Here is a 144,179-nt window from a genome sequence, read left to right as displayed (position 1 = left end):
AGGGAAGATTTTTTTAGATACCGTCAGATTAGAACTTATTTTAACAGCATTATAAAAAAAGTGGAACTCAGAAACACAGACTTAATTGACATCATGATCGCTGCATATAAATCCAAAGTCACCTGCAAATTAATCTCAAAGATCTACTCATGTTTACAATAAAACAAAGGAGTTTCTGCACTTTATATTAAATATAAATGGGAGAAAGAGGCCAAAATAATCATTTCAGAAGAGGACTGGTGGAACATCTGTAAAACCCAATCAGGCACGTCAAATTCTGGTCATTGGAAGGAATTCACTTGGAAAAATATTGTCAGATTTTTCATTACCCCCAAATTAAAACAAATGCAAAAGGGCCTGCCGAGTTATGGGAATTGTTGGAGAAAATGTGGAAACGCCCTTGCAGACCATTTTCACATTTTCTGGGATTGTCCAAAAATTAGACCTTACTGGACTGAAATGATGAAAATGATTAACACAATAATGGCGTTTGAAATTAAACATGATTTCTGCACAGTTTATTTTGGAAATCTACCACCCACAGTCAATTCTAGAGATAAATACCTGATTAATGTAATGCTGGCAGCCTGTAAAAAAGCTATAACAAGAAAATGACTGAGTGAAGAAACCCCAACAAAGAAGGAATGGATTGGAATTATTAAAGAAATATATAATATGGAAAAACTAACTTTCTCCTTGAACCACAATTTGGACAAATTTACTAATTATTGGCTAAAATGGACATCTATCCTAGAAGATGTGACACCCCAATAGGACAGCACCTTGTTTTTCTCATGAGAAATACACATATATGTCAACATCTGTGTGTTTTATTATCAACATGTGTAAATATGTATTTCAGGAAAATGTACACAAATGTTTATGAAAAATGATGGATGCAACTATGTCAGCAGGTTTATGGGACATGATTGGATGCAATATGAGAATATATCTGAATCATCTGACTTGGACTGAAACAGGACAATACCCAAACTATTTCAACCTTCTTATTACGATGGGATAACATTGTGACTCATTGACCCACATATTTATCGCTGTACTTTAATTTTTGATACTACCCAGTCTGTGCTTGTTGACATCTCTTGTTTTGTATGTCTTTACTTTTTCTTTTATTATCTGTTTGTTAAAAAATGTAAAACCTGCTAAAAAATAAAGTATAAAAAAAAGAAACACCATGAAAGTCAGGACTAAAAACAAACTGATAAGAGCTGATAAGAACATACATACACAACAGCACCGTTATTTTAAAAGGTACTAAAAGTATAACAACAATGTTCCTTCAAGGGTGTAATCTGTATGATAGTTTTATATATTGTTTCTTTTTTCACTTTAAGAATGTGCTCCTAAACTGAACAGAGCTGATCAGCTGATTTTCATTGTTCTTTTAACAGTGATTAATTCTGTTCTACTGATACCAAACTATTACCTAATTATCATTCTGATGCTTAATTATTATCATTATGTCTTTCAAACCACATACATGGTGCACTAACCCTGTTACTGAGCTGTGATCTTAAAGTGGTGTCAGTGAAATAAATGCATTTGACCTGTGTCTGATCTAGAGGCACATACTCTGCCTTATCCTGGAAGTTCAGCATGTTTCAATTAAATCAACATATGAAGGAACAAAAAGAACCCAGATGACAACACAGTTATCAGCTGATCCACAGCGGTCAAACATTGACATACAGATCCAAAAGGGGCCAACGTTGACTCACTTCAATCCAAAAGTTGGATCAGTTTTGTTAAAAAAAAAAAAAAAAGTCTGTCTGAGTACGAGTGCATTACAGGATAACCTTCCAGAAGGAAACGGTCCTGAAATGAAACAGATGAAAGCGGCTGTGTCCACATTAAATACACTGTGTTCTGGATAAAACACTTGTACAGTTTAGGTTCATTATAAGTTCTATCCAACAACAGTGAACAGCTGATAGAGCAGTGAGCATTAGAATCGTATTACCCAGACCCTGTAAAGACAAGCATAAAGGACATGATTTAACCCTTTGACCCTTTAAATGTTAAAAGCTGAACCTGTGAAAGTTAGAGTGTGCTACGTCTCCATTTATTCAAATAACACTTAATGTTTCAAACAGTATAAAAGGCAGAAAGGTCAAAGTAATAGCACTAATGTCTGAAACATTTGGATGTTTGAACTGTGTAAATGAGTTACATGTCAAAAAGGTACCAAACCTAAAGTGTTATTAGTTATCCATTAGTGCAGGAGTTAAACTCATTTGAGTTCTGGTTCCACATTCAGTCCAATATGATCTCAGCTGGGTCAATCAAGTAAATAAAAACAAATGTAATGCACTTCTACAGCACAGTTTTCTACATCTTCATGGTGCCCAAAGCCTCCCATTCAAACACACACTCAGACACCAGTAAGCGGCTGTCACCTACTAGGACACATTTAGGCTTCAGTGTCCCAAGGATACTTCCACATGTGGAGAGTCATAGCCAGGATTTGAACCGCCAACCCTTTGGTCACTGGACGACCCACTCTACCAAATTGTTTACATTTGCAAAATATCCTTTTAAAAAATGTGAATAACAGAAACGACCATGAAAAACCGGAAATGTATTTTTAAAAACTGGTGTAATTTTAACAGTGTCATGCGTCAGTTTCTCATTTCCACGTCCATTCCAATGTACACATCATAGTGGATCTACAAATACACAACACATTTAGTAACGGGCAGAATATTGATACAATTACACTAAGTTCTCTAAAGACATTTCAGGTTGTCCATCTCTGTTCAGCTTATTCACATTATTTTGTGAAAGGATCATTTATAAATGGAAACATTTTCATGTAATTTTCCTTTTTTACACAAAAAAAAGAGAAAATTTGTAGTTGTCATAAATTATAGGGTATTATGATAATTCAGTTCAGTTTTATTTGTACACCCTAATATCACAACAAGGTCTGTACAGAATTTGTTGAATTGATAAAAAACAATGAAATTAAGCAAACACTCAAATAATGAAACAGTTGATGAAGCAAAAGGATTAATGTCCTGCAACAAATGTTATCACAAAAAATACTTTATTCTTATTACACACACACACATATGTATATATATATATATATATATATATATATATATATATATATATATATAAAAACAAACCAAACGTTGAACTACAGTGATTAACTGTGAAATGTCCCATCTTTAGGCCAAGGCCCATGTTTTTAAGAGCTTTTCTAATTCCAAGCCTCATATGATACAGTACAGGACCAACTAAGTCAAATAAAGGCCAACTGTTCACCTCCGTGGATCCACAGAAGAAGAAGAATCAAACACTGAAGAAGGAGAATAAAACACAGAACATGGAAGAAGAAGACGAATCTAAATACACAGAAAAAGAAGAAGAATCAAACACAGAAGAAGAAGAAGAAGAATCGAACACAGAACACAGAAGAAGAGTCAAACACAGAACACGGAAGAAGAAGAAGAATCAAACATAAAACACAGGGTTTATTAGGTCTGTCCTGGTACTGGTTTAGGGCCGGTGCTGGTGCTGGTGTAGACTTGGTTCTTCTGTCATTATGATCCACCATGGACAAACTCACACCAATAAGTCATTCCAAATCCAGTGGGTGATGTGCCCACCCCCCCACTGCACCCCCAGTGGAAAACTCCGAGGGGCACGTCATATCTCCACTTTTTACACTTTTACATATTTTTTTAATGCATGTCTTTATAATGACTGTCTTTTATGTGAGAGTCATTCATGTCTCTGTGTGCGAGATATACACACTTTTATACTTCTCAAAATGGCCGCTTGTTTGTGAGGTCATCACAGCCACACAAAACATTTGATCAAAAATGTAGATGATAACTTTTTATCATGCATGTGTGTAGGTGATTTTCACCCAGTTTGGTCCAAATTGGATGTAAACCCTAGGAGGAGATAATGAAAGTATGAGGGGTGGGATTCTGACAAAAACCTATTCGTTACTATGGCAAAGTTTTGGTGGTTGTCATGGCAAAAGGATTTGGAATAGGGGTCTGTCTTCATTGACTTTTTGGTTCAGTTTGGCATGAGGGATGTGTGTGAAAAATTTTGGTTGACTAAGTTAAAAAAAAAAATTTTTCCAATTCACAAAATTTAGGGAGCACCAGAGAGCCATTTTATGATGCAGCTATACGAGTTACATATAATCGTGTTCAGGTTGTCATTTCGCACAAATGTTACATTGGGTCCAACTCAATCTGACACTCTGTGTGCGAGATACACATAATTTTACACTTCTCAAAATGGCCACTTTGTTGTGAGGTTATCACAGCCATGCCCAACATTTGATCAAAAATGTAGGTGATAACTTTTGATCACACATGTGTGTAGGTGATTTTCACTCAGGTTGGTCCAAATTGGATGTAAACCCTAGGAGGACATGATGAAAGTATGAGGGGTGGGATTTAAGAGGTCCACACTTCCACCCAATATGGCCGACTTCCTGTTGGGTTTAGGGCAGGGCCATAATGTAATTTTTTACTTGTCCTACCATGGGCTATGTCTGGAGAAAGTTCCATCTTTCTACGTTGACATTTTTTTTGAGTGGGTTCCCATCCGCACAATGTATTTTAATATTTTGAGGGGGTGTGGCCAAGTCATTTTTCAATATTTCGAAGCTTCTTCTTTCTGGAAAATTCTACTTTTCCACAGTGTAATGTTCAGTCTGTGTACCATTAGTGGAACACAAAGAGCTTTTCAGCAATAGTGTCCTTGTGGAAAAACCCCATCCATTTGATTTGTACAGTTTTGGTGTTGTCATGGCAACACGATTGTAAATAGGGGTTTGTCGTCTTTGGCTTTTTGGTTCAGTTTGGCATGAGGAATGTGTGAATGAAATTTCTTGTTCCTAAGTAAAAAAAAAAAATTTCACTTCCATTCAAAACCTGTAGGGGGCATCAGAGAGCCATTTTCCAATCCATCTATACGATTTACATATCATCGTGTTCAGGTTGTCATTCCACACAAATGTTACTTGGGTCCAACTCAATCTGACACTCTGTGTGCGAGATATACACACTTTTATACTTCTCAAAATGGCCGCTTTGCTGTGAGGTCATCACAGCCACGCCCAACATTTGATCAAAAATGTAGGTGATAACTTTTGATCACACATGTGTATAGGTGATTTTCACCCAGTTTGGTCCAAATTGGATGTAAACCCTAGGAGGAGATGATGAAAGTATGAGGGGTGGGATTTTTGAGGTCCAAACTTCCACCCAATATGGTCGACTTCCTGTTGCGTTTAGGGAGGGGCCATAATGTCATTTTTTACTTTTCCTACCATGGGCTATGTCTGTACCAAGTTTCATCTTTCTACATTGAAATTTTCTTTGGGTGGGTTCCCATCCGCGCAATGTATTTTCATATGTTGAGGGAGCGTGGCCAAGTCATTTTTTAATATTTTGAAAATAATTTTTTCTAGAAAATTCTACTTTTCCACAGTGTAATTTTCAGTCTTTGTACCATTAGTGGAACACACAGAGTTTTTCAGCAATAGTGTCCTTGTGGAAAAACCCCATTGGTGGTACAATGGTACAATTTTGGTGTTGTCATGGCAACACGATTTTAAATAGAGGTGTGTCCTTATTGGCTTTTTGGTTCAGTTTGGCATGAGGGATGTGTGTGCCAAATTTCTTTTTCCTATTTCAAAAAAATTTTTTCACTCCCATTCAAAAACTTTAGCGGGCGTCAGAGAGCCATTTTACGATCGAACTATACAAGTTCCATATCATCGTGTTCAGGTTGTCATTCCGCACAAATGTTACTTGGGTCCAACTCAGTCTGACACTGTGTGTGCGAGATATACACACTTTTATACTTCTAAAAATGGCCGCTTCGCATTGAGGTCATCACAGCCACGCCCATCATTTGATCAAAAATTTAGGTGATAACTTTTGATCACACATGTGTGTAGGTGATTTTGACCCAGTTTGGTCCAAATTGGATGTAAACCCTTGGAGGAGATGATGAAAGTATGAGGGGTGGGATTTTAGAGGTCCACACTTCCACCCAATATGGTCGACTTCCTGTTGGGTTTAGGGAGGGACCATAATGTAATTTTTTACTTGTCTTACCATGGCCTATGTCTGTACCAAGTTTCATGTTTGTACGTGGAAAAAAATTTGGGGAGGGCTTCCATCCGCGTAATGTATTTTGATTTTTGAGAGGGCGCCACTGAGTCATTTTGCGATATTTTTTCTTTGTGACTTCAAATAACAGAATTTTTCACCAGGCTTGAATTTTTGGTCAAATAAAATTGACTTTTCGTCAACATTCAGGGGGTAAAATTTTCATTCAAATTGGCGAAAGTATAATAATAAAAAAAATTAAAACCACAAGCGGTGTTAAGGCCCTCGCCTTCCCACGCGACCGCCTCCGGATGCTACTGCAGAGAACACCGACAGTGAGAGGACACAGTATCGTGGACTTAATCCAACATTCTGCGCGATACACACAGTTTTATACTTCTGAAAATGAATGTTTCATCACAGGCTCGTCACAGCCACGCCCAACATTTGATCAAAAACGTAGGTGATAACTTTTGATCACATAGGTGTGTAGGTGATTTTTACAAAGTTTGGTCCAAATTGGATGTAAACCTTAGGAAGTGATGATAAAAGTATGAGGGGTGGGATGCTGCCAAAAGCCATTCATTTCTATGGCACAGTTTTGGTGTCGTCATGGCAACATTATTGTCAATAGGGGTGTGTCCTCATTTGCTTTTTGGTTCAGTTTGAATGAGGGATGTGTGTGCCAAATTTTGTTTGACAATGTTAAAATTTTTTTTGTCCCATTTAGAAACTTTAGGGGGCGCCAGAGAGCCATTTTACAATCCAACTATGCGAGTTCCATATCATCGTGTTCAAGTTGGCATTCCGCACAAATGTTACATTGGGTCCAACTCATTCTGACACTGTCTGTGCGAGATATACACACTTTTATACTTCTAAAAATGGCCGCTTCATTGTGAGGTCATCACAGCCACGCCCAACATTTAATAAAAAATGTAAATCGTAACTTTTGATCACACATGTGTGTAGGTGATTTTCACCCAGTTTGGTCCAAATTGGATGTAAACCCTAGGAGGAGATGATGAAAGGATGAGTGGTGGGATTTTAGAGGTCCACACTTCCACCCAATATGGCCGACTTCCTGTTGGGTTTAGGGTGGGGCCATAATATAATTTTTTACTTATCCTACCATGTTCTATGTGTTTACCAAGTTGCATTTTTATACGTTGAAATTTTTTTTAGGTGGGTTCACATCCGCGCAATGTATTTTCATATTTTGAGGGGGTGTGGCCAAGTCATTTTTCAATATTTTGAAAATTCTTTTGGCTGGAAAATTTTACTTTTCCACAGGGTAATTTTCAGTCTGTGTACCATTAGTGGAACACAAAGAGTTTTTCAGCAATAGTGTCCTTGTGGAAAAAACCCTATTAGTTTGAATGGTACAGTTTTGGTGTTGTCATGGAAACACAATTGTAAATAGGGGTGTGTCCTCATTGGCTTTTTAGTTCAGTTTGGCATGCGCGATGTGTGTCAAATTTTTTGTTCCTACGTCAAAAATTTTTTTTCACTTCCATTCAAAAACTGTACGGGGGCATCAGAGAGTAATATTACAATCCAAACATATGCGTTCCATATCATCGTGTTCAGGTTGTCATTCCGCACAAATGTTACATTGGGTCCAACTCAATCTGACACTCTGTGTGCGAGATATACACACTTCTATACTTCTAAAAATGGCCGCTTAGTTGTGAGGTCATCACAGCCACGCCCACCATTTGATCAAAAATGTAAATGGTAACTTTTGATCACACATGTGTGTAGGTGATTTTCACCCAGTTTGGTCCAAATTGGATGTAAACCCTAGGAGGAGATGATGAAAGTATGAGGGGTGGGATTTTAGAGGTCCACACTTCCACCCAATATGGCCGACTTCCTGTTGGGTTTAGGGCGGGGCCATAATGTAATTTTTTACTTATCCTACCATGTTCTATGCGTTTACCAAGTTGCATTTTTGTACGTTGAAATTTTTTTTTGGTGGGTTCACATCCGCGCAATGTATTTTCATATTTTGAGGGGGTGTGGCCAAGTCATTTTTCAATATTTTGAAAATTCTTTTGGCTGGAAAATTCTACTTTTCCACAGGGTAATTTTCAGTCTGTGTACCATTAGTGGAACACAAAGAGTTTTTCAGCAATAGTGTCCTTGTGGCAAAACCCTATTAGTTTGAATGGTACAGTTTTGGTGTTGTCATGGAAACACAATTGTAAATAAGGGTGTGTCCTCATTGGCTTTTTAGTTCAGTTTGGCATGCGCGATGTGTGTCAAATTTTTTGTTCCTACATCAAAAAATTTTTTTCACTTCCATTCAAAAACTGTACGGGGGCGTCAGAGAGCAATATTACAATCCAAACATACGCGTTCCATATCATCGTGTTCAGGTTGTCATTCCGCACAAATGTTACATTGGGTCCAACTCAATCTGACACTCTGTGTGCGAGATATACACACTTTTATACTTCTCAAAATGGCCGCTTTGCTGTGAGGTCATCACAGCCACGCCCAAATTTTGATCAAAAATGTAGGTGATAACTTTTGATCCCACATGTGTATAGGTGACTTTCACCCAGTTTGGTCCAAATTGGATGTAAACCCTAGGAGGAGATGATGAAAGTATGAGGGGTGTGATTTTAGAGGTCCACACTTCCACCCAACATGGCCGACTTCCTGTTGGGTTTAGGGTGGGGCCGTAATGTAATTTTTTACTTGTCCTACAATGGGCTATGTCTGTACTGAGTTTCAAGTTTGTATGATGAAAAAAATTTGGGGACGGCTGCAATTCGTGTAATGTATTTTGATTTTTGAGGGGGCGCTACAGAGTCATTTTGCGATATTTTTTCTTGGCGACTTCAAATAACAAAATTTTTCACAAGGCTTGAATTTTTGGTCAAATAAAATTGACTTTTCGTTAACGTTCAGGGGGTCAAATTTGCATCCAAAGTGGTGAGAGAATAATAATAATAATTAAAACCGCAAGCGGTGTTAAGGCCCTCGCCCTCCCATGCGACCGCCTCCCGACGCATGCCGACGCCTCCCGAGAACACCGACAGTGAGAGGACACCATATCGTGGACTTAATCCGACATTCTGAGCGGTATACACAGTTTTATACTTCTGAAAATGAACGCTTCATCACAGGCTCGTCACAGCCACGCCCAACATTTGATCAAAAATCTAAGTGGTAACTTCTGATCACACGTGTGTGTAAGTGATTTTCACCCAGTTTGGTCCAAATTGGATGTAAACCCTAGGAGGAGATGATGAAAGTATGAGGGGTGGGATTTTAGAGGTCCACACTTCCATCCAATATGGCCGACTTCCTGTTGGGTTTAGGGCGGGGCCATAATGTAATTTTTTACTTGTCCTACCATAGGCTATGTCTGAACCAAGTTTCATGTTTCTATGTTGAAATTTTTTTTGGGTGGGTTCTCATTCGTGCAATGTATTTTCATATTTTGAGGGGGCGTGGCCAAGTCATTTTTCAATATTTTGAAAATTCTTCTTGCTGAAAAATTTTACTTTTCCACAGTGTAATTTTCAGTCTGTGTACCATTAGTGGAACACAAAGAGTTTTTCAGCAATTACATCCCTGGGACAAAACCCCATTCATTTGAATGGTACAGTTTTGGTGTCGTCATGGCAACACAATTGTAAATAGGGGTGTGTCCTCATTGGCTTTTTGGTTCAGTTTGACATGACAGATTTGTGTGTCAATTTTTTTTTTTGCCTATGTCAAAAAAATTTTTTCACTCCCATTCAAAAACTGTAGGGGGCGTGAGAGAGCCATTTTACGATCCAACCATACATGTGACATATCATCGTTTTCAGGTTGTTATTCCGCATAAATGTTACATTGGGTCCAACTCAATCTGATACTCTATGTGCGAGATATACACACTTTCATACTTCTAAAAATGGCCGCTTCGTTGTGAGGTCATCACAGCCACGCCCATCATTTGATCAAAAATGTAAATGGTAACTTTTGATCACACATGTGTGTAGGTGATTTTCACCCAGTTTGGTCCAAATTGGATGTAAACCCTAGGAGGAGATGATGAAAGTATGAGGGGTGGGATTTTAGAGGTCCACACTTCCACCCAATATGGCCGACTTCCTGTTGGGTTTAGGGCGGGGCCATAATGTAATTTTTTACTTGTCCCAACATGGCCTATGTCTGTACCAAGTTTCATGTTTGTACGATGAAAAAAATTTGGGAAGGGCTCCCATCCGCGTAATGTATTTTGATTTTTGAGGGGGCGCTACCGAGTCATTTGGTGATATTTTTTCTTGGCGACTTCAAATAAAAAAAATTTTCGCCTGGCTTGAATTTTTGGTCAAATAAAATTGACTTTTTGTGAACGCTGAATGGGTGAAATTTAGGATCAAAGCGGCATAGAATAATAATAATAATAATAATAATAATAATAATAATAACGGAACCGTACGGTTTTAATAGGCCCTCGCCGACATGTATGTCTGGGCTCGGGCCTAATTAAAACCGCAAGCGGTGTTAAGGCCCTCGCCCTCCCTTGCGACCGCCTCCCCACGCAACCGCCGAGGCCACCAACAGTGAGAGGACACTGTATCATGGGCTCGATCCGGCATTCTGCGAGATAAGCATAGTTTTATACTTCTGACAATGACCACTCAATCTCGAGCTCATCACAGCCACGCCCAAATTTGATCAAAAATGTAGGTGATAACTTTTGATTGCACATGTGTGTTGGTGATTTTCACCCAGTTTGGTCCAAATTAGTTGTAAACCCTAGGAGGAGATAATGAAAGTATGAGGGGTGGGATTCTGACAAAACACCATTCTTTTCTATGGCACAGTTTTGGTGTTGTCATGGCAACACAATTGTAAATAGGGGTGTGTCCTTATTGACTTTTTGGTTCAGTTTGGCATGAGGGATGTGTGTGCCAAATTTCTTTTGCCTATGTCAGAAATTTTTTTTCACTTCCATTCAAAAACTGTAGGGGGCGTGAGAGAGCTATTTTACGATCCAACCATAAGCGTAATATATCATCGTGTTCAGGTTGTTATTCCGCATAAATGTTACATTGGGTCCAACTCAATCTGATACTCTATGTGCGAGATATACACACTTTCATACTTCTAAAAATGGCCGCTTCGTTGTGAGGTCATCACAGCCACGCCCATCATTTGATCAAAAATGTAAATGGTAACTTTTGATCACACATGTGTGTAGGTGATTTTCACCCAGTTTGGTCCAAATTGGATGTAAACCCTAGGAGGAGATGATGAAAGTATGAGGGGTGGGATTTTAGAGGTCCACACTTCCACCCAATATGGCCGACTTCCTGTTGGGTTTAGGGCGGGGCCATAATGTAATTTTTTACTTGTCCCAACATGGCCTATGTCTGTACCAAGTTTCATGTTTGTACGATGAAAAAAATTTGGGAAGGGCTCCCATCCGCGTAATGTATTTTGATTTTTGAGGGGGCGCTACCGAGTCATTTGGTGATATTTTTTCTTGGCGACTTCAAATAAAAAAAATTTTCGCCTGGCTTGAATTTTTGGTCAAATAAAATTGACTTTTTGTGAACGCTGAATGGGTGAAATTTAGGATCAAAGCGGCATAGAATAATAATAATAATAATAATAATAATAATAATAATAATAATAATAACGGAACCGTACGGTTTTAATAGGCCCTCGCCGACATGTATGTCTGGGCTCGGGCCTAATTAAAACCGCAAGCGGTGTTAAGGCCCTCGCCCTCCCTTGCGACCGCCTCCCCACGCAACCGCCGAGGCCACCAACAGTGAGAGGACACTGTATCATGGGCTCGATCCGGCATTCTGCGAGATAAGCATAGTTTTATACTTCTGACAATGACCACTCAATCTCGAGCTCATCACAGCCACGCCCAAATTTGATCAAAAATGTAGGTGATAACTTTTGATTGCACATGTGTGTTGGTGATTTTCACCCAGTTTGGTCCAAATTAGTTGTAAACCCTAGGAGGAGATAATGAAAGTATGAGGGGTGGGATTCTGACAAAACCCCATTCTTTTCTATGGCACAGTTTTGGTGTTGTCATGGCAACACAATTGTAAATAGGGGTGTGTCCTTATTGACTTTTTGGTTCAGTTTGGCATGAGGGATGTGTGTGCCAAATTTCTTTTGCCTATGTCAGAAATTTTTTTTCACTTCCATTCAAAAACTGTAGGGGGCGTGAGAGAGCTATTTTACGATCCAACCATAAGCGTAATATATCATCGTGTTCAGGTTGTTATTCCGCATAAATGTTACATTGGGTCCAACTCAATCTGACACTCTGTGTGCGAGATATACACACTTTCATACTTCTAAAAATGGCCGCTTCGTTGTGAGGTCATCACAGCAACGCCCATCATTTGATCAAAAATGTAAATGGTAACTTTTGATCACACATGTGTGTAGGTTATTTTCACCCAGTTTGATCCAAATTGGATGTAAACCCTAGGAGGAGATGATGAAAGTATGAGGGGTGGGATTTTAGAGGTCCACACTTCCACCCAATATGGCCGACTTCCTGTTGGGTTTAGGGTGGGGCCATAATGTAATTTTTTACTTGTCCTACCATGGGCTATGTGTGTACCAAGTTTCATTTTTGTATGTTGAAATTTTTTTTAGGTGGGTTCCCATCCGCGCAATGTATTTTCATATTTTGAGGGGGTGTGGCCAAGTCATTTTTCAATATTTTGAAAATTCTTTTTGCTGGAAAATTCTACTTTTCCACAGTGTAATTTTCAGTCTGTGTGCCATTAGAGGAACACAAAGAGTTTTTCAGCAATAGTGTCCTTGTGGAAGAACCCCATTCATTTGAATGGTACAGTTTTGGTGTTGTCATGGAAAAACAATTGTAAATAGGGGTGTGTCCTCATTGGCTTTTTTATTCAGTTTGGCATGAGGGATGTGTGTGTCAAATTTTTTGTTCCTACGTCAAAAAAATTTTTTCACTCCCATTCAAAAACTGTAGGGGGCGTCAGAGAGCCATTGTACGATCCAAACATACGAGTTCCATATCATCGTGTTCAGGTTGGCATTCCGCACAAATGTTACTTGGGTCCAACTCAATCTGACACTCTGTGTGCGAGATATACACACTTTTATACTCCTAAAAATGGCTGCTTAGTTGTGAGGTCATCACAGCCACGCCCAACATTTGATGAAAAATGTAAATGGTAACTTTTGATCACACATGTGTGTAGGTGATTTTCACCCAGTTTGGTCCAAATTGGATGTAAACCCTAGGAGGAGATGATGAAAGTATGAGGGGTGGGATTTTTGAGGTCCACACTTCCACCCAATATGGCCGACTTCCTGTTGGGTTTAGGGCGGAGCCACAATGTAATTTTTTAGTTGTCCTACCACGGGCTATGTCTGTACCAAGTTTCAAGTTAGTATGATGAAAAAAATTTGGGGAGGCCTCCCATCCGTGTAATGTATTTTGATTTTTGAGGAGGCGCTACCGAGTCATTTTGCGAAATTTTTTCTTAGCGACTTCAAATAAAAAAAATTTTCGCCAGGCTTGAATTTTTGGTCAAATAAAATTGACTTTTTGTGAACGTTGAATGGGTGAAATTTGGGATCAAAGCGGCATAGAATAATAATAATAATAATAATAATAATAATAACGGAACCATGCGATTTTAATCGGCCCTCGCCGACATGTATGTCTGGGCTCGGGCCTAATTAAAACCGCAAGCGGTGTTAAGGCCCTCGCCCTCCCATGCGACCGCATCCCCACGCAACCGCTGAGGCCACCGACAGCGAGAGGACACTGTATCAGGGGCTCGATCTGGCATTTTGCGAGATAAGCACAGTTTTATACTTCTGACAATGACCGCTCAATCTCGAGCTCATCACAGCCACGCCCAACATTTGATCAAAAATGTAGGTGATAACTTTTGATCACACATGTGTGTAGGTGATTTTCACCCAGTTTGGTCTAAATTGGTTGTGAACCCTAGGGGGAGATGATGAAAGTATGAGGGATGGGATTATGACAAAACCCCATTCTTTTCTATGGCACAGTTTTTGTGTTGTCATGGCAACGCAATTGTAAATAGGGGTGTGTCCTCATTGGCTTTTTGGTTCAGTTTGGCATGAGGGATGTGTGTGCCAAATTTCTTTTGCCTATGTCAGAAATTTTTTTTCACTTCCATTCAAGAACGGTAGGGGGCGCAAGAGAGCCATGTTACGATCCAACTTTTCAAGTTCCATGTCATCGTGTTCAAGTTGTCATTCCACACAAATGTTACTTTGGGTCCAACTCAATCTGACACTCTGTGTGTGAGATATACAGACTTTTATACTTCTAAAAATGGCCGCTTTGTTGTGAGGTCATCACAGCCACGCTCAACATTTAATCTAAAATGTAGATGATAACTTTTGATCACACATGTGTGTAGGTGATTTTCACCCAGTTTGGAACAAATTGGATGTAAACCCTAGGAGGAGATGATGAAAGTATGAGGGGCGGGATTATAGAGGTCCACACTTCCATCCAATATGGCCGACTTCCTATTGGGTTTAGGGCAGGGCCATAATGTAATTTTTTACTTGTCCTTCCATGGTCTATATCTGAACCAAGTTTCATGTTTCTATGTTTAAATTTTTTTGGGTGGGTTCTCATTCGCACAATGTATTTTCATATTTTGAGGGGGCGTGGCCGAGTCATTTTTCAATATTTCGAAAATTCTTCTTGCTGGAAAATTCTACTTTTCCACAGTGTAATTTTCAGTCTGTGTACCATTAGTGGAACACAAAGAGTTTTTCAGCAATAGTGTCCTTGTGGCAAAACCCCATTCATTTGAATGGTACAGTTTTGGTGTCGTCATGGAAACATGATTGTAAATAGAGGTGTGTCCTCATTGGCTTTTTGGTTCAGTTTGGAATGAGGGATGTCTTTGCCAAGTTTCATCATCCTGTGTCAAAAAAATTTTTTCACTCCCATTATAAAACTGTCAGGGGCGTGAGAGAGCCATTTTACGATCCAACCATACGAGTGACATATCATCATGTTCAGGTTGTAATTTCGCATAAATGTTACATTGGGTCCAACTAAATCTGACACTTACTTTGCAAGATATACTCACTTTTATACTTCTAAAAATGGCCGCTTCGTTGTGAGCTCATCACAGCCACGCCCAAAATTTCATCAAAAATGTAGGTGATAACTTCTCATCACACATGTGTGTAGGTGATTTTCACCCAGTTTGGTCCTAATTGGATGTAAACCCCAGGAGAAGATGATGAAAGTATGAGGGGTGGGATTTTAGAGGTCCATACTTCCATCCAATATGTCCGACTTCCTGTTGGGTTTAGGGTGGGGCCATAATGTAATTTTTTACTTGTCCTACCATAGGCTATGTCTGTACCAAGTTTCATGTTTCTATGTAGAAATTATTTTTGGGTGGGTTCCCATCCGCACAATGTATTTTCATATTTTGAGGGGGCGTGGCCAAGTGATTTTTCAATATTTTGAAAATTCTTCTTGCTGGAAAATTCTACTTTTCCACATTGTAAATTTCAGTCTGTGTACCATTAGTGGAACACAAAGAGTTTTTCAGCAATAGCGTCCTTGTGGCAAAACCCCATTCATTTGAATGGTACAGTTTTGGCGTTGTCATGGCAACACGATTGTAAATAGGGGTGTGTCCTCTTTTGGTTTCTGGTTCATTCTGGAGTGAGGGATGTGTGTGCCAAATTTCTTTCTCATATGTCAAAAAAAAAAAAATCACTCCCATTCAAAAACTGTAGGGGGCGTCAGAGAGCTATTTTACAATCCAACTATACGAGTGACATATCATCGTGTTCAGGTTGTCATTCCGCACAAATGTTACATTGGGTCAAACTCAATCTGACACTGTATGTGCGAGATATACACACTTTTATACTTCTAAAAATGGCCGCTTTGTTGTGAGGTCATCACAGCCACGCCCATCATGTGATCAAAAATGTAGGTGATAACTTTTGATCACACATGTGTGTAGGTGATTTTCACCCAGTTTGGTCCAAATTGGATGTAAACCCTAGGAGGAGATGATGAAAGTGTGAGGGGTGGGAATTTAGAGGTCCACACTTGCACCCAATATGGCTGACTTCCTGTTGGGTTTAGGACGGGGCCATAATGTAATTTTTTATTTGTCCTACCATGCGCTAATTCTGGACATAGTTTCATCTTTCTACGTTGAAATTTTTTTTGGGTGGGTTCCCATCCGCGCAATGTATTTTCATATTTTGAGGGGGTGTGGCAAAGTCCTTTTTCAATATTAATAAAATTCTTCTTCCTGGAAAATTCTCCTTTTCCACAGTGTAATTTTCAGTCTGTGTACCATTAGTGGAACACTAAGAGTTTTTCAGCAATAGTGTCCTTGTGGCAAAACCCCATTCATTTGAATGGAACAGTTTTGTTGTTGTCACGGCAACACGATTGTAAATAGGGGTGTGTCCTCATTGGCTTTTTGGTTCAGTTTGGCATGAGGGATATGTGTGCCAAATTTCTTGTTCCTACGTCAAAAAATTTTTTGACTCCCATTCAAAAACTGTAGGGGGCGTGAGAGAGCCATTTTACGATCGAACTATACGAGTGACATATCATCGTGTTCAGGTTGTGATTCCGCACAAATGTTACATTGGGTCCAACTCAATCTGACACTCTGTGTGCGAGATATACACACTACTATACTTTTAAAAATGGCCGCTTATTTGTGAGGTCATCACAGCCACGCCCAACATCTGATCAAAAATGTAGGTGATAACTTTTGATCACACATGTGTGTAGGTGATTTTCACCCAGTTTGGTCCAAATTGGATGTAAACCCTAGGAGGAGATGATGAAAGTATGAGGGGTGGGATTTAAGAGGTCCACACTTCCACCCAATATGGCCGACTTCCTGTTGGGTTTAGGGTGGGGCCATAATGTAATTTTTTACTTGTCTTACCATGGCCTATGTCTGTACCAAGTTTCATGTTTGTACATGGAAAAAAATTTGGGGAGGGCTTCCATCCGCGTAATGTATTTTGATTTTTGAGAGGGCGCCACTGAGTCATTTTGCGAAATTTTTTTTGGGCGACTTCACAAAAAATTCATTTTCGCCGGGCTTAAATTTTCGTTCAAATAAAATTGACTTTTCATTAACGTTCAGGGGGTCAAATTTGCATGCAAAGCGGTGACAGAATAATAATAATAATAATAATAATAATAATAATAATAATAATAATAATAATAATAATAATAATAATAACGGAACCATGCGATTTTAATAGGCCCTCGCCGACATATGTATGTCTGGGCTCGGACCTAATTAAAACCGCAAGCGGTGTTAAGGCCCTCGCCCTCCCACGCGACGGCCTCCCCATGCAACCGCCGAGGCCACCGACAGCGAGAGGAACCTTTATCTTGGGCTCGATCTGGCATTCTGCAAGATGAGCACAGTTTTATACTTCTGACAATGACCGCTCAATCTCGAGCTCATCACAGCCACGCCCAACATTTGATCAAAAACTGTAGGTGATAACTTTTGATCGCACATGTGTGTAGGTGATTTTCAGTTTGGCCAGTTTGGTCCAAATTGGTTGTAAACCCTAGGAGGAGATGATGAAAGTATGAGGGATGGGATTATTACAAAACCCCATTCTTTTCTATGGCACAGTTTTGGTGTTGTCATGGCAATACAATTGTAAATAGGGGTGTGTCCTCATTGGCTTTTTGGTTCAGTTTGACATGACAGATGTGTGTGTCAATTTTTTTTTTGCCTATGTCAAAAAAATTTTTTCACTCCCATTCAAAAACTGTAGGGGGCGTGAGAGAGCCATTTTACGATCCAACCATACATGTGACATATCATCGTTTTCAGGTTGTTATTCCGCATAAATGTTACATTGGGTCCAACTCAATCTGATACTCTATGTGCGAGATATACACACTTTCATACTTCTAAAAATGGCCGCTTCGTTGTGAGGTCATCACAGCCACGCCCATCATTTGATCAAAAATGTAAATGGTAACTTTTGATCACACATGTGTGTAGGTGATTTTCACCCAGTTTGGTCCAAATTGGATGTAAACCCTAGGAGGAGATGATGAAAGTATGAGGGGTGGGATTTTAGAGGTCCACACTTCCACCCAATATGGCTGACTTCCTGTTGGGTTTAGGGCGGGGCCATAATGTAATTTTTTACTTGTCCCAACATGGCCTATGTCTGTACCAAGTTTCATGTTTGTACAATGAAAAAAATTTGGGAAGGGCTCCCATCCGCGTAATGTATTTTGATTTTTGAGGGGGCGCTACCGAGTCATTTGGTGATATTTTTTCTTGGCGACTTCAAATAAAAAAAATTTTCGCCTGGCTTGAATTTTTGGTCAAATAAAATTGACTTTTTGTGAACGCTGAATGGGTGAAATTTAGGATCAAAGCGGCATAGAATAATAATAATAATAATAATAATTAAAACCGCAAGCGGTGTTAAGGCCCTCGCCCTCCCTTGCGACCGCCTCCCCACACAACCGCCGAGGCCACCAACAGTGAGAGGACACTATATCGTGGCCTTGATCCGGTATCCTGCGAGATAAGCACAGTTTTATACTTCTGACAATGATCGCTCAATCGCGAGCTCATCACAGCCACGCCCAAAATTTGATCAAAAATGCAGGTGATAACTTTTGATCACACATGTGTGTAGGTGATTGTCACCCAGTTTGGTCCAAATTGGATGTAAACCCTAGGAGGAGATTATGAAAGTATGAGGGGTGGGATTTTAGAGGTCCACACTTCCACCCAATATGGCCGACTTCCTGTTGGGTTTAGGGCGGGGCCATAATGTAATTTTTTACTTGTCCTTCCATGGTCTATATCTGAACCAAGTTTTATGTTTCTATGTTGAAATTTTTTTTGGGTGGGTTCTCATTCGCGCAATGTATTTTCATATTTTGAGGGGGCGTGGCCAAGTCATTTTTCAATATTTCTAAAATTCTTCTTGCTGGAAAATTCTACTTTTCCACAGTGTAATTTTCAGTCTGTGTACCATTAGTGGAACACAAAGAGTTTTTCAGCAATAGTGTCCTTGTGGAAAAACCCCATTCATTTGAATGGTACAGTTTTGGTGTTGTCACGGCAACACGATTGTAAATAGAGGTATGTCCTCATTGGCTTTTTGGTTCAGTTTGGCATGAGGGATGTATGTGCCAAGTTTCATGATCCTGTGTCAAAAAATTTTTTTCACTCCCATTCAAAAACGGTAGGGGGCGTGAGAGAGCTATTTTACGATCCAACCATACAAGTGACATATCATCGTGTTCAGGTTGTCATTTCGCACAAATGTTACATTGGGTCCAACTCAATCTGACACTTTCTTTGCGAGATATACTCACTTTTATACTTCTAAAAATGGCCGCTTCGTTGTGAGCTCATCACAGCCACGCCCAACATTTGATCAAAAATGTAGGTGATAACTTCTGATCACACATGTGTGTAGGTGATTTTCACCCAGTTTGGTCCAAATTGGATGTAAACCCTAGGAGGAGATGATGAAAGTATGAAGGGTGGGATTTTAGAGGTTTACACTTCCATCCAATATGGCCGACTTCCTGTTGTGTTTAGGGCGGGGCCATAATGTAATTTTTTACTTGTCTTATCATGGGCTATGCATGGACCAAGTTTCATGTTTCTATGTTCAAATTTTTTTTGGGTGGGTTCCCATTCGCGCAATGTATTTTCCTATTTTGAGGGGGCGTGGCCAAGTCATTTTTCAATATTTTGAAAATTCTTCTTGCTGGAAAATTTTCCTTTTCCACAGTGTAATTTTCAGTCTGTGTACCATTAGTGGAACACAAAGAGTTTTTCAGCAATAGTGTCCTTGTGGAAAAACCCCATTCATTTGAATGATACAGTTTTGGTGTTGTCATGGCAACACGATTGTAAATAGGGGTGTGTCCTCATTGGCTTTTTGGTTCAGTACTGTATAAGGAATGCAAGTTTCAAATTTCTTTTTCCTATGTCAATTTTTTTTTTTCATTCCCATTCAAAAACTGTAGGGGGCACCAGTGAGCCATTTTACGATCCAACAATAAGAATTGCATATCATCGTGTTCAGATTATCATTCCGCACAAATGTTACATTGGGTCCAACTCAATCTAACACTTTCTATGCGAGATATCCACACTTTTATACTTCTAAAAATGGCCGCTTCATTGTGAGGTCATCAAAGCCACACCCAACATTTAATCAAAAAGTTAGGTGATAACTTTTTATCACAAATATGTGTAGGTTATTTTTCCCAAGTTTGGTCCAAATTGGATGTAAACCCTAGGAGGAGATGATGAAAGTATGAGGGGTGGGATTTTTGAGGTCCATACTTCCACCCAATATGGCCGACTTCCTGTTGGGTTTAGGGCAGGGCCATAATGTAATTTTTTACTTGTCCTACCACGGTCTATGTCTGGACTAAGTTTCATGTTTGTACGAGGAAAAAAATTTGGGGAGGGCTCCCATCCGCGTAATGTATTTTGATTTTTGAGGGGGCGCTACAGAGTCATTTTGCGATATTTTTTCTTGGCAACTTCACATAACAAAATTTTACACCAGGCTTGAATTTTTGGTCAAATAAAATTGACTTTTCGTTAACGTTCAGGGGGTCAAATTTGCATCCAAAGAGGTGAGAGAATAATAACAATAATAATAATAATAATAATAATAATAATAATAATAACGGAACCATGCGATTTTAATAGGCCCTCGCCGACATGTATGTCTGGGCTCGGGCCTAATGATAATAACGGAACCATGCGATTTTAATAGGCCCTCGCCGACATATGTATGTCTGGGCTCGGGCCTAATAATAACACTTTTATACTTCTAAAAATGGCAGCTTCGTTGTGAGGTCATCACAGCCACGCCCATCATTTGATCATAAATGTAAATGTTAACTTTTGATCACACATGTGTGTAGGAGATTTTCACCAAGTTTGGTCCAAATTGGAAGTAAACCCAAGGAGGAGATGATGAAAGTATGAGGGGTGGGATTTTAGAGGTCCACACTTCCACCCAATATGGCCGACTTCCTGTTTGGTTTAGAGCGGGGCCATAATGTAATTTTTTACTTGTCCTACCATGGGCTATGTCTGTACCAAATTTCATACTTCTATGTTGAAATTTTTTTTGGGTGGGTTCCCAATCAAGCAATGTATTTTCATATTTTGAGGGGGCGTGGCCAAGTCATTTTTCAATATTTCTAAAACTCTTCTTGCCGAAAAATTCCACTTTTCCACAGTGTAATTTTCAGTCTTTGTACCATTTAGTGGAACACAAAGAGTTTTTCAGCAATTACTTCCCTGGGACAAAACCCCATTCATTTGAATGGTACAGTTTTGGTGTCGTCATGGCAACACAATTGTAAATAGGGGTGTGTCCTCATTGGCTTTTTGGTTCAGTTTGGCATGAGGGATGTGTGTGCCAAGTTTCTTGATCCTGTGTCAAAAAAATTTTTTCACTCCCATTCAAAAACTGTAGGGGGCGTGAGAGAGCCATTTTTTGATCAAACTATATAAGTGACATATCATCGTGTTCAGATTTTCATTCCGCACAAATGTTACTTTGGGTCCAACTCAATCTGACACTCTATGTGCAAGATATACGCACTTTTATACTTCTAAAAATTGCCGCTTCATTGTGAGGTCATCACAGCCATGCCCAACATTTGATCAAAAATGTAGGTGATAACTTTTGATCACACATGTGTGTAGGTGATTTTCACCCAGTTTGGTCAAAATTGGATGTAAACCCTAGGAGGAGATGATGAAAGGATGAGGGGTGGGATTTTAGAGGTCCACACTTCCACCCAATATGGCCGACTTCCTGTTGGGTTTAAGGTGGGGCCATAATGTAATTTTTTACTTGTCCTAACATGGGCTATGTCTGTACCAAGTTTCAAGTTTTTACGATGAAAAAAATTTGGGGAGGGCTCCCATCCGCGTAATGTATTTTGATTTTTGAGGGGGCGCTACCGAGTCATTTTGCGAAATATTTTCTTGGCGACTTCAAATAAAAAAAATTTTCACCGGGCTTGAATTTTTGGTCAAATAAAATTGACTTTTTGTGAACGGTGAATGGGTGAAATTTAGGATCAAAGCGGCATAGAATAATAATAATAATTAAAACCGCAAGCGGTGTTAAGGCCCTCGCCCTCCCACGCGACCGCCTCCCCACGCAACTGCCGAGGCCACGGAGAGCGAGAGGAACCTGTATCTTGGGCTCAATCTGGCATTCTGCAAGATAAGCACAGTTTTATACTTCTGACAATGACCGCTCAATCTCGAGCTCATCACAGCCACGCCCAACATTTGATCAAAAACTGTAGGTGATAACTTTTGATCGCACATGTGTGTAGGTGATTTTCACCCAGTTTGGTCCAAATTGGTTGTAAACCCTAGGAGGAGATGATGAAAACATGAAGGATGGGATTATGACAAAACCCCATTCTTTTCTATGGCACAGTTTTGGTGTTGTCATGGAAACACAATTGTAAATAGGGGTGTGTCCTCATTGGCTTTTTGGTTCAGTTTGGCATGAGGGATGTGTGTGCCAAATTTCTTTTGCCTATGTCAGAAATGCTTTTTCACTTCCATTCAAAAACGGTAGGGGGCGCCAGAGAGCCATGTTACGATCCAACTCTACGAGTTCCATATCATCATGTTCAGGTTGTCATTCCACACAAATGTTACATTTGGTCCAACTCAATCTAACACTCTGTGTGTGAGATATACAGATTTTTATACTTCTAAAAATGGCCGCTTTGTTGTGAGGTCATCACAGCCACGTCCAACATTTGATCGAAAATGCAGGTGATAACTTTTGATCACACATGTGTGTAGGGGATTTTCACCCAGTTTGGTCCAAATTGGATGTAAACCCTAGGAGGAGATGATCAAAGTATGAGGGGTGGGATTTTAGAGGTCCACATTTCCACCCAATATGGCTGACTTCCTGTTGGGTTTAGGGCGGGGCCATAATGTAATTTTTTACTTGTCCTACCATAGGCTATGTCTGGACCTAGTTTCATGTTTCTATGTTGAAATTATTTTTGGGTGGGTTCCCATCCGCACAATGTATTTTCATATTTTGAGGGGGCGTGGCCAAGTGATTTTTCAATATTTTGAAAATTCTTCTTGCTGGAAAATTTTACTTTTCCACACTGTAATTTTCAGTTTTGTACCATTAGTGGAACACTAACAGTTTTTCAGCAATAGCGTCCTTGTGGCAAAAACCCATTCATTTGAATGGAACAGTTTTGGTGTTGTCATGGCAACACGATTGTAAATAGGGGTGTGTCCTCATTGGGTTTCTGGTTCATTCTGGAGTGAGGGATGTGTGTGCCAAATTTCTTTCTCACATGTCAAAAAAAAAAATTCACTTCCATTCAAAAACTGTAGGGGGCATCAGAGAGCTATTTTACAATCCAACTATACGAGTGACATATCATCGTGTTCAGGCTGTCATTCCGCACAAATGTTACATTGGATCCAACTCAATCTGACACTGTATGTGCGAGATATACACACTTTTATACTTCTAAAAATGGCCGCTTTGTTGTGAGGTCATCACAGCCACGCCCAACATGTGATCAAAAATGTAGGTGATAACTTTTGATCACACACGTGTGTAGGTGATTTTCACCAAGTTTGGTCTAAAGTGGATGTAAACCCTAGGAGGAGATGATGAAAGTATGAGGGGTGGGAATTTAGAGGTATAGATTTCCACCTAATATGGCCGACTTCCTTTTGGGTTTAGGGCGGGGCCATAAGGTAATTTTTTACTTGTCCTACCATGGGCTATGTCTGGACCTAGTTTCATCTTTCTACGTTGAAATTTTTTTTGGGTGGGTTCCCATCCGCGCAATATATTTTCATATTTTGAGGGGGCGTGGCAAAGTCATTTTTCAATATTAATAAAATTCTTCTTCCTGGAAAATTCTCCTTTTCCACAGTGTAATTTTCAGTCTGTGTACCATTAGTGGAACACGAGTTTTTCAGTAATAGTGTCCTTGTGGAAAAACCCCATTCATTTGAATGGAAACGTTTTGGTGTTGTCACGGCAACACGATTGTAAATAGGGGTGTGTCCTCATTGGCTTTTTGGTTCAGTTTGGCATGACTGATGTCTGTACCAAATTTCTTGTTCCTATGTCAAAAAAATTTTTTGACTCCCATTAAAAAAACTGTAGGGGGCGTGAGAGAGCCATTTTATGATCGACCTATACGAGTGACATATCATCGTGTTCAGGTTGTGATTCCGCACAAATGTTACATTGGGTCCAACTCAATCTGACACTCTGTGTGCGAGATATCCACACTTCTATACTTCTAAAAATGGCCGCTTATTTGTGAGGTCATCACAGCCATGCCCAACATCTGATCAAAAATGTAGTGATAACGTTTGATCACACATGTGTGTAGGTGATTTTCACCCAGTTTGGTCCAAATTGGATGTAAACCCTAGGAGGAGATGATGACAGTATGAGGGGTGGGATTTTAGAGGTCCACACTTCCACCCAATATGGCTGACTTCCTGTTGGGTTTAGGGTGGGGCCATAATGTAATTTTTTACTTGTCTTACCATGGGCTATGTTTGTACCAAGTTTCATGTCTGTACGATGAAAAAAACTTGGGGAGGGCTTCCATCTGCTTAATGTATTTTGATTTTTGAGAGGGCACCACTGAGTCATTTTGCGAAATTTTTTTTTGGCGACTTCACAAAAAATTCATTTTCGCTTGGCTTGAATTTTTTGTCAAACAAAATTGACTTTTCGTTAACGTTCAGGGGGTCAAATTTGCATGCAAAGCGGTGACAGAATAATAATAATAATAATAATAACGGAACCATGCGGTTTTAATAGGCCCTCGCCGACATGTATGTCTGGGCTCGGGCCTAATAATAACGGAACCATGCGGTTTTAATAGGCCCTCGCCGACATGTATGTCTGGGCTTGGGCCTAATAACGGAACCATGCGATTTTAATAGGCCCTCGCCGACATATGTATGTCTGGGCTCAGGCCTAATTAAAACCGCAAGCGGTGTTAAGGCCCTCGCCCTCCTGCGCGACTGCCTCCCCACACAACCGCCGAGGCCACGGACAGTGAGAGGACACAGTATCGTGGGCTCAATCAGACATTCTGCAATATAAACAACATTTTATACTTTTGAAAATGACTGCTAAGTCGCGAGCTCATCACAGCCACCCCCAACATTTGTTCAAAAATGTAGGTGATAACTTGTGATCACACGTGTGTAAGTGATTTTCACAAACTTTGGTCCTAATTGGATGTAAACCCTAGGAGGAGATGATGAAAGTATGAGGGGTGGGATTCTGATGAAAACCCATTCATTTCTATGCCACAGTTTTGGTGTCGTCATGGAAACACAATTGTTAATAGGGGTGTATCTTCACAGACTTTTTGGTTCAGTTTGGCATGAGGGATGTGTGTACCAAATTTTGGTTGACTATGTTAAAAAAAAAAAAAAAAAAAAATTCCATTCAAAAAATTTAGGGAGCGCCAGAGAGCCATTTTACGATGCAACTATACGAGTTCCATATCATCGTGTTCAGTTATTCATTTCGCACAAATGTAACATTGGGTCCAACTCAATCTGACACTCTTTGTACGAGATATACACACTTTTACACTTCTCCAAATGGCCGCTTTGTTGTGAGGTCATCACAGCCACGCACAAAATTTGATCAAACATGTAGGTGATAACTTATGATCACACATGTGTGTAGGTGATTTTCACCGTGTTTGGTCCAAATTGGATGTAAACCCTAGGAGGAGATGATGAAAGAATGAGGGGTGGGATTTTAGAGGTTCACAATTCCATCTAATATGGCTGACTTCCTTTTGGGTTTAGGGTGGGGCCATAATGTAATTTTTTACTTGTCCTACCATGGGCTATGTCTGGACCAAATTTCATCTTTCTACATTGAATTTTTTTTTGAGTGGGTTCCCATCCGCGCAATGCATTTTCATATTTTGAGGGGGTGTGGCCAAGTCATTTTTCAAAATTTTGAAAATTCTTCCTGCTTGAAAATTCTACTTTTCCCCAGTGTAATTTTCATTCTTTGTACCATTATTGGAACACAGAGAGTTTTTCAGCAATTGCATCCTTGTGGGAAAACCCCATTCATTTGAATGGCACAGTTTTGGTGTTGTCATGGCAACACGATTTTAAATAGTGGTATGTCCTCACTGGCTTTTTGGTTCAGTTTGGCATGAGGGATGTGTATGCCAAATTTCTTTTTCCTATGTCAAAAAATTTTTTTAGCTCCCAATCAAAAACTGTAGGGGGCGTCAGAGAGCCATTTTACAATCCAACTATACATATTACATATCATCGTGTTCAGGTTGTCATTAAGCACAAATTTTACATTGGGTCCAACTCAATCTGACACTGTCTGTGCGAGATATCCACACTTTTATACTTCTAAAAATGGCCGCTTCGTTGTGAGGTCATCACAGCCATGCCCAACATTTGATCAAAAATGTAGGTGATAACTTTTGATCACACATGTGTGTAGGTGATTTTCACCCAATTTGGTCCAAATTGGATGTAAACCCTTGGAGGAGATGATGAAAGTATGAGGGGTGGGATTTTACAGGTCCAAACTTCCACCCAATATGGCCGACTTCCTGTTGGGGTTAGGGGGGGGCCATAATATCATTTTTTACTTGTCCTACCATGGGCTTTGTCTTTACCAAGTTTCAAGTTTGTACGAATAAAAAAATTTGGGGATTGCTCCCATCCGCGTAATGTATTTTGATTTTTGAGGGGGTGCGACCGAGTCATTTTGCGATATTTTTTCTTGGCGACTTCAAATTAAAACAATTTTCGCCGGGCTTGAATTTTTGGTCCAATAAAATTAACTTTTTGTTAACGTTCAGGGGGTCAAATTTGCATTCAAAGTGGCGAAAGTAAAATAAAAAATAAAAATAACGGAACCATGCGATTTTAATAGGCCCTCGCCGACATGTATGTCTGGGCTCGGGCCTAATAACGGAACCATGCGATTTTAATAGGCCCTCGCCGACATATGTATGTCTGGGCTCAGGCCTAATTAAAACTGCAAGCGGTGTTAAGGCCCTCGCCCTACTGCGCGACCGCCTCCCCACGCAATCACCGAGGCCACCGAATCGTGGCCTCTTTCCGACATTCTGTGAGATAAGCAGTTTTATTCTTTTGAAAATGACTGCTTCATCACAGGCTTGTAACAGCCACGCCCAACATTTGATCAAAAATGTAAATGGTAACTTTTGATCACACATATGTGTAGGTGATTTTCACCCAGTTTGGTCCAAATTGGATGTAAACCTTAGGAGGAGATGACGAAAGGATGAGGGGTGGGATTTTAGAGGTCCACACTTCCACCCAATGTGGCCGACTTCCTGTTGGGTTAAGGGCGGGGCCATAACGTAATTTTTTACTTGTCCTAGTATGGACTTTGTCTATACAGAGTTTCATTTTTCTATGTTGAAATTTTTTTTGGGTGGGTTCCCATTCGCGCAATGTATTTTCATATTTTGAGGGGGCGTGGCCAAGTCATTTTTCAAAATTTTGAAAATTCTTCTTGCTGGAAAATTCTACTTTTCCACAGTGTAATTTTCAGTCTGTGTACCATTAGTGGAACACAGAGAGTTTTTCAGCAATTGCATCCCTTGGGAAAAACCCCATTCATTTGAACGGTAAAGTTTTGGTGTTGTCATGGCAACACGATTTTAAATAGGGGTGTGATCTCATTGACTTTTTGGTTCAGTTTGGCACAACAGATGTGTGTGTGTCAAATTTATTTTGCCTGTGTCAAAAACATTTTTTCACTCCCTTCTAAAACTTTAGGGGGCGTCAGAGAGCTATTTTAGGATCCAGCTATATGAGTTTCATATTATCGTGTTCAGGTTTTCATTCCGCACAAATGTTACATTGGGACAAACTCAATCTGACAATCTGTGTGCGAGATATACACAATTTTATAAATCTCAAAATGGTCGCTTCATTGTGAGGTCATCACAGCCACGCCCATCATTTGATCAAAAATGTAAATGGTAACTTTTGATCACACATGTGTGTAGGTGATTTTCACCCAGTTTGGTCCAAATTGGATGTAAACCCTAGGAGGAGATGATGAAAGTATGAGGGGTGGGATTTAAGAGGTCCACACTTCCACCCAATATGGCCGACTTCCTGTTGGGTTTAGGGCGGGGCCATAATGTCATTTTTTACTTTTCCTACCATGGGCTATGTGTGTACCAAGTTTCCTGTTTCTGTGTGGAAATTTTTTGGGTGGGTTCCCATCTGCAAAATGCATTTTCATATTTTGAGGGGGCGTGGCCAAGTCATTTTTCAATATTTTGAAAATTCTTCTTGCTGGAAAATTCTACTTTTCCACAGTGTAATTTTCAGTCTGTGTACCATTAGAGGAACACAAAGAGTTTTTCAACAATTGCATCCATGTGGAAAAACCCCATTCATTAAATGGTACGGTTTTGCTGTTGTCATGGCAATACGATTGTAAATAGAGGTGTGTCGTCATTGGCTTTTTCGTTCAGTTTGGCATGAGGGATGTGTGTGCCAAGTTTCTTGATCCTATGTCAAAAAAACTTTTTCATTCCCATTCAAAAACTTTAGGGGGCACCAGAGAGCCATTTTACGATTCAGCTATACAAGTTCCATATCATCGTGTTCAGATTGTCATTCCGCACAAATGTTACATTGGGTCCAACTCAATCTGACACTCTATGTGCACGATATACACACTTTTATACTTCTAAAAATGGCCGCTTCATTTTGAGGTCATCACAGCCACGCCCAACATTTGATCATAAATGTAAATTGTAACTTTTGATCAACCATGTGTGTTGGTGATTTTCACCCAGTTTGGTCCAAATTGGATGTAAACCCGAGGAGATGATGAAAGTATGAGGGGTGGGATTTTAGAGGTCAACACTTCCATCCAATATGGCCGACTTCCTGTTGGGTTTAGGGCGGGCCACAATGTAATTTTTTACTTGTCCTACCATGGGCTATGTCTGTACCAAGTTTCATATTTCTATGTTGAAAGTTTTTTTGGGTGCGTTTCCATTCGTGTAATGTACTTTCATATTTTGAGGGGGCGTGGCCAAGTCATTTTTCAATATTTTGAAAATTCTTCTTACTGGAAAATTCTTCTTACTGGAAAATTCTACTTTTCCAAGGTGTAATTTTCAGTCTGTGTACCATTAGTGGAACACAGAGAGATTTTCAGCAATTGCATCCTGGTGGAAAAACCCCATTCATTTAAACGGTACAGTTTTCGTGTCGTCATGGCAACACAATTGTAAATAGGGGTGTGACCTCATTGACTTTTTGGTTCAGTTTGACATGACAGATGTGTGTCTTAATTTTGTTTTTTGCCTAGGTCAAAAAAATTTTTTCACTCCAATTCAAAAACTTTAGGGGGCACCAGAGAGCCATTTTACGATCCAGCCATACGAGTGACATATCATCATGTTCAGGTTGTCATTCCACACAAATTTTACACTGGGTCCAACTCAATCTGACACTCTATGTGCAAGATATACGCACTTTTATACTTCTAAAAATGGCCGCTTCGTTGTGAGGTCATCACAGCCACGCCCAACATTTGATCAAAAATGTAAATGGTAACTTTTGATCACACGTGTGTAGGTGATTTTCACCCAGTTTGGTCCAAATTGGATGTAAACCCTAGGAGGAGATGATGAAAGTATGAGGGGTGGGATTTTAGAGGTCCACACTTCCATCCAAGTCGTCATGGCAACACGATTGTAAATAGGGGTGTGTTCTCTTTGGCTTTTTGGTTCAGTATTTCATAAGGAATGTGTGTGTCAAACTTCTTTTTCCTACGTCAAAAAATTTTTTTCAGTCCCATTCAAAAACTGTAGTGGGCACCAGTGAGCCATTTCATGATCCAACGATACGAATTGCATCGTGTTCAGGTTGTCATTTTGCACAAATGTTGCATTGGGTCCAACTCAATCTGACACTTTCTTTGCGAATAACGGAACCATGCGGTTTTAATAGGCCCTCGCCGACATATATGTCTGGGCTCGGGCCTAATAATAACGGAACCATGCGATTTTAATAGGCCCTCGCCGACATGTATGTCTGGGCTTTGGCCTAATTAAAACCGCAAGCAGTGTTAAGGCCCTCGCCCTCCCACGCGATTACCTCCCAATGCGACCACCGAGGCCACCGACAGTGAGAGGACAGCGTATTGTTGGCTGGATCCGACATTCTTCGAGATAAGCAGAGTGTTATAATTTTGAAAAAGACTACTTCATCCCGACCTCATCACAGCCACACCCAACATTTGATCAAAAATGTAGGTGATAACTTTTGATCACACGTGTGTAGGTGATTTTCACCAAGTTTGGTCCAAATTGGATGTAAACCCTAGGAGGAGATAATGAAAGTATGAGGGGTGGGATTCTGACAGAAAAACATTCTTTACTATCGCACAGTTTTGGTGTTGTCATGGCAACACGATTGTAAATAGGGTTGTTTCCTCTTTTACTTTTAGGTTCAGTTTTGTATGACGGATGTGTGTGCCAAATTTTGTTTGACTATGTCAAAACATTTTTTTTTGTCCAATTCAAAAACTGTAGGGGGCGTCAGAGAGCCTTTTTATGATCCAATTATACGAGTTCCATATCATCATGTTCAGGTTGTCATTCCGCACAATTGTTACTTTGGGTCCAACTCAATCCGACACTGTCTGTGCGAGATATACACACCTTTATACTTCTAAAAATGGCTGCTTTTTTGTGAGGTCATCACAGCCACACCCCACATTTGATCAAAAATATATGTGATAACTTTTGATCACACATGTGTGTAGGGGATTTTCACCCAGTTTGGTCCAAATTGGATGTAAATCCTTGGAGGAGATGATGAAAGTATGAGGGGTGGGATTTTAGAGGTCCACACTTCCACCCAATATGGCCGACTTCCCTTTGGGTTTAGGGTTGGGCCATAATGTAATTTTTTACTTGTCCTACCATGGGCTATGTCTGGACCAAGTTTCATGTTTCTATGTGGAGATTTTTGTTGGGTGGGTTCCCGTCAGTGCAATGTATTATCCTATTTTGAGGGGGCGTGGCCAAGTCATTTTTCAACATTTTGAAAATTCTTCTTGCTGGAAAATTCTACTTTTCCACAGTGTAATTTTCAGTCTGTGTACCATTAGTGGAACACAAAGAGTGTTTCAGCAATTGCATCATTGTGGCAAAACCCCATTCATTTGAATGGCATAGTTTTGGTGTTTTCATGGCAACACAATTGTAAATAGGGGTGTGACCTCATTGGCTTTTTGGTTCACTTTGGCATGAGGGATGTGAGTGTCAATTTTTTTTTTGCCCACGTCAATAAAAACATTTCACTCCCATTCAAAAACTGTAGGGGGCGTCAGAGAGCTATTTTACGATCCAGCTATACGGGTTTCATATTATTGTGTTCAGGTTGAAATTCCGCACAAATGTTACATTGGGTCCAACTTAATCTGACACTCTGTGTGCGAGATATACACCACATAACCATTTCATCAGGACAGGTAAAAATATTCATATTTTATTCCGACCTTATGGCCAACAGTGTAGATGAACTATAAAAACTGAATTTATGATTTAAAAGAACTTCTTCATGACCTTTGACCTATTCGTGCCCCTCAGAGTCTTGGTTTACCTTCATGTCCTTGAACGGACATGAGGCCTTTGTGTGTGTGTGTGTGTGTGTGTGTGTGTGTGTGTGTGTGTGTGTGTGTGTGTGTGTGTGTGTGTGTGTGTGCGTGCGCATGCGTGTGTGCATGTGTGTTCTTTCAGAACTCGTCCTCCTCTTCTATGTCCAACTCCTGGTCTGAGTCTGACCCGTCAGAGTCCAGCTCTGTGTAGGACTGATGCTGCGGGGACGAGGGGCGCGCACACGCTGAGGACAGTATCTGCTCTGGGGTTCTGAGGCCGGTCCGGTCCGGGCTGCGGGGTCCGGTCCGGTCTGGGCTGTGGTCACCTCTGCTTTGAGCCTTCCCCGGGGACCCCCCCTCCTCCAGGTCCCTCTTGGATACTTGCGGGTTCTCCTGGGTTCAGAAAACACAGTGTCACGTGACAGTCAGTGGGTTTACAGCTGACCCGCAGAATAAACACTTGATCAAACCTTCACCTGCTTCAGTCTGCGCCACTTGGCTCTGCGGTTCTGGAACCAGGTTTTAACCTGAGAGGACAAACAGGTAAAGCCATTAGAATTACATTACAACAACATTACAACTAGTCGGTCCGCTGATCATTTGAATGGTGAATTCTTTTCTATCATGTACAGACATGTATGTGGAAAAAACTGGATCCGCTTTTATAAATGTTATGAAAATTCACCAATATTGTGTCTCATTAATTTGATGCTTCCTTTAAATTTAATACATACTTACTTTATTAATTAATTACCCTATAATTTAAATCTTTCAAACTGTTATTGCAATTGTAAATTAATAACACTACAAACAAAAAGTTCAGGATATTTTTAATTTTTGGGCTATTTTTTCAGTTTTTCAGATTCTTGCACAGCGCTTTGTACTTTTTTTGTGTGAATTGAATTGAAATACAATTTTTAATGACCAGACATAGTGTTATTTACAAATGGTAAAAATGACCAAAAAAAAAAAAAAAGGAATATCCATAACGTTTTGTTTGTAGTGTATATAGGTTTTATTAATCTGATACTAATATGTCGGATTTGGAATAAAAACAATTCCTCCTACAGTGTTCCTCCGTTATTTATGATACAGACTAAACATGTTGTGTTCTATAACACTTAGAGTCTGTGGAAAACTGAGGTGAAATGATGTAAAATAATCTGTCATTTATTTAAAACTTGAGGCATTTGTCGAAGTATCAACCTTTGAGAGAATGAACTGAATTTATTTGGCCTATTTTACATTCCCCTGCTATCGATGAAATATCCGGATGAAAGGACAGAAATCAAATGACTGCTTTATAGCGACTGAAATGGTGCGTTCATGGACCTCCCAGACTCGTGCATTAGCTCTGCACCATCCCCGTGTCTGTCTGTCTGCGTCTGTCTGTCTGTCTGTCTGTCTGTCTCCTCGTGCTCACCTGTCTCTCGCTTAGCTGTAACATCTTGGCCAGTCTTTTCCTCTCCGGAGGTGACAGGTACTTCTGCGTCTCGAACTTCTTCTCCAGTTCGATTGTCTGGTCGTTGGAGAACCTGACCTGTCCGCCCTTCCGTTTATGTAAAGGCCTCTGAATGAACGGGCTCCACAGCAACGGTTTACCTGTGGAAAACAGGCTCATTATTATTATTATTATTATTATTATTATTATTATTATTATTATTATTATTATTATACAAACACTATTATTATACAAACACTATTATTATACAAACACTATTATACAAACACAGCTGATTCGATGCGCTAAAAGCAGGGCATAAATTAAAATTAACACCCACCAAGCGCCAATCCACTGTTACTAACGCAAAATTCAAATCAAATCTATTTTTGACCCAACCCCAGTGTTCATAGAACATTCTAGACAAATGTGGAATTCAGTTCATTTAGACTCAGTCTAGTTGGTGTTTCTGGTTCTTTTCCTGTGGGTTAAACTGAACCTTTCTGTTAAAAACTGTGACACACATTTGACTCAGTCAGTGTCAAAGGTTACACTGTTGAATATTTCTAGGACATGATGACGCAGCAGTCACCTTCAAATGAAACAGAACCTCAGAAAACACCAATAATCTAATTGAATCTGTACGGAGCTGGACTCTTCAAATGATGTTTCAGTTGGATTTTCATTCTAAAAACCTGTGGTAATTATTTTAAGTCAAATAAGGCATGATTTTTTTTTTTTTTTTTAATTTGGCCGGTGAAAAATATTTTTGGCTGGTAAATGTTTAGAGGTTACATTCATTACATTCATCTGAAGTCAACTGATGACATCATGGATCATAAGGATTAAACCCATGTGATGCTTCATGTGTGCGTTTACTAAAAAAAAAATCCAACAATCTGTAAAGATTTGTTGTGATCTGGTAGACATGTTAAAGACACACGTTAATGCCAAGTTGTCACGTGATCAGGGCGCCTCATTTTGACACATAGGTTCCATTTTTTTTGCTGCATTGATGTCAACTTAGCACTTTTGTTGCCAGGTTCAGCAACTTTTCAGACAACCCAAAACACACGTAGCTCATGTAACTCAGTTCAAACTGTTGGTGTGTGGGCTTTACTGTAAATTTCATAACAACATAAATCTGAATAAAACAGATTAAAAATTAAATTATCTGACCATAAAAATGTGTTTATTTAACTGTTACAAATACAAACATGTGAGGGTAAAGAAATGAACCTAAATGAATGAATTTTAAATCAGTTTTTGCTGAGATTGATAGTTAGTGGGAAAGACGTCAGTGTGGAGTACACGTGATTTTTACGCAATGGCATCACAACATTATTTGGCAATTGTACCAACAAACACCAGCCTGCAGCAAAGAACAATGAAAATGAGTGGTTCCATGTTGGACTGAAATGTTGGCTGTTTCAAACGCTGCTTGTTTTATTTATTTGGACGTTCACTGGTCACATGTTCATTTAAGTTTATTACCTCCGGCAGGAGGTATTGTGATCGCTTTGCTTTGTGTGTTTGTTTGTTTGCGTGTTTGTTTGTTTGATTGTTAGCAAGATAAGTCACAAAGTTATGGACGGATTTGCATGAAGTTTTCAGGAAATGTTGATACTGGCACAAGAAAGAAATGATTAAATTTTGGTGGTGATCCGGGGTGGTGTTGGGGGGGGCACGGGGGCCACTGATCTGCCTTGGCGGAGGTCTGCGCTCTCCGAGTGGTTTTCTTGTTTTTGTTTACCTTTTTTTTTTAAACAGTTAATGGTTTAAATTCCACCCAAAAATTATAGTCCTAAACAACAATATAATGTGTGTGTGTGTGTGTGTGTGTGTGTGTGTGAGAGTGAGTGAGTGAGTGAGTGAGTGAGTGAGAGAGAGAGAGAGAGAGAGAGAGAGAGAGAGAGAGTCTGTGTGTGTCTGTGTGTGTGTATGTCTGTGTGTGTCTGTGTGTGTGTCTCTCTCTCTCTCTCTGTCTCTCTGTGTGTGCTTTTGTCTGTTTTCTTTCTTTTTTTTTTGTCTGCTCTTTCCTCTTCTCTTAAATGCCTTATGAACTCAACAATAGCTCCGAGTGCAGCCGCTGCTCCGTGTCTTTAACGGAAGGTCGTGACTGAGTGAAAACTATGGCCAAATATCCGCTTCACGCGCTTCCTGCTCTGGGGAGGAGGGTGTAAAGGCATCAGCCTCCATCAGCCTCCAACAGCCTCCAACCGACCACAAACAGCAGCAGGACAAAAAAAAAAAACTAGAAAAGCACTCCGAGAGCGCAGACCTCCGTCAAGGGTGATCCCCCCCAAAATTTAATAATTTGTTCCTTGTGCCAGTATCCACATTTCCTGAAAATTTCACCCAAATCCGTCCATAAATTTATGAGTTATCTTGCACACGGCCAGACAGGCAGACAGACAGAAAAACAGACAAACAAACGCCGGCAAGAGCATAATCTCCTTGTCGGAGGTAACAAACCTAGAAGCACAGTGTTCTAATGTGGAGTCCAGGTCTGTGGTTCCTTCACAGAAGATCAGACTAATATTCACACGGCAGACTCAAAAACAGGAAACTGCACAAAATACACACCATAAAGAACACATGTAGGGAGGACTGATGACAGAATGTTTACACAGTGGTGATCCAACAACTAATATAGAGGTGGATGGGCAGTTATTTTTTATTCTCTAATTTTATGTGATAAACAGCTGATGAAGGAAATCTCTGTGGTTTGGAATTGAACACTGACATTAATGAATGAACTGGGCCAGGTCAGCCTTGACTTTATTCTGTTTCTGCTCAAACTGGGTTTAGGAATTCAGTCATATGGACATTTAGGCTCAATCTATTGGATTTTACTACTTTTTTCTTTTGTTTTTTCTTTTCTTTTTTTGCGATCAAATTTTTATTTTCATTTTCATTTAACACATATATTTCAGGTTATTCAGTTTTACTGGAATGGATTCTCAGAGCAAGAACACCAGCAGTGAGACACAGACATAAGAATGTGTCATCGGATACCAAAGAACACAGAGATAGAATGAAGAGAAAACAGGAAAAGGAAGAAAAAGGAAGGTGAAAAAATACTAATGCATACACAACCTACAATAATTTCGTTACTTTTTCTGTGATTAATGACCATTAGCCCTAAATGACTGCTTCATTTTATTGTTACCTCCGCCAAGGAGGTTATGTTTTTGCCGGTGTTGGTTTGTTTGCCTGTTTGTTTGTGCTTTTCTAGTTTTGTTATGTTTTCAGTGGGATTTGTCTGTCTGTCTGTCTGTTTATTTGTTTATCTGCCTGTTTATCTGTTTGTTTGTTTGTCTGTTAGCAAGTTAGCTCAAAAAGTTATGGACGGATTTGGATGAAATTTCAGGAAATGTTGATACTGGCACAAGGAACAAATGAATACATTTTGGTGGTGATGGGGGGGGGTATTATCTGCCTTGGCGGAGGTCTGCACTCTCTGAGTTTAGTTCTTTTTTTTTTTTTTATTTCAAAGTTTGAGACAAACTAGAAAAGCACTCGGAGAGCGCAGACCTCCGCCAAGGGTGACGCCCCCCCCCCGCCATCACCACCAAAATTTAATCATTTGTTACTTGTGCCAGTATCAACGTTTCTGAAAATTTCATCCAAATCCGTCCATAACGTTTTGAGTTATTTTGAACACAGACAGACAGACAGACAGACCAACGCCGGCAAAACATAACCTCCTTGGCGGAGGTAACAAACAAAAAAAGAGTCAACTAATGTGTCGTTCTTTAGTTCTAAGGATATAAAATCATGTCTAAAGTGTGATTTCTATTTGAAAATGAGGAAACAAATACAGATTTATTATAGACTAAATTATATTATATGGATTCGGTATTTTGTTTTCCTGTCTCATTCACTTCATATGTTATTTATTATTATTTTTTATATATATACTCCAGTTCATAAACCAAACCCTGCTTTAGTTTAACATTTGAATAAATTCTGTCTTTAACCCATAAAGACCCAAACATCCACTGATGTAACGGTACCTGTCGATCCACTAATCCTATCAATCCATGTCAATAATTGGTGTCAAATACAGTTCTTCATCTTTTCGTGCTTATCAGATATGACCATATTTGGACATTCAGAGGCTCCGTAGTTACCGTGGAAACACCGTCATCTTCTCCAACATTGATTCTCCAGTCAAACCCATGGAGTTGGATCAATGCCAGTGGATGGACACACTGGGTTTATGATCAGTTAATGATGGATTTTCTCTGATTCTGATATTATAACGATCAACTTTAATCTGAGTTTTTATGAACATGTACATGATAAATAAAATAAATACAGGAATATACCTGATTTTGACTGAAAAAACACAAAATCGAGGATAATATTAGAATAAATGGTGATAAGTTCAGTTTAGTTAATGATAGTTAATGGTAATTTACTGAAAAACACTTTTTTCTGTTCTGGTCTAAATAACCTTTGAATTTACTCTGAGCTTTAATGAACATCTACATGATCAGAAAATTAAACAGGAGTAGGAAATAACCTGCACGATTTAGAAAAAAAAGGAAATACACGATTTATACTGAAAAATCCAAAATGCGGAGGATAATATAATAAATGGTGATAAATTCAGTTCAGTTAATGATAGGCCTATGTTTGAGTGAAAAACATTTTTTCTGTTCTGGTCTAACAACCCTTGAATTTACTCTGAGCTTTAATGAACACCTATTCTATTCTAAACAGGACTAGGAAATAACCTGCATGATTTACAAAAAAAAAAAAAAAAAAAAAAAAAGGAAATGCACGATTTACACTGAAAAATCCAAAATGCGGAGGATAATATTATATTAAATTGGTGATAAACTAGTTGGAAAAGAAACAAAAATATCTGGAAGCTGTGACAAATGTAGTTTTAATCCCGATGTGATGTACTGTAAATATTCAAGGAGACAAAAAAAGTCGCGTTTTCAAAGAATGAACCGAAAGCAACAAAGAATTAACAAAGAATGAACGATTTATGCAAAAGTGAGGCCGGTAAGACAGCATTGATGATGGCAGCCTTTACAATAAAAAAGGATGTAATTCAGAATGATGATGATGATGAGCACTTTAAGATTCTGCTGAATGAAAAGTGCTTTATAAATGCAAATTATTATTATTATTATTATTATTATTATTATTATTATTATTATTATTATTATTATTATTATTATTATTGTGAAGGGTATTGGGACGAAAACCCACGATTTCTAAAACCCAAAGGCATTAATGCCAGATCCCGCTGCCTTTACGGACTGAACCCCCATGTACACAGAGATGACTGAGGCCAAAAGCACAAAGAGGTTTTTAGTTCTGGGATGAATCTGATAGAAGGGACATTAATTATCACCACTTACAGCACATTAATCTGAGCTGGTTAGTTCAATATCCGACAAAAACGTGTAAAGAAATCAAACTGAGTGTATGTGGAGCAGCTGCGGACTGTTCAGTCTGTATTTATATGAGAAGACAGCACTTTGGTTTTGCTGCTCTGTTCTTAAATGCGCAGAGTTGATTTAAATGAATACGGACACATTAGAGCACAGGTGTCAAACACGCGACCCGGGGATTCAAAACCGGCCCGTGTGCAAAAATTACCCTGAAGATATTAACAGTCAAGGGTATCAAACTCGAAAATAACAGCATAACAACCTATAAATAATTACTCCAAATTTTCTTCTTTAATGTGAAATAATAATAATAATAATAATAATAATAATAATAATAATAATAATAATAATAAGACATCATGCCTGTAAATAACGGCAACACCATTTTTTTCTCTTTGATTTATTGCAAAGAACATTAAATTCTGATACCCTTTAACAAAAAATGTCAATAAACGGAACAAAAATGAACAACCTGAAATATCTAAAGAAAAAAGTATAATAAGTAAAGTAAGTGCAATTTTAACAAATGTTTTGTGCCTTGGTAGATCTGATCTGTAATTCACATGTAGAAATCATAAGTTGAGGCAGAATATTGATCAAATTGTACTTATTTTTCCTCAGAAATTTAAGTTTTTCCAGGTTATTCACATCTTTTTTGTTTTGGATAGTTTGTAAAATATAAAAAAAAATCAGAATTGAAGTTATTTACGTTATTTTTTGCACTGAAAAATTTGGAGTTGTCATTATTAGGTTTTTATGCTTATTCTGTTATTATTTGACAGGTTCGGCCCACTAGAGATCAAACTGGGCTGAATGCGGAACCTGAACTAAAATGAGTTTGAGCCCCCCCCCCCCCCCCCTCCCCTGCATTAGACCGTTATTATAATCAGCCAGTGTTACAACTGTTATGGGTTTATTCATGTGTTTCCGCATCATAAGTAGAAAAGGGCCCAAGTTTATATTTTAATTGTCTTTGAATTAATTCATGCATTACAAAAAAGTAAGATAAAATTAAGTACATTTAAATTAAAAAAAAAAAAATACTGAAAATGGGAAGATGTTTAGTCTGATCAAAGACAGAAACTTGATCCAAATTTTCTTCTTATTTATACAGATGCACTTGGATGTTCAGGTGTTTGATACATTTATGTTGAACCTTTTCTGTGAAAGTTGAGGCTGTTAGAGGCTCAGAGGAACAAAGTCCGGGAATTCATTTAGGCATGAAAAGGTCAGAATCTGACGGAGCCCGGTAGGGACACTGAGAAACAAACAAACAAACAAACAAACAAACAAACAAAAGAACTCCAGCGGATTTCTTTTCCTTTCTTGTCTTTTCTTTTTGTCATTAGAATCAATGGTTGACAAGTTCTAAACCATTTAGTACAATGTTTGTTTATCTACGGAAGGTGGTCACGGGTTTTGAGGGTTAATTAGAAAAAAGCCCTAAAATTTGAAAAAACAAAACAAAAAGAAACACAAAAATACCAGATGGAGTCAAATATGTCGGTACAGAAAGGCTTCTCCACGTCCTAACAGATTTAAGACTGTCTGTGCAGTGAAACAACATCTGCTTTATTATTATTATTATTATTATTATTATTATTATTATTACTATTATTACTATTATTCAAGACTGTCTGTGCAGTGAAACATCTGCTTTATTGATTAGTGATAAAAAAAAAAAAAAAAAATCTTCTGATTTGATAGTTTGTGGATTGTGCGCGTCTTCATTCAGCTCATATTAGTTTAGAACTGACAGAGAAATGAATATTGTTCGAACACAGCTGTTTTTATTGTTTTTGTGGGGATGAATGATTATTAGAGCCACATATGAAAATAAAAACAGTTTGTTCAGAAACATCCAACCCTCTGTGTTTAGTTCTCTGGTGTTTCCACTGACTAACTAACCCTAACCCTAACCCTAGCCCTACAGCTGAACACTTCAGCAGTTTTTCCGGAAAAAAAAGAGGCGGTTGGCTACAAATCAGTTCAGTTCTTACAACGAACTCAAACTTGTGCAAACTGTCTTCAAAGTCCTCAGCCTAATGAGAATGTGTTGATGGAGGATAGACTCAGTATTTGGCCTTTGTGCCTAAACCCCAAATGAAAGGAGAACTGCACTAAATGTTCACAGGTCTACATTTGTAGATGAGTGGGGACGACTGGATTCTCCAAATATTACGACTCTATTCTCCTTAAATAATGATTTTTTTTTTTTAATTACGACTTTATTCTCATTAATTAATGACTTTATTCTCGTTAATGAACGACTTTATTCTCCTTACATAAACTACGACTTTATTCTCGTTAAATAGTTTTTTAAAGCTACGACTTTAGTCTCATCAATTAATGATTTTATTCTCGCTAATTAACGACTTTATTCTCGTTAAATAACCATTTTTTTTTTTTTGTTTGTTTTTTGTTTTTTTTACTGCGTTAATTAATGACTTTATTCTCCTAGTGACAAGCGTTTTTTGTTTTTTTCTTTTTCTTTTGGAGCCCTAATACGCCATCGTAAATAAGGCAATCTTCTTAGACTCATTGGTTTTTATTTCCAATGTTAGACTCATTGGTTATCATTTCCAGTGTCAGACTTACTACCTTTTATTTCCAGTGTCAGACTTATTGGTTTTTACTTGCAGTGCAGTCTCATTGGTTTTGATGGCCTTTATCTTTTCTCCTGAGATCCATTAGATGTTTTGTGATGCTCATTGTTCTCCTTCTTTTCTTCACTGGACCACATCCTCGGCTGGACCAGAGCACAGGAAGTACAACAATAAGTGACAAACGGATCCCGGGCTATCAGAGGCCGAGTGTTTCCTGAATATGTCTGGATTGAGGATGTCGATAAAATAATCAGCAGCGTGCAGCGGCTCCCGAGGAAGCGGCTGTTTGGGAGGGGGGGGGTGGTGTGTGTGTGTGTGGCGGTGGTGGTGGTGGTGGTGGGGGGTCCGGAAGGCATCAAAAAGCTCCTGAAACCACATTTACTCCTATCAACGGTCGCACGACTTCCGGTAGGACCGGAAAAGGCCCGGCCCGGTCAGAGCAGCAACACAGAGGCACAACAGGACTAGGACCAGGACCAGGACCAGAACCAGGACCAGGGGCTTCGGAACACCGACCATTAAATATTAGATTCATCTGAAGTCAACGGATGACGTCACGGACCATAAGGATTAAAGCTATGTGATGCGTCATGTGTGCGTTTACTAAAAAAAACCCCAAACAATCTGTAGTGATTTGTCGTGATGTGGTAGACATGTTAAAGACACACACACACACACACACACCTACACACACACACACACACACACAGAGTGAAATCACTGACTTTTTCTTCTCTGATGTTTCAGAACAATAGGAGTCAGGAAAACGAGTCAAGGTTAACATTCACCCACTGCACCTCCTCTCCTCTCCTCCCTTCTCTTTTTGACCTCAGATAGTAACACCAGTGTGACTCATGTGTTCCTGCTCCTGCATCATTACTCTTCCATCATTGCTCCTCCATCCTACTCTTCTATCATTGCTCCTCCGTCCTATGGGTCTAAACCCACTGGTACTCCTCTACTAACTCCTCTCATGTGTTTGTTCTGTTGTTTCATGTACTGGTACTCCTCTACTAACCCCTCTCATGTGTTTGTTCTCTTGTTTCATGTACTGGTACTCCTCTACTAACCCCTCTCATGTGTTTGTTCTGTTGTTTCATGTACTGGTACTCCTCTACTAACCCCTCTCATGTGTTTGTTCTGCTGTTAAATGTAGAATTGTCTTAGTGTCGACACGCGCGGCCAAGCATGGTATACTTATGCAAAAACGGTTTCGTTGCCACTGAAACGAAGCTGACTTAGATAAAGTCAGTTTGTGTTGGAGTGTAAATGTGAGAAGTGTTCGGAGGGTTGATCTTAAATGTTTTTTTTTCAATTGGACCAACAGGAACAGGGTTAAAACAAATATGTTTCAGTCCCTATAATGAAACAGCTGAGGTGCAGTGAGGTGTGAGAAGAAAGAAGGACGGATAAAAGAGTCCTATTTGAATTTATTTGATTTCAGTTTATTTTAAATGAACCTTGTCCTATAAGTCGAAGGACTCCTCCTTGTTTATCATTATCATTATAGTTGGTAGAAAGCCAAAGTCTCAGTGAAATAGCTTAGATGATATTTACTGCAAGTTTATTCCATGACTAACCCATAACACACACTGAGCCTCCTCTAGTTAAAGTTTTTGGAGTTTTTTTTTTTTTTTTTTTTTTTGTTACATTGAATAATTGCCTTAATTGGAAACATGATGTAACAGTTTTTTCAGATAGTTTTTTTTTTTTTTTAATGGACCGTCCTTTGCAGTGGACAGCTGTGAAACTTGTCCACAGAGGACAGACTCCATTACTGAGTGCATTTTTGTTATGTCTGTTCAAGCAGTGATTTCACCCTCACATTTGTTCTTTATTCTATTTATGACATTAAAGGACAGAAAAGTTTAGAATGACGCACTCCAAACTCACCCAGAGGGTCGTATCTGAGCAGCGCCTGTGTGTAGTCCCCCATGGAGCGGTGGTGTTGGGGGTGGAACGGGTACATGGAGCCGGCGTACGCCCCTCCGGAGGCGTAGGAGGCCGTCAGGGCCGCGGCGGCAGCGGCGTGGGGGCTCAGGGCCGGGTGGATCGGCGTGGGCTCGTAAATGGGTGCGCGGTACGGAGAGATGAAGCTGCTGAAGGAGGAGTTGGGCGACGGGAGGGTCGGCGTGGGGATGACCGGTGTGGAGCAGGACGACGAAGAGGAGGAGGATGAAGAGGAGGTGGTGGTGCCGGTGCTGGTGCCGGTTCGACCCAAGATGTCGTCGATGTAGAAGGGAGTGAGGTGCGCCGGCTGTAGGGGAGTCGGTGCGTAAAGGGGGACGCTCATGGCGGATGTTCGGCCTGGAGCTGATGAACAGACACACAAACGCACGCGCTTCCCTTCCCTCCTGAAAGCCTTCCTCTTTAGCGACACTTTGAAAACAGTCGTTTTTCACATAATACGGCTCATCTAATGGTGTTTCAACACTTCAGTCCAACAGCGCGCAGCAGCGTCCCGCGGGACCGTGGCTCAGGCCGGTCCAGGTCCAGGGCTGAGGTGTCATCGGGGCTGCGGTGCGGGGCTTGACTTCACCAAAGCCAACTGTTGGACTGTTATCAGGCTGCAGGAGGAGGAGGAGGAGGAGCAGATAAGTGCACGGGCCACTTCCTGCAGGTGGCCGGCAGCCGTTCCTCATTGGTTTACGCGCAGCTCCAATCGACTGGCACAGTGATCAGAGGACAGTAGAGCAGAGATAATGGGGTTTCAGGAGAATCTGGTCTGTGCAGCCAATCAGCAGCAAACTGAAATATGTGTGTTTGGAGTCACTCATGAAGCAATGACTGATGGAGCTGATAGAAGGAGCAGCAGTGAGTTACAAAGGAATACATCTGCAAGCAGCTATAAACGGACCCTCACAACTCCGGGAGGGATTGGACTGAAAGTATGGAAATGTTTTCAGGCCTGGCCTCCTGTTGGACTCTGATCAAACAGGACTAATGGTACTGTATGGTACACTACTCCACAAGTTCTGTGTAAATATGTGCTTCAGACTTTAAAGGTGAGGTGCCAGATGTTTTCCTGGAGCATGTTTTACTATATGACTTAAAATCCCCTTCACACCCCGATTACAACCAATTAATTAAATGCTCTAACACAAAAATAAAAAAAAATGTAGTCACCTGTGGAATGGACAGGACTGAAAAAACACCATCCAATCATTTTGAGCACCCACTCAAAATGACTGAATGGTGATATGTCTATCAAACTCAACTGCCATTTGTCCTTACCTTGGGGTCGGAGCTGGAGCTGGGGTCGGAGCCGGAACCTCAGCGGCTGTTGGAACCGGAGCAGGGGTCGGAGCCATGATCACCATTTATCATAATATTTTCTTCTGCATGTTGTTGTTTTTCAGTGAAAATCTGGTATTTTTCTATATTTAATTCACTGATCATGTAGATGTTCATTAAAGCTCAGATTAAAGTTGATGGTTCTTCTATCAGAAACAGATCAAACTGAATAAACAGTGCCTTTTTCAGTCCAATCTGTCATTAACTGAACATAAACCCAGTGTGTCCATCCACTGTCATTGATCCAACTCCATGGGTTGTACTGGGGGATCAATGTTGGAGAAGATGACGGTGTTTCCACGGTAACTACGGAGCCTCTGAACTTCCAAATATGGTCATATCTGATGACCATGAAAAGATGAACTGTATTTGACACCAATTATTGACATGGATTGATAGGATTAGTGGATCAACAGGAATTAAACAGTTTATATCTGTAGATGGTTTAGGTTAAAGGAAGACATTTGGGTCTTTAAGGGTTAAAGGTGGACGTTTGGGTCTGTAAGGGTTAAAGGTGGTCGTTTGGTTCTTCAAGGGCTAAAGGAGGACATTTGGGTCTTTAAGGGTTAAAGGTGGACGTTTGGGTCTGTAAGGGTTAAAGGTAGACATTTGGGTCTCTAAGAGTTAAAGGTGGACGTTTGGGTCTGTAAGGGTTAAAGGTGGACGTTTGGTTCTTTAAGGGTTAAAAGAGGACATTTGGGTCTTTAAGGGTTAAAGGAGGACGTTTGGGTCTTTAAGGGTTAAAGGTGGACGTTTGGGTCTTTAATGGTTAAAGGAGGACGTTTGGGTCTGTAAGGGGTAAAGGAGGACGTTTGGGTCTTTACGCGTTAAAGGTGGACATTCGGGTCTTTAAGGGTTAAAGGTGGAAGTTTGGGTCTTTAAGGGTTAAAGGTGGATGTTTGGGTCTGTAAGGGTTAAAGGAGGACGTTTGGGTCTGTGAGGGTTAAAGGTGGACGTTTGGGTCTGTAAGGGTTAAAGGTGGACGTTTGGGTCTTTAATGGTTAAAGGAGGACGTTTGGGTCTGTAAGGGGTAAAGGAGGACATTTGGGTGTTTATGCGTTAAAGGTGGACATTCGGGTCTTTAAGGGTTAAAGGTGGAAGTTTGGGTCTTTAAGGGTTAAAGGAGGACGTTTGGGTCTGTAAGGGTTTAAGGTGGACGTTTGGGTCTTTGTGGGTTGAAGGTGGACATTTGGGTCTGTAAGGGTTAATAAGACTGTATATGAATTTCATGTGACTCTCAATGACATTTGCACCATTTTTTTAACCCACAGGATTACACTGAATTCACCTCAGAATGGAAAATCATGTCACTGTCACAGGAAGTGACATTTGACTTAGTGTTACTGATCAGATTATGACTGAGCACAGAATGAAAAAGTTCAGTCCTTTTAATCAGATATAATTATTTGGTGCAAAGGCATTTTTACCATCATTTCCCAATATTAAGAAATTTCATTTCATTCTTACACCAAAGACAATAAAGTCTGTTCTTTATTCTCTCATATTTAATTAAAAACAGAAACTTTTAGACAGTAAGTGCATGAGAATCTATCAAAGTCAGTTTATTTTTCAAATATTCCTTAGTTACCTCCACCAGGAGATATTGTGACCACTTTGCTTTGTGTGTTTGTTTATTAGCAATTTTACAGGAAAACTATTCCAACCATCTTTACCAAATTTTACCGACAGATAGGCCTAGGCCCTGGGACAAACCCATTAAATTTGGGCCAAGTAGGCCAAAGTTCAAGGTCACAGCAAGGTCACAAAATCTGAAATTTTCCTATCTCTCATCATTTAGCAATTTTCAAAAATTCATAAAAAAAAAATCAAAACAACTCAGATTAGCCTCCAATTTGATACACCCATAGCTTATAACAATATCTTGTATCTGGCACAAAATTGTCCGCCTCCACTGTGGAATGTGGGCTCTGTGAACATTTTAATTTAACACTGAAAATCACATTTAAAGCACATTTTTCATTATAACTCAACAAATATTGATTGGAATTTAATATAATTTGACATACACATGACTGGTATCAAGCTTCAACTTTTTCTGCTGTATGGAACAACCTTGAAACTGTTTAACTTAAAAAGAAATAGTTGATCCACACATCCACACCGTTCGGGGTGCTTGGTGGAGGTTTGCGTTTTCTGAACACTTGTTCCATAATGTTAATGCCTCTGACCCGTACAGTTAATGTTCCCTGAACTGATCCGAGTCAGGGGGGTCAAACATATGGTCCGTGGGCCTAAACTGGCCCACTAAAGGGTCCAGTCCGACCCATGGGATGAATTAGCGGAATGTAAAAATGACACACTGAAGAAATTAACAATCAATGGTGTCAAAATCATTATAGTTCAGGTTTCACATTCAGCACAATATAATGAGCTCATCAGTATAAAAAAAGAACGATTAGATTAAATTTGACCAATATTCTGCCTGTTTTTACATGTTTTGTGTATTTGTTCATGAGCTGTACGTTAGAATGTTGGCTACATGTATAAGCTGAGGTGTAATATTCCAATGTCATCCAACTTTATTTGTAAGGCACTGTAAAACAACCACAATGGACCAAAGTGTTGAACAGAAGAACAAAAATAAATAAATAAATAAATAAATAAATAAAAGAGTAATATACAAGGATAGATTAAAAGACAGAGAACTGTACCAAAAAACAAAAAAAAAAAAAAAAAAACAAAAAAAAAAAACGACAACAACACAGTGGTGTAATATTGTTAAAATTGCACTTATTTTCTGGAAAAAAATCAGCTTGTTTATGTTATTCACATTCTTTTTGTGAAAGAATAGTTTGTAAATGTAAATATTTTATGATTTGACTTTTTCATTCAAAGTTTGGAGTTGTCATGTTTTTGTTTTACTGGTCTGGCCCAGAATAATGTCATCATATTTTATACTTTTATTGAGTTATCTTGAAATGTTTAAGCCTTTATATTGCTTTGTACTGTTAAAATGTAAATTCAATGTGTGGACTTCCCTCAATTTCCAGAGATTTTCCACAGAATTCCACAGTTGACAGTCGCGCTTTCCTCAGGCTTTTATGCAGACTGTGCATTAAATGTGTATTTGACTAATCAAACAGTGTGAGTTTAACCTGATTACCTTTAACAGTCTGATGTGACGCAACTGCAGTGGGCATGTGTAAAGCTGAACCAGCACCACAGAGCTGCAGTGGACATGTGCAAACCTGAACCAGCACCACGGAGCTGCAGTGGACATGTGCAAACCTGAACCAGCACCACGGAGCTGCAGTGGGCATGTGCAAACCTGAACCAGCACCTACAGACACTCCTGATGTGGATGTGTGCAGTTTTCTTTCCTGTGAAATCCTTCTGTGGGTGCTGTTGAGGTGATCCACGGCTGATAATATCCACAAACACACATCACCTCCAAACGTCCACGCCTCGGCACACAGTTAAAGGATAACCCACAGAGACACTTGTGCATCTGCGTCCAGGACACAGAGACAGAAACAGAGACAGAAACAGGACAGATAGACTTTTACTGAGTCCAGATTTTTTATGACCACATGACATCATAGATGGCAGGGTCAGAGGTCAGGCCCTGGTGTTTGGACGAACACTAATGCTTATCACGGATGAAGGCGCTCACTTAAAGTCCACACATTCGATTTTTCTGATGACTTTTAAAGCACGCACCGCAAATCTGCAACTTTCTAATGGTTCTCATTTAGATAAAGGACTGACTGAGCAAACAGAGATGGACGCAGCCCTGAAGACATGAAAGACACCAGTGACCGGCTAATGTTTGGACATGAAAGACACCAGCAGCCGCCTCCTGTTTGGACTGGGACAATGATTACAGCCCATTGATCTGGACCAGCTTCCACTGGCGTCAGACTCCTGTCCCCCCAGGACCGATAGTCTAAGTGTTGGACAGACAGGAGGGGACCGTGGACCCCCACAGACTCCTGTCCCCCCAGGACTGATACAGACTCCTGACCCCCCAGGACTGATAGTTTAAGGGTGTATTCACACCTGAAAAGTCCTTTGGTCCGCTTATTTGATTCGGATCAAATGCAGACTTTATTTTTTTCATTTGGATCGTATTAACATTGCACTTTTTGCTAGTGGACCAAAATACGTGAACAGAAGCACGCATGTGACAAACTGCACTAGCATTGGACAGAAAAGTCGGGGGCGGGGTGAATCAGAGACGGCCGGTGTTGATGAAAACCGACATGGTGGTCCTACATACAGTTATCATTTTCGGAATATAAATTGTATTTTTACAGACACAAATTTACAAAAATAATGTTAACACTCAAGAAAAGCTCAGTCGGAGCCAGTTTCATAATACGGGCATCTGACCAAATGTCAACGGCACATTCACCCTCCTCATTGCTCCACGTCTGTCCACAGCTCATAGCTGCTGCTATTAGCTCTGACCACCCATAAACCTCGGCTACTTCCAGTGGCTACGGTAGCTTATCAAGCACAAAAAGGTGCAAGATTCCTTGGTTTGGTTCTGTTCGAGGTCAGTTATATTCACACCGAAAGTGAACTGGCCCAGTGTCCGTTTGGAAGCGGTCCACTTGTTTGGTTCGAATCAGAGTTCGCATGTTTATATTCACACCTAAAAAAAGTCCGGACTTTCTGGGGAAACAAACTCTGGTCTGTTTTAAACGGACCAAACGTGGTAGGTGTGAATACACCCTAAGTGTTGGACAGACAGCGGGGACCCTGGACCCCTACAGAGACTTTGTAACGTTCCAGTAAAGTCACGCCAAACTGTTTGAGCATAAGGAAATATGGTAGTTAGATGTAAACAAACCAGCATGGTGGACTGTACATTATGTTCATGTACAGTCATTTCTATCCCAAAGGTGTTTGTTCTTTGCTTATTTGAGGGAAACAGAGGAGGAAAAGGCAAGGCAAGAGAAGCTGTTCTACCTCTTATGTTATTTGTGTATTTGGATTCGTATTTGGTATCAATTTATTCTTGCACTCATTGGACTGAAAACTAGTTGACGCTAGAGCAGCTGCTGATTATGCAGAACTTTTACAGATAAATAATGTCAGAACAATACTGTAAAAACTATGAAGGGTGATATTGCAGGGCTGATTGCGATGGAATAATTAAAACTTCTGCATTGGCATTTTGTTAGATATGAAACTGGTCAGGGATTCCGTTTATGCTTTTATTTTGTCTTCAGGCAGAATTTTTACAAGTGGAATGGTGCTGATGATGACATGGATAAGATGACATGGATGAGATGATTTTAGTCTTAAACAAAGGGAAATAATAACTATTACCAAAACAATTTCAAACATATTCAAGGATATTCAAGTAACAGTATCACAAAATATAACTCACTCAGATATGCATCTATCCAGTCAGTACATTTAAATCTTTGTCTGTTCTTCAGGCCGCATGCTCCCAGTCAAACAAAGGAAAAGAGGATGGGCTGGGCCTGATCCTTCCTCTTAAAGGGTTGGGTGTGGCCTGATAGGTGAGGGTTAGGTCCTGACCCTCCCCAACCAGGAAATGGAGTTTTCAACAGCCGCCCCATCAAATTTACAGATACATTTGATTACCCTTTACTCCATGCCTGCAGGTATAGGTGCTGGATCTATGAGACTTTGTTTTCTTGTCTTTTACCTTCAGATTAGTATTTGCACTTTGTCTTGAAGGACCGCCTCTTTCTTCTTGTAGCCTCATCCTTGTGGTCATTCATAACACCTCTGTCACCCTTAATCCAGTGTTCTCCAGTGACGGCTATCATCCTCCATCGCTGCATCTCCTGATGCCAGTGAGGAGGAGTTTCACTGCACCGAAAACAGTCTTGGGACCTTGAACGAGAACATGAGGAAGTCCGATATTGCCTCGGACCCCTACTTATACTTTCCTTTTCAGATCGTGTCATCACCAGTCTTCTTTGATATGTTGACTGAAAACTATAAGGTAATCTGATGCCTTCTCTTTGCCTTTCGTCTTTATTTCTCAGATCCTTCTCAGGTTTCTCTTGTACCTTCTGGACAGACTGGAGGCTGTTCATGAGGAATTGGTTTTCAGGGATGGGTGGAATTTCTTTAGGAAGCACAGTAGATGTAACAAACTCCTCTTTCTCATCTACACTCTCTGCTGCCTCTGACCTTGGTTTCGCTTGTTTGGATCACATAATTTGATTCTCATTTTTGAAAGGAAGAGTATCTATCTGCCACAGGTTTTCAACATGATGCTTGAGGTCTGCATAATATGTTGAGGTGAAGAAGACTTGAGGGGAGTTGGTGTGCTCCTCCATGAAGCTTGGACCTTGAAGTGCCCAACCTAACCGGGTGTGGACAGCTGTTGGTGCTTCTGGGGGGCCTTGAGGAACTTTCTTTGTGGCTGTTACACGGTGAGAATTGTCAGCTCCTATTAGTAGAAAGGGCTGCACCTTTGAGAAGGACTGAGGTGGGATGCTCTGGAGATGGTGATAATGCTTCTGAAGCTTGTCTACTGGATAACTTTGGTCTACAAGGCATATCTGGTTGGAGGTGAAGGCATCCTTGATAATAAATCTTTTCTTTGGATTAAGGGAAGGTGAGATCTCAAAACTGACAGTAGATCCACCGAAGGCTTCAGTTCTCTGTCTGATAGTACATACCACAAGGTGTTCTGTAGGCCCTTTAAGCCCTAGCTTTTCATAGGCTGCTGGAAGGAGCATGGTACATTGAGACCCATCATCCAGAATGGCATATGTGTCAAAGCTGTGATGTTTATTCCTTAGGATTACTCTAATTACTTTCAGAAGTACTTGAGGAGAGTTAGACTGAGGGTTTAGGTACAGAACTCTGGAATCGGATTCTCTTAGATTCACATGGTGAAGAATGCCAAGGTGCCTTTTATTGCATAAGGGGCATGGTTTTCTCAGATTGCAGTTTGCTGCCATGTGGGGCCCTGCACACCTCCAACATCTTTTCTCATGCTTAATCCAGGCTTTTGCATCCTCCGTCTTCAAATCTTTGAAGTCTTTACAGTTAATTATTGAGTGATCGGATGAGTTACAATATTGACATAATTTGTGCTTAGTTGTAAGGTTGTCAGCGGAAGGCCAAAGAGGGGGTCTGTCATTGTCTCCATAGAGGATGATGGCTGGAGCAGGAGAGGATCTCAACGCTGACCTTCTAGAAGGTGGGGATGGTTCAGAGGTCAGATGTTTGACTTGTGCGGCTACTGACTGACACTCTGCTTCTTCTTGAAGCCATGTTGCAAAGTCTAATAATGTATAACGGCTTCCTGGGTGAGTTGTGCGTGCATAACGAATAAAGTTGGCCACTAAATCAGATGGCAGTTTGCTAAGGAGATGTTGTACATGGGAGGAACAGGCAAGTTCAGCTGCACCCTCACTCTTCCCCATGGCCTGCAACATCCCTACTAGGGATTGAACTCGGACTGCGAAATTGTGGAATGCTCTTGAATCACCATGTTGCAATTCTGGAGGGTTTATTATGGAGGTTATTTCTCTTAAGGCTAGATGATGCAGTGGCCCATACTGTTGGTCAAGAGCAGCTAAAGCTTTGGTGTAGGGCTGGGGATCATAAGCATAGGCTAATGCTATATGTCGGGCTGTAGGTAGCTTAAGATGGTCTAACAGGATATGATATTTATATATTTCTGTTTCCCATGGGGGCAGGAGGTTTGTAAGAGCCATCTTGAGCGTAGTGTATTCGTGTGGGTCTTCTCTAGTGAAATGGGGAAAGGTGGGTCCCTGAACATGTGATTTATACCCAATAGGGGGGGCACCATAACATGGTGGAGTATAGTTTGCAGCAGAAGGCCATGGTGTGGAAGGAACACTACTGTATTGTGCGCCAGATTGGGTAAGGGCATGGGGTTGCCATGGCTGCATAACTGTGGTTGACCATTGTAAAGGAGCAGAAGATGACTGGGGGTTAGGGTACACTGCCGGCCACTGAGGGAGGTAAGCTACTTGAGGCATCTGTCATGGTCCTGCAGGTGCTTGAAGTGGAGGATGCACTGGGGGGGCCTGGAGAGGAGGAGCCACTGGGGGGACCTGGAGAGGGGGAGGTGCTGGGGGGCCTGGAGAGGATGAACCGCTGGGGGGACCTGGAGAGGAGGTGGTGCTGGGGGAGCCTGGAGAAGAGGAACTGGTGGGAGGCCCTGGGGAGCAGGAGCCACTGGGGGGACCTGGAGAGGATGAACCACTGGGGGGGCCTGGAGAGGAGGAGCCACTGGAAGACCCTGGGGAGGAGGAGGTGCTGGGGGGGCCTGGAGAAGAGGAACTGCTGGGGGGCCCTGGGGAGGAGGAGCCACTGGGGGGACCTGGAGAGGAGGAGCCGCTGAGAGACCGTGGGGAGGAGGAGGTGCTGGGGGGGCCTGGAGAGGAGGAACTGCTATGAGGCCCTGGGGAGGAGGAGCCACTGGGGGGCTGAGGTGCTGGTGGGTCCTGGACTGAAGCCAGTATGGCAGGCAGATGTGGTGGAGCTGGTGCTACAGACATCTGGGTTGGAGCAGGCATGGAAGGCACATTTAATGAAGGTTGGGAGGGGGGTGCATGGAGGACAGGCTCTGAACAAGATTTAGCAGGTTGATGCAACATATTCTCTTTATGGAATACACATGCACTATGTGAACGGATTTGATTCTGGTTGCTTTGAATTTTAATGGGTCTCCTAATATCACAGTCTGATTCAGAGTCCACATCACCATAACTTGAATGACATGATTGACCTGAATCTAGTCTTGGCTCTGCATCTTGTCTGTGGACTAAATGCATCATCATATTCCTTATTTCCTCCAGTTGTTCTTGAGTGGAAGGTGGGCCAGGCTGTCCAACATTAACAGGCCTAGATGCATGCTCTTTGCATTTGTAGAATGAGGGACCTGACAATGTTCATAATCCTGGAGATAAGATGGCTTAGTTTTTTGTCTTGCACCCCTCCTGATATCCTCATTTTTCTGCTGATTTCCCTGATCCATATCCAACGCTCAAGTTATCCAGCTTGAAGGAACATGTGAAAACTATGAAGGGTGATATTGCAGGGCTGATTGCGATGGAATAATTAAAACTTCTGCATTGGCATATGATTAGATATGAAACTGGTCAGGGATTCCGTTTATGCTTTTATTTTGTCTTCAGGCAGAATTATTACAGGTGGAATGGTGCAGATGATGACATAGATAAAATGACATAGATGAGATGACATGGATGAGATGATTTTAATCTTAAAGGGAAATAATAACTTACCAAAACAATTTCAAACAAATTCAAAGATATTCAAGTAACAGTATCACAAAATATAACTCACTCAGATATGCATCTATCCAGTCAGTGCATTTAAGTCTTTGTCTGTTCTTCAGGCCGCATGCTCCCAGTCAAACAAAGGAAAAGAGGATGGGCTGGGCCTGATCCTTTCTCTTAAAGGGTTGGGTGTGGCCTGATAGGTGAGGGTTAGGTCCTGACCCTCCCCAACCAGGAAGTGGAGTTTTCCACAAATACCTTGTTTTAATAAATAATCTGCATAAACACCTCATCCATGGGCCGTTGTTGTTGTTGTTGTTTCACAGGCTACGTGACGTCATAACTCAGAACTGGGAGAACATGGATCTAGTAGGAGTTCACGGGGGGGGGGGGGGGGGGGGGTCACAGGTTTGGCTGACATAAAACTCATTTGATATAGCTTTACCAATATTCTTTCTGATTCATACCAAAAAAGCTAATTTTAATTGAATTTAATGGAACTATCAATACATTTGAGGTAGATTTTTTTTACACCCTAAATGGCTGACAGAAGAGAGGAAAATGATTTGGTCTCAGACACACTTTTAAATCCATTTTCAAAACAGACTTTTCCAGAAAAGCTGGACATCATGAGGAAAGATGGTCAAAGCCCAACACTGAGGTCAATTTATCCTGTTTTTGTCCTGTTATTAGCAAGGTTCTAATAGTTTTGGATTTTTCATTGTAGTTTAGTTTGATTTAGTTTTGACTTTTTTTCTCTAATTCAGTTAGTTTTAAATAGTTTTTAGATCAGGTTTGCTAGTTTTTATTAGTTTTTGTTTTTTTCTAAATGCTTAGTTTTAATTTAGTTTTATTTTATATCTTTTCTCTTCTTCTCCGTCGTATTCAAATAAATCCCAGACAGGACTCTGCTGCTTTCTCCCAACTTCAGTCTCCATGTTTCCAGGTAGAGTGGGGACCAGAAGAAGACTGTAAACCACAAGTGACAGATCGTGAAGTGTCGCATGGTGCCACTAGATAAAATTACTCAAGCGAAATAAATCAATTTCATATCAATCCCATATTGACAAAGAAAGAAAGAAAACTAAGGGAATTTTATCTTTATCCATTTTAGTTATTTTAGTAAACACACAATACAGTTTCAGTTAGTTATCATTTTTTTTCTTTCAGTTCTAGTTTTTATTTATTTCAGTTAACAAAAATGTTTTTTCAATTCTAGTTTTCGTCATTTCGTTAGTTTCCGTTAACAATAATAACCTTGGTTATTAGACAAATATTAATTGTGAACTGGTCCAGATGATGTCCATCAGGGGTGTTCAGATCCGGTCCTGGAGGTCCGGTGTCCTGCATGTTTCAGATGTTTCCTCTTCCATCACACCTGGTTCCATTAATGATCAGCTCATCATCATCCAGCTCTGCAGAAGAATGAAAACGGTATAATGACCTCCAGGTGTGGATGGAACAGGGAAACATCTAAAACATGCAGGATATCAGACCACCTGGACCGGATCAGAACACCCCTGATGTCCATGGTCCAGTTGATGGTTGTAGTTCAGAGGTTTGGAGTTGAACTGGGTTTACAGCTGGAGTCACAATGGCCTGACAGCGGCAGCGCGACCATATGATATGATATGGGTGAAACAACACAACACAGAAACGGCTGAAATGCAGAAACGGCTGGAGGAATATGCATAGAGGGAAGGGAACTCCTGCTGTTTCCGCGTCATGTCTGTTCCAGCTGCCGCTGTCAGGTGGCTGCGTGAACCTCCGTTTCCCACAATGCACATCGCGACAAAATTCCTCAGATACCCAAGTTCCCTCCCGGCTCTGTTGGTAAACACATGGTTTGTTTCTGGTGGATGGCACTAAGAAACTGTTCACCGTAATGCAAGAGATTCAGGTGACTAATGACAGACAGACTAACAGATTCATGATACTGAGGATACGACTGAGGATGGACAGATTTGATGAAAAATTGGTCACGAAAGTCTCCTGCATCTTTAACTGTAAAATGTGGACTTCTGCTTTATTTGAAGGATGTGGAAAAACCTACAACCTAGTTTGATGAATTAAAGAGGTTTCATCTATGAACATTAAATTCAAAAAATGTGGCTGATTTTACTTAACCTTGATGTTTCCTTCTATAAAAAATGAGGCTGTAAAACTGTGACTTTTCCAGGTTTTTCATAACTCTGTAATGAGCAGAAAGGTTAAGGGACAGCAGGTACTTAATAGGAAGAGTGATCAAAAGCATATAATTCAAGAACAAAACCAAAACCAATTAAACAGCTGAACTGAGAAAAACTGACCCCTATTTCCCAGACCCAGTGTTTCCCATCATGTACCCGGACTCCACTGCAGTCAAACTATTCTACACTTACCATAAAACATCAGGAAAGTGCATCAAAAACCAGAATAGCTGCACTGAGCTTTTTGTGGAGAACACAGATGTTTCTCCAGTTCAGTGGCTTCATTTGTAAAAACAGACTGATGTTGAATAAATGTAATGTGGGGCGTCACGTCTGCGTGCACATACACTGGCTTCTCCACAGCCGTGTGCTCCTCAGGCGTCAGCCTCTGGAATGTTGGTCCGGTCTGAATGCGGTGCCAACCCGGAGCAGGGCTGCAGAACCCGGACCACGTGCTCCAGTGTCCAGTGGTCCTCGTGTAAGACATGATGGTCCAGGGTGAACTGACCCTGTTTGGTCCGGGTCAACTCCTTCACATGAGCACACGACGACAGAGCTGCAGCACAAAGGACAGACACACATCTGCATAAGGCAGGGCGGTCAAACATACGGCCCATAGGCAAAAACCCACCCTCGAAAGGCTTTGATCCGGCCCACAGGAGGAATTTAGAAAGTGTAAAAATGACAAAGAAGACACTGACAGTCAAGGGCATCACTAAGTCCAGACAAGATGGTTTGATCATAAAGTTAAATTCTACATTTTTCAGTCCAGATGCCTGTTACTAAATGTTTTGTGTATTTATAGATCCACTGTGATCTGTATGTTACAATGTACATGTGTAAATGACAAACTGAGTTATAATCCTGCTAAAATTACACATAATTTTCATAATACCAAGTTGGTCATATTTTGTGTGGAAGATAGTTTGTAAATGTAAATATTTTCATACTGTAATTTAACTTCTTTTTGCTGTAAAACAAACAAAAAACTAGAAAAGCACGCAGACCTCCGCCAAGGCAGATCAGTCCCCACCATCACTACCAAAATTTTATCATTTGTTCCTTGTGCCAGTATTAACATTTCCTGAAAATTTCATCCAAAACCGTCCATAACTTTTTGAGTTATCTTGCTAACAGACAGATGAACAAACAACCCCCCCCCAATCACCACCAAAATGTGATCATTTGTTCCTTGAGCCAGTATCAACATTTCCTGAAAATTGCATCAAAATCCGTCCATAACTTTTTGAGTTATCTTGCTAACAAACAAACAGACAAACCCCGATGAAAACATAACCTCTGCCGTTACACTTGGCGGAGGTAAAAATTGTAGTTGTCATTATGTGTAGGTTCTAATGTTACTATTTAACTGGTCTGGCCCATTTGAGATCAAATTGGGCTGAATGTGGAACCTGAACTAAAATAAGTTTGACATCCCAGGCATAGAGAGAGAGTGGCCGAGCTTTGGCGCCTGACAAACCTCTTGTGCCATTAGTTATAAGACTGTATGAGCTGTATAAGCTGAGGCATAATATTGTTAGAATTACAATTATTTGTCTTAAAGCAGTGATATTAGTCTTTTTTTCAATGTAATTCTTCCTTTTCCCACATTTCCCTGTGGTCTCCATAAACTGTAAAGGCTCTGCTTGGTTCTGACTTCTTCATTTATTCAACTCCACAGGTCCATCTTAAACCCTATTTCTGACTAATGACACCAGAAAGGTGGTTTGGAGCGCTGGTCCTTTAAATGCACAGGAGACACTTCAGGCCCTGCCCCCTCCAGGTTGTTGGCTGTGCCACTCTGTCTTGTTCAACCGACAACTGAATATTTTAAGTAATGGGCTCCAAGTTTGGACATATTTTCAGTCTGGACTCCAACCGCTGATGACGACAAACAGTTATGGTGAAATACTGGACAAATGTTGGTCTGAAGTCTGGACCTGATATGAGCACATGTGGAGATGGAACGAGTTAGAGACGCAACTAATTAAGAAGGAATTCGAATGAAAGAAACAAATGAAAATCGAGCAAAACAATGAAAAAAAATTAACAAAACTGAACAGAAATCAACAAAATAATGAAAAAAATGAACAAAACTGAACGAAAATTGTGCAAAATAATTTAAAAAATGAACAAAACTGAATAGAAATAGATAAAAAAAATGATAAAAATGAACAAAACCGAACAAAAATTGAGCAAAATAATGAAAAAAATTAACAAAACTGAACACAAATTGACAAAATAATGAAAAAAAAAAAGGAAACCGAACGAAAATTGAGCAAAATAATGACAAAATGAACAAAACTGATATGTGCAGATGTTGCAACTAGTTATAGATGGACTTAATCAAGCAGGAATTCAAACAGGTTGTAGAAATCCACTGGATGTAATATACAAATGGGTCTAAAGAAAGTTTAGCAGCAGCTGGAGGGTTCAAATTCAAACTGTCTGAACTATTAGGTTCCAAATACACAAATAAATGAACCTCAGACTAAGAAAAGTGGGTTTAGACAAATATGAACCATTTCACACATTTCATATTGTTTAAGATGTTTAGGTTATTCAATTTTTTTGTGAACAGATAGTTACCTCCGCCAAGGAGGTTGTGTTTTTGCCAGGGTTTGTTTGTTTGTTTGTTTGTCTGTCCGTTAGTGTGCAACATAACTCAAAAAGTTATGGACAGATTTGGATGAAATTTTCAGGGTTTGTTGGAAATGGGATAAGGAAGAAATGATTAAATTTTGGTGGTGATCGGGGGTGGGGGGGCCCACTGATCAGCCTTGGCGGAGGTCTGCGCTCTCCGAGTGCTTCTAGTTTGTATATGTAAACATTTTAATCTAATTTTACATTTTGTACTAAAACCAAAGAGAAAATGTGGAAATGTCATTATTCATGTTATTTACTTTTACTTTTTAAAGCTGTTATGCTATTATTTTACTGGTCCAGCCCGTTTGAGGTCTGATTGTACTGTATGTGGAACCTGAACTAAAATGGGTTTGACATCCATGTCATAAGGTAACAGTGTCAGTAACAGTGTGTGTGAGTGAGTGTGTGTGTGTGTGTGTGTGTGGGGGGGGGATGGGATGAACCCAGGCCTTGAACTTCAGATACAGCAGTTTGAAGTCTGTATGAACAGCTGACAGGGTGCTCATTCTTCAACATCTGACTCAACACATTGTATCATGAATTTTAAAAAGAGAAAAAAAATCACTCCTTTTCATGGTTAATTTCCAAAAGTCCACAGTGGTTAGTTTAAATTCCTGGCCTTGTTTCATCAGTACCACACAGAGTCCATCCTCACTGTCCTCCTAAAAGGCAGATGCTATGGCTTTGTCTCATGAGGACAAATGTCCAGTCTTTGGACATCTGTAGATGTAGGGGACCCCTGGTTTACATCATGGAGCTGCACAGTTAATCCAATCACAGCGTGAACTGTACTATCAGCCTTCACAAATATATTATGGTAAAAGGAACCAAGATTATTATCATTAACAAAAACTAACAAAATGATGAAAACTAGAATTGTAAAAACATTTTCGTTAACTGAAATAAATAAAAACTATAATTAAAAGACAAAATGATAACTAACTGAAACTGTATTGTGTGCTTACAAAACTAACTAAAACTGATAAAAATTATGGATAAAATTCCCTTTGTTTTCGTCGTTGTCAACGTCGGATTGATACGAAATCGATTTATTTCGCTCAAGCAATTTTAGCTGCTGGCACCATATCATATTTAACGGTACGTCACTTGTGGTTTAGAGTCGTCTTCTGGTCCCCACTCTACCTGGAAACATGGAGACTAAAGTTGGGAGAAAGCAGCAAAGTCCTGTCTGGGACTTATTTGAATACAATGGAGAAGAAGAAAAAAGATACGACAAAACTAAAATTAATACTAAAACTAAGCATTTAGAATATAACAAAAACTAATAAAAACTAGCAAACCTACTCTAAAAACTGATTAAAACTAACTGAATTAGAGAAAAAAAGTCAAAACTAACTAAAACTAAACTATAAAGAAAAATCCAAAACTATTATAACCTTGAAAGGAACAGATTTATGGTGATTTCATTGTAAAAAAAAAAAAAAAAAAAAAAAGACAAAAACACAATCTTTTGATGTCTGGGAAGAGTTTGGAACCACATCTCCAAATGACTCCTCTGTGCATTTACTAAACTGTGATATTGGAATATGAACTTTTCACCTCATAACGACCCCTGACAACATCCCATGACCTTCTTATTTCCATTCACGTGGTGATGAAAGAATGGATGGTGAAGAAGCAGATTCAGTCTTACCTTTTCCAAGGTCGTCCACTAAACTTCTGACATAAAATCCGCCGCCACATTCAATATCTGTGACACAAATCAGAAAAACAGAGAGAACTTCAATGAAACAGGAAAAAAACAGCAAGTAAGAGGGAAAAAATAGAGGATAGAGGAGGAGCATTAGTGTGTAATGAACAGCGTTCTACCAAGAGTGAAGAGCGGAGGTGTGAAGTCCTGCAGGGTCAGACTATAGACAGTGACGGGCCGGGCAGGTTTGGCCTCCACCTTCTGACCTTTCTGAAGCAGGACAGACAGGCGCTGACCGTCCTTCTTCAGCGCAGAGTAACTAAAGACACAACCAACACAGAAGAACACTTCAGGGGAGGACAGTAGCACTAGTTAACCCCCTGCTATTCTGCTCAAACATGTCCTTCATAACCATCCAAAGCACCTAATCTGCACAGAGACATCGTAATATAAAAAATATTCACACTGTAACTTTTTAAAATATACGTTTCTGTTGAATTTCATCAACTTGAGCCATAAACAAAAATACCAAATACTCAATAAGTGTCATATTTCTAACCCTTTAAATGATTGGTTTATAATGCAAACAAACATACACTGTTCAGCCAAAAAAAAAAGGTCTCACATACAGTATTTGACTGCACCCCCTTTGGTTCTGATTCCAGGACACATTCACCGTCACATCTGTTTTTCCACATAATGCTTCTGTAGTGTTACAATAAGGTTCATAATATTTGTTCCATCCAAGTTGCAATAATTTCTGATTATTGATGATGTAGAATGGGACCGCTGCATAAGGTCTGCATCATTACAGTCTGGACTTTCTGGAGGATCATCCATGTGTAAATGATGTGTGATTGTCCCTGAACCATTCTGTCACAGACCTGATGATCCAGATCAGTCCTGGGACTCTCCAATCTGTAGGATTTTAAAGACATCAGAGGACACTGACTGCATCAGGTACAGTTCAATAAACAGCCTGGAATGAAAATAAGGAACTGTCTGGATTTAACTCAGTGAACACTCCAGATCCTTCCATGGGTCAGTACTACAGCAGTTCAGAAGGTTTCAGCTGGAACAGGTTATTGAACTGTACCAGATGCAGTCAGTGTCCTCTCAAGCCTTTAAGGTCCTACAGATTGGGCAATACCAGGACTGATCTGGATCATCAGGTCTGTGTGTTTCACAGTCTGTTGGAGACCCCTAGTGGTCATATTAATAAGTGCACAGAGACGCATACATTTTACAGTCAGCCTGTGTAGAAATAACACTGGTATGATTCTAACCATTATTCATCATGAAGATTAATCAAAGTACAACAGAGGACAGTTCTGTGTACTTAAACCAGGGAAAATCAATATCCCTGAGTTTTTGACGTACATTTGGATGGAGAAAGAGGACTGATGAATTAAATTTTTTTTATTGCTACTTACTGTCTTTTGCTCTCAAATCTCTTTTTTTGGTTGCAAATCTATTATTTTTAATTGCAAATCCATTCTTTTGGATTGATGAATAAAGAAAAAAAAACAATTTCTCTCCATAGGATCTTCCTCATATAGAATAATCTCTATTTGGACTGAACGTCTCAGGATGGGACTCTTACTCACAGTGGAGGCACCTGCATGATGTCACCAACAAAATGTTTGAGTTTCTCCTCAACATCCACCCTGGTCACATGGTCTGTGGGGCCAAAACGAGGACACATGGTAATGCCAGCAAATGTGGGGAAAAAAAGGGAACATGTGGCATCAATTCACTAACGTGAACTCAACCAATTGTTTTGTAGACCAGCTTGAACTTTGGTAGGAGGAACAAAAAAGATGTATTTAAGAAAAAGAAATGTGTTGTTTGGATGAAATTCAAGTCTTTACCAAAGTCCTTCTCCAGGATCACCTGACCCGTGGCATCGAGCGTATCTGTAGCTTTCCCCAGTTCCCCCACAGCGACGTATTTCTGAAAAGGATAGAACATCAGTCAAATCCACAGTCGTGTCAGTTTCAGTAGGTTTTAGATGCAAAGCAGCCTGAACCACACATATGTACACACAAAACTTTAGTTTTTTTTTATAGCTTTGATGTAAATGTAAAACAAACTTTACACTTTGACAATGAAAATAAACATGCTCACCTTTGAACCTGCCAACATTGTAGTGAGCATCTTTGTTCCATTTCCGACACCAACAACTAAAAGAGACAGTTCATGTTAGATTCCATGAACAGTGGATGTTCTGATGCTTCTACCACACAGAGTCTTTAGTGCTTTACTGTACAGATGGTGGAAGAACAGAGGTATGGACGGTTACCTTTGGCTCTCCTAACAGATAAAGAAGGAACTTCAAACACAGTCAACACCTGAAGCATTTGTCCAGGACATTAATCCTTTTCCTTCATCCACTGTTGATTTGACTGTTGTTTATTTTCATATCCAACAGATTCTGTAAAGACCTGTGAGGGAACCTTGTTGTGATACTGGACTCTACAAATAAAACTGGACTGAAAGTGAACTGAATTTACCAGCTCCCACCTACACTCCAATCCCATACGGAGTTTTCAATAAACTCCTGGATATGAGAACTCATGAGATATAAGATTATCGGTATAACAACAAACCACGGTCAAATTTCCGATGGTTAGTATTACCGTTTAAATTCTAATTATCATGATAACCATGTTCAATTACCGCACTGAGACAACTTGATATGAAAATGGTCGAACAAGCTCCACTCTGACCTGTCCAATTACTTTTTTCCCACTCCAAAAACACTCAGGAATTGATAGGAGAATTGATAAGGAATTGGACTGGTGAACAGAATAGAGAATGGCATTGATATTGATCAAATCCTATCAGTTCCCACCCCTAATGCAGATATCTCTGTCCATAAGGTGCCGTCTTTAATGCACATTTGTATGTTTGATGTTTACATGTTAATATTTGAATGTTTCTGCCACAGAAGTATACTGTGCGTGTTATTTTATAACTTTTTTTCAAAATACAACTTGCTTACATTATTTCAGTGTGTGTATAAGAACTTTTTCAACATTTTGAGCATATTGCATATTTTATACAATTTGTGATGTTAAAATGGGGTCACGAGCCAAAAAAGGTTGGGATCCACTGGAATAGTGCATCACACAAATCAGCAGTCACTCACTGATGAACTTAAAAAAAACATGGAATGTAATCCCTGCCACAAACCTCAAATAACTTATGGAATGAATTCCTCATATACAGTGTATGTCAGAGGAGGATACTATGAAGAAAGGAAAGTCTGGGAGAGAAAGACCCAAATATATTTGATAATTATAGAAAAAATGTATTCTGATGAGTGATGCTTTACCAGTGATGTCAATCATATGGGTGTGGGCCAAAGCCAGCCCACCAGTGGGTCCAATCCTGCCCACAAGATGGATTTGCAAAGTGCAGAAACTATAAACAAGTAAGGATATCATTGAGTCTTCACAACTTGTTTTGATCATGACATTAAATGCTATATTTTTCAGTTCCACACATCTGTTTCTACATGTTTTGTGTATCTGTAGATCCACTGTGATCTGGAAGAGTTCATGTACATGTGGAAATAATAAACTGAGGCAGAATACTGTCACAACTCCACTTGTTCATATAGTTCACATTTTGTGCAGAAGGATAGTTTGCAAATGCAAACATTTTCAGACTGTAATTTTACTTTTTTTTTTTTTTTTTTTTGCTGTAAAATAAACAAAAAAAATTGCAGTCGTCATTATTTCTAGGTTATTTCCCCGTTTCAGATCATTTTGGGCTGAATGTGGCCCTTGAACTCAAATGAATTTGATAGCCCTGCTTTATATAATAATCATATTTATTTTGTTTTAAGTATTCCAATAAAATTATGATATTTTTCTGTACAAATCTGATCTTGCTTCCAACCTTTTGGCCTGTAGTGTTCATGTACATGAACCCGCATCTCTGACTAAGATGTATCAGTAGAGTTCATCAGCAGCTACTGGATTTAAATAAATAACATAAAAACACTCAAATAAAGTTGGTGTGACCCGTGGACACTCTACTGGACACCCCACTGACCCAACACTCCACTGGCTGCGCTGTCCAACGTCCCTCCGTGTCCGATCTTCAGACTCTGCTTCCTCCTCTTCCGTGGGTTTGGGTTCTTGGCACCGGCTTCTACAGGACAAAAACAACAGTTGAATGGACAGGACAGGGTGTTGGATGTCCACACATGTCCACTCGTCTCCTAGACCATTACCCTTTAGCAGAGCTTCTTTAAGCGCATTTAACACGTCTGTAGACGTAGGACCTCGTTTTTTATATATTGCAAACAGTCCGTTTAATGACTGTAACTTAGACATAGAACTACTGATCGGAACCGCCGTGTTACTTATATTTCCAGCCATGCTGCTGTTGTTCTTCGTCTTTTTCTTGCTAACTGCTGCACCTAGCTAACCTAGTTGTGTTACCGCCATCTGCTGGTTCAAAATATAGGCGCTATAAATAAACTGAGTGTAGTTATAGTCAAACTAATACTTTTTAATGACAGTACATCGCATTAAATACAATAATATTAGGCGTCTTCGAGCATTTTTACTGGTTAAAGTGGAAATAATCGTTCGTTAACCTGAGTTAGCCACAACAGTGCCCTTCAAAACTACACTGACCAAGATGCTTTGCGTCCAACTTCACTTCCTAGTTACTTGTATTGTTGGCTTCCTCTGCCTTTCAGCCGTAGACACGAAAAAACTGTAACTGCCACAAAGCCATCCGAGGTCCTGTCGCAGAGGTCTGTGTTTTTTGGGTGTTGTAACATACATAATTATTCTGAATACTTTAATCCAACCTTTGAACTCGCGTGGAAACAACGATACTTTAATACGGGTCTGAAAGTGGCGGCAGGAACTGTTTAGCCCTGCCCCAACTATGGTACATGAAATATAACTGTCAGTACTGTATATATATATATATATATATATATATATATATATATATATATATATATATATATATATATATATATATATATATATATATATGATATACAACTGTAAAGCATTAACAGATATTTTATTGTTTAATTCAGCCGACAAAGATGAGTGTAGGATTTAAATCAGAAAGTGTTTGAACTGATTCTGATGCTGAGTATCACAATGAGCAGCTTTTTCTGTATCTGTGAAGGTTATTCATGACAATATCACAGTGGATTTAATCTGTTCACAGTCCGACAGGTTTAGTAAGCAGTTCAGCTCCACTACAGAGTCAGTCTGGAACACGGATGACCTGGGTTCAAATCAAAGTCCATCATAATGATCCTCTCTTAGTGGATCCTGATCTGAGGAAACCACCATTAAAAACAGTCACAGAGAACTTGAATTTGAAACCATAGTTTTAAAAGAGTCGTTCCACATAGGGGTTGAATCCAGTTGAGTACTAATATTTGACTGGTCCAGAGGACCGTGTCCTCTGGGTCAGAGCTGTTTGCTGTTATTTACCTCCCTCTAACAGATAAGAAAATAGTCACCATTTTAAAGTCATTCATCACATTATCTTGGAATGAGCTCAGATTCAAACAAACAAATGTATGAAAAACCTTTAGTGTAATAAAACAGATAAATACCTAATATGCTGATATCGTTTTGATCAATATCTAGAAATAGTGGCTGATATCAGTGTGTGTTCTACATGTCAAATCATTATTTATTTTAAGTATGGAGGTGATTTGTAATTTGAATAAGAGTTGAAGAAACCGGAGTATTCATTTGGATTTAATGTTGTGAAAGCCGGTAGTCAGTCCCAGTAAATCACTAAATCAGATGACACACGATTTGGTCTGTTTGTTGTTGTTTTTTTACGACATGTTTGTTTTGACTTTTACTGCACTTTTGGGTTTTATGTTTTTTTTTTCATTTTGCATCTTTTTTTTTTTTTGACTTTTCACTCTTTTCACTTTCGAACCAGATTGAAGTGGTTCCACATGGACCCATGTCCTGTTCTATAGTGTCTGTGTTTAAACTCAATAACTGATCTGTTTAATACATGAATGAATAGGTCTGAGGAAGTACTTGTACTTTTGTTTTTTTCCGTCAGATCTAAGTGTGTGCAGCAGCCAATGCTTACATGAAGAAAATACTGGTGATGAAACATGGAGGATTTCAGACGGATGTATCTGCGTATTTGTAAGGAGGGAGGTGTGGAGCCCCAGGAGACAGTTGTGTCCCAGCTCCAGGACAGAGGGTCCAGTCATGGCTCAAAGCTGGACCTGAGCGGCCAAAGCCTGTCCACAGACACCTGTTCTGTCCTGTCCAGGACTCTGCTGAAGGACACTGTGTTCACTGAGGTGTCCTTCAGTGACTGTATGCTCAGCGAAGAAGGTGTGTCACACACTGTCTACCATATACATGATGAATATTCCACTATGATTCTGCACTTTTGTATTTAAAAAAAAAGAAGAAGAAACAAAACCAGACACCGTATTGACCTGGGAGTTGCATTTGCAGAGGTATAATTTTTAAGTTTAAGATAAAAAGTGAACTGTTGTTGTGGACAGAGGGTTCAGCAAATCACCAGACATTTGTGGTGTTGGTGTCCACCATCAAAATGCTGAACTTCTTACGCACTGTGGAGGTTCTGTCACACCAAGGTTCTAATAGTTTTGGATTTTTCATTATAGTTTAGTTTTATTTAGTTTTGACTTTTTTTTTCTCTAATTCAGTTAGTTTTAATTTGTTTTTAGAGCAGGTTTACTAGTTTTTATTAGTTTTTGTTTTGGTCTAAATGCTTACTTTTAGTTTAGTTTTATTATTAGTTTTAGTTTTTTCTTATCTTTTCTCCTCTTCTCCATCGTATTCACATAAATCCCACACAGGACTCTGCTGCTTTAGTCTCCATGTTTCCAGGTACAGTGGGAACCAGAAGACGACTCTAAACCAAGTGACAGACCATGAAGTACCATATGGTGCCAGCAGCTAAAATTGATGGAGTGAAATAAATCAAGCTCATATCCAACTGCCATTGACAAAAATTAAAACGAAGGGAACTTTAGCCATAATTTTATGTTTTAGTTAGTTTTGTAAGCACTAAGCACACAATGCAGTTTCAGTTAGTTATTGTTTTTTTCTTTTAATTATAGTTTTCGTTTATTTTAGTTAATGAAAATATCTTTTCGTCATTTCGTTAGTTTTCTTTAACGATAATAACCTTGGATCACACAATGTCACAAAAGGTTTTATCTGTTCATAGTATGATGATCATTTTCATTAATTTCTAAATGTTTTATGGTCCATTTGTTGTTGTTTTTTTTTTCAAATTATACCATTAACTAGCACGTTGACTCGTGTGAACCCACAGGTTCTAGATGTGGTAGTTTTTATGCTGTTGCAGATGCATGCATGTTGTACCGCATTTGTCCAGCAGTCAGCGCCAAAGTGTCCTGGACATAGTACTGTGATTATAAGACTACAAAAGTATCCAACTGGACATTTTCACTGCTGTCTTCATTGACCAAAAATACATAAGAATGACAAACTGCAGCAGTCAGCTGTGTACGGAGTTAGTGTGATTCCAAAAACACACACGCACACATGCACACAGATGCCACTTAGCTTTTATAATACAGGTTATTTAATGTACACAAAGACCAAAGACAACACTAGTGTCTGTAGTATAGTATTTTATGGTCTCTCTTTGTTTTGTGTTTTTGTTTTTTTTTTTTTGTGTGGAAAGTATTTCAGTCAGATTCACTGTCCATGCTGATAGACAGACAGACCTTACTGACCCTAATCTGGGCAATTGCAGTGCAGGAGCAGCAGCATGTGACCCAGTAAAAGTAGAACACAAGACTAAAAAATAGAACACAAGAGTAAAGACACTATGGAATTTAGAAGCAAAGAAAACAGAACAGGATAAAAAAAAAATCTGGATAATTAAACAGTAAAGTGCAACATTAAACTGTAATGTGTAAGTAAAATGTAATTTTTCAGTAGGAGGGAAGGACATAAATAACTGCATAAGAAACACATGTTAAGACTTTTTTTTTCTCCATATCTTTTTATTGTGATTTTATAACGTATATTCATTCAGTGGAGTGCAGAATAGATAGAACTGAATGTAACAGTGAAAACAGAACAACTAATGAAGTAAACTAATACAATAACACATAAGGACATAACAGGTGGACTAATAAAACCTTTTCAGACTTTAATCCACTATCAGCTGTTATTGGTTATGGCTATTTTTGTCTAAAACAGGAAATACAAAATACTTGTCCAAGCATACACTGTAATTATAATGTATTTGTAGAAAATGTGCGGTTTAATTTTTGACAAAGCTCAGAGGTTTCCCAGCTGTAGTTCTTCATAGTTATGACTAAAAAGCACCTGTTAGGACTGTTTTGTTTAAAGTATGTCTAAAATTATGGTCTTCCTTTGTGGAATGTTGTTTCAGGTGCCAAAGTTCTTCTGTCTGGACTGGTTGATAATAGAACTGTGAAAGTCCTGGATCTGAAGGTAATGCTTGTCGAACTGGATTTAGAAAATTGATTTAATCTTTTTTTTTTTTTTTTCCAAGTATTTATATTAATAGTCCCTTGTTGTGAAATATTTTTGGATAGGGGAATAACCTGAGGTCAACTGGGGCTGAAGTTCTGGGAAAGTTGTTGGCACGGAACAACACTCTGCGTAGGTAAGAGACGTCCTGGTCATGTGTGTCTGAGTAGATCCGAGTACTGATCTAGCTCATGTTAACTGTTAGTCTTAATGGAAATATATTTTTAAATACAATCCACATGTTTCTACATCTTGCAGCAGGAGTTTGGTGTGACTTTAGGGTTTGGAGTGATTTTCTATGGATGAGTTTCAATGTTTACTAACAACAGTGATGCGCGCACACCTCGGAGGCAAAAACACCAGTACCAGCTACCAGCCGGCTCACATACACCTCCAGGCTCTCCCTCAGAACTCGTGAACGAACGAATATGTTAGCTCTAAAACTGTCCATTAACTGTTTCTGCCCAAAAGCCGATCCCATCTTCTCCCTCACGGCCGCATAATTTGACTTAACCGCATCGGGAAGGCTGTCCCATAGTAGAAAAGCAGACTGTCACGACAGGTGGGGAGCAGAGGTTGCACTAGACATTTTTATAGTGTCATTTTGACGGGCAGGGTCGAAAAAATTCCGTCATAAAATATTATTATCCGTCATTTCAAATTTTTATTTTTTAATGATAATGAGATATATTTAGTAGTATTTAATGTTCAAAAACATCTCAATGATGCAGCAGCTGTAGTTGCTGCTGGCTGATAAACCAACGAGATATCACTGCTCGCATAATTATATACTCCACTTTTAATTGGTATGTTATCTGTGTTATCTGTAGACATTGTAAGCTTTCTTTGTGTTTGTTCACGCAGTGTCCAATCCCATGCACTGAGGGTTAGGGTTCAGGTTCTGTGAACCACAGATCTGGGCACAAATTGACATGCCATAACACATGAAAGGTAGAAAATGCATACATATAACACACCAAATGCCATCAGAACTGGTGAATAACTTGCTTGTCAGTCATCCTTCACCACATCAGTCCCTCTTTTTTCACTATCAATGCCATCCAGGTTACTGGGCTTTTAAAATAACTAAGGAGACTCGGCTGTCTGCACAGTTTGCGCTAGCAAAGTAGCATCTAATTTTGGCTAAAGTCAGCTAAACAAGGATTACCCTCAGTATTTTAATCTGTCAAAATGACGGACGGCCTTCAGAAGTTTCCGTCATTTAAAAAAAAAATCCGTCAATGGCGGAATATTTCCGGTTAACTCAACCTCTGTATGGTAGATCTCCAGTACTTACCAGATCTGAAGTGTGCACTGCACAGACCAGCATTCTGGATTTCTTCCTCAGACCAGTTCTCGCGTCTTAATGCCTGCAACCATAACTTTCGCCGATTTTTCTGGAAGGGATGTTTGCCAGCCGGAATTCTGTATAAGTTTAAATCCTTCTGTGTGTTCTTTCTGTTCTGACAACCCACGGCACAGTAAGACAACGGCATTATTCACTGGTAGTCAGTGCTTTGCTACAAACTCGGTGTGTTTTCTGCCTCCAAGGTGCGCGAGTAGCATACATCCTACGTCATCATGAAACTGATCTATATTAACAAGATCTCAAATCCTTTACGTTCAAGAACTTTCTCATGCATTTGTTGTGAAACTGCATCAGATTTTTTCCCCTCTGCATTTCATTTAACCAGCACATTGTTGCTGTGTGAAATCACTACCCCAGTGACTTAAATGTACTGTCTATATAATACATGCTGAATATTTCACTCAGTAGTGACCAGTGCATTGAACTGTCATCAGATGGTGTCAACATGTCACACATTATTAGGGATGCAACAGTACTCTGGAAAACCGTGAACAGTTCGGTCTGCCCTGCCCTTACGGACCCTAACCCTAATTCGCCCGTACCTGCGTATATTAGAACACGTACATTAGACCCACAACCTGAACCAACCCGTGATTAAACACATCGTCTACACACTAACTCACTTTTAAGTACTGTGACACGCTATTACAAGGAAATGCGTACGTTAGGTAACTGTGGCGTTTTTATACCAGTGTTTTCTTTTACATCCCTATGCAGAACAGGAATTTATTTATTTAAAAAAGCCCCCGTTGGGCCTTATGTGTGCACGTGTGTGTTTTATATGACTGTATACAAGTAAAGGAATAAGAAATGGTTCTTTTATTCAGTACAGTGATAGAATTTGTTCCTACTGTGAAATTCAGTTTTTGCCGATGGCCCTTGGGTATTTTCCAGTGGCTCAATGTGTCTTTGTCAAAAAACATATGAAAATGAATAACACTTTATTTATTTATTTATTACACATTTTTCTATTATTGCCAAAACCATAAAGTGATTCTGATGTAATACAGTTGTAAAAAAGTAGTCTATACTCCAGATGAATTAAAACATTGTAGTAGTGCTTTTTAATCTTATGACACTGTAGGTGTCGGTCTGTATTCTTCATTGTAAACAAAGCCGGCACATACCAGGTGATTTTTGCTGCAAAACAAAAATAATGACAAATATCACTGTTTACTTTTGTTCTGTAAATGCACTGAAACTGTGATTTATTCTGCTCATATTCTGTACAAGCTAATCTTGAAGAGCTTCTTAAACTGTCACCACTTTTGGCTCCAGACAGTTTAGTTCTTCTGTTTCTGTCCTAAAATGGCTCTTTAGATTCAAAGGTTGTGGACCCATGATTCAGACTAATGCAGGTGGTTGTGTTATGATTTTATCCAAGAGTTTAGGAGGTGCACAAATGATTATGTATCCAAGTCTCTTCTCCTTTTTGAAAACATGAACAGGTGCATACAGAGTACATAAGTAAATAAGGAGTGGTTCTTGTCTTCAAAGCTGAAAATATAGAAATGAACTAATAATAATGCTGCACTGATGAAAATATAGAAATGAACTAATAATAATGCACTGATGAAAATAGAGAAATGAACTAATAATAATGCACTGATGAAAATAGAGAAATGAACTGATAATAATGCACTGATGAAAATAGAGAAATGAACTAATAATAATGCACTGATGAAAATAGAGAAATGAACTAATAATAATGCACTGATGAAAATAGAGAAATGAACTGATAATAATGCACTATGAAAATAGAGAAATGAACTAATAATAATGCACTGATGAAAATAGACAAATGAACAAATAATAATGCACTGATGAAAACAGACAAATGAACTAATACTAATGCCACTGTACTGATGCTGTTCTGGGCTGTGACTGCCCCCTGTAGGTTGGTGTTGGAGTGGAACGCCCTGGGGGTGTGGGACGAGGCCTTCTCTCTGTTTTGTGATGGTCTGTCCTCTAACAGTGCCCTCGTCCACCTCGACCTGCGCAACAATCAGATCAACCACAACGGAGCGGCCGAGCTGGCGCTGGCGCTCAAACGCAACAGCAGCCTCCAAGTGTTAGGTAACACACAGCCCAGTCCCATTTAGAGAGAGGAGACGCTTCAATGTTCACCTTTAGAACAGTCTATAACTGATGGCACAGGGGTTGGACAAGTTCTACAGTTCAACCACACTCTGTCTGTGTCTGGGCTGTCAAACCCAGTTTAATTCAGGCTCCACATTCAGTCCAGTTGAAACCAAATTAAGGCTGACCGATGTCCTGGACAGCAAGGTTCTCATAGTTTTGGATTTTTAATCATAGTTTAGTTTTATTTAGTTTTGACTTTTTTTTCTTATTCAGTTAGTTTTAATTAGCTTTTAGAGCTGGTTTGCTAGTTTTTATTAGTTATCATTTTTTTCTGAATGCTTAGTTTTAGTTTAGTTTACTTTAGTTTTAGTATTGGTTATAGTTATTTCATATATTTTATCTTCCTCTCCATCCTATTCAAAGAAATTAGTGAGGCGGGGATCTGCAGTAGAGATCGACTGATATGGGTTTTTCAGGGCCAATACCGATTATTAGTAGTTAGAGGAGGCCAGTAACCAATATTTGGAGCCGATATTCATTTGCAGTAAAAGTGTAAAAATTGGCGTGAAAAATTTTGAATAATGCAAACACTAAACTTCGTTTAAATGCCTAAAGCATATTTATTTAATCAAACAAAGAGAAAATAATAGCTCCAGAAGTGCATGGATTTCCTAGACTCAGAAGCATCTCTTATAAAGTTGAATAAAAGCTTAAATAAATAGCTCCCTGAAATTTTTCCACAGTAAATAAAGTAAAATTTAAATAGAACTATAACGACTTATCTTTGAATTAAGTGCAAACACAACAAAAATACAGGGAGACTCTTGTAAACTCTTGGGCCACATGCTGACATCTGCTCAACTCATCATGCTTAATTTATTACAGCATTTGGGACGCCTTAAGTTGATTTCATTATTAAATTTTATATTTTACCATGCAATAGCAGGGACCCTGTCATTCAAAACTATGTTGCTACATTATTAATGATTAATATGACAAAAGCTACATAAAAAAGTCTAATAGTTGCTATGAATGCAGTTAAACTCCTGACAGAACACAAACAGCCTTTAGGGCTTTAATGAGCCCACACAGGATTTAAAATGTTCCACCATGTTTAGATAAATCACTTCTGAATTTGACTCTGTCTCATCTTCACTTTAATTTTCAGATCATAGGACTAGAAAGCTCACAGCAACATTAGTAGTTGTGAGTTGTAGAGTTCTTCATGTGACTTTAATGCAAACACACACTATTACATTACATACCAACACAGTCTCATCCCAAATCGTCAGAAATCGACGCATATGGTCAGAGCCCCATAGCGGCACTATTTGACGTGGGAAGGTGTGTGTGTGTGTGTACTCCTTCTGTGTCGGATTTTGACACGGAAGGAGTACGCACCGCGGAGAGGCAAAGTTTTCTTGTGTGAGAGGCTCTGGAGAGAAAACACATGTGTCAAAGGTAAACACAGAAAACTCTTCTGAAACTGTAATAAACATCCCTGTGCTCTACATCTCACAACTACAACTAATGTTTCAGAAGAACGTCAGAGCAAAGAAAACATTAGCGGCAGCTCTGCTAACTCAGATTACCTCCTGACGTGTGTGAATTAGACTGCTGATAATATGGAGATGGAAACAGTCTGTGATGGAAAAGCACGTGTGTGTGATTAAGAGAGAGCGCGTAAAAAACTCACTTCACTTGTTTTAGGGAAGCACGCTAAGGTGGAGGCTGATGAGCTTTTACCAGAACATTAGTTCAATCTGCTTCTAAACGCTCTGCACACTATGTATTAGTAATGGAGAAAATGTATGTAGAACACAGTCTCATCCCAAGTCAGTCCCAGTCTGTGTGTGAGGACAGCTTCCATGTCAACCAATCAGAGGGCACAGAGTGGATAGTGCAGGAGAGAGAGAGAGAGAGAGAGATGTGCGGCTGCATCTGAGCCGAAATAACCCAGTTTTAAATTGATTTGTTAACATCGGCCTGTCGGATTAAAAAAAGGCAGATACCGATATACGTCAAATTTCCAAATATCGGCGCCGATAATCGGCCCGGCCGATAATCGGTAGGTAATCAGCAGGTTACCCTGGACACTTTATTTGGGGTTGGATTAGGTACAGTATGATGTATAAATTCCCTATAGCAGGTTGGGGGGGGCACGATCCATACACAACGTCACTTAATGTGAAAACACCTGATATAAGTGATAGTATACATCCATGGATGCTTCTCCTTCAGCCATCTTGTGATGACTGGAGCTTTTAGCCAGGGGTTTGTGTCATCAGATGGTTACCAACAATCATCAAGTGTTTGGACCCTCAACCATAGCACTCTCCTGTTGGCAGGTCAGCAGTGGTGGCCAGCCATTACTCACTCCCCCCTGGCTGCCAGCTCATCTCCTCCCTCCTATTCCAAATCCAACAGGAGGCTCTCTCTGCCGCCTCCCCAAGTCTTCACACCACCTTTTTCCTCCCCAATCCTCTCATTCCAACGGCAGTCAGCAACTTCCAGACTGACTGGGCAGGGAAACCTCTGCACCCCACCTTGACAGGGTACAACCATGTCTGCCAGCCTTTTTCTCTAAAGTCCTGCACCAGATTGCTGTAACGCTCAGTCTTTCTCTCAAATGCCTCTTCACATCCCTCCTCCCATGGTACAGTAAGATCCATTAGGATGATCTTCTTTCCTACGCTGGAGAACAATACTGCATCAGGCCTAAGGGTTGTGTGGACAAAATTGGGAAACTGAAGCCTCCTCTTCAGGTCGACCCTGAGCTCCCATGCTTGGGCAGTCTGCAGAAGGCTTGTCATGGTTTTACTGGGCCCTGGCAGCCTTGTGACCTCCTTAGCAAATGCTATGCCAGGGATGGTTTGGTTACATGTTGAGGTTTCCCGGTTCTTTCCTGCTCCAAAATATCTGCAAGCACAGTCAGTACTTTGTCATGGTGCCATTTGTATCTGCCCTGAGCAAGCACAGTCTTGCATCCTGTCAAGATGTGTGCCATGGTTCCTCTCTGCCCACAGAGCTTGCAAAGTGGGTCGTCCCTCAAACCCCATCTGTGGAGGTTCGCCGGAGTTGGAAGGGTATCATAAACAGCCCTTAGCAGGAAGGCAATTCGGTAGGGTTCAAGCCTCCAAAGCTCACTCCAGCTCACTTTCCTCCTGGGCAGGTCCCACTTTGTCCAGGCTCCCTGGACAAAATATATATATATATATAGCAGTTACACAGCAGCAAACCATGTATAAACCTGATAGAAACATATATAAACCAGATAGAAGCATATATAAACCAATTCAGCAGCAGTAAACCATGTATAAACATATATAAACCAGATAGAAACATATAGAAACCAGACAGAAACATATAGAAACCAAATAGAAGCATATATAACCCAGTTAAGCTGCAGTAAACCATATATAAACATATATAAACTAGATAGAAACATATATAACCCAGTTCAGCAGCAGTAAACCATATATAAACATATAGAAACCGGGATAAAAACAAAAACCAGATAAAAACAAGTGACCAGACATGACGGGCTGTGAAGTGTCATATGGTGCCAGCAGCTAAAATTGCTGGAGCGAAATAAATCAATCTGATATCAATCCGACATTGACACGAAAACTAAGGGAATTTTATCCATAATTTTTAGACGTTTTAGTTAGTTTTGTAAGCACACAATACAGTTTCAGTTAGTTATAATTTTTTCTTTAATTATAGTTTTTATTTATTTCAGTTAACAAAAATGTTTTTACAATTCTAGTTTTCATCATTTCATTAGTTTTTGTTAACAATTATAACCTTGCTGGACAGACGAGGACTTGGACAGACTGAAGGACTTGGTGGTTTGACCCTGATGTCTGTGTTGTTTGTGGACAGATCTACGGTGGAACAACATTGGTCTTTTGGGAGGACGCTCTCTGCTGGAGGCTCTGCAGAAGAACAAGAGCATCGTCCAACTGGAGATGGCAGGAAACAACATCCCCAGTGACACCCTCAAAGCCCTGGGTAAACTGTATGGAAGGACACTTAGTCACATTTACTTTTGTCTCATCCATATTATGACTTTTTTTTTATGGTTTAGAATGATGACAAAATCTACAGCACATCTGGGCATGAACCGTTGTACGGTTCCTATTCGCGTCTGGAGTCTGGATTGATATATATTGTGATAATCTGTAATAGTTAACTAATATGGGTTATTTATGTTCATTGTGTTCTGCTGTTTAGTTGCACTGTTTTGGTTCAGGTGGTTGTGACTGATGATGGGCGGAGTTAGAGAGAGTAGGGGGGCTGACATGGAGAGGGCGCGGAAGTAGAGAGGTGTATGGATGCTGATGTACCTGAGAAGAGCCGTTTTTTCCGAGTGCCCTGTTAAAGATTAATAAACCTTCTGAACATCACTACTGGCTTCATCCTTGAGTGGAACTCTCCAGGGTGTTACATTTGGTGTCAGAAGATTGGAATTAGGGCCCCGCAACAAACTAACTTTAATTGTCACGGAAGGTGAGATGGATTTACACACCGGAGCCAGACCTAAGGTGAAGCAGGAGAAGGGGGAGTGTGTGATGGACATTGTCTGGAGCTGTCTCGAACGCTTCGGATGTGGGAAATGAACATTATGCTGCTCGAGATGCTGTTTTTTCACGCCACCCAGACTATTTGTGGGAAACGCCAGCTCTACGTGATGACCGCGGTGCATACCGGGATGGCTCGGATGTAAACAAACATGATGGCGCCCTCAGCCATCTGCCAGTCGGCACGAAACCGCGGAAATATTCAGGAAAAGGGAGCTGGGAGGCTTACCGGATGCAGTTCGAACTGATTGCAGATGCAGCTCAATGGTCAGAAAAAACTAAGACCATTGCCATTTCCCTGACTGATGAGGCATCAGCTTGTCTCCTGCTGCTGAGTCCAGATGAAAGAGGTGATTATAAGGCACTTGTTGGTGCACTACAAGGGAGATATGGTGTGCTGAATGTCCGAGACTCACTGCGTTGTGAATTTAAGCACCACTCCAGACACCCAGGTGAGTCACTTCATCTGCTGGCCTTTGATATTGAGAGCCTGGATAGGCATGCTTATGCCACCATGCTGCCAGATATCCAGAATGAGCTCACCCGTGACCAGTTCATTCAAGCCCTGACCCCTGATGAGCTGCGCCTCCACGTACAGTTCCGGCATCCGTCCACACTCAGAGAGGCACTGGAGCTCGCTATAGAGTGAGAAACTGTCATCAGTGCCACAAAACAAGTGTCTTCCACTGTGGTGGTTGCCGCTGTGGCTGAGGTTCCGGACCAGAAACATGCATGGGCAGAGGAGCTCGTACAGGCAGTGAGGACGCTGTCAACACAGTCGGCAGAGGAGGGAGGTTGTCCAGCTCGTCCAGTCGTGTGCTGGGGGTGTGGCCAGTCGGGCCACCTGCTTCGCCGATGCCCAACAAAGAGAAGTCAACAGGGAACTGGACAGGGGTCTGTGTAACCTGGACAACGCAGACCTCCTCTATCAACTTCCGGGAGCTGCAACATATCACAGAGGGAGAGGACAAAGACGGAACACAAGCTGCTGCCAGCCCTGTTGTGTACGTGGGCTGGACAGAGGTCGGAAATCTCTGTCATGTTCCTGTGTTCGTTGGTGGCGTTTCTTGCACCGCTCTAGTGGATACTGACTCCACAGCGACTCTGGTGAGACCTGACATTGTCCCAGCTGGGACTGTCTTAGAGAAGGCTTCAGTGAAACTGAGGACAGTGACTGGTGAGACAGCAGCCATGGAAGGTAGGGGTGTGTTTACATTTATGGTGGGGCCCTGACAGTAAACTTTGCAGCATGGGTGGCCAGCATAGGGGACCAGTGTATCCTGGGACAAGACTTTATGGGCTACACGGGTTGTGTTTTGGATGTGGGGCGGGGCTACTAGTATTGCCGGGTGGGCAAAGTGTGCCATTGATGTTTCCTACACGCAGGGACCCCATATCACGTCTTACTTGAGCACAGTAAACACAGAACATACGAGTCCTCAGGGCCAGGTTAGTCAGCCTGACCCACCCTCACTGGCTGTAGACACCACACCACATTCACACCAGGGTCTAGGGGATCGCACAGCAGCTATCCGAGATACAGGGTGGGGAAGCAAAATTTACAATGAAGATTAAGTTGTTTTTTTCTCAGCAGGCACTACGTCAATTGTTTTGAAAACCAACCTATATTGATGTCTAATCATACCTAACACTATTATCCATACCTTTTCAGAAACTTTTGCCATATGAGTAATCAGGAAAGCAAACGTCAAAGAGTGTGTGATTTGCTGAATGCACTTGTCACACCAAAGGAGATTTCAAAAATAGTTGGAGTGTCCATAAAGACTGTTTATAATGTAAAGAAGAGAATGACTATGAGCAAAACTATTACGAGAAAGTCTGGAAGATACCATTAAACAAGAATGGGAGAAGTCATCACCCAAATATTTGAGGAACACTTGCGCAAGTTTCAGGAAGCGTGTGAAGGCAGTTATTGAGAAAGAAGGAGGACACATAGAATAAAAACATTTTCTATTATGTAAATTTTCTTGTGGCAAATAAATTCTCATGACTTTCAATAAACTAATTGGTCATACACTGTCTTTCAGTCCCTGCCTCAAAATATTGTAAATTTTGCTTCCCCACCCTGTATATGGGAGAGGAACTGTGAGGGTTTGAATGATCAGCAGCAGATCATGTTGTGGCAGCTGTTGTGGGAATTCAGGGACATTTTTGCTCTCACTGACAGGGAGGTTGGGCTTACACACCTGGTACAACACCATATTGATACAGGAGATGCACAACCTATTAAGACATGCCCCCGCCGCTTGCCGATGGTCCAACAGCAGGCTGCTTAGGAGGAGGTCCATGCCATGTTGGAGTCTGGTATCATAGAGTCCTCAGACAGCCCATGGTCCTCAGGTGTGGTTATGGTGCCTAAAAAGAAGAGCCCAGGTGGAGGTTTTGTGTTGATTATAGGCCCCTAAACAAGGTGACGAGGAAGGACTGTTACCCCCTTCCCCGGGTGGATGAGTGGGTGGGTTATTTGTGTTCATTGTGTTCTGCTGTTTAGTTGCACTGTTTTGGTTCAGGTGGTTGTGACTGATGATGGGCGGAGTTAGAGAGAGTAGGGGGGGCTGACATGGAGAGGGCGCGGAAGTAGAGAGGTGTGTGGATGCTGATGTACCTGAGAAGAGCCGTTTTTTCCGAGTGCCCTGTTAAAGATTAATAAACCTTCTGAACATCACTACCGGCTTCATCCTTGAGTGGAACTCTCCAGGGTGTTAAAATATATAGGGTATACATGGTTCTCGCTAGCGTCATTGAACACCTGGGCCCCCGACGCTGTCCCTGGGGGGCCCCGATGCTGAGATTTGACCTGCGACACTGTCTTTCAACCAGCGTAGCGGTGTTTTTTTGTGTGTATTCTGCGCCCTGCTTGTCTGTATAGCGGCTACCTCGGCAGATAGATAACAGGTTTCTCAAGAAAAGCCGGACACCGAAAACTTCTCTTCAAAGCTTTTATTCGAGACTTCATTGTAAAACTGCAACATACATACAAAACATGTCTCAGTTATGTCCTTTGTTACAGCATATTAACATAGCATTATACATTCAAATGAATGATAAAAGACCACTAGCTCGATGCTAACATAAGTGGGAAAATCCATAGAAATGCTAACGATTAGCATCTTCAGGTCGACTTAAGATTTACGTCTTTTAATCAAACAACAAAATTTTACATCAGAGACAGGTTTTACTATTCATTACCACAACTGAACATAAAATACTCACAGGCAAACGTTCTTTCTGGCTATACAAACAGAATGAGAGAAACGTGTCTGCTACTTCCTTCCCATGTCTGAACTGATTACGATAACACCGAAAGGACAAAACACATGCCAGTGCAACTTATTCCGACCACCAGAGGGCCCCCTTTGCTTGCTTTGAACAACAGAACATCACAGTGTGTGTGATCATCCAATGTAATGATAACGAGATTTGAATTTGAAAAAATACGATCCTTTGTCTTGGCGCAAAGTGCTGCAGACAGGAAATGAGAACAATAGAATCCACACCCTTTTGTATGCCTTGGTATTGTCTGACGCCCGCCCGGCAACATCACTTGCCTTACGCTCATTGGCTGACAATGATACTTCAAGCAATTTATCTTATTTAAACGGACCGATCACCCGTGGAAAATTATATCTAAAATTTAGCTTGTGCATGCGTGTAGTGTGAGTGCCGCTCCAATAACCCCTAATTTCGTGCAAGTGAATATTTTTCTACGATCATGTCTGTGTCGAAGCACGGGAGCAACGCCAAACACAAGGGTAATATCGCATTGTTTTTTGGCTTCATTCCTCAAAATTTGCCCCTCAAAATGCAGGAAATAGTGTTTCAGAGAGTTATAAACTTCAAAATTTTCCAGGGGAGGATGCCCCCAGACCCCCCTACAAAAGTTGCGCGACGCTCACTGTAAATGGTGCCCCTATGCTGTGAAAAAATCCTACTGAGAACCCTGTATATATATATATATATATATATATATAGATAGATAGATAGATGATAGATGGATAGATAGATAGAGAGAGAGAGAGAGAGAGAGAAATAACAACAGTATAAAAATATCTACAAATACCAGAAAAGCACTGTGAGAGCGTAGACCTCCACCAAGGCAGATCGGCCCTCCCATCAACATTTCCTGAAAATTTCATCCAAATCCGTCCGTAACTTTTTGAGTTATCTTGCTAACAGACAAACAGACAAACCCCGATGAAAACATAACCTCCGCCGTTCCTTGGTGGAGGTGATAACACCAAACCAGTCCAATGACATCTACAAATACATCTGTCAGTTCAGTCTGCAACACATTTGGATCCAACTGATACCAACTGAACATGGAAACTAACAAACAACTGTGTGTTGATCCTGACATCATGTGCGTGACTGTTACGACCCTGAGGTCGTATATATGTTTGTATTTGTCCTGTTATCCCACCCTGGCCTGTAGAGGGCCAGTGGTGTATTTTTCTGTTAAGTATGTGTGTTGAAGTCCAGGTGGCTGTATTGGATTGGTGGGACACGCATCCTGTGGGTTGGCCAGCCTGGAGCGCACAGACCGCTAATTAGTGGAGGAGGACAGAGCCCGCCTTTAAAACCGCCTGTGGACAGCCCAGCCCTGCTCCTCGTCCTCGTCCTGCTCCCAACTAACGCCGCCAGTTCGTCGTATTAGAGAGAGAGATTTTCGACATCTTTGAATTCAGTATTTAGGCACATTGTAAATAGTTTATTGGACACCGCAGCACTTGTTTAGGGTGAGAAGTCGATTTTATTTTCATCACGTTTTCTCCTGTTTTGAGTTAGGAGGCCAGGTTAGTCCTGTGTATTTTTGTTCTTTTATTTTTTACTAGGGAAGTACAGAGTGTTTGAGGTTGGTTTTGTTTTGTTATTTTTATCACTGCTCACCCTACATTAAATAAACTGCTGCTCGGATTTAATTTAACCTTATCTGTCACGGTCTTCCTTGGGAGTGGGAATCGAGTGGGGAGTCATTTTATGTTATGCCTTATTTTACCCCTAGACTAGGGCGTAACAGTGACAGTAAGTGTCCGTGTGAAACACAACAGTGGAACCAATGCATACAGCAGAGAAATGAAGGAAACAAAGCTTTGATTCAGGAATTTTGTAATCAGATGTTTTTGTATTGTTTTTTTTTTTAAACCATGAGTCAGTTTGTTAATTGTATAAGCCAGGGGTGCGCAATCCAGGTCCTTGAGGGCCGGTATCCTGCATGTTTTAGATGTTTCCCTCTTCCAACACACCTGGTTCACATGACAAGCCTATCATCAAGCTCTGCAGAAGCCTGATAATGACTTTCTGGTGTGCTGGAAGAGGGAAACATCTAAAGCATGCAGGATACCGGCCCTCGAGGACTAGGGTTGCCCACCCCTGGTGTAAGCTGTAAGAGACAATTTCTCAGTTTTATGTTTTACTTATTATATCTCATTGTCAGTTGATCAAAAGTTTGCAGAAATGTCACTTCAGTTCCATCCTTCACCCAAAGGTTTAATAAGTGCATCTGTTGTTCTAACTCTTATTAACTCTTACTCTAACTACTGTAAAACTAAACTGACTATAATATGGACAACTGAAGTACCCAGATCATCAGTGTAAACACTGACACTATCCAAACCTCCAAAGTGTGCTTATGAATTCCCTTGTTTTTCCGCTGCTGTTGTTTCAGAACAGACCACAGGACATAACTGTGAGAATCAGTTCACCCTCAGAGAGAGTCAGAGCCGGACCCAGGTCCTCAGTAAAGAGATCCAGAGCCTGAAGGAGGAGAAGGGACGCCAGGTTATACTCACACTGTACCATCACATCACATTGGTACTGGGAAAAGCAGGTTATACTCACACTGCACCATCACATCACACTGGTACTGGGAAAAGCAGGTTATAGTCACACTGCACCATCACATCACACTGGTACTGGGAAAACCAGGACTGTCAAAGGGATTTTAGTTCAGGGGACATGTTCAGACCAAGGTTATTATCATTAACGAAAACTAACGAAATGATGAAAACTAGAATTGAAAAAACATTTTCGTTAACTGAAATAAATAAAGACTATAATTAAAAGAAAAAAACAAAAACAAACGATAATTAACTGAAACTGTATTGTGTTCTTACAAAACTAAAACGGATAAAAATTATGGATAAAATTCCCTTCCTTTTTGTCTTTGTCAGTGTCGGTTTGATACGAAATCGATTTATTTCACTCTAGCAATTTTAGCTGCTGGCACCATATGATATTTAATGGTCCGTCACTTGTGGTCACTTGTGGTTTAGAGTCGTCTTCTGGTCCCCACTCTACCTGGAAACATGGAGACTAAAGTTGGGAGAAATCAGCAGAGTCCTGTCTGGGATTCATTTGAATACGACGGAGAAGAAGAGAAAAGATACGACAAAACTAAAATTAATACTAAAACTAAACTAAAACTAAGCATTTAGGAAAGAATGAAAACTAATAAAAACTATCAAATATGCTCTAAAAACTAATTAAAACTAACTTAATTAGAGAAAAATAAATCAAAACTAAATAAAACTAAACTATAATGAAAAATCCAAAACTATTAGAGCCTTGGTTCAGACCAGTAGGATCTGAAGTGGACCAGTACAATAATGTAAAAAAAGGTAAAGTTATATTATGGAAATGTTTACACCTACAAAACATCTTTTAGAAAATGTGAATAACATGAACAACCTGAAATTTCTGAAGAAGAATTTAAGTGAAACTTTATTGATAGTATGTCTCAGTTTATCATTTACACATGTACTTAACATCCCAGTTGATCTAAAATACACAAAACAGTAGCAGGCCGAATATTGGTCCAATTACACTGACTTCACTAAAGATATTTCAGGTTGTGTATATTTTTTTCAGGTTATTCACATATTTTAAAGGATAGTTTCTACATCTGAACATTTTCATGTAATTTGGCTTTTTTTTTAACACTAAAATGGAGTTGTCATTATTTCTATGTTATTCTGATTGTATTTTACTGGTCTGACCCTCTTCAGACTGAAATAGGTTTGTGTGTGGCCCCTGGACTAAAAGGATGGATTTTTAAAAAATTTCCAGTGCCATGTTTTTTCCAAATTTATCCCACAGGTTGGATTGGACCCTTTGGTGGGCCCGTATATTTGACCCCCCTGTCCTAAACCAGAACACTGAACATCCATACAATGCTACTCAGTGTTTTTGAGGTTTAGAACACTGAGCGCTGCCTGTGCACAGCTCTAATCTGTAGCTTTTACAGGGTATACAGCTGGTGTTTGTTGGTCACTAACTGGGACTGTGGTCCTTTTCCAGTTCCTTGGTTTGTTGGAGACCATCGACCGACAGAAGGAGGAGATGGGACGCTCCAACAGGTGACAGCCTTAACTCTTTACAGAAATACTCTGAAATTCAAAATAAGTGTGTTATTGGAGGACATCACAAGACTTCATTACTTTTCAAAAGATTCAAAACATTTTATTTGCCATGTGTGCATACATTTACATATACATACTGTATATATATATATTAGGGCTGGGCAAGTTAACGCGTTATTACCGCGTTAACTCATTCATTAAATAACGCCGACAATTTTTTTAATCTCCCGTTAATGCTGTTCTGCCTTTCGAGCAAGTCTTAGTTCATTTATACATACGGACTCTTATTTTGAAACTCATGCTTTTATTTTGGCGCTCCACACGCCGGTGCTCTGTGTGAACTGTGCACGTAGCTGAGAGGAGAAAGCGAACTTTCCGAGTAATGCTGAATCAAACTTTGTGTACAGGGTGAGGAAGCAAAATTTACAATGAAGATTTAGTTGTTTTTTCTCAGCAGGCACTACGTCAATTGTTTTGAAACCAAACATATATTGATGTCATAATCATACCTAACACTATTATCCATACCTTTTCAGAAACTTTTGCCCATATGACTAATCAGGAAAGCAAACGTCAAAGAGTGTGTGATTTGCTGAATGCACTCGTCACACCAAAGGAGATTTCAAAAATAGTTGGAGTGTCCATAAAGACTGTTTATAATGTAAAGAAGAGAATGACTATGAGCAGAACTATTACGAAAAAGTCTGGAAGATACTATTAAAGAAGAATGGGAGAAGTCGTCACCCGAATATTCGAGGAACACTTGCGCAAGTTTCAGGAAGCATGTGAAGGCAGTTATTGAGAAAGAAGGAAGACACACTGAATAAAAACATTTTCTATTATGTAAATTTTCTTGTGGCAAATAAATTCTCATGACTTTCAATAAACTAATTGGTCATACACTGTCTTTCAATCCCTGCCTTAAAATATTGTAAATTTTGCTTCCCCACCCTGTAACTCCTGCAGAAGCAACGCCTGTATGTATCAATCATTCTGTTGTTTGCTAAATAATTTCACATGCAAACGTGTCATTAGAAACATGTTTATGACGTTATTTTGGATGTTTATTACAATGTGTTATTAACATGTTTAAGCTAATTTGTTTATGTTAGCAGTCGGAGATGGGTTGCTAATTCTTTATGAAGGCTCATGCTAAGTTTATGTAAATTCATTGGTTGTGTTTAGGTATAATATGCCAGCCTATATATATTTTATACTATTCATTCTTACAGCAACTCATTTCATTTCATTTCACACGTTTATTTCAAACCTGCTACCGCATTTATACACTTAACAGATGACGACTGGACAACACATGGTTTGAAAAGGGGATGGAAGAAGCATTGCTTTTAAAACTCCAACCCCTCACACCACACACAACCCATCACAACATTTCACTACACCAAAACAGAACAATACAGAACATTATAGAACAAAACAGAACAATACAGGACATTATAGAACAAAACAGAACAATACAGAACAGTACAGAACAAAACAGAACAATACAGACCAATACAGAACAAAACAGAGCAATACAGAACAGTACAGAACAATACAAGGCATTATAGATCAATACAGAACATTACAATATCACATCCTCACCAGACAAGAACATAAACATAAACAGAACAAAACTGAACATAAAATACTCACAGGCCCTACAAAGAAACGTGTCTATTAGTTCTTTCTTATGTCCGAACTGACTACGGGAACACTGAAAGGATAAAACATACGTTAGTGCAACTTATTCCGACCACTAGAGGGCCCCCTTTGCTTGCTTTTAACAACTGAACATCACATATTATTGGGCTTATTAGTATTAGTACTTATTAGTGGGCTTAAGACTCCTGTCAGTCACTCACAAGCGGAAATAAACTGGTGGGGACATAAACGTGGAGAAAAGTACAGGTCTTTTACATGGACATTTTCATTTTAAATGTCTTCAGATGGTGGGGTTGAGAAGGACACAGTTGTTTGGAAGCACTGACGTGGAATAATTTTTATCACCGGAGTACTTCAAGTCTGAAATATCACTGAAAGGCAAAGGCAAAACACGCTGTTTATGCCACCTCCCCCCTCCCCCAACTATGCAATTAATCGTGATTAATCACACAAATCCATGCGATTAATTGCAGTTAAACATTTTAATCGCTGCCCACAACCAATATCTATCTATCTATCTATCTATCTATCTATCTATCTATCTATCTATCTATCTATATATCTATATATATATATATATATATATATATATGTGTGTACAGGGTGGGGAAGCAAAATTTACAGTATTTTGAGGCAGGGATTGAAAGACAGTGTATGACCAAGTAGTTTATTGGAAGTCATGAGAATTTATTTGCCACAAGAACATTGACATAATAGAAAATGTTTTTATTCTATGTGTCCTCCTTCTTTCTCAATAACTGCCTTCACACGCTTCCTGAAACTTGCGCAAGTGTTCCTCAAATATTCAGGTGACAACTTCTCCCATTCTTCTTTAATAGTATCTTCCAGACTTTCTCGTAATAGTTCTGCTCATAGTCATTCTCTTCTTTACATTATAAACAGTCTTTATGGACACTCCAACTATTTTTGAAATCTCCTTTGGTGTGACGAGTGCATTCAGCAAATCACACACTCTTTGACGTTTGCTTTCCTGATTACTAATATGGGCAAAAGTTTCTGAAAAGGTATGGATAATAGTGTTAGGTATGATTATGACATCAATATATGTTTGGTTTCAAAACAATTGACGTAGTGCCTGCTGAGAAAAAACAACTAAATGTTCATTGTAATATTTGCTTCCCCACTCTGTATATATATATATATATATATATACATATATATATATATATATATATATATATATATATATATATATATATATATATATACATCGTGATATTTTATTTCACAATACTGTATCAATATTAAAAAGTACTGTATCGATATTTTTAGGTATTTATTCAATGGCAGATTTTGTGGAGGTTCATTTTTGTTTTTTTGTTTTTCTTCTTTGTTTATATTTTATTTATTATTATTTAACACTCTTTTATTAAATAATGTTAGTTTCTTTGTTGGGATCGCACAAAAATAATGTCATGATGTGAGTTCTGTACTAATAGAATATGAATATTTGAAAAGGATCTTAAACTGCAATGGCTGTAAAACATAAGTTAAGTTTGAACACAGGAACATTTTGTGACATAATATTAGATCCTGTTTTGATCAAATAAAAATGTGTTTTGTATTTGTGCAGATTTCTGGTGTAATTCAATATTTCAAGGAAATAATCATTTTTTAAAAAGAAATGTAAAAAATTGCCTTTTTAGCGATATCATTATATATTGTGATATATCTTATCATGATCCTAGTATTGGGTTTTGTAATGTATCGCCTGATTCTTGTCAATACACAGCCCTACCTGTAATGGTACACAAAATTTTTGGGTTGGTACATTTTTGGTTTTCAAAGCCATGGTTCGTTTTTTTTTTTTTTTTTTTTTTTTCGGTTTGGTACGGGAAGAAAGAAAACCCCTCAAAATGTCTTCAATGCATTTATGAATTTTTGAACATTTTTCCACCAATGTTTGGAGATAATAGAATATAGAAAAACAGGAGTAATATAAATCTTTTGCTATAAATCAAATAGAAAATAAAATTAATAAAATATTACTAAATGTATTTTAAACATTAGTATTGCACTTTTCCCTGAAAGGTAGTTTTGAACAAACAACAAAAATCTAATCACAGTTCTGTCAGTTCACACTCTGCATAAAAATAACAACAAAAAAATTACACATGAAGTGCAACATTAAGAAGAGGGCAATCTGGGATTCACTTTTAACAAACTGAAGAGCAACATTGACAAACAAATTAACCTAATTATTTGTTTTAGGACAGCTAACTGTTTAGGCCACTTTGTGTGCTTGTGTGTGTGTGTGTACAGGGTGTGATTTGTCAACAACACAGAGGGGGGTGCGCACGGGCGGGGGCGCAGTTATATACCGGTCCATTACTAACGTAACTAACGCTGGCATGAAACGAAAGTGAAACTTTATATACTTTCAACATCCAACTCCCAGATTCTGTTCCTCCATTATACAGCGTGTGTGTGACAGAGAGAGAGACAGACAGACAGAGCTACTGTAAGTGTTCAGAACTACCGTAGTTCCTAGGGGCCAAACAGCGTTTGTCTTATCTTCTCTTTCCACGTTGTTGTCTTTCACCTGAACCCGTAGTGATCCCAAACAGGACTGTAATGATGGCGGAGCATCTTCAATCTCTTCCCTTCAGGTTGACATCATATTTGTTGTATTTTTTTTAACCTTATAACAGCTGCTATTTCATATTTCGGGTCAATGTGTGCTCCTTCAATATGTCCGTGTGGAACTTGCGCAGATTTAAAGTTCTGCATCGAACAACATCTTTCGGCCCTTTTTCTTTTTCTCATCATACTTTGACGTTTCAGTACAGCTGTGGACCTAACCGAATAGGTGCATACTGAAACGGTTCGGTTCAGTATGTGTACCGTTACAGGCCTAATATATACACACATACACACCCACACACATGCATATACATACATATACACACGTACATGTACCCATATACACATACATTTTTTTTTTTTTTGTATTATGTAGAAAATCAAGGTCAATGAAGTTACCATATTTGTTTCCTTACCTGTAAGAAGCAAAAAAATAAAATAAAATACAAGAAGTAAATATGAAAAATACAATTCCATTCAATTTTATTTATAGAGCCCAATATCACAACAAAGTCTCCTCAAAGGATTTTACAGTAAGTGTTGAAGTGATTAAAAAAAACAACAACAAAAAAACCCACAATGAACAAGAAAAACACATGTAAGGTGAAAGGAACATGTGTTTTAGAACATTAGAACAACACTTTTAGAGCATTAGCACAACATGTGTACTGGTCCAGACCCCTGTCCACATCCACAGGACCCCTTTGAACATCACTAGAATCAGGACAACACTACCCCTTCACATGTACGCTCAAAACGGAGGAGGAGGGGCCAAGGGGTGAATTCAGTTCAGCCTAACTCATTACTAGATCTGAATTGTGTTATAGTGTGTGTTATAGTCTGAATGTGAGGAATGAATGTATGTTCACAAATGAAACAGAAGAAGGAAACAACATCTGTTTAGTTCATAGTGTGAGTTCTTTTCTTTTCTGTCCCAGTGTTGGTTTTTATTTTGGAATTGTATGTTATATGATGATCACTTTTCATCCACTGTCAAACAGGAATGTGTTTGTCACAGATGCGTATGTGTGAAGCTGACATGCACCGTCCATGACTTCAGTTGTGTGTGTGTGTCCAACAGGTCAACGTCCATTCAGATCAGCCAACTGCAGGAAGCGCTGAACGACAGGAAGTCAGCTGTCAACTCTCTCACCGCCAAGTAATCACATGTTCTTTGTGTATTTTCTGTTCATACATGTTCACACTGACAACAACATGCTCTGCTGTGTTCAAACTTTTTTATATAAGGTACATGCACATCTTTATTTTTCATGTCAAAATCAATCTGAATGAGTCTGTGCAGTAGAACCTGACAGGACGAGTCCATCAGTGGATCAGTCATATTCTTTAGGAGCTGCAGCTGAAATGTGAGTTTACATCCACAATCTGAGCTTCAAACTGACCACTGCTGGTCCATTCAAAGAAGGGCTGGTCAAGTGAACACAGGTTCAGTTCAGCTGAAATGTGAGTGGACATCCACAGTCTGAGCTTCATACTGACCACTGCTGGTCCATTCAAAGAAGGTCTGGTCAAGTGGACACAGGTTCAGTTCAGCTGAAATGTGAGTGGACATCCACAGTCTGAGCTTCATACTGACCACTGCTGGTCCATTCAAAGAAGGGCTGGTCAAGTGGACACAGGTTCACTTCAGCTGAAATGAGAGTGGACATTCACAGTCTGAGCTTCATATTGACCACTGCTGGTCCATTGAAAGAAGGGCTGGTCAAGTGGACACAGGTTCAATTCAGCTGACATGTGAGTGAACATCCACAGTATGAGCCTCATACTGACCACTGCTGGTACATTCAAAGAAGGGTTGGTTCAGTTCAGGTGGTGCATCTGCTGTATTTAATGACAAAGGTCTGAGACATTTTCAGAATGTTTCATTTCATAAAAAACAGAACAAAGCAGATTTCTACTTATAGATTTAAAATGAACTGACCTGTAAGTGCAGACAAGGAGGAAAGTGAAGACCGAAAAAACAAACCAAGTGGAGAGAGAAGATGACGGGAAGTGAAGACCGAAAAAACAAACCAAGGAGAGAGAAGATGACAGAAAGTGAAGACAGAAAAAACAAACCAAGTGGAGAGAGAAGATGACAGGAAGTGAACACAGAAAAAACAAACCAAGTGGACAGAGAAGATTACAGCAAGTGAAGATTTGTCAGCAAGTTTCTGATGTCGTATGTTATCAGTGTACTTAGGCTGTTCTCTCTCCAGACTCATTTGATGTCCTTTCATGACTGTGATGTTCAAATCTCCCCTTTAAATGACCTGTACACATGTGTCTAAGGACTGTCAGACGCTCTTCCACCCCCTCTGATCCAGTGGTTTTCCTGCAGATTGCAGATGGTGGAGGCTGCCCTCGCCCTCTCTGAGCAGAAAAACCACAACATGGGAGAACTACTGACACGAGTAAAGACAGTGAGAGAAGACCAGAGGCAACAACACAACAGAGACAGGAAGAGAGAGCAAGAGGTACACATGAAAACTATATGTATGTGGGTGCTTCTATGAAACTGGGTTTATTTTAGTATCTGTCACTTTTCCATCTGTTTAGACCCAATAATAAAAGGTAAATGTAGACATATTTACCCCCAGGATGGACCTAATGATGACCTCAGAGAAAGGCACTATAATGTTACTCTGGCTCTGATGCATCCCATAATTAATGAATTTATAATCAAATATTGAGTCTAAAAATAGGACCCAAATATGGACATTAAATCTCCCTAGGTGTCAGTGCATTAGATGTGAAAACGTGTGTAAATGCTCTTCTATAGACTCTAAATAAAGACACTGTGTTCAATGTGTCGATCCCAGTGGTTTTTCTAATCCACACATGTGGGTTTGTCATCAATCTCAGTGTCATTCCAGGTTTGGTGTGGAACCCATCGTGTCCACTGGTGTCACATACAGAACCTGAACATTTAAACACATAAATCACCAGTGATTTTTCAACAGCGGTCATTTTTGTCAAACACTCTGCCTTGAATATTTACTAAGATTCCCAAAATGCACCTGTGACAGAATAAAGAGATATTCAATAAAATAGTAGCGTGTAATTTTCTTGTCCTTTTGATACATGTTACATTCAGATTTTTTAATTAAATATAATGTAAAATAATATAAAAATGTGTTTTATCTGAAACATAATTTCTCTTTTATCTCAGGAAATATTTATTTTTCAAATAGACCCAAAGTTCTTCCAAACCTGCTTCAGAACATTTGTCGACATCTGTTTGAATTTTTAGCCCCTCTGTCCTGTTTTAGGACCAGGTTCATAGAAACACTCATATACTCTACTATGGGTCGGACATACTATATAAGACTGAATTATCCAAAGCCCCTCCCGTCCTTCTGTGAGGAACATTCATTTGTTTGCTCATGTTTGGTCCTTAAGTACTAGACCTTTCCTTTCCTTCTGCATTTGGACCAAATCATGTTTCTCATAACCTCTTTCACATCACATTCATTATTTTAAATCATTATTTCCAAATTCCTAAATTATTCCATCTTTTTCTTGACTGTGTCATTGGTTAAACATGAGGAATAGATGGACAGAATATTTACAAATGAAAGGAAGTGAAAACAAGACAAAACATGCCCATAGTGTCTTCAAGATAGATAGATAGATAGATAGATGGATAGATGGATAATGGAAAAAATGTCTGATAGATAATTAACAAAATGAATGAGAAAAATTAACTCTTTCAATGCCATGGGCCGATTAAATCGGCTTTACGAATACAACCTTTAAAGTGCCACGGGCCGATCAGATCGGCTTTGGAGAACACGCCATATTTGTGTACAAACAAACCATCCACCCCCATTTCTTTCTCACATTTCGATGACGTTCTTTCTGTGTCCCCCTTTTGAGACCAGACGGGAATTTGAGGTCACGCGACCGAATAAATTATGCAAATTATGATCAATAATGAATCGGCTGCGTCCGGTGCGTTTTGAATCTAAGTAGCAATTGGTCGGATGTTACCGAGCGGTTTTTGACCAAGGAAGAGCTCGCGTTTCATTTTCTGCTTGGGAAATTTTATGAATGAATTTATGAATGAAATCATATGCAAATTAGGTGGCCATTTTGTAGTAATAACCTAAACACAGCGATCTGTCAAAACAGTCCCATCTGCTAGAAAATGAGTTCTGATGACGATTCAGACTTCGATTATAAAAACGACACGAAATACTGAAAAACGGCCAAATTCTGTGGCACTTTTAAGGCTTATTAGCCCCTTAACTGTCTGGCACCGAAAGAGTTAAGAAAACGAAACAAAATGAAAAGATTATCAAAACAGGAAAGAAAATGGACAAAAGTAAACATAGACAAGTAGCACAATGAACAAAAGGAAAAATGAGAGGAAGTGAAAACAGGACAAAACATGACATATGTTGTGCTCTACGATAGATGGATGAATAGACGGACATATTTTATTGATCCCAAACTGGGAGATTCCTGTGCAGCAGCAGCAGCATAACACACAGTAGAAAATAGAAACACAAGAGCAAACACACTATTTTATTTATTTTATTTATTCATTTATTTTGAACATGCAAAGAAACAAAAATAAAACAAAGCAAAATAAGATGAAAACAAAATAACATTTAAATGAACAGAATTTATCTTCAAGTACAAGTCTGAATTTTGCATGTGGTCAAAAAAAGAGTAGGAAGAAGTATAAACTTTTTTAATCCTACCCCTCAAATACTTTTACACCTTTATCACTAATTTGATACAAGAATCAAACAATATATTTTTCCTAATTTAGCATTCAACCCATAACTAATATATAATGCACTAGTTGAATTATACACAACAATATGATCTTGGCAGTACAGTCCTACAAACAGACTCAACAGTTCAATTATTTTCTTCAATAATTACAGTATATTTATCAGTACAACATTATCCATAAACAAACAGGCCTCATTGTCATTATTAAATACTGTACCTCATAAGAAGCAATTCTTAATATCTTTTTTTTTTTTTTTAACTGAATTATGTTTTTTTTTTTGGGTGATATGGTGGTGCAGTGGTTAGCACTCATACCTCACAGCAAGAAGGTCCTGAGTTCAATTCCAACACCAGTCGACGGGGGGTGGGACCTTTCTGTGTGGAGTTTGCATGTTCTCCCCATGTCTGCATGGGTTCTCTCCGGGTACTCCGGCTTCCTCCCACCATCCAAAGACATGCACTAATAGATTAATTGGTTAATCTAAATTGCCCATAGGTGTGAATGTGAGAGTGATTGTTTGTCTCTATATGTCAGCCCTGCGATGAACTGGCGACTTGTCCAGGGTGTACCCCGCCTTCACCCCTATGTAGCAAGGATAGGCTCCAAGTGACCCCCGTGACCCTAGTGAGGATAAAGCGGGTTCAGAAAATGAATGAATGAATGAATATGTTTGTTTTATCTCCACACACAATTTGTTCCACAGTTTTACAGAAACTTTTTAACCTACTGCGTACCAAGGTTATAATAGTTTTGGATTTTTAATTATAGTTTAGTTTTAATTAGTTTTGACTTTTTTTTCTCTTATTCAGTTAGTTTTAATTAGTTTTTAGAGCAGGTTTGTTAGTTTTTATTAGTTATCGTTTTTTTCTGAATGCTTAGTTTTAGTTTAGTTTAGTTTTAGTATTAGTTTTAGTTATTTCATATATTTTATCTTCCTCATCATCCTATTCAAAGAAATTAGTGAGGCGCGGATATGGGTTACCCTGGACACTTTATTTGGGGGTCGGGTTAGGGCGGCTCATGGACTGAGCAGAGACCCAATGTACCGTACAATGTATAAATTCCCTATAGCAGGTTGAGGGGGGGTGCAATCCATACACAACGTCACTTACGTGAAACAATGCGAAGATGTGCAAAGCATGAGAGGAGATGCACAAAGCAGCCAGCAGTTAAAGCAGATAGAAACATATATAACCAGCTAACCAGCAGTTAAAGCAGATAGAAACATATATAACCAGCTAACCAGCAGTTAAAGCAGATAGGAACATATATAAACCAGCTAACCAGCAGTTAAAGCAGATAGAAACATATATAACCAGCTAACCAGCAGTTAAAGCCGATAGGAACCTATTATAAACCAGCTAACCAGCAGTTAAAGCAGATAGGAACCTATTATAAACCAGCTAACCAGCAGTTAAAGCAGATAGGAACATATTATAAACCAGCTAACCAGCAGTTAAAGCAGATAGAAACATATATAACCAGCTAACCAGCAGTTAAAGCCGATAGGAACCTATTATAAACCAGCTAACCAGCAATTAAAGCAGATAGGAACCTATTATAAACCAGCTAACCAGCAGTTAAAGCAGATAGGAACATATTATAAACCAGCTAACCAGCAGTTAAAGCAGACAGAAACATATATAAACCACTTATAAACATATATAACCCAGTTCCTCATCAGTAAACCACACCTTAGCAGATATCTCATCTCTTAATCATCTCCAGTTTCATTATTAGCTAACTTTGCTTCAGTTCAGTTCAGCTAGCTGTAGCTAGTAACATCAAACGTTTTTTAACATTCTAACAGGTTCCATACCTCTGTAATTGGATTAGTTTTCATCCTCGTCTTTTCTCCTCTTCTAAACTGTGCAGTTCAGGGCTTGGAAGGCCTTTTCATGGTGATAAACTCTCCAGTTTTAACCTGGATGCTAGTCCTGTTTGACTGTCCTTTAGCTCTGCTCTGTCTCTGTCACTCACGCGCACACACACGGTACGCCAAAAAAAAAAAAAAAAAACCTGACCCATGTATCACTACAGTAAACCCCAGACAGGACTGTGCTGCTGTGTCCCAGCTTTAGTCTGTATGTTCCAGGTAGAGTGGGGACCAGAAGACGACTGGAAACCACCAGTGACCAGACATGACAGACTGTGTAGTGTCATATGGTGTCACCAGCTCAAACTGCTGGAGCCAAATAAATTAATTTCATATCAATCCGACATTGACAAAGACGAAAACGAAGGGAATTGTATCCATAATTTTTATACGTTTTAGTTAGTTTTGTAAGCTCACGATACAGTTTCAGTTAGTTATCGTTTTTTTCTTTTAATTAGAGTTTTTATTATTTCAGTTAACGAAAATGTTTTTTCAATTTTAGTTTTCGTCATTTCGTTCGTTTTCGTTAACGATAATAACCTTGCTGCGTACTTTATGAATCTTTAAATTTAACTTTCCCATTAAGTCATAACCTCCTTCTCTGTCACAAAACATTTCTGGAATATTGCCCGGAAGTAAGTTATTCTTTGCTTTATGCATTATTTGAATAATTTTGAACTCCACAAGGTCAATGAGTTTTAGAGTTTTAAAGTTTTAGATTGTAAAAATAGTGGATTCGTGTGTTCTCCGAAAACCAACATTGTGAACAATTCTTATTGCTCTTTTTTGCAGTATAAAAAGTCTTTGTAATGAACTTGCATATGTATTTCCCCATACCCCCAAACAGTAACTTAAATAAGGCAAGATCAATGAATTATACAGACTGTGAAGTGATTTTTTGATCTAATCTCCCTTTTGCTCTGGCCAGGACTGAGATGCTTCTGGATGTTTTTTGTTTTGTTGTTGTCTTGTTTTGGACATGTTTTTACTTTTTATTTTGTTTTTGAGAAAACCATAACACAAATGCTTACACTAACAAAATAATACAAAAATAAAAAAACAACAGGGGGGGGATTCCAGCCTTAGAGCAGCATCTAGTCCACATATACATACATCACACACATGCATCACTATACTCGTATACCCATATTATTTATTTATTTTTTTTCCTTTACAGTAAAGTTTGAGGGTCCTTTGAAATTATACAAAGTCTGGTCTCACAGTTACAACATAAGTGAGCCACTTTGACCAATTTTCAGCAAAAATATCAGTTTTACATCTTAAATTAAATGTGATTCTCTCCATGACATATATATTGTACACTACATCAATCCAGTCATTTATAGTAGGTATGTCTCTTTTCAGCCATTTTCTGGTCAGGGCCTTCTTACTTGCCAGTAAGAGTAATCTCAATAACCATTTATCACTCTTAGTACACTTGAGTTCTTCTAAATCATTGAGATACATGGTCTTAAAGTCAAAACAAATTTTAAACTTAAGAACTACCTCCAGGAGGCCATGGACACATCTCCAGAATGGAGCCACCAAGGGACAATCCCAGAGGATATGGAAGTGGTTTGCCACCGTACTTCCACAGGACCTCCAACATACATTCTGGTTAGAGTACTTAGCTTTCTGTGCTGGGGTACAAAAGAATCGAGTCAAGTTCTTCCAGCTGTATTCCCTCCGGGGGGGGGAAGCTTGTGTTTGTCCATTGTTGTCTACAGATTTTGTCCCATTTGTCCATTGTTATCATGAGGTTGCCCTCTGATTCCCGTCTCGTTTTAATGTCCAGAGTATGGTCTCCCTTTATATTCTGGAGAGAGAGTGTAGTCTAGAAATTATCTTTTGGTAGGTACCATTGTTATAAGCTTTTGGAAAATATCCAGGATTTCATCTCCAACTGTCGTATGATCCTTAAATTTTTGTTTTCCAAATAAAATCTCTGATTTGTAGATACCTAAAATGGTCCTGATTTTGTAGATTATAATTGTCTTTAAGATTCTGGAGGGTTAACATTGTACCTTTTCTTAGGAGTGTAGAGTATGTTGTAAGGCCATTTGCAGTCCAACCTCTGAACCTCAAGTCATATTTACTGGGTAAGAATTCCGGGTCATAGGCAAACCACTTTAAAATTTGAGTCCTCCCCTCCATTTGATATTTTTTAATTAGTCCCTTCCATGTCTTTAATGAGCTCATTATATATGGGTTGTCAGAGTCCGTCAGATGGGTGCTTAATGAAGGGGTCTCCTATTAATGTATTAATTGGTAGTCCCTTCCCCATTGTGCTCTCTATCTCTTTCCATCTAGATCTGTAATTGGGCTTGCACCAGCCAATCAATGGTCTCAATTGAGCAGCTCTATAACAGTCCACTAAGCTTGGAAGGGCCAACCCCCCTCTCTCTTTCGCTAGTTGCAAGAGTTTATATCTTACTCTTGGCTTTTTTTCAGACCAAATAAATTATGAAATAATTTTGTCCCACTCTGAAAAGTAGTGTTCTGGTTTTTCTATAGGCACGGACTGAAATAAACACAGAAGTCTTGGTAGTACATTCATTCTAATTGAGTCGATGCGTGAACTTATATTCAGATAAGGGATTAAATTCCATCTGTTAACGTCAAAAATAATTTCCTTTTCCAGAGGGCCGTAGTTCAGTTCTTCTAATTTAGTTTAATTAGTTGGCAAAATGATTCCCAAATATTTGACAAATTTTTTTTGTCCCAGTCTAAATGATATTTTAAACGAAGAAACTGATGGGGGTTGTAATGAATATTAATGACCTGGGTTTTTTGTTCATTTAGTTTATAGCCTGAGTATGACCCAAATTCCCTCAGTACAGACATCAGCTCAGGTAGTGAATTTGCTGGGCTCGAGAGGTATACGAGGACATTGTACGAAAATGAAACCAGCTTCTGTTCTCCCGCTGCCATTTTTATACCTTTGATCATGTTGTTCTGTCTAATCCACTGTGCCAGTGGTTCAATAAAAATTGCAAATAAAAGTGGACTTAATGGGCAACCCTGTCTTGTAGATCTCTCAAGCCCAAATGAGCCAGTTAGCTCACTGTTTATTTTCAATTTTGCTAATGGCTTATTATATAAAGCCTCTATTGTCTTGATAATTACTTTGCTGAATCCAAAATTTTCCATAGCTTTAAAGAAAAATTCCCATCTGACTGAATCAAAGGCTTTTTGCGCATCTAAGCTTATCAACATAGCCAGTATTTTATTTAGGTTTACGTGTCTGATAGTATGTAAAGATCTTCTAATGTTATCATGTGTCTGACGAGATGAGATAAATCCTGTTTGATCCAAATTGATTATTTCAGGCAAAAAATGTTCAAGTCTTTAAGCAATGATCGAAGTAAATAATTTATAATCGAGGTTCAAAACACTAATTGGTCTATAGTTTGCACAGTCTAGTTTATCCTTGCCACCCTTAGGTATTACTGATATAATTGCTTTGTTCCATGACTTGGGAAATTCCCCCGTCGTCAGAGCCCAATTGAATTTTTTTAGCAAAATAGGTATCAGAGCATCTTTTAGATTTTTGTACCACTCTGGAGTAAATCCATCAGTTCCTGGGGACTTGTTGGTTTTTAATCTACTTATAGCTGATAGAATTTCCTTTTTGTTACTTGTGAAATTAGTCTTCTATTTTGGTCTTCAGTGTACCAGGGTTGGTAATTTTAATGATTCGAATAGTGTCTCCATTTTCTGGTCATTATCGATATGAGGTTGTGGATATAGATTTTCTTAATATTTCTTAAAGCATTCTTTAATGTCCTCCATTTGATGGTAAATTTTCTTAGATTCAGGGTCTCTTATCTTATATATTGTGTTTCCTCCCTTTTGCTTTCGTAATTTATAGGACAATAATTCTGTATACTTGCTACCACCTTCATAGTAATTTTGTTTAGTATATACTACTTTCTTCTGAATTTCTTGTCTTTGTATTTCCTCAATTCGATTTCTTTTGCTTGTCATTTCTAGTTTAATTTTGGGATCTCTTAAGTCTTTGTATTTGGATTCTAGTTTTTCTAAGTCATATTGCAGGCAGTTGAGTTTTTCCATTCTCTGTTTCTTACAAAATGATGTTACAGGAATCACTTGACCTCTTATAACCACCTTACAGGCATCCCAAATGACGGGCGGAGACACCTCCCCATTATCATTAAATTCTAGGTAGTTTGATATTTCCAAGACCCAGACTCTGTGTCCGGGAATCGGGTCGTCGAGCCCCCTGACGTCGACTGCCACCCAATCCACAATGCACCTGGCCCCTACGGTTCCCTCGGCGGGTGGTGGGTCCACCGAAGGACGGGCCCACGTTGCTCTTTCAGGCTGTGCCCAGCCGGGCCCCATGGACAAAGGCCCAGCCACCAGGCACTCGCTTTCGAGCCCCAACCCTGGGCCTGGCTCCAGGGTGGGGCCCCGGCTGCATCGTACCGGGCGACATCACAGTCCCAAGTGGAGGAGTTTAAGTATCTTGGGGTCTTGTTCACAAGTGAGGGAAGGATGGAGCATGAGATTGACAGACGGATCGGTGCAGTGTCTGCAGTGATGCGGTCGTTGTACTGGTCTGTCGTGGTGAAGAAGGAGCTGAAGCCGAGAGGCGAAGCTCTCGATTTACCGGTCAATCTACGTTCCTACCCTCGCCTATGGTCATGAGCTTTGGGTCATGACCGAAAGGACAAGATCCCGGATACAAGCGGTTGAAATGAGTTTCCTCCGTAGGGTGGCTGGGTGCACCCTTAGGGATAGGGTAAGGAGCTCGGAGTAGAACCGCTGCTCCTCCACATCGAGAGGGGCCAGCTGAGGTGGCTTGGGCATCTGTTTCAGATGCCTTCTGGATGCCTCCCTGGGGAGGTGTTCCGGGCATGTCCCACCGGGAGGAGACCTTGGGGAAGACCTAGGACACGCTGGAGAGACTATGTCTCTCGGCTGGCCTGGGAATGCCTCGGGGTCCCCCCGGAAGAGCTGGAGGAGGTGTCTGGGGAGAGGGAAGTCTGGGCATCCTTGCTTAGACTGTAACCCCACAACCCGTCCCCAGATAAAGCGGAGGATAATGGATGGATGGATGGATAGTTTGATATTTCTTTTGAAAACTGTTCAATTCTGTGTCTGTTCAGTATACTGGAGTTGAACCTCCAGTGGGTATGTTTCTGCCTGTATGTAGTCATTAAGAATAGATATAAAGGGCAGTGATCAGAAAAATCCATTGTTCCAATACGGCAGTGTTGCACTTTACCAAAATCTGTACCAAACATTAGAAAATAATCGATTCTTGAATATGTTGAGCGTGGAGATGAAAAACAAGTGTAGTCTCTATTTGATGTGTACAGTTGTCTCCAGACATCAATTAGTCCCAATTCCAGCATCATTGAGTTTATTTTCTTGGTTGTTTTCTGAGTTTGAGATATTTTTGTTCCTGAAGAATCAAGGCGGGGATTTAAGGTGATGTTGAAATCTCCTCTGCATGAGAGCCCCTTGGGCTTCCGTTACCATACTATCTACTATTTGTTTATAAAAATCGGGTTTTGATCCTGGGGGGATATATACATTATAAAAGGTAAATAAATTCCCATCAACTTTCCCCTTTATCATTATGAATCTGCCTTCTTTATCACTAGTAGTAAGTATGTGTTCATATATTATTCTTCCAGAGATCAGTATGACAACCCCTCTTGTATGATTTAAACCATTTGATGAAGCAAACATATTTAAATTCTTGTCTTTTAAGTTTCTCGTGCTCTTTACCAGTCATATGGGTTTCTTGCAAGAATGCTATGTCTATATTCTCTCTCTTTAATTTTGTAAGAAGTCTGGACTGTTTGATTGGGCTAAGAAGCTGATTAACGTTTAGTGAAATTAACTTTACCATATTTTGTCAATCACCCAATGGTTAGATTTGAATGGAGTATTGTATACATGCAGTAATAAACTTTGTGAGTATATATTGGTCATAGTGAAAATGGACAAACGAATCTCCCTTGTTTGTAAAATAGAACAATAACAGAAATCCAAAAACATTAGTAAAGATACATAGACTTCCCAGTTTAGAGGAGTCATTACCCCTCTGAAGTTCCTGTTGGAAGGTAGAGGGTTGAAACCCCCCGAGTGGTTGGGGCCCTCCCTAGTGGTGGAGTGACTGACCAGCACATACTTCCCACAACCTCTAGATAAGTCCAACATAAAGTCACAACGCTCATTCTCAGTCGGCTTCTTGCATAACTTAAATGAGAGAGTAGAGTGACACCATTACCTTATTATGTCCATTGTGTCCGTTTTTTTTATAGTGTGAAAACCAGATGTTTAGTGGTTGGACACCCTCCTGAACTCCTGAAGCTTGTCTCTCACTTACGTCTCCATTCGTCCTGGTCTGCCTGTTGCCATGGGGACGCATTCAGTATCTGCTCCTCCATGTTGGAACCTGGCTCCTCTCTGGTCATGTTTACAGGAATCCCCCGCGCCTTCAGCTCCAGTGCGGCTGCCTGTGCGTCCTCATAGGTCCGTGGGCCGGTGCTCCAGTGGATCCGAATCCACATGTACGGAGTTTGGAAGCAGATGCCCTCCTCTTTGAGTGCTTTTTTTAATTCCTCCATAAGATCTGTGCTTCTCCATTACATCATAGGCATAGTCGTGGTCAAAAAAGACCTGCTTGTTATTAATAAGGACTTTTGTTTTCTAAGCTAGTTTAAGGACAGTTTCTTTAGTGTCAAACTGGAGGAAATTTATAACAATGGACCGTGGGGTAGTGTTGGGTCCCGGCTTCTGGGCCAAAGCTCTGTGGGCCTGCTGGATTTTAAGGGACATACCTTGAGGTAAGGGAAGCTTCGTGGTCAGTAAACTTTCCACAAACTGGATCATCGAGTCACCCTTGGCGTCTTCAGGCAAACCATACATCCGAATATTGTTTCTTCGGGACCTGCTTTCCAGATCTGTCACCTTTTGTCGCAGTTTACGTTGTTCTTTTAGCAGGCAGAGCAGGGTCTCTTTAGTTATGGAGCCGCTTTCTTCAATTTCAGAAATCCGCTCCTCTGCCTCTGTAATAGGCCGGCCTTGAGCTTGAAGTGTCGTTCCCATTTCCTCTAGCTTGCGGTTAAGCTTGTGTTTTAGCTTTGTCACCTCGTCTGTCAGGTCCTTCCTTAAGTCTTCTTTAAGTTCGGAGATAGCTGTGTGTATGTCGTTTTTGAAGTTGCGGAGGTCTTTGGAAATGGAGTAGATTTCATGAAGTTCATCTCCGGGTTTGCTAGCTTCTTTGCTAGTTAGCACAGTGGCATTTGCATCATCGAAGGTTTCCATTTGGACTTTCTTCATTGTCAACTGTCCAGTCAGTTGATTTTTCAAACTCTTTTGGCCTCTCTGAGACTTTCCCTCACTCATCTCTCTGCTGTATAAGTTTACGAATTGAAATTTTCAATTCGGGGGATGATTTCAGGCCAATTGAGATGGAGCAGAAAATTACACATCTGACTCGCACATGGGTTCCCCCGGAAGTCACATCATTTTGTACATGTTTTATCTGAGGTTTCCAGCAAATTTTATCATAAATTACCACTCCAAGAAATGTGTTTTGATTCACCCTTTCTATATCTACATCCTCTGTTTTTTACCTTCACCTGATTACTTCTTTTACATTTACCAAAAATCATGATTTTCATTTTACACCGATTTATTGACAACTTATATTTGTCAAATCATAATTTAGTTTTATTTAGCTCTGAAGTGATTGAGTCCAAAAGTTGCTGTAAATCCTCACCAGTTCCTAACATATTTGTGTCATCAGCAAATAATATAAATTTCACTTGTTCAGACACTTTACATATATCATTAATGTACATTAGAAATAGTTAAGGTCCCAACAATAACCCCACCAAACACAATATCCAAACACTCCTAATGACAGTCTCCCATCTTCACAAACTGCTTCGCACCCAATTTAACACCATAATACTATACATGACAATTAAGAAGTATAAATACAGACCTGGATAATTAAACTGTAAGGTGCAAAATAAATTAAGGTGTAAAATGACAATTAAGTGCAATAAATGACCAGTCCAAGGACATTTTATCATCGCTGCATTCTTTTTCTCTTTTTCTGATTTGGTTTCACAGTCTGAAGTAAATGAGGGGAGTAGAGTTACGATGGTTCCCTTACATGACATTTTAAATGACTGTATCTAAACTTTTGTAATGTCATGGTTTTACACTGTAGGAAAGTGCACTAAGAGAAGGAAAACTCCTCAGAGAGCTTCAGAATCTGACAGAAACCAACAACCAGCTTCGGAGTAAGGTGAGGAGGTGGGGTTTGTATCTATGTACTGTCCAGGAATTGGACTTAAAGTGGTGTTTTTCTTGTGTATTGAAGGTGGAGGAGGTGGAATGCAGGTGCAAGTCTCACCAGCAGCAGATTTTTGAGCTGAAGCGAGAACTGACGAACAGTACGGCTGAGCTGAAGTTACGACTCGCTCAAACTGAAGGTAACGCACACCGACATAAAATCATATGATGTATTCAAAATGCACTGGGGACTTTCCTCTGTCAGTGTTCATATTTCCCTGTTAACAGATCATCTGGAAATAGAAAAGCGCCGCTCAAAGCAAGCCCTGGACGACATGGACACACTGCGTCACAAAGAGGTGCATTCTGGGTCTTTGTACAGTCATGTGTTGAACATCTGGAGTCCATCAATTCAGTCAGTATGTCTGTAAATATTTATCTGGGACTCGATGACAAAGCACCAAGGTTCTAATAGTTTTGGATTTTTCATTATAGCTGTATTATTTAGTTTTGACTTTTTTTTTCTCTAATTACCTCCGGCAAGGAGGTTATGTTTTTGCCAGGGTTTGTTTGTCTGTCTGTCTGTTTGTCTGTCCGTTAGTGTGCAACATAACTCAAAACAGTTATGGACAGATTTTGATGAAATTTTCAGGGTTTGTTGGAAATGGGATAAGGAAGAAATGATTAAATTTTGGTGGTGATCGGGGGTGGGGGGGCCCACGGGGGGGGGGGGGGCAGACCAGAAAATTTCATCAAAATCTGTCCATAACTTTTTGAGTTATGTTGCACACTAACGGACAGACAGACAGACAGACAGACAGACAGACAAACAAACCCTGGCAAAAACATAACTTCCTTGGCATGGGGGGGCCCACGGTGGGGGGGCCACTGATCAGCCTTGGCGGAGGTCTGCGCTCTCCGAGTGCTTCTAGTTCAGTTAGTTTTAATTAGTTTTTAGAGCAGGTTTGCTAGTTTTTATTAGTTTTAATTTTTTTCTAAATGCTTAGTTTTAGTTTAGTTTTAGTGTTAATTTTAGTTTTGTCGTATCTTTCAGGGCTCGTGACTGCGACTGAATTACGGTCGCATGCGCCTGAGAATTTCGGTAGTGCGACTGTTTTTGAGATTACGATCGCACGGTGCGCCAATAAAAAAAATGAGCGAAAATTAATACGTGCGCCTAGAATAATGGCTGCAGAAGTAACTCATCAGCTGAAAATAAACAAGCTCCACGCCCCGCTGACTGAAGCGGAAAATCTAGTCCCAGTCTAGTTTATGCGCAGGCGGCATAAACAAAGGGATCAAATAACTCCACCAACGTTTGAAACAATCTCCTGACTTCAGGCGTGGTGTAGACCACAGTGACTAAGGGTACGTTTACACGGCAACACTCCGCAAAGATTTCTCCTTTGCGTTATAAAATCATTCCGCGTTAAGACGCCGCCGCTATGATAACGATCTGCATTAACATGAGTCCGCGAGGACGGCTGAATACGCTGTAGTGGCCATGCCAGACCAGTAGCTGGCGATGTAGAGCTGTAGTGAAACAGTGGTGGTAAAACAGGCGCCTGCGCACAAACAATTTCCGGTTTAGACAGCCTTTAAATGAGGAGAAGAAGAAGAAGAAGAGGAGGCGGACAACACTATTTACAAACAACAATGGCGAGTGGTCGTACAAAGATGCAGGACTTCTTTGTCTGGACAGACGAGCTGAGCACAGTTAGCAGCACGTATGCTGTTCTGAAACCGGCCATTGCTGTTGTGGTTGTTCCTTCTTTTTCTGCAGCTTTATTGTGTCATAGAGGCTGGCAAACCAGCTTGGAGGCGCATTACCGCCACCAACTGGCCCGGAGTGGGTTAACTGGCGGTTCTTGGCTGCGCGCGCATGCGGTGACGTCATATTTTACCCCGGAACGCTCCGACTCGCGTTAACACGGAGCTGGAATGCGGAGCGTATCGATAACGTTCCACCCTGGACCCTGGTATCAAAAGTTTCCGGATTCAGGCACTCTAGGCACCGTTTCCATGTTAACAGAAGGCTAATCCGCGATGAAATCTTCCCGGAGTCGACTGAAGCCGACGCCGTGTAAACGGCTCCTAAGGGCCTTTAGGCCATGAAATAAAAAAGTTGGTTGTTGCAAATAATGGTGTGATTCGTCTTTCTTCTCCAAGAACCAACTAAAGTATATACCACACATTGACAATTGTTTTGCACCTGTGTCAATGTAAGCTTTTTCTTTCATACTCTATTCAAATACTTTATTCTAGGTTGTTAACATTGCTTAAATACATATAGGAATATTACTTGGTATGGCCAAGAGTTTTGCTTGTTCTCCAAATTTTTTATATAATAGTGGTGCGCCTAGATTTTAGCCTGTGCTCCTAACTTTTTAGGGTTAGGAGCACAGTGCTCCTAGGTCAAAAAGTTAATTTTGAGCCCTGTCTTTTCTCTTCTTCTCCGTCATATTCAAATAAATCCCAGACAGAACTCTGCTGCTTTCTCCCAACTTTAGTCTCCATGTTTCCAGGTAGAGTGGGAACCAGAAGACGACTGTAAACCACAAGTGACCACAAGTGATGGACCGTTAAATATCACATGGTGCCGCTAGCTAAAATTGCTAGAGTGAAATAAATCGATTTTATATCAATCCGACAAAGACGAAAACGAAGGGAATTTTATCCATAATTTTTATACGTTTTAGTTAGTTTTGTAAGCACACAATACAGTTTCAGTTACTTATCATTTTTTTCTTTTAATTATAGTTTTTATTTATTTCAGTTCACGAAAATGTTTTTTCAATTCTAGTTTTTGTCATTTCGTTAGTTTTCATTAACAATAATAACCTTGCAAAGCACCACAAATGAATTTACAATATACTGAATCTGTGATGAAGGTCCTGTGACCTGAGCCTCAAACATCAGACATATATATATATATATATATATATATATATATATATATATATATATATATATATATATATATATATATGTATACAGGGTGGGGAAGCAAAATTTACAATATTTTGAGGTAGGGATGGAAAGACAGTGTATGACCAATTAGTTTATTGAAAGTCATGAGAATTTATTTGCCACAAGAAAATTTACATAATAGAAAATGTTTTTATTCTATGTGTCCTCCTTCTTTCTCAATAACTGCTTTCACACGCTTCCTGAAACTTGCACAAGTGTTCCTCAAATATTTGGGTGACAACATCTCCCATTCTTCTTTAATAGTATCTTCCAGACTTTCTCGTAATAGTTCTGCTCATAGTCATTCTCTTCTTTACATTATAAATAGTTTTTATGGACACTCCAACTATTTTTGAAATCTTCTTTGGTGTGACGAGTGCATTCAGCAAATCACACACTCTTTGACGTTTGCTTTCCTGATTACTCATATGGGCAAAAGTTTCTGAAAAGGTATGGATAATAGTGTTAGGTATGATTATGACATCAATATATGTTCGGTTTCAAAACAATTGATGTAGTGCCTGCTGAGAAAAAAACAACTAAATGTTCATTGTAAATTTTGCTTCCCCACCCTGTACATATATATATATATATATATATATATATATATATATATATATATATATAATGATGAATATATAATAGATATGATGAAAATGTAATAATGATGGTGGTGGTGTGAACAGTTAAAAACAAAAACATTAAAAACAAACAAAAAAAGCTTCTTGCGACTTCTGGTTCACACAGTCAGAAGTTCACAGTAAAACATAACTGAGTCTGTAAAACAGTGTTTGTCACCTTTGGGGTTGGGACCCCACGTGGGGTTGACCGGAATTCAAATGGGGTCGTCTGAAATTTATAGTAATTGATAAAAATAAGAAAAAAAAACTTCCAAATATAAATCTGTGTTGAGTTGACAGAGCCAATCCCAAACTGTGGTTGTGAAACTGAACCACTGTGGTTCTGTTTCTCTCTGGTTCTGTTTATGTGTCAAATGTTCATTGTGGTCAGTTTCAGATGCTGCAGCTCTTTCATAATTCATAGTTTGAGTTCTTGTTTGTTCAGTATTACTTGCCAGCCTTGTTAATCCAAGCTGGAATGACTGTACATATCCTGGACCAAGGAAAACCCAATTCTCCCTTTGTGCAGTAATCTACACCTGGCTGTACTGCCTCCGTCCACAATAAAATACATTAAATAGACTAAATGTCCACATTAATATACATTATATAGATTAAATGTCCTCTAAAATTAACCTGGATTTGAAAAAGAGGATAGAAAACTATTACAGGATCAAAAATAAATTAATTTGAGCAAAAAAAAAAAAAAAAAAGTCTCTTGTTTTGAATGTCTGGGGTTGCCAGAAATTTGTAATGTTAAAATGGAGTCAGGAGTAAAAAAAAGGTTGGAACCACTGGACTAAAAGTTCTGATGCAACAAATCTGACTGAAAAGAAGAGATTTCCAGCTTCAGATTCAGTCAACAACTGAAAACCAGGAAACCAGGAAAAGAACAGGAACAAGATCTGTTTTTGAGTTCAGAGGAGTGTAATGTCGCCTTGACTTCGGAAAAACACCACGAAACTACGTACTGAACAAGAGCTGGTGGTTTATTATTAAAGTCAGAGAAGAACAGTGAAAGTTACGTCTGCCCATCTCGCGATGGTACATGGTGCATTCAAAGACCGCCTAGTGTCGGAAATCACATTCACCATTCATTACATCTCCCCCTCTTTTGAGAAAGTAATGTTCACATTAATATTATTATGTCACTCCACCCAGTCTCTGTAACCATAACTACTTAGTATGTCAACAATCAAATATAACCAAGAAATATATCTTTAACACAGCTGCAATGTGCAATAACTAGAGAGCACTTTTTTTTCAGCATCTTATAAGGGTTTCATAACATTACATTCTTGCTTTTACCAAAATAAAGCATTTCTCTTTTTAGAGCAAAATATATCTTTGAATACAACACAAGAAACATTTAATATCTTCTTACTATGGCTAGAGCTCCAACCTAGGGGGTGGCTTACTCACTCGGCCTGAACGAGTGACTGTAACTGTCTCTGTCCCTGTCTTTGGGGACGATGAGCTCTCAGTGGTAGAACCACTGATCTCAGGGGCAGGATCTTTTGGTGAACCGCTGGCAGCTGGATGTGTAGGAGCAGCGGGCACTTTCAAAAGGTGCCGCTGGTTACGCCTATAACATCCTCCTTGAGGTGTGGCCACAACATAAGACCGGGGAGTAGAACAGTTACCTTGTACTGTCCCTGGTGTAGTCCATTGTCTCTCATTGTCCAGTTTCATCAGGACCCTATCTCCAGAGTCCAGCAGTGGTAAGGGACGAACTCCATTCCTGCGGTCGTAGTAGAAAGCCTGTTTCAGCTTAGCCGCAGCATCCGCAGAGCGCATCTCCTCTCCGTCCGGCCAGCTCGGATCCAGGTTAGTGGACAGGGTGGGCAGCGTTGTTCTGATCTTGTGGCCCATCAGCAGCTCCGCTGGGCTAAAGCCTATAGAAGCGGTGGGAGTGCTCTTATAAACCATAAGAGCTAGGAGGGGGTTTTCCTGCTTAAGGATCCCTTTTGCTATCTGCACTGCTCTTTCTGCATGTCCATTACTTTGCGCGTAATGCGGACTGGATGTAGTGTGGACAAAATCAAACTCTCTGCTAAACCTCCTGAACTCCTCTGATGTAAACTGAGGCCCATTATCACTAACGAGCTCCTCTGGAATACCAAATCTAGCAAATGTGGCCCCTAGCCTGCCTATAACCTGAGTGGTTGTGGCTGCTGGTAAGTTCAGAATCTCAAGGTAACAAGAGTAATAATCAGAAGCTACCAAATAGGTTTGCTTGTTGTACTCGCATAAGTCTACACCCACTTTTTGCCACGGTCTATCTGGCAGTACTGTTGACATGAGTGGTTCCTTAATCTGGGTGTGTCTGTTTTTGGTACAAAAATCACACTGTGAAACTTTAGCTTTTATGTCTTTGGATATCCCTGGCCACCACACCAACTGTTTGGCTCTCTCTCTGCATTTCACTAAGCCTTGGTGAGCGTCGTGAATCTTCTCTATTATCTTGGACCTCATGGAGGTGGGAATGACTATGCGGCTTCCTCTTACTACCAACCCGTCTACCACTGACAGTTCACCCCGTACTTTGTAAAAATCCCTGACAGCTTCGGGGACCTGCCTTTCATACTCTGACCAGCCTGTCTGAGTGAGCTGTTTCACTAACTGAAGCTGGGGGTCTTGGGCGGTGAAGTCTCTTATCTGCTGCAGTTCCTGAGGGGTGGCTGGTAGATAGCTGATAACTGCTCCGATGTGTGCCGTCACATCTTCCTCCATCTGATCATCGCCGACATGTTCCAGTGGACCTCGAGACAGTGCGTCTGCCACTGCCAGGGTCTTGCCTGGTGCGTATACTGTTTTTGCATTAAAACGCATCAGTCTCATCAGAAGTCTCTGGCACCTTAGTGGAACACTGTCCAAGTCCTTGTTATTCATTAAAGGCACTAAGGGCTTGTGGTCAGTGATCAATGTGAAAGTCTCGAGTCCAATCAGGTACTTCTCGAAGCGCTCACAGGCCCAGACGCTCGCCAGGCATTCCTTCTCTATTTGCGCATACCTGGTTTCCGGATCTCGAAGTCGTCTGGAGCAGTACGCGACTGGCTTCCAATCTTCTCCATGCTGCTGTAGTAGAACTCCGCCAAGCCCATAACTGCTGGCGTCAGCCGACACCATCGTGGGCATGTTAGCATCGTAGAAGGTGAGCATTGACGCAGATACCAGTGCGGATTTCAGTCTCTGGAAGGAGGATTCCTGTGCTGAACCCCACTGCCACACTGATCTGGTTTTGAGTAGTTCATAAAGTGGTTGTCCAACTGAAGACATCTCCGGAATAAACTTGGCCAAGTAGTTGACCATACCGATAAAGCGTCTAAGCTCAGCAACATTCTGGGGTCTGGGAAAATTTTCAATACCGTTTACTTTTGCTGGGTCTGGTCTCACCCCATTTCTGTCGATGTTGTGCCCCAGGAATCTGATTTGTCGCTGTTTGAATTTACACTTGCCTTTGTTCAGTTTCAGACCGGCTGCTTCGATCACTCTCTGGACCTGCTCCAAGCGTTTGTCATGTTCCTCTTCTCTGTCTCTATGGACCAGGTTGTCGTCCATATACACCTCTGTACCTTCCAGCCCCTGCAGTGCTTCTGCCATCTTGCGCTGAAATATCTCCGGGGCACTCGATATCCCAAATGGAAGTCTGCAAAAGGCGTATCTCCCAAAGGGAGTAATGAAGGTGGTTAGTTTGCGACTGTCTTTGTGCAACGGGATTTGGTAGAACCCGCTTGCAGCGTCCAGAGACGTGAAGACTTTAGATCCTGAGAGTCTTGGCATTATCTCTTCCATTGTAGGCAACACATATTTCTCTCGTGCTACTGCTTTGTTCAGTTTTCTTAAGTCTGCACAGCATCTCACCTCAACTTTATTGGGCTTAAGAACTGGCACCATTGCCGCGCACCATTCAGTGGGCTCAGTTACTTTTTCAATGATGCCCTCTGTCTCTAGTCTCTGCAGCTCTTTTTTAACAAGCGGCATGAGCGGTAGTGGGACTCTTCTTGCCACATGAACTGCATATGGCTGTGCATTGTCTTTGAGTAGGATTTTCACAGGTTCAGTCTTTAACAAACCACTGGTTCTGAACATAGCGCTGACCTCCTCTACTCTCTTTACAAGACCCATCTTGACTGCTTCTTTGCGGCTGAGTAGGCAGCTATTTCCTCTAATCACATACACTGGAAATGTATAGTTTTCTCCTTTATATTACGTGTTGGCCTCAAACATCCCAAAACACTTGAGTGGACCTCCAGCTCCTGAGAAGGGTGTTGTTGTGGGAGACAATTTGTATTTCTTAGTGAGTAGATTGAATGTTTTGTCTCCGATGACACTTGCATCTGCCCCAGTATCTATTTTGAAGGTCAGGGGAACATCTGCAATGTTTAAAGTCACAGTCCATTTATCTGGGTTTGCTGGGCCAGAAACTTCACCTAAGAACTGGTACTGGGTGTTTTCATTGAGTTCATTGACAACTTTAGTACAGCATACACGAGCCCAGTGCCCCTTTTTGTTGTACTTTTTGCATAAACTTTTAGCAGCAGGGCATTTCTTCTTGTCATAGTGTTGTGTGCCGCACCTACCACAGTTTGGAGATTCTCTTTGAGCGTGGGGAGTGTGCTTTTTGTGTCGTACTTTGCGACGTCCTTCTGCGGAGACGCTTGCGACCTGCAGCTCAAGTGAGGGACCACTAGCTTGGAGGCTAATTTGCTTAGCTACCTCTTCAGACTGTCGTACCTGCTGTATAACGTAGCCAGCGTCAGGTCTGCTGTGAGCTGTAGTTTCTGAGACAACTCCTTGTCCCTAATGCCCACAACCAGCCTATCCCGGATGTGTTCATATCTCTTGTCCCCAAAGTCACAGTTCTCCGCCAGTTCGTACAGGACTCTTATGTACGCTTCAGCCTTTTCTCCTTGTTGATTTCGTTGGTAGAAGCAGGCTCTTTCGTGTATTATGTTTTGTCTGGGTATGAAATATTCATTAAACTTGGCAAGAACCACGTCGTATTCTTTCTTTTCATCTTCCCCCGCGAACTCAAACGAGGCAAAAATCTTCTCCGCCACACTGCCCATCGCATAAATAAGCAAGCAGACCTGAACCTCACCGGTTTCCTTGTTCAGTTTCGTGGCCAGCCTGTAGCGTGTGAACCTTTGCTTCCACTCCGGCCATTCTCCCGGGCTCCTGAAGTTAAACTCCGACGGAGGGTTAAACTTGGACATTTCAGCTCGTTAGGCGTTTGCGCTGCTTCTGACACCATGTAATGTTGCCTTGACATCGGAAAAACACCACGAAACTACGTACTGAACAAGAGCTGGTGGTTTATTATTATAAAGTCAGAGAAGAACGGTGAAAGTTACGTCTGCCCATCTCGCGATGGTACATGGTGCATTCAAAGACCGCCTAGTGTCGGAAATCACATTCACCATTCATTACAAGGAGCTTTAACCTTCTGATATCTACATATTATGCACACTTTGTACTTCATGTTTTAAAAGGTCATATTATTTTCACAATGTGTTTTAAGTCACAATTAAAAAGTTGTTCATTTTTACGTGATTTTTAAAATTCTACCACCCTTCTACCAAGTGAGTAAAAAATGCACACTGACACATTTTAGCACATGTGACCCAGCACAAAAAATAATAATTTCTATTATACATGAACCAATGTTGCTGTTAATCATTGACATTTTCCAGGCTGTAAAAAAAAAACAAAAAACTAATCCATTTTTTTTTTAGGATGTTGGGAAAAAAAAGGTTTTTGTATTTTTTTCATCAAAAATATGGTATGATTACATGAAAAACATGGCATTTACAGGGTTAAAAAATATGACAGTTATTGAGTATTGAGTCAAGTTGAGGAAATACAAAAATATATATTAGAAAAAATACAAATAAACTGTGTGAAAAAAAATGACATTACTGTCACTGCACAGATCAGGACGTCTGTGGGTGGGACACCAGAGGGTTAAAGATAGAAAAATGAACAGAGTTCCAGAAGGACCTGAGTGTTTCCTTCAGTCAGAATAAAGCAGATCATCTGACAGTTAAAGTACATGGTTGATGTCTGATGTTCAGTCTGTTTTTGTACTTGTTTTAATTCCACTGATATAGACATTGTTCAGAGGTGAATACACCCTGTAGTTTTTTGACTCACTGATGCAGCAAATACAGATTAATCTACTGCTGAAAGTAGTCCCTGAACCCCTCTACTCTGTTGTAATATAACATTTCCTTTCACTGTCTGTAATTTCCCTGAATGCCATATTGTTATATTGTGCACACTGTAGACATTTGAAAGGGTAAAAGACTTAAAGTTCTCTTTTCTATCCAGGTTGAGCATATGAATCGCCATCTACAGGAGAGTGAGAGAGCTTTGCAGGAGCGAATCTTCAAACTGGAGGGGCAGCGAATTCAACTGGAGGAGGTATTTCATATTCACTGTTTGTGGTTCTGTGTGCAGAAGCTTCACTACTGTTCTCTTAATTAGTCTGTAAATCAAATAACCACAGTCCAACTGGTTTCATTCATTGCCAAGATATTTCCTGATAAGGTTGCACGTATTTGCCTTCTCGCAATCCGGTCCACAGGAAACAAAGGGTCTCTCCAAACAACATAAACACACGAAGTGAACAAGTTTTGAAGCTAAAACCATCCAGGATGATGCAATGTTGTGATTTCAACACCTAATGTGACTTCTGTACAGTCTTAAATGTTGTTCCAACAACTGCAACTACAAATGAGGAACTGATCAATCAACTTAGTGTTTGTTTGCCAGAATCAAAGGTTTACTGTCTAAACCAGACTTGGACAGACTTATCCATGCATTTATCTCTAGTAGATTAGACTGCTGTAAGGGCCTTCTCACTGGACTCTCTAAACCAGCTGTAAGACAGCTGCAGTACATCCAGAACATTGCTGCTGGGGTCCTGACTAGAACCAGGAAGTACGACCATATTAGTCCTGTGCTCAGATCTGTGCACTGGCTTCCTGTCACTCAGAGAATAGACTTTAAAAGAGCTCTGCTGGTCTACAAGTCCCTCCATGGTCTAGCACCAAATTACATATGTGACATGTTGGTCTCATATGAACGATCTCGGACCCTGAGAACCTCATGGACTGGTCTGAGAACCTCATGGACTGGTCTGAGAACCTCATGGACTGGTCTGAGAACCTCAGGGACTGGTCTTTTGCTGTTGCCCAGAGTCAGGACTTAACAGGGTGAAGTTGCGTTTCAGTTTTATTCAGCTAAACTCTGGAACAGTCTTCCTGATGATGTGAGACAGGCCTCTACTCTGACAATGTTTAAGTCCAGGCTGAAAACAGCTCTGTTCAACTTGTGCATAGAACGACTGAAAGGGTTCTATCTGCACTCTGACCTTTTACTTTATTTTAATTGAATATTATTTAAGTCTTATTGATTATGTTTTAATTGTAATTGGGTGTTTTTAACCTGTCTCTTTTCCATTTTTGTAAAGCACTGTGAATTGCCCTGTGTATGAATTGTGGTATACTAATAAATTTGCCTTGCCTTGTTTTATACACTCCTGTGCAGAACATCTCACACATTTAATTTGTAGTTTGACATACATTTGCATTAAAGGATATGGAAACATTCATTCATTTATTCATTCATTCATTTTCTGAACCCGCTTTATCCTCACTAGGGTCATGGGGTTCGCTGTAGCCTATCCCAGCTACTTTTTTCAAATAAATTCAGTAAAAACACTGAAAAGTAAAATAATGTCCACACACTGTAAGGAAATGTGACCTGTTCTCTGCAGAATGAAGCCGCGGTAACAGGGCCTTGCTGTTCCGTGACCTCTGACCTGTCCTTTTTACTGTAACATGGATAAATAATGCAGGGTGTGTGTTTTGAAGGAGCTGAGCAAAGCAAAAGCAGCCTGTGTGACAGAACGAGCCCAGGCCGATGGGGAGCTGGGACGAGTCCGGGCTCAAGTCCGTTTGGAAGAGGTGAACCATGAAAAAGGATTAAATGATGTCTTACTAAACATATATTACAGAAGTGTATTACATTCACTGAAGGAAAAAACTCAATTACTCAAAGTTATGATCCTGATCTTGTAATGTTGAGAATAGTTCAGCCCAAGTATCATCATCACATTTAATGGAATCTGTTGAAAAATAAATTTTTTGTTCAGAATCAAAACGCTTTCTTAATCCTGGGGAAAATTGTTGTGTGTTACAGTTGCTTCATTTAGGTATAATGGGAAGTAGCAGGAAAGAAATGATCAATATAACTAAAAAAGTATATACACTATATTGCCAAAAGTATTTGCTCACCTGCCTTGACTCGCATATGAATTTCAGTGCCATCCCATTCCTAGTCTATGGGGTTCAATATGATGTGGGTCCACCCTTTGCGGCTATAACAGCTTCAACTCTTCTGGGAAGGCTGTTCACAAGGTTTAGGAGTGTGTTCATGGGAATTTTTGACCATTCTTCCAGAAGCACGTTTGTGAGGTCACACACTGATGTTGGACGAGAAGGCCTGGCTCTCAGTCTCCGCTCTAATTCATCCCAAAGATGTTCTATGGGGTTGAGGTCAGGACTCTGTGCAGGCCAGTCCAGTTCATCCACACCAGACTCTGTCATCCATGTCTTTATGGACCTTGCTTTGTGCACTGGTGCACAGTCATGTTGGAAGAGGAAGGGGCCAGCTCCAAACTGTTCTCACAAAGTTGGGAGCATGGAATTGTCCAAAATGTGTTAGTATGCTGAAGCATTCACAGTTCCTTTCACTGGAACTAAGGGGCCAAGCCCAGCTCCTGAAAAACAACCCCACACCATAATCCCCCCTCCACCAAACTTTACACTTGGCACAATGCAGTCCAACAAGTATCGTTCTGCTGGTGACCGCCAAACCCAGACCCGTCCATCAGATTGCCAGATGGAGAAGTGCGATTGGTCACTCCAGAGAAGGCGCCTCCACTGCTCTAGAGTCCAGTGGCGGCGTGCTTTACACCACTGCATCCAGCGCTTTGCATTGCACTTGATGTATGGCTTGGATGCAGCTGCTCGGCCACGGAAATCCATTCCATGAAGCTCTCTGCGCACTGTTCTTGAGCTAATCTGAAGGCAACATGAAGTTTGGAGGTCTGTAGTGATCGACTCTGCAGAAAGTTGGCGACATCTTCGCACTATGCGCCTCAGCATCCGCTGACCCTGCTCCATCAGTTTACGTGGCCTACCACTTCGTGGCTGAGTTGTTGTCGTTCCCAAACACTTCCACTTTCTTATAATACAGCTGACAGTTGACTGTGGAATACTTAGGAGCGAAGAAATTTCACAACTGGATTTGTTGCACAGGTGGCATCCTATCACAGTTCCACGCTGGAATTCACTGAGCTCCTGAGAGCGACCCATTCTTTCACAAATGTTTGTAAAAGCAGTCTGCGTGCCTAGGTGCTTGATTTTACACACCTGTGGCCATGGAAGTGATTGGAACACCTGATTCTGATTATTTGGATGGGTGAGCCAATACTTTTGGCAATATAGTATATATATATATATATATATATATATATATATATGTACACACACACACACACATACATAACGTTGGCATCTCTACAGGACTACTTACAGTTGTAGATGGGGTCATGGATGACTGTTTTCAGTCCTGATGCTTGATTTCTTCAATTTTTCTGTTACTGGTGAGCAGCAGGAGCATGTGTCGTCATTGGAGGAGAAGCTTCGTTCTGTGCGTTCTTCGTTGCAGGAGGTCCAGCTCCACTCGACACAGCAGAAACAGATCATCTCTGAGCTGCAGAACAAGAACAGCCTGCACAGCAAGGAGATGGATGCACTGCGGAGGAGGATAGAGGAGCTACAGCAGGTCAGAACACACCTGTTCACTTGTAAACCTGTACACCTGTTCACCTGTACACCTATTCACCTGTACACCTGTTCACCTGTAAACATCTTCACCTGTACACATGTTCACCTTTTCACCTGTAAACCTGTTCATCTTTACACCTGTTCACCTGTACACCTATTCACCTGTACACCTGTTCACCTGTATAAATGTTATATATTTGATTACACTGTGATTTGTAAGTTATAATGTACATGTGTAAATGATAAACTGAGGCAGAATATTGTTAAAATTGCTCTTATTTTTCTTAAGTTTCAGGTTGTTCATGGATGTTCAGGTTATTCACATTTTTTGATTTATTTTTGTATTCGTGATGCAGTTAAAGAGACATAGTGGAAAGAACAAAAAAACAAACAAAAGACAAATCAAGCAAATAAACAAACAAACAAAAATAATGACAAGCAACAACAATGACAACATCATATTACAATGAAAAAGATAATAAACATAAAGAGCAACTAAGCGACATGGATTGAAGGGGGGGTAAGAGGTAATAATTATTATAATAATGATCAGGGTTCTCGCTAGTGTCATTCAACGTCAGGGCCCCTGACGCTGTCCCTGGGGGGCCCTGACGCAGAGATTTGACCCACGACGCTGTCTTTCAGCCAGTGTAGCGGTGTTTTTTTGTGTGTATTCTGCCCCTGCCTGTGTGTATAGCAGCTAGCTCGGCAGATAGATAACAGGTTTCTCAAGAAAAGCTGGACACCGAAAACTTCTCTCCAAAGCTTTTACCCGAGACTTCACTGTAAAACTGCAACATACATACAAAACATGTCTCAGTTATGTCCTTTGTTACAGCACATTAACATAGCATTATACATTCAAATGAATGATAAAAGACTGCTAGCTCAATGCTAACATAAATGGGAAAATCCATAGACATGCTAACGATTAGCATCTTCAGATCGATTTAAGATTTACAACATCTTTTAATCTAACAACAAAAGTTTACATCAGAGACAGGTTTTACTATTCATTACTACAACAACTGAACATAAAATACTCACAGGCAAATGTTCTTTCTGGCCATACAAACAGAATGAGAGAAACGTGTCTGCTACTTCCTTCCCATGTTTGAACTGGCTACGGTAACACCAAAAGGACAAAACACACGCCAGTGCAACTTATTCCGACCACCAGAGGGCCCCCTTTGCTTGCTTTGAACAACAACAGAACATCACAGTGTGTGTGTTTCTGATTGTCCAGTGTAATGATAATGAGATTTGAACTTGAAAAAATATATTCCTTTGTCTTGGTGCAAAGCACTGCAGACAGTAAATGAGAACAATATAATCAACACCCCTTTGTGTGCCTTGGTAATGTCTGATACCCACCCGGCAACATCACTTGCCTTACGCTCATTGGCTGACAATGAGACTTCAATCAATTTATCTTATTTAAATGGACCAATCACCTGTGTAAAATTATATCTAAAATTTAGCCTGTGCGTGCGTGTAGTGTGCCGCTCCGATTATCCCTAATTTCGTGCAAGTTAATATTCTTCTATGATCATGGCTGCGTCAAAGCACGGGAGCAACGCCAAACGCAAGGGTAATATCGCATCGTTTTTTGGCTTCATTCCTCAAAATTTGCCCCTCAAAATGCAGGAAATAGTGTTTCAGAGAGTTATAAATTTAAAAAACGACAAAACTCGTGCCATGTACGCAGGCACGTGCTGCGTACATGGTGCTCCTACGCTGTGAAAAAATCCTAGTGAGAACCCTGATGATAATGATAATAACAGCAAAACAACAATATCTATATCATAATACTGGAAGGTCTCAGAGCGTCTGTGTGTGTGTGTGTCTGTGTCTGTGTGTGTGTGTGTGTGTGTGTGTTTTCGTGTGTGTGTGCGTGTGTGTGTGCGTGTGTGTGTGTATGTATCTGCACAGTTCTGAGAAATTGAGATGTTTTTACAAGTTGATAGGAGCAGTATTTTGGGAGATATTAGTAATTTTGAATACAACAGCCTTACAATCACATTGCTATGGCCATGACTGTTGACAGGAAGTGCAGTACTGCATGACGGGAAATGAAGTTAAAAACAGTAACGACACATTTACTAACTTCAGTCCCTAGATAGCAGTATTAATATGGCCCATGGTTCCACACAGGTCAATGCGCTAGTAACGTCTATCCATCCATCCATCCATCCATCCATCCATCCATCCATCCATCCATTGTCTGCCGCTTATCTGGGGCCGGGTCGCGAGGGCAACAGTCTAAGCAGGGATGCCCAGACTTCCCTCTCCCCAGACACCTCCTCCAGCTCTTCCAGGGGGACCCCGAGGTATTTCCCAGGCCAGCCAAGAGACATTGTCTCTCCAACGTGTCCTAGGTCTGAGGCCTCCTCCCGGCGGGACATGCCCGGAACACCTCCCCAGGGAGGCGTCCAGGAGGCATCCGAAACAGATGTACGAGCCACCTCAGCTGGCCCCTCTCGATATGGAGGAGCAGCGGCTCTACTCTGAGCTCCTCCCTGGTGGCTGAGCTCCTCACCCTATCCCTGAGGGTGCACCCAGCCACCCTACGGAGGAAACTCATTTCTACCACTTGTATCCAGGATCTTGTCCTTTCGGTCATGACACAAAGCTTATGACCATAGGTGAGGGTAGGAACGACCGATACAGCAACTGCATCACTACAGACGCTGCACCGATCCGTCTGTCAAACTCACACAACATCCTTCCCTCACTTGTGAACAAGACCCCAAAATACTTGAACTCCTCCACTTGGGGCAAAGACTCTCCGCCGACCCGGAGAGGGCAAAGCACCTTTTTCCAGTCGAGAACCATGGCCTCAGATTTGGAGGTGCTGATCCTCATCCCACTCGCTTCACACTCGGCTCCAAACCGCCCCAGTGCATTCTGAAGGTCCAGGTTCGATAAGGCCAACAGGACAACGTCATCTGCAAAAAACAGAGACGAAATACTGTGGTCCCCAAACTGGACCCCCTCCGGCCCCTGGCTGCGCCTAGAAATTCTGTCAGTAAAAATTATGAACAGAACCGGTGACAAAGGGCAGCCCTGCTGGAGTCCCACATGCACCTGGAACAGGTCTGACTTACTGCCGGCAATGCAAACCAGGCTCCTGCTTCGGTCGTACAAGGACCGGACTGCCCTTAGCAGAGGGCCCTAGACCCCATATTCCCGAAGCACCCCCCACAGGATACCACAAGGGGACATGATCGAACGCCTTCTCCAAATCCACAAAACACATGTGGACTGGTTGGGGGAACTCCAATGAACCCTCAAGCACCCGATGGAGGGTATAGAGCTGGTCCAGTGTTCCGTGACCAGGAAGAAAACGGCATTGTTGCTCCTGGATCCGAGGTTTGACTATTGGTCAGATCCTCTTCTCCAGTATCCCGGAATAGACTTTCCCCAGGAGGATGAGGAGTGTGATCCCCCTATGGTTGGAGCACATCCTCCGGTCCCCCTTCTTAAAAAGGGGGACCACCGCCCCGGTCTGCCAATCCAGAGGTACTGTCCCCAACTGCCACGCAATGTTACAGAGATTTATCAACCAAGACAGTCCCTGCATATCTAGAGACTTAAGGTACTTAGGGTGAATCTCATCCACCCCCGGAGCCACACATGTAGACTGGTTGGGTGACTTCAGCTTGGGTCATGGACAAGTCCACCTCTGAGACCTCAGCCTCTGCTTCCTCCATGGAAGTCGTGACAGTGGGATTGAGGATATCCTCGAAGTATTCCTTCCACCATCCGACAACATCCCCAGTCGAGGTCAGCAGCTCCCCACTTCCACTGTAAACAGTGTTGGTGGTGCACTGCTTTCCCCTCCTGAGGCGCCAGACGGTTTGCCAGAATTTCCTTGAGATAGTCCTTCTCCATGGTCTCCCCAAACTCCACCCATACCTGAGTTTTTGCCTCCACAACCGCTCGGGCTGTGGCACGCTTGGCCCGCCGGTACCCATCAGCTGCCTCAGGAGTCCCACGAGCCAACAAGGCTCGATAAGACTCCTTCAGCTTGACAGCATCCCTTACTTCCGGGGTCCACCACCAGGTTCGGGGATTGCCGCCATGACAGGCACCGGAGACCTTGCGAACACAGCTCCAAGCAGCCACTTCGACAATGGAGGTGGAGAACATGGTCCACTCGGACCCAATGTCCCCAGCCCCCCCCGGGATCTGGGAGAAGCTCTCCCGGAGGTGGGAGTTGAAGACCACGCTGACATTGGGCTCTGCCAGATGTTCCCAGCAGACCCTCACAACACGTTTGGGCCTGCCGAGTCAGTCCGGTTTCCTCCTTTGCCAGCGGATCCAACTCACCACCAGGTGGTGATTGGTTGACAGCTCTGCCCCTCTCTTCACCCAAGTCTCCAAAACACGCAGCCGGAGGTCTAATGACATAACAACGAAGTCAATCATTGACCTCCTGCCTAGGGTGTCCTGGTGCCACGTGCACTTATGGGCATCCCTTTGTTCGAACATGGTGTTTATTATGGACAAACTGTGACTAGCACAGAAGTCCACAAACAAAACACCACTTGGGTTCAGATTGGGGAGGCCGTTCCTCCCCATCACCCCCCTCCAGGTCTCACTGTCGTTACCCGTGTGGGCATTTAAGTTGCTCAGGAGAACAATGGAGTCCCCAGTCGGAGCACCATCCAGCACCCCAGGGACTCCAAGAAGGCTGGGTACTCTGCACTGCTGTGCGGCCCGTAGGCCGAGACAACAGTGAGGCACCTGTCCTCGACCCGAAAACACAGGGACACGACCCTCTCATTCACCGGGGAAAACTCCAACACATGGCAGCTGAGCTGAGGGGCTATGAGCAAGCCCACACCAGCCCACCACCTCTCACCACGGGCAATGCTAGTAATGTATTAATACAAATAATCTTGTTTATTAGTATTACTGTGGCAGAGGCAGCCACAACAATAGCAAAATGGGTTAAATAATTACATATTTATATTAATTAATATCAATTTGTGTTTATATTAATTAATATAAATTAATATGGCTATGGGGGGTGGAGCCAAACACACAGAGGCAGAGGGGACGACACCATCACATTTTATTCACATTTTTTTAAAGGATAGTTTGTGAATGGAAACATTTTTATACTGTAATTTACTTTTTTTAGTGTAAAACAATGAGAAAAGGTTGAAGCTTTCATTATTGGTAGGTTATTCTGTTCTTGTCTTACTGGTCCAGCCCACCTCAGATCATGCTGGGCTGAATGTGGCCCCTTAACTGAAGGGAGTCTGACACCCCTGCTTTAGATGAATGTTACCCATGGATGCTGATTCATCAGTTTGACATGACTGACACTGGTGCGTTTTTGTAGGATCTGTCGGGGAAGGACCAGGAGAAAGTGGCCGAGGTGAGTCGAGTCAGAGTGGAGCTGCAGGAGCAGATCGGACATTTACAGGCCGAGAGGACAGCCCAGGGAGGACTGAGAGAGAAGATCAGCGCCCTGGAGAGGGAGCTCAAAGGTGCTTCAACCATCTGATTGGTTTCAAATGTTACTGGACAGGTTCTGGAATGATCCACTTTAACCCTTAAAGACCCACAACTGTTTTTGTCCCAACTTTCAAATGATGTTTTTTTTTTGTGTGTTTCCCAAGTTTTAACAGTTAACTTGTTTTCTAAAGTGACCTCGCTACAACACATTTTAAGGAGATGGGCGGATTAACCATCAGCAGGGAAAAATTAGATAAAGACAAAATACATTTGCGTTCTGCACTGTATTGGCCTTTTAATTTCCACTGGTGAAATTCCCACACACACACCCCACACTCAAGTGTATCCACAATTAACCCCAAAATGCCATGAATATGCCACAAAGCAACCACATAAAGTTTCTCCATCACACCTCATTTAACACAAAACATTTATTATAAGGCATTCAACATAAAGCAGCTCAAACCCCCCCCCTTAGTTCCTCAAGGTCCATGCATGCAAATAGTCAAAGCAAAGCAGTAGCAGCGTAGCCATAGGCTCTACTCACATCACCACCACAGGTTTGGCCTGTGTTGGTTCCAGCAGCTCCACTGAAGTCAGTAATCCATGTGGAAAGGGGAAAAAGTTTAATCCAAAAAGGAGTTAAATCCATCAATGAAGCTCCACAGGGTCTCCAGCTCTGGCACGCTTCCAACCCGGTGTGTGACGTCCCACTCCTCTGAGCGTCCGTGCACACGCATCATACCCACCCCTTTTTATATTGACAGCGTGCATAACATTTTATTGAATATTTTACAAAATACAACAAATGATAAATCACCCATGTGACCAAATTGTTCAGATAAAAGGTTTGGGCAATAAGTTATTTCACCCCTGCTGAGGGTCTTAACACGATGCATATTCAGATGACATGACAATATGGGAAATGACCTATGGGGTCTTTACAAATTGATTTATCACCAATTATTATAATTTTATCCTCTGCATTTTGTATTTTTCAGTATAAATCAGGTATTTTCCTATATTTTTTAAATTGAAATTACAAAAATACATTCAAGTAAGTACCTTAAGTCTCTGGATGTGCAGGGACTGTCTTGGCTGACACGTCTCTGTAACATCGCGTGGCAGTCAGGGATAGTACCTCTGGGTTGGCAGATCGGGGTGCTGGTCTCCCTTTTTAAGAAGGGGGACCAGAGGATGTGCTCCAACCACACGGGGATCACACTCCTCATCCTCCCGGGGAAAGCCTATTCCAGGGTACTGGAGAGGAGGATCTGACCAATAGTCGAACCTCGGATCCAGGAAGAACAATGCAGTTTTCTTCCTGGTTGCGGATCACTGGACCAGCTCTATACCCTCCAACGGGTTCTCGAGGGTTCATAGGAGTTCCCCCAACCGGTCCACGTGTGTTTTGTGGATTTGGAGAAGGCATTCCACTGTGTCCCTCATGGTATCCTGTGGGGGGTGCTTTGGGAATATGGGGTCCGGGGCCCTCTGCTAAGGGCAGGCCGGTCCTTGTATGACCGAAGCAGGAGCCTGGTTCACATTGCCGGCACTAAGTCAGACCTGTTCCAGCTGCATGTAGGACTCCGGCAGGGCTGTCCTTTGTCACCGGTTCTATTCATAATCTTTATGGACAGAATTTCTAGGCGCAGCCAGGGGCCGGAGGGGGTTCAGTGTGGGGACCGCAGGATTTCGTCTCTGCTTTTTGCAGATGATGTTGTCCTGTTGGCCTCATCGAACCTGGACCTTCAGCATGCACTGGGGTGGTTTGGAGCCAAGTGTGAAGTGAGTGGGATGAGGATCAGCACCTCCAAATCTGAGGCCATGGTTCTCGACCGGAAAAAGGTGGTTTGCCCTCTCCGGGTCAGTGGGGAGCTCTTGCCCCAAGTGGAGGAGTTCAAGTATCTTGGGGTCTTGTTCACAAGTGAGGGAAGGATGGAGCGTGAGATTGACAGACGGATTGGTGCAGTGTCTGCAGTGATGCAGTCGCTGGATCAGTCGGTTGTGGTAAAGGAGCTGGATTGCAGCTCCTTTTACTGGTCAATCTATGATTTACCGGTCGATTTACCGGTCAGTCTTAGTTCTTACCCTCACCTATGGTCATGAGCTTTGGGTCAGGACTGAAAGGACAAGATCCCGGATACAAGCAGTCGAAATGAGCTTCCTCCGTAGGGTGGGTGGGCGCACCCTTAGGGATAGAGTGAGGAGCTCAGTCACCAGGGAGGAGCTCAGAGTACAGCTGCTGCTCCTCCATATCCAGAGGAACCAGCTGAGGTGGATCAGATGTCTGTTTCGGATGCCTCCTGGACGCCTCCCTGGGGAGGTGTTCCGAGCATGTCCCATCAGGAGGAGACCTCGGGGAAGACCTAGGACACGCTGGAGAGACTATGTCTGTGGACTGGACTGGGAACACCTCAGGGTCCCCCTGGAGGAGAGGGAGGAGTCTGGGGAGAAGGAAGTCTAGGCATCCCTGCTTAGACTGTTACCCCCACGACCCGGCCCCGGATAAGAGGAAGATGGATGGACGGACGGACGGACGGATGGATGGATTTTTTTTTTTTTTTTAACCCACCACCAACCCCCCTCTTTGGAGGCCAACTTTATTTTTAATTACAGCTTGTGCTTAACAAATAAGAATCTTAAGTTCTACACTCATATTGTCATCTATTCCTTGCCCATATACATATACATAAAGGGAGGGTTCGTACAGACAAAAGTGTACAGGGACAGGACGAGACAAAGAGACAGATTGGCACAAGACAGTGGGACAGAACAGACATAAGACAGTGGGACAGAACAGACATAAAACAAGACAGTGAAAGCTAAATTGACCTACAGGAGTTAAGTTTGTCTGACCGTAAGTTCATAAAAAATAGAATGTTGTTCTTATCAGCAACCAGGCCAGACAGGGTAAGTTTGAACTGTAGTCAACTCAAGCCTAATTTAGTTGTGTTCCTGAACCGTGGTCCTTGTTGTTTGCTGTGCTGCAGTACTGAGCAGTAACCACAGGGAGGCACTGCTGGACAAAGACAGTCAGATGGCGTCTTTACTGGAGAAGCTGCGACTCCGGGACGCAGAGATCCAGAGGATGAGGGAGGACGAGGCCCACAGAGCCAGCTACCTGCAGAGCGCCATCCTCACATACGTCCAGGGCTCGCCTCTGGGACAGTACAGCCCCAAGAAATGACACCAGAATACCCACAATCCTCCACACTCCCCTACACAAGTATACAGGAAGTAGAATCATAGAACAGGACCTGCTGTGTAAAGCCTGTCTGCTTTCACTCTTACACACAGATGTCAAACTCGCTTTCGTTTCGCTTCCACATTCAGTCCAATATGATCTCAAGTGGGTCAGACCAGTAAAATAATAACATAATAATAACCTATAAATAATGACAACTCCAAAATTTCTGTTTTACAGTGAAAAAAGTCCAATTCCTTTATCAAAATATTCACATCTACAAACTATCCTTTAAAAAAAATGTGAACAACCTGATATTTCATATGAAAGAGAAGTGCAATTACAACAATATTGTGTCTCAGCTCAATTTACAAATACACAAAACCTTTAGTAACAGGCAGAATATTGTGATTATTTTTCTTTAGACATTTCAGGTTGTACATGGTTGTTCATGTACTTTTTTAGACTAAAACAAAGCGATTTGGAGTAATTATTGGAGTTATCAGTATACATTATGTTATTATTGGACTGTATGTGACCCTGAACTAAAATGATTTTGACATCCATACTTGTTCATGTTCTTTATTTATTTATTTATTTATTTATTTATTTTTTAATTGACATTCAGTATCAGACATTCACATTCAGTACATCACATGTACGTATAGCATACATTTGTTGTTCGCTCTAAATGCCAGAACAATATTTTTTGTTATATGTCAAGTAACCAAATTTTGGAAGAGGATTAGGGCCACTGGTGAAAAAACAAAAAAGGTCAAAAACAATTTTTTTTCAATTATTATTCTGAGAAAAAAGTCAGAATTCTGAGATTGAAGTCAGAATTCTGAGAAAAAAGTCAGAATTCTGACTTTTTTCTCAGAATTCTGACTTTTTTCTCAGAATAATAAGAAAAAAATATTTGGCCTTTTTTTTCCCAGTGGCCCTAATCCTCTTCTGTACCAAATAAATGAAGGAAAAAAACAACTATGAACAAGTAGGGAGTGCTCATTTCCATTCAGCACAGTTGTTGATGTTTTCAGTGTAACTTTTACAGTTCACAGACTCATATTGTGGACCGGATCAGACCCTTTGGCGTTTGACACCCCTGGTATAGAACGATGAAAGTTAGATCAACTCACACAGACTCATATTCAATCTTTTCCACCATTTGTATGTCCAAGGTTAAGATACAAGTCTAAACTACTGATGAGAAATGTGGGTACTTTTTATCCTTGGGTTCGTCTCTGAAACTGGTCCTAAAACAGGACATGGGGGCTGAAAATTCAAACCAGATGTAGACTAATGTTATGAAGCAGGTTTGGAAGAACTTTGGGTCTATTTAAAAAAATAAATACTTACTGAGATAAAAGAGAAAATTTTTCAGATAAAACACATTTTTATATTATTTTACATTATATTTAATACAAAAATCTGAATATAACACGATAAAAAGGACATGAAAATTACACACTTTTTTTACATCTCAGGTAAATTTTAGGAATCTAACTAATTATTCAAGGCAGAGTGACAAAAATGACTGCTGTTGCAAAATCATTCGTGATTTATTAGTTTTTAAATGTTCAGGTTCTGCATGTAACACCAAACCTGGAATGAGGCTGAGGTTGATGACAAACCCACATGTGGATTAGAAAAACCACTAGGATCGCCGCATTGAACACAGTATCTTTATTTAGTCTATAGAAGACCATTTACACACATTTTCAAAATAAGATGAAAGCTGACACCTAGGTTGTTTTTCCTGTCCCAATTTGGGTCGTATTTTTGGCCCAAATGTTTTATTAGAAATTCATTAATTATGGGATGGAGTATAATTTTTTGTGTATTTATCTGAGGTCATCATTAGGTCCATCCTAGAGGGAAATATATCTACATTTACCTTTTATTATTGGGTGTAAAAATATGGAAAAGTGACAGATACCAAAATAAACCCAGTTTCATAGAAGCACCCATTCAGTGTCCTGCCTCCAGCTTTGCACCAGCTACACATGAACTGTACCTAAAATAACCTCTACAAACTCATATGTGTTAAACCACAGTGAACTCGTCATCCAGCTCCATTCTCCTCATCATATTCCTCGTCTTGTCTAAATGGATTAAATGATGTTTACATGCGACTTAGAGATTTGCTCAACACAAGCCTTTCTATCTGTTAATCTACAAGTGAGAGCAGCTGCAAAAACCTTGTGTGCAAAATGTAGTTTCCAGTTTTTTAATGGAAATCCATGATCTTCATCTTTTGGATATTATGTTTTCACGTGTTTTTAACTCTTCTGCGTAGTTTTGGATTTAACACGTATTTTGTACATTCATATCAATAAAATAGGGTCTGACCAACATGTTTGTTGAATTATCTGTATGGGCCAGTGTTCCCACTGCACTGATGTGTGTGTGTGTGTGTGTGTGTGTGTGGGGGGGGGTGTATCAGGTGACTGGATCTAGAAACCAAAGATCATTACATGACAAGATAGTTCATCCACATCCGTCATCTGACCATGAAGTAGATGTCACTGAGGCCAGAACACAGAAAAATCAACAACTGCTACTTCGGACAGTATTTCAGTGTTCACTGATATTGTGAATAATGACAATGACAAAATAGTTTTAACAATGTAGCATAACAAAAATTTACTGTATAGTAAATATCTATATCAACTGTTTACTAATATGAGTGCCTTATTTAACATGTAGATTCAAGATTCCAATTTTTGTCATTTCAGCATATAAAATACACAAACGAAACACTGTACTCAGATCCCTATTGTCAGCAGCATTTAGTAAATACTATAAAATACTGATAAAAATGCTAAAATACTGATAAAAAAATATATAATAATACCCCCCCACACCTTAAAAGTGGGGTACGAGATCTTAGAAAAACGGTTGGAGCAGCTACATTTTGAAAATACTCAATTCAAAAGTCCAAACCCCTTTCTTCAGACATCCCTCTGAAGCCACGCCTCCAGAGTACTGGCACGCGCAATGCTTGTTCCCGAGGGTTCGCGAGCGCTGCACAGCAACAATTTGCTGGCTGAGGCTCCGACCCTGGCTGAGGCTCCGCCTCTGGCTCGCGGATTCATGCATACCTCCTTCGGTCTCCTCCAACACCTCCACTCTTAGAGAACAGCCCCAGTTCATACCTATGTGACTAATGTAACATTTACTACTGATTTATGTTAGTGACTAAACAGTTTACCAGTGAACTTTACATCCTAATATACCTAATATAGCTAATATAACTAATGTAACTAATATAGCTAATATAACTAAAGTAACTAATATAACTAAAATAACTAATATAAGTAATATAACTAATGTAACTAATATAGCTAATATAACTAATATAGCTAATATAACTAATTAACTAAAATAATTAATATAACTAATACAACTAATATAACTAATGTAACTAATATAGCTAATATAACTAATATAGCTAAAATAACTAATATAGCTAATATAATTAATATAACTTCTACAACTAATATAACTACTATAGCTAATATAACTAATATAGCTAATATAACTAATACAACTAATATAACTAATATAGCTAATATAACTAATATAGCTAATATAACTTATATAACTAATGTAACTAATATAGCTAATGTAACTAATATAGCTAATACAACTAATACAACTAATATAGCTAATACAACTAATACAACTAATATAGCTAGTATAACTAATACAACTAATATAACTAATGTAACTAATATAAGTAATGTAACTAATATAGCTAATATAACTAATATAATTTATATAACTAATGTAACTAATATAGCTAATATAACTAATAGAACTTATATAACTAATGTAACTAATATAGCTAATATACACTACCAGTCAAAAGTTTTAGAACACCCCAATTTTTCCAGTTTTGTATTGAAATTCAAGCAGTTCAAGTCCAGTGAACAGCTTGAAATGGTACAAAGGTAAGCGGTGAACTGCCAGAGGTAAAAAAAAAAAAAAAAAAAGGTAAGTTTAAACAGAAATGAAAAATAATGTACATTTCAGAATTATAGAAAAAGGAGAACAAGAAATGGGTTAACAGCTTACAGCAGTTCTGCAGCAATGATGGAGGTTGGTCAAGCCTCGAAAGTTGGTGCTACCAATTCCTACAGGTGTCCCAACGTTTCTGAATTCCTTCCAACCCCCTCTGTCTGCATAAAAGTAGTGTTGGAATGTACTTTGGTACCATACCGTTGTGAGCATTATTTGAACAGTATTGTACTGCAGAAAGTAATGTGTTACTATAAAAATGGAGGAGAGGAAAAGGCGATTAACGATAGAATAGAGACAGACCATCATAACACTGAAAAATGTAGGTCTGCCCAACAGAGAAATTGCCAAGGAAGTCAACTTGTCAGTGTAATGGCAAAATTACTTATATCCATATATATATATATATATATATATATATATATATATATACATATATAGTTATGGTCTGGCTCGGGGACCACAACAAAGATATCAAACGGAGGACGGAGGACCAATGCTAGATGTGATTTATTTTACAAAGTAATGAATAAGTGCCAACTAAACCATAACCAGAACACAAAATACAATAAAATAAAAGGTGGCTCGGGCTGAGCATCCAGCTGGTGGCAGAGAGAGAGAGCGCGGTCTGGACAGCCGTCCTTTATAGACTGGGAACCACGGCCGCAGGTGTTTCCGATTCCCAGGCTCCGCCTCACGCACACTGACGCAATGCAGCTACTGCAAGGATAGGTAGCACATCCACAGAGACAAAGACAGGCAGCACAGAGGCCTTAGGGCCGTCACTATATATATATATATATATATATATATATATATATATATATATATATATATATATATATATATACACACACATATATATATACATATATATATATTTTTTTTTTTTTTTTTTTTTTTATATATTTCAAATATCATATAGGCTTCTAACTCTATTTCAGACATATTCATGTCACTGTGTATTATAGAGCAGTTTGGACCTCTTTTGTGTTGTGTCCAGAGTAGAAGGCCAAACCAACATTTCTCACAGGGGTCTTATCTCTAAGTTCCTGACACTAACCAAAACACTTTCGACACATCATAATTTTCTCATGGGAGACAGAAGACTACAGTGTGATTTGTATTTTTGGGTTCAGACCGTCTCAGTCTTTTGTCTGAGTGATATCTCTTTCTATGGAGCTCCAAATAAATGGATTTCTTTGACACTGAACGTTTGAACTTATCCTTCTTTATTGAAGACAAATTAGTAGAGTAATATTTTTCCATAACAATTGGTGTCAGAAGTGGGATAGCTGAAGATCCGCCATGTGACACTCGAAGGCGTCGGACAGGTTAGCCACCAAGAATCCACAATCTAGGGGTTCTCCTCTACCTCACTGAAAATCTTAAGAGACGAGAGGGTCTGACGCCTGGAGTGAAACTGGTTGACTTCACGTCTATTCAACGAACTCAATACTCTACTTCCTCGTCTGAAGGGTGAGATGTATTTTTACCAATGATTCAATTGAAGCATTTGCTTATTAATCAAATTGGGGAAATAAAAAATTAATTAATTAAAAAAAAAAAAAAAAAAACTTCCAAAATTTAATTAAATTAAGTTGAATTAAATTAAGTTAAGTAGTACCACATATGTCATGTCTGTCTACTGGGGCTGACTGTCAGTAGGAGCCTGTGGTAAAGAAGTCTGGTATTAAAGTCAGACTTGACGTGGTTAGGTCCACGGGGTTTTTAATCCACTTGGACCTTAGAAAGGAAGTGTGATAAGCACAGGGACGCCTGTGTTAAACATCGTTAAATCAGGAAACGTGGCAGTGTGGCGTCACAGCGTTTCATGGTTGTGCCGATTTAATCGATAAAAGGGTAAAGAGTTTGAGAACGCAGTCAACCGGTTGACATAACAACTAACACTTTTAACCGCACAATTGAGCACTCACTAGGGCCTTGGTGGGGAGGTTAATTGGTTACTTGTTCGGTGTCCTTTGTTTTGTGCCCAACCTCGCGGCCGCACCGGATAGCATCCGTGGGATCTTCCTACAGAGGGTCACTGGGATTAGTCAGACCAGGATTTGGCTATGGGCAATGAGCAAAGCAAAGGCGTACAGGTTCCGACAGGGCCTTTAGTGGAGGACATGACTAAAAAATATGGTTCTGAAAGCGTTCAGTGTCTAACGGTCTGGACAAGCCCATTTGGCTTTCTTAAGGGGGGTTCTTTGAGTCAAAATCAGCTGAAACAATTAGACCACAAAAAAAAAAAGAGCTCGATTTTCTACTTGTTTTTTCAAATTTTCTTACTTATTATTCTATGGTTGATAATTTTGTGGGGGTAAAGCTCATGACATTGTGAATCTTGTTGTCGGTCAAAGTCGATGCCGACTGATTAATTTCTTTATCGTAGGGAATTAATTATTTTGTTGTAGTTACGCAGTGACGTAATGTAAGTTGGGGATGCCCAACGCCTGGTAAAGCACAGTATTTGACAATTTCGTCATTTTAAAGTTTTTGCGGCCCAGATCGTCGTATCTGGAAGATTAATGTTCCAAGGGGGACATTAATAAGTACTTTAAGAAATTCACATTTTTGTGTTATTTAACATAAATTCAGTTGCGGTAACCCAGACTGAGGTCTGTCCCTGTTAGATGGGAAATGCAAATTTTAAGTCCCGCCACCGGATTGTGACGGGCCAAGATTCAAATGCATGAGTAATAATAAATATGGGCTAGATGTTTTAAAATGGGTCTGTGAATGGGGTGAACATGATCATTTTCCTTCTGAAGGTACCTTGTCTTTATAAAATGTCGGAATGTCAGAAAACTAAATTTGAAACCTTTGCCTAACACAGACACAGATTGTTCTTTGTCACACACAGGAAACTGCATCTAGTGCGTCAACTTTTGCTCCACCCCCGTGCTCCTCCTCCTTTCTCTACTCCTCTCTATACCCCAACCTCACAGCTCTGAAGCTCCTCCCAGAAGATGACCACACCTGCCTGCGTCGACCACAGCCAATGGCACACCCACAGACCACTGGCAGCAGGAAGCCATTGTCCGTCCCCCTGAGCATGCAGCTCCTCCTCCTCCTCCCCCTCTGCATCAACCTCAACAGCGTCATACCAGAGCAACTGTCAACATCAGCAACAAACTCAGAGCCAAAGGAGAAAGCAGCTGGGGTGAGACTGTGACTGGTTATAATCTGAGAAAGACTGTTTGATCTGAATCCACCAGACTGTGAATATGAAGACATCAGTGGTGTCTCATGTCTGATGGTGGAAGTCTCTGGTCCGGATGGTCCAGTTTTGGTTCATCGTCCATGGTCACCAAAAGACATCAAGGCAAGGGTGGCCAAGGCCAAGATGAGGAGATGTGGATGAGACAGATACAACAGACAACAGCATTTGGTTGCCGGCAGCAACGACCTGGAGGATACAGGCAACAACAGTTCCAAACCAACTGGGCTGTGAGACACCTACAACTGCATATCTCTCTCTCTCTTCTCCTTCCCCTCCCCTGGAGCAGAAGTCATACACATGCTTACTAACCCAGATTCTGCATCTGCACATCAGCTGTCTACACTGACGTCACACACCTATGCCAAGCACACACGCTCACATGTTTTAAACAGTTGTCAATGATATCTTCAGGGGGGTTTTTTTGGTAAACAACTTCTTGGTAGATTTAGAAACTACAAGTTTAGTTATATTGGGAACAGGGGGTTTACTTCGACGAAAATTATCTGATAAACCCATCCTTTCTACAGTAGCCAGTGGTGAACCAGTCAAAATGTATTTCACCAAACCAATGTTGTGCTCACTGTCAGACTTTTTTTTACACATTGATTTTTGTTTTCAACGGCATGCCACCCTTAACAAAAAAAAAATCTCCTGGCCAGAGATCTTATGATTACATTGCACCTCTCAGGTTTCAACAACAGTTCAACCACCCTCAATTCAACCACTGTTCACAGAATCAACTCCTCACATGTCTCTTGTGTGTCCTCGTTCACAGAGCTAATAGGACTTAGGTCCCACAGCGTCCCAAGCCTTTTTGATCACTGACTGGCAGCCCTCACCATCAGTTTCCATTTTTCCTTTATATTTCTGCCAGAAAAAAAAAGAAAAAAAAAACAGGTTTCATTCAATATGGTACACATTAATAGATACTTGACATCCTTGGTGGTCACTCTGCATACAACTGCATCAAGTACATAGGTACGATGTATGCCTGATTAAAAATTAATAACTGCCCTCCAAACCCTATTGCCCCTAAAATCTGATTATCACACAAAATGTTTTATTTTCTTGGACAGGAAACCATCGATAGTATTAAGCTGTATGTTCATTCGTTTTTCCTAGAAGGAAATTGGAGAAAGTAGTCCCCTTGAGTGAAAATTGTTGTTTTTTCAGAGCTCTGTTGTGTTGTGTCATGTCTGTGATATGTGTTTATAAATGTTTGTGTTGTATGTTTTGTGGCTTTAGTGTTCTTGTTGTGTGTGTAAGGTACCGGTACAAGAGTTTGTGTGGATTTTGGTGCTGGCTCAAACTTGACGTGATATTTGGAGTTGCCAGATTAATGCTTGTGGTTTTGATTTCACTGTGGAAATAGTGTTTTAAGTGTACTTTATATTTGATAGAGCACCTATATACTATAAGATACAGTATAGGAAAGCATGTGAATCTGAATTTTGTTGTGACGATGTAAAGATGCTGATGGGCTTCAATGTTTATAGGAGTGTATTTTCTTCATATTTTCTTACTTAACATTTGTGTTTTGCGACTGTGACACCTGCTTAGATGTGACTAATTGTGTTTTGCGTATAACACTACAATGACATGATGAACTTCCTCTACAGGTCCCGTGTCTTTCAGCAGAGACAAGGGCCGTGAAGGATGCCTCTCACTCCTCTCCCTTCCTCTCACTCCTCTCTCTTCCTCTCACTCCTCCTCTCCCTTCTTCTCAGTCTCACTCTCATACACACTCCACTCACACACCGCTCACAGCCCCTCCTCTCTTAACTCTCTCTCGTTTCTCCAAATTTTTTTCCTCCTCCTAACAGATCAGCCTGAAAAGCTGTTGGTGAAATTGACCCATGGGTGTGACCAAGTGTCAAAAGGGGGGACCTAAAGCACTAAAACCACACTGGTGCACTGTAGGGTATGCGCATGCGAACCTATGACAGACATAGTCCCCTTTGACATTCTGTTTGCCTCATCTCATTTGAGATTCTGCTCCAAATCTCCAAACCCTTTCCTACTTCTCATTTCAAACATGATATGCTCTCTTGTTGTGCTGCTTTCTCTCCCAACCACAAAAAGATTTGTCTACAGGTAGCTGTGGACCTGTCCATTCCAGCCTCAGGTCCACTTCACAGCCTTCAACCAGGTGACTTCATGCTGGTCAAAGACTTCAGAAGGCCCAACAAGCCACCAGGGTTCAAGTCAGTCACTGTAAAAAGGTCGTCTCTGCATCACCCGCCTAAAAGGTGCATGACCTACGTCAACATCCAACGAGGTAGACAAGGACGAGAAGTGGATGACATCAGTGGTAAAACCAAAACCACCAACGAACAGATGGTGAATTCAAACGCTCTGTTCCACCTATGAAGCTGATGACATTCCTACATGGGAGCGACCCCCTGAATGAGATCAAGAATGTAAACTCTTCCTCTCACTTTCTGCTTTCACACATACAGCTTAAACAACCCTGAGTGCAAGCCTAGTGCTGCTCATGGGTCAAATGGTTCACATCACACAACCACTGCACAGTACATGTTTAGGCCTGTGTTCATGAACTCTGACAGTTCAGAGACATCACTCCTTCTACATCCTCACCTGGAGAAAGGGCCTGGACTCAGCTGATGGTCATTGCACACACCAAACAATGATCTCAAGCAGCGTCCCTTACTGTCCTGATCATTTTCTTGTCTCTCCTTGTTGATATTGTAAAAGTTATCCTTGTATTCTGTAAGGTTCAACATAAATATTAAGTGTTAATTATGATGTAGACCTAGACCACAGCACCCGTTCAGGGGGCCCGGATTTAGTGACCTCAGGGCATCCTGTGGTGCCTTGTTCCTGTCTATTTTCATAGTCGTTCCATCTTTATTGTGCCCTTACTCCTACTACAGTAGTGAAGACAACACATAGGAAGCCACAATCAGAGAATTGGGTAAATCTTCCTCAACACAGGTAATCTGTCACTAACTCGTGTTGTAAAAAGTGTTTCCTCTACTAAAGTTTGTCTTCTCAGATTTATTTAACAAAGTACAAAAAACAGAGAATAAAATACATACGAAATTAAAGCTGCAAGCACCATTGGGCGGGACCTCACACTGGGCGATCCGCCTCACCTCACCGTCGACACCTCAGCTCTGCCAACCCCTAAAGTCCAAGCCAAGCCCCACTCAGAAACATATTAAACCCCATAAGCACTCCCTGTATATGAAGGATGTGATGATCAAAATGTGAGTGTGGCATGTAGCCTGGTTAAGGTTTGATTGACATGTTGGATGTATTACATTTGTACATATAGCCTCATTTTTAGACAACACAGTGTTACCCAGTAAAGTATCTTTGCTTACTACACAAACTACAGTACCACTTTAACCAAAATATCACAAACACCACTTTATAGTTAGTAAGAATTTATTCAGAATCAAGTCATATCTATCATCATTTTCCATATATGTAGTTGCATTAATTTAACAAAAATAACAAAACTGAAAAAACATCTTTTAGAATTTTGCATTTTGTTTAAGAAGCGGCCAAACACTACATTTACAAATGGTAAATTTGTATTAAATTATGCCTTTTCTGTGCAGTAGGGAAGGTTAAAAATTCCAACATTCCCTGTAAACATGTAATGTTCTGAACACAAATTACTGTGAATAGGGTTCATCTAAACTACTGCTAACTGCTGCTATAAAATATTACACAGAAAAAAATATCAAGTAAAAAAAAATCACTTTAAACATATCACAGACAACACTTTAGAGTTAACAAGCATTTATTTCTAATTAATTAATTATTTATTTATTTTCTTTATGGGCTCAGCTGGCTGACAGGCAGCTGTCTGTACCAATAAGGCAGCAGCTGACACCAACTGTACTCCCAGTCATCATTGCCCATTTTTCTAACACCTTTGCTTGTGTATCCTCTTTTATTTGGACATTTTACCAGGGAGTACTACTTAATTTAACTACCATAAAAAATACATATCAAAAACACTTGGGGATCACAGAGTTGAGACGTTATATACAGGAACAAACCTCAGAGAGAAAAAACATAATTAGTTCTGGCACACAGGAGGAGATACATGTTTTTGTAATGCAATTTTGTCCTGTTCAACACCACTGGTACACACAACGAGAGGTGTGTGTACCTTTTGATGCCACAACAGATTTGCTCTGAGTTCATGAACAGTACATCAATCTTAAATCAGAAAGTGCACCGTTAACAATGAACTTCAACCTGAGAAAAACAAACATATACACATACAAACAACACATTCAAAGAATACATACAAACTTAACAGTTACAGCACAGACCAACCGTTCACATATGGCAGAACCCAAAAACACAACTACTTAAAGTGGTGACACATGGTTATCAATACAAGCATATCTATGCACCATGACTAAATCTATGTCCTTTGCATAATGCACACTATTTAACAAGATAATAAATATACATAAATACCTGATATAAATGACCATCAATAAATATACTGTCCCAACACGCATACAATAAAACCACAAAAACTCCACAACCTAGTTGGACAGATTTACACATTTAAGAAACAATAAAGCAATGTGTACATAGTCATTTTTGTCTTAAAACCCTGTATATAAAAAACAACTAAACCTACTCATAAACGACTGCAACAATCATGCACATTATTTAACAAGAGAATGGCAACATTTTGCCAGAATAAATACCAATAAATACCCAATATCAATAACCATCAATAAATATACTGTCCCAACATGCATACAATAAAACCACAACAACACCTACACAACCTAGTTGGACAGATTTACACATTTAAGAAACAACAAAGCAATATGTACATAGTCATTTTTGTCTTAAAACCAGATACATAAAAAACAACTACACCTACTCATAAACGACTGCAACAATAACAACAACCAAATCTAAGTTTATGACTCTTGTTTGCATCAAGCTCATTAATTAACAAGAGATTGGCAACATTTTGCCAGAATAAATACCGATAAATACTAGATATAAAAAAAAAACGTCAATAAATATACTGTCCTGACACAAACACAAACCACACAACCTAGCTGGACAGATTTACACATTTAAAATGCAACAAATAAATATATACACATGCTAAAAGTCAGTTTCCTCTTACAACCTGTAAATAAAATTATCAATTACGCCTACTCAAACTGTAAAAACATCATCAACCATAACAACCATCAAACCTAATCTACTCTACATCGGACTCGTCATCGAAAAAACCCTCTAAATCTTCAAACTCCTCTGCAAACAGCAAATCTACATCTTCTAATAAATCCTGATCTTTAACACGAAAACCACACCAGATGGCTTCGTGATCACTAAAGTACGCAGACATCACTGTACAATCCACATCATACCGTGTTGTTTTGACATAAACATGGTCAATCAGTGTCCCCTTCTCTGTTGTCTCTTGCGTTACATGCTGAATATATCCTTTTTGGCCCATAAATTTACAAATTGATGGTCTTTTCAAAATGTCCTCATTAAAATCCCCCATTATAACAATTGTGTTACTGATTGGATTCAACCAATCTAGTAACTTCCCCAGATTCTGTTTGAATAATGAATTTGGATAACATGGTGGACGATAAATTACTGCCATCACGATGTTCAATTTGCTACACAGGCACACCAAACACTCCAGATTCAAATCGGGCACCTGCAGAATCTCACAGTCCAAATCACCTGCTGTATACAAGCCTACTCCACCATGTTCTAGGTCCCTAAGCTCAGACAATTTGGGGTTACTACTGCTGTAACACAAGGCTCGAGGACGACTGTGGAAAATGTAACCGTCAATGTGAACACTGTCTGTTGAGGATTGTGCACTGAGCCACGTCTCTGTCACAGCAATACAGTTAGGCTGTAAATGCTGTGTGCAAGACACCAAATGTGACAGGTGGCAACTTAAATTTTGAACGTTCATTAAATACACAGAGAAACTATGTGTATTTAATGAAGGCTGTGGCTGCTCAATCAGAAATGGAGGCATGCTATCCAAGGCCTCCTTTATGGTGTCCTTGCAGTAAATGGCTTTCTCTTTAAAATCCCTGATGATGAGTCCAGACAAAGCCCTGACACGACTAAGCGCTACATACGCCTGCCCAGGTGCAAACACCTTATCAAACGAAACAACGGCCTCATCTACAGTCAACCCCTGCACTTTATGGACAGTACACGCCCACGCTAGCCTAAGAGGAAACTGACGACGCAAACCACCCCGTGCAGTGGCTGACTCCTGAACAGGATCAATGGCAGTAGAATTACGGCATTCTACTGCAGCATGTGAACGTTGCTTTCTCCTCTGTGAGCCAATTTTTTCATCATCAAATTTAACATAAACTGTGAGAGGGAAGCTTTTGTCCTCTCCAAACTCAATATGAGTAACAGTTCCACATGCTCCATTGACCAGACCGTCTACAACATCAATGTTTCTGCAAAGCATCACACGTGCGTTCCGAGCCAAACACAATTTCTCGGGTAAACACGTGTACGATGCTCTGCTGTGATGCCCTACCGTCTCCTCTAATTTGCCCGTTTTCTTGCTATTCATAAAATCTTGAGCCTCAATAGTGGTATAATCTGGACAAGTTGCAAACAACCGTTTCAGATTATGCTCACTGGTTTTTATATTAGTTGGAAATATATGCAAAGCTGAGGTCTCTTCCCCTGTCTCACGGGACTTTAAAATCACAACGTCGCTATTCAATAAGGGGGTTTTCTTCGAATGCACTCTCAACCTATTCAGCAACTCAGCAAAAACACTATCCTTCTGCCTAACGACTGTTGTCAGCTCCACCTTACTAAAATTACACCACAGGTCCACACCCACCTGACTGGTGTACAGAGGCCTCCCTTTAACGGGTGGCAACTGATAAAAGTCCCCCACAGCTATCACACTAACTTTACCAAAAGGGGAAAAGTCGCCTGACTGCTTAATCTGCCTCAACCGGCAATGCACATAAGCCAACAGATTGTGATCTACCATGCTGATCTTGTCGATGATTAGAATTTGGAGTTGACTCAATTGAGCTCTCAAAGAGTTTAGCTTATCTTCACCCAAAGGGATGTAAGGTAAGCTAACCTGTTTACCAATACTCAATGCGTGATGGATTGTTACTGCACTTAAATTATATGCAGCTACGCCTGTGGGAGCAGTTAACAAAACTGAAATAGTATCTGGTCAATCACAAAGTGTTGACAGCAGTCTCCCTGCCTCATATTGGACAGCTCTGATTAAATGACTTTTCCCCGTCCCTGCGCCACCTGTCACAAACACATGCAAAGGCTCAGGGTTTTTACCCATCACCTTATCCAAACACCACTTCCTAATCCTGTCAAAAACAGCCTTCTGCGTATCATTCAGAGAATGAATCAATGCTAAACCCTCAGTCCTAGACAAAATGGTGGTGTTTTTCTCAAACTGAGCTACCTGTCTACCACCAACAAACAAATCGGGGACATTTTCTTCAGATTCTACCAACTGCTCATCCTGTATCTCCGCCTGCTGCTGCTGCGGTCTATCGTCTAAACATTCCAAACGTTCGACTTCCTGCTCAGGACAAAGCTCCCCCCACGCATCTTCGTCAACGCCATTTAACTTCTCAACAATTTCCTGAGTGCGCTCTAAATGAGGACAGTCCACTTCAAACTTTGCCCTATTCTAATCGACGACGTCCTGCACCAAACGCACGGAGCCGTCAGCCAACGTCACCTCCCCTTCCTCATAGAACTGTTTGAAGAGCGCAAAGCCTTCAGGCTTGAGCTCTGAATCAGTTCTATAAGGAAGGAACAACTGCAACAGACTCTGAAAGTGGGCTTCCTCCAGCTTTTCTAAATCAAAACGCATGTACCGCACAACCGCAAACTGAGATCGTGTTCTCCTCAAGATGAATCCCAAACCGCCTTTCAATTGAATTTGGTTTGGAGATTTTTCATTCCTGGTGAGAACACGATACTCCGAGACAAACATACAAATGCACATGTCGTCAAACACATCACCGTCGGGCCTATTCCTGTATCTATCTATGATGCTAGTCATCCACATATCCTCTGACCCAATACCATGAGAGGATGCCCTTTGCAACAAAACACCGATGGGCAAACTCATTTTCACAATGTTGTTCCCTGTTGGAACAAACACAACCTTCCTGGAACACTCCTTCAAATGCATGTTCGTTAGCCTATACACCGCCTCCTGAGCACAGAAATCTCTGTTGTGTAAGTATACACTGCCGAGCTTTTTCATAGCATCTCTAGCGGAAAGATTTTCTTGTTTTGATGCTTCTTTTTGGGCATTGCTCAATAACAGGCCAATTTCTCTCTCTGCTTTCATAATATACGATACGATGTATGTGATGACTGCGTAGGCGTCGGTGACAAAGCTAATGGACATGTTAGCACTCCAGCACTTAAGCAAATTCTTGTTATACTGATTAATCCAAGTTTCATTTACCCCTCGTCAATAAACCACACTATTCTTTTTCTCCAACCACCTATAAGCCATCTCAAAGATTGCCTGATTAATCCCCTCACTGGCAAACAACTGTTCTACACTAGCAAAAGGCTCATCCCTCTCCATGGCATTTTTAACTCTAGTCAGAATGGACTGAGCTAGCTCCTTCAGCATTTTCTTCTCTAAATCCTCCCGACACGTGCACAATGGCTTGTCATTTGAATCAGAAGACTCCCCTGTCTCCTTTGCCTTCTGTGCACAATGGCATTCCTCGATTTTGCAGATGAATGTGCGTGCAGAAACTGGTTTTGGAAAATTAAAACGACATTTCGTTTAGTTTTTCTTACACGACTTTGAATGTTTCTTCGAATGTGTCTGAACTGATGACACAATGTCCAATAGCGTGTCATCGTCTTAGGGTAGCTCACATGTAATATACTGGTCAATGAACTCTGCAACCTCTTCATCTGTGTTTTTGTAAATTTGGGGAGCTCCCTCGATCCAGAACAGCGCGTGAACATGGGGAGACCCCCCGCTGCTGGAATTCTATCCTTTAAAAGTAATCAACAATCTTGCCAATTGGTTGAGCAGGAGACATGAGAACTTCGTTCAAAAAACAGTGCCATCTAACATCCGCGCAGCTGTAACCGGGTTACGACGCAACAACTCACACCTATCGGCCCACTCTAAATCCTCTACTGTCTGCCTTCTGCCTTCCTGTCTCAGGATGCTGGCAAGGAGATTCTGCCAGCGCAGATCTGCAGACGAAAACGATGCAAAAAACATAGGAATCCCTAACTGTCTCACGGACGCAATGAGATCCTTTTGCACAGAAGACCAAAAAGCTGGCGTCCCGCGTATGGGCCGAAGGAACCGATAACCGTTGTCAAACTCCAAAAACTGCTTCAAAGACTTCTCGTCTTGAAGCATGCTCACACTGATTCTCTGAGACTTCTGACCTCCTTTACCCTTACGCATAGCTACAGAAACACTCGACACAACCTGATCCATTTCAGACATATACTGACTATAAAAAATATACTCAACATTCCGTGCAAAACGGCCGTCGGCATGCATGATCCTATTATTAAAATAACGCGACAATGTTAAATGATGCATGCGACTATCATGGAAGGTCTTAGTACTCAGAGGAAACAACACCGGGAAACACTTTGCTTCATTTAGATGGTCAGAAAGCATCCTAACTGGACTGTTTCCCTCTGCAGGCGCTATACTCACAATATCCTCAAAATACTGGTCTAAAGTTTCTTGCCCGATGTCTACAGGAAATAAGCAAGTGTCCTGAAACATGCAGTGCTGTTGTCTATCATGTAACAGTTCATCTTGCACTATGTCTTCTGATTTCTCATCTACACTATCAACATTTACTGCAACATCCTCAGCCTGGCTAACCTCACCCTCTCCAACAACCTGCTTAACCTGAGAAGACTGAACCTGAACATCCTCATCCTCAGGTTCAGGCTCTTCTTGCTCACCATCTTCCTGCCTACAAAATTCATTTATCCACTCCTCGTTGAATTCAGTATCTCTATACAACACATTTGTCGTCTTCAAATATTCTAGCGCCCGCCTTAGACGCAATGTATCAACAAACTGATACTCGTAATGACCTTTATAGGTCAGTTTACGTTTCAACTTAACCTGAAACAGAGACCCCTCCATACTGGACCGCGGCAAGACATTGGTGGTCTGTACAATGTTGGCCGGAACACATGTTACAGGCCCATGTACACCATTCTGACCACCTTTAGGCAACGCTAACATCTTCATAAACGGGATGTGTAAAGCCATCAGGTGCTGTTCTAAGCTATTTAGACATCCCAGTTCTGAAGGAATGGGGTCTAGATCGAGGTTATTTCTCCATGATTCAGCTGGGACTTCACCTTTACTAATCTTATTGTGACACGTATAACAAATCCACAGCTGACCTCTACACGCAGCTAAGTGACAGGGCTCAACACAACTCTCATCACAACTATGCAAATAATGCTCACTAATGCAATTATCTGCAATGCCAGCTGTTGCTACACTCGCGGCATAAACATCCCTGTCACATTTCAGCACCTGAGATTTAAACATCAGCCTATGACAAACACAGCACACAAAATCTGGTCCATCCCTGACCTTTTCTAAAAAGTGCTCCATAACCAAACCAAAATCTACTGACCTCTCGAGCCTCTGCTTCCGACTCAACCTGACGCGAGCAATAACGTGCTGCCTATATTTACAATTACTGCGATAATATCGTTTGACATTTTGCCTTACCTTCTGTCTATGCTTAACATTATCTCTGAATTTCTCTACACTCATTGCCTTAACACTGTCCCTATGTTGACTATCATCTGTATTTCTCCACACTCATTGCTTTAACTCTGTCCCTATGTTGACTATCATCTCTGTATTTCTCCACACTCATTGTTTTAACTCTGTCCCTATGCTGACTATCATCTCTGTATTTCTCCACACTCATTGCTTTAAGTCTGTCCTTATGTTGAGTGTCATCCCTGTATTTCATTATACTCCACGATATATTCTTCTCCTTGAACATCACATTCTTCCTGTACATCTCTCTAAAGTATAACTTATGTCTTTCTCTGTGCGACACACATTTCTCAGACAGATTTTGCTTCTGCCTCAAATACTTGGACTTCACATTGCTACTACTAGTACTACTATCATAACTCGCACCACGACCCTCTACAACCTCAACATAACCTCTGTCTGAGCATACATTGTCAATGACATTTATCACTGTTGACCTGGTACTGTAGCCTGTCTCCTCACCAACTCTACAGTACCCATAACAACCCTGCTGCCCAGGCTTACACACACATACCACAGACTCAAAATGCTCCCCCCT

At 40.4% G+C, this 144,179-nt stretch overlaps 5 protein-coding genes and 1 long non-coding RNA gene across 10 annotated transcripts in view; 1 reads left to right on the top strand and 5 right to left on the bottom strand.

Moving 5' to 3' along the window:
- Window positions 1-2,205, bottom strand: part of LOC115439323 (uncharacterized) — an 8,285-nt gene extending 6,080 nt beyond the window's left edge. The window contains exon 1 of the long non-coding RNA XR_003938247.1: window positions 2,192-2,205. This is a non-coding gene — a long non-coding RNA (uncharacterized LOC115439323). The remainder of the gene's footprint in view (window positions 1-2,191) is intronic.
- Window positions 2,206-31,740: 29,535 nt separating this feature from the next.
- hhex (hematopoietically expressed homeobox) lies at window positions 31,741-43,872 on the bottom strand. Its single transcript, XM_030163150.1, has 4 exons — window positions 43,217-43,872; window positions 33,283-33,461; window positions 32,336-32,386; window positions 31,741-32,252 (listed from the first exon to the last, which is right to left on the bottom strand). The coding sequence occupies exons 1-4, from the start codon at window positions 43,614-43,616 to the stop codon at window positions 31,998-32,000; spliced, it is 885 nt and encodes a 294-aa protein (XP_030019010.1). The 5' UTR covers window positions 43,617-43,872; the 3' UTR covers window positions 31,741-31,997.
- An 8,715-nt stretch (window positions 43,873-52,587) lies between these two features.
- LOC115439441 (proline-rich receptor-like protein kinase PERK12) lies at window positions 52,588-53,124 on the bottom strand. Its single transcript, XM_030163277.1, has one exon. The coding sequence runs from the start codon at window positions 53,122-53,124 to the stop codon at window positions 52,588-52,590; it is 537 nt and encodes a 178-aa protein (XP_030019137.1).
- A 1,877-nt stretch (window positions 53,125-55,001) lies between these two features.
- On the bottom strand, window positions 55,002-64,761 carry trub1 (TruB pseudouridine (psi) synthase family member 1). 2 transcript variants are annotated; one of them, XM_030163151.1, is made up of 9 exons: window positions 64,577-64,724; window positions 64,396-64,494; window positions 62,461-62,516; window positions 62,205-62,286; window positions 61,941-62,013; window positions 60,513-60,652; window positions 60,337-60,393; window positions 56,384-56,592; window positions 55,002-55,262 (listed from the first exon to the last, which is right to left on the bottom strand). In XM_030163151.1, exons 1-8 carry the CDS (start codon window positions 64,722-64,724, stop codon window positions 56,411-56,413), a joined length of 837 nt encoding a protein of 278 aa, XP_030019011.1. In that variant the 3' UTR covers window positions 55,002-55,262; window positions 56,384-56,410. The 2 variants fall into 2 exon arrangements, with proteins under 2 accessions (XP_030019011.1, XP_030019012.1); XM_030163152.1 differs by lacking the exon at window positions 55,002-55,262 and having other exon boundaries at window positions 55,758-56,592; window positions 64,577-64,761.
- A 250-nt stretch (window positions 64,762-65,011) lies between these two features.
- Window positions 65,012-126,401, top strand: lrrc45 (leucine rich repeat containing 45). Of its 4 annotated transcripts, none has more exons than XM_030163146.1 (18): window positions 65,012-65,069; window positions 66,409-66,692; window positions 68,764-68,825; window positions 68,930-69,000; window positions 72,131-72,309; window positions 76,201-76,329; window positions 82,585-82,697; window positions 84,216-84,274; window positions 89,628-89,705; window positions 90,888-91,023; window positions 103,391-103,468; window positions 103,544-103,655; window positions 103,744-103,814; window positions 113,379-113,471; window positions 114,926-115,018; window positions 116,730-116,903; window positions 122,259-122,406; window positions 125,368-126,401. In XM_030163146.1, exons 2-18 carry the CDS (start codon window positions 66,464-66,466, stop codon window positions 125,562-125,564), a joined length of 2,022 nt encoding a protein of 673 aa, XP_030019006.1. In that variant the 5' UTR covers window positions 65,012-65,069; window positions 66,409-66,463; the 3' UTR covers window positions 125,565-126,401. The 4 variants fall into 4 exon arrangements, with proteins under 4 accessions (XP_030019006.1, XP_030019004.1, XP_030019005.1 ...); XM_030163144.1 differs by having other exon boundaries at window positions 65,021-65,107; XM_030163145.1 differs by having other exon boundaries at window positions 65,028-65,106; window positions 66,404-66,692.
- Window positions 126,402-136,223: 9,822 nt separating this feature from the next.
- Window positions 136,224-141,824, bottom strand: LOC115439319 (uncharacterized). The gene is made up of 2 exons (XM_030163149.1): window positions 137,865-141,824; window positions 136,224-137,339 (listed from the first exon to the last, which is right to left on the bottom strand). Exon 1 carries the CDS (start codon window positions 139,829-139,831, stop codon window positions 138,032-138,034), a length of 1,800 nt encoding a protein of 599 aa, XP_030019009.1. The 5' UTR covers window positions 139,832-141,824; the 3' UTR covers window positions 136,224-137,339; window positions 137,865-138,031.
- Between the last annotated feature and the right edge of the window lie 2,355 nt (window positions 141,825-144,179).

The sequence above is a fragment of the Sphaeramia orbicularis genome, chromosome 19 (assembly GCF_902148855.1).
Source record: "Sphaeramia orbicularis chromosome 19, fSphaOr1.1, whole genome shotgun sequence".
Classification (NCBI taxonomy): Eukaryota; Metazoa; Chordata; class Actinopteri; order Kurtiformes; family Apogonidae; genus Sphaeramia; species Sphaeramia orbicularis.
This window is presented reverse-complemented; position numbering and strand designations above follow the sequence as displayed.

Bases quoted from the DNA above. Each gene is read 5' to 3' on its own strand.
- hhex (XM_030163150.1), bottom strand. From the start codon at position 43,616: ATGAGCGTCCCCCTTTACGCACCGACTCCCCTACAGCCGGCGCACCTC. The intron at 32,387-33,282 runs GTGAGCACGAGG...TTGTCCTCTCAG, and splicing joins TACAGCTAAGCGAGAGACAG to GTTAAAACCTGGTTCCAGAA. The intron at 32,253-32,335 runs GTGAAGGTTTGA...TTCTGAACCCAG, and splicing joins AGTGGCGCAGACTGAAGCAG to GAGAACCCGCAAGTATCCAA.
- LOC115439441 (XM_030163277.1), bottom strand. From the start codon at position 53,124: ATGCCTGCTCCAACCCAGATGTCTGTAGCACCAGCTCCACCACATCTG.
- trub1 (XM_030163152.1), bottom strand. From the start codon at position 64,724: ATGGCTGGAAATATAAGTAACACGGCGGTTCCGATCAGTAGTTCTATG. The intron at 62,517-64,395 runs GTCAGTGGGGTG...TGTCTCTTTTAG, and splicing joins CGCAGCCAGTGGAGTGTTGG to TTGTTGGTGTCGGAAATGGA. The intron at 62,287-62,460 runs GTGAGCATGTTT...TATCCTTTTCAG, and splicing joins CAATGTTGGCAGGTTCAAAG to AAATACGTCGCTGTGGGGGA.
- lrrc45 (XM_030163146.1), top strand. From the start codon at position 66,464: ATGGAGGATTTCAGACGGATGTATCTGCGTATTTGTAAGGAGGGAGGT. The intron at 82,698-84,215 runs GTTATACTCACA...GTCCTTTTCCAG, and splicing joins AGGAGGAGAAGGGACGCCAG to TTCCTTGGTTTGTTGGAGAC. The intron at 122,407-125,367 runs GTGCTTCAACCA...GCTGTGCTGCAG, and splicing joins CCTGGAGAGGGAGCTCAAAG to TACTGAGCAGTAACCACAGG.
- LOC115439319 (XM_030163149.1), bottom strand. From the start codon at position 139,831: ATGGTAGATCACAATCTGTTGGCTTATGTGCATTGCCGGTTGAGGCAG.